The 140,712-nt window shown below is 42.5% G+C and overlaps 2 protein-coding genes and 1 long non-coding RNA gene across 6 annotated transcripts; 1 reads left to right on the forward strand and 2 right to left on the reverse strand.

Moving 5' to 3' along the window:
• The first annotated feature begins 14,165 nt into the window (after window positions 1-14,165).
• On the forward strand, window positions 14,166-110,539 carry LOC105024356 (integrin alpha-D). Of its 2 annotated transcripts, XM_029119869.2 has the most exons (30): window positions 14,166-14,267; window positions 37,875-37,971; window positions 38,112-38,215; window positions 38,758-38,828; window positions 38,976-39,090; window positions 40,888-41,015; window positions 49,635-49,768; window positions 49,877-50,015; window positions 54,862-55,012; window positions 61,167-61,240; window positions 61,402-61,525; window positions 61,603-61,751; window positions 68,409-68,549; window positions 70,813-71,025; window positions 71,119-71,252; window positions 71,342-71,487; window positions 71,571-71,728; window positions 77,211-77,336; window positions 77,512-77,585; window positions 77,729-77,870; window positions 82,956-83,054; window positions 84,007-84,086; window positions 98,225-98,311; window positions 98,462-98,540; window positions 98,634-98,732; window positions 99,934-100,014; window positions 100,319-100,429; window positions 109,412-109,525; window positions 109,621-109,731; window positions 110,387-110,539. In XM_029119869.2, the coding sequence occupies exons 1-30, from the start codon at window positions 14,225-14,227 to the stop codon at window positions 110,477-110,479; spliced, it is 3,417 nt and encodes a 1,138-aa protein (XP_028975702.2). In that variant the 5' UTR covers window positions 14,166-14,224; the 3' UTR covers window positions 110,480-110,539. The 2 variants fall into 2 exon arrangements, with proteins under 2 accessions (XP_028975702.2, XP_028975704.2); XM_029119871.2 differs by lacking the exon at window positions 68,409-68,549.
• LOC109615813 lies at window positions 90,634-98,216 on the reverse strand. Its single transcript, XR_002196818.3, has 3 exons — window positions 97,377-98,216; window positions 92,060-92,826; window positions 90,634-91,118 (listed from the first exon to the last, which is right to left on the reverse strand). It is a non-coding gene; the product is annotated as an uncharacterized LOC109615813 (long non-coding RNA).
• A 17,075-nt stretch (window positions 110,540-127,614) lies between the features above and the next one.
• LOC114828751 lies at window positions 127,615-137,492 on the reverse strand. Of its 3 annotated transcripts, none has more exons than XR_004575769.1 (9): window positions 137,404-137,492; window positions 136,616-136,802; window positions 135,871-135,988; window positions 135,320-135,486; window positions 130,884-130,997; window positions 130,642-130,794; window positions 129,645-129,862; window positions 128,253-129,438; window positions 127,615-127,742 (listed from the first exon to the last, which is right to left on the reverse strand). XR_004575769.1 is itself a non-coding variant. In XM_029120091.2 (9 exons), exons 2-9 carry the CDS (start codon window positions 136,800-136,802, stop codon window positions 127,681-127,683), a joined length of 1,164 nt encoding a protein of 387 aa, XP_028975924.2. In that variant the 5' UTR covers window positions 137,404-137,492; the 3' UTR covers window positions 127,615-127,680. The 3 variants fall into 3 exon arrangements, 2 of the variants coding, with proteins under 2 accessions (XP_028975924.2, XP_034148307.1); XM_029120091.2 differs by having other exon boundaries at window positions 128,253-128,397; XM_034292416.1 differs by lacking the exon at window positions 127,615-127,742 and having other exon boundaries at window positions 127,886-128,397.
• Window positions 137,493-140,712: the final 3,220 nt, after the last annotated feature.

Raw genomic sequence — 140,712 nt, forward strand, 5'->3', positions numbered from 1 at the left:
ATTGAAGATAAACTTAGAATGCCATTATAATCTACATTTTAGTAATACAATTAATTCCAATCAAGTAATTACATTTAAATACATCACATAGTTACATACCAGCAATATTCCTCCCCAATATGTCCTCCCTAATCTATTTTTATACCATAACTATCTAAAACACACTATAGCACAAACATGTGCTAAGAGAATCCGTTAATGATACACTCCTCTAACTCGTAAAACAACAGTGTTGGAGGTTTCTGTAACAAGAACTCAACTAACTTTATTTTAAAAGCAGACCAATATCTAAAACACTCACCCAAATAATCATAAGCATTACTTTACCATAGCTAAAACAATGAACACAAAAGGACAGGAATTATCCCACTTAACCAATGCAAATTACCAAATGGATTGTTTTATTTTTGCCTGTCTTGCAACACAGACAAACATTTTACAATACATTTTTTAGATTAAATTCCCCTTTATTGTCTCTGAACAGTACAAGTACAGTACAAGAATATCTATATTCAAGTGGAACAAATAAGTGTGCAATTAATTGCAATTCTAAATGTGCAGTGTAAAATTCACAAATTTACAGAAAATGTACAGGTATAATGTATGTAAAAGTGAGATAAATAGTTGTGGCAGTTCTCAATGGCATTCTGAATATGTAATCAAGGGCAAATTGAAAGAGTAAGGTAGCATGTGCAACTGAAATGCAGGGATAGCAGCAATGAGGTTCCCGAGGTAGACGTGCATGTAACAATTGAAAATAAAAGTTCATGGGCAGTTCTAAATGTGCAACGTGTAGTGAGGGCAGGGTTTAAGGTGCAACTCAGCATGTGCAAATAAAATACAGGAATAGCATCAAGGACACATACCTGTAGACAACTGAAAACCTCCTTATCAGACTTTGTAAGGTAGTAACAGTGTCCAGTAATGCAGAGCATGGGCATAGTTAGTGATGGGAAGACAGTTCAGCAGGGTTACAGCAGATGAAAAGAAACTGTTCCTGAACCTGCTGGTGCGAGAACGGAGAGACCTTTACCGCCTGCTTGTTGGGAGGAGGACAAACAGATTGTGGCATGGGTGTGAAGGGTCCCTGGTGATGCTGCACACCCTATGCAGACACTGCTTGCGCTGGAGGTCTTCAATGGCTGGGAGCTGGATGCCCATGAAGTGCTGGGCAGTATTCACCACCAGTTCCAGGGCCTTCTGGTAGGCTACGGAACAACCACCAAACCACATTGTGGCGCAGTTAGTCAGAATGCTCTGGGTTGTGCAGTGGTAGTAGTTCACAAGAATCTTGGAAGACAGGCGGTCCTTCAGCCTCCTCAAAAAGTACATGCGCTGCCATGCCATTTTGACCAGGGCTGAGATGTTGAGGGTCCTGGAAATTTCTTTGGAGATGTGGACACCCAGGTATTTGAAGCTGGACACACGCCATAACTCATACAGTACAATAAAACAGACTAAGTATCCCTTTATTGAGAACAAGGGAAATCCAAGAACTACAGATACATTTCCACAATATCATGCATTTAGTTGCATTCCAATTTACTCCAAATTTCTCAAGAATTCTGAAGTAACATGATTACAAACATCAAACAAAATACTCTCCAACAGAACACGAAAAGCTGTGATGGCATGTGAAAACTGCTGGTAAGACCGAGGTCTATGATTGATCAGTCGATACTGGTATTCTACCACTGAAATTACATCACAGATTTAGCAGAAAAACATTGATGACACTCATAGAACAAGGTAATTGACTGCCAAAATAATGCCTAGGTACACATTTAACTCTTCCTTGCAATCAGGAGATATCTCGTACAAGGTCAAACGATAAATGCTGGAAGCCACATTGAATTCTGCTAAGGTGAGACTTTTTTGTCAACCTTTAAAATTACAAAAACATCCCTACCATCAACCAAACTCTTATCAACGGAACTGAATCCAAGCAGGACTTTCACCAGTTTAACATCACTTTCTGCTATAATTGGCCCTGTTTTATATTTATAATACATTTATAACAATTTGCCAATTATATTTTTTACTCTGATATTATGGACTCTTTGGTGTTGTTCAGTGTCAAACATGAATTCCCCTAATTAAATCCACTTTCATTTCATGTTGTAACACAATAAAATGTGTGAAAGTCGAAGGTGAATACTAAAAAAGAAGGTACTGTGTATAGTCCACAGCATGTATTGCTTATTTCGTCACATTCATTAAACTTAAGAATAAATAGCTTATTTATTCTTTAGTGCAGTGTTTCCCAATCCTGGTCCTCGGGACCCAAAGGGGTGCACTCAAGTGTGTGAGTGATAGGGCAAAAACATGCACCTCTTTGGGTACTGAGGACCAGGATTGGGAAACACTGCTATAGTGGATAGAAAACGACTGGACTGTTTCTTTAAATGTGTGCTAAATGCCTTGTCGTCGGTTCAGATCTGGGCTGCAACTGTTGGCCAAATGCTGTTGCAACTCACTATGTGACATCAGCTCATGTCATACAACTGTGGCTTGTAAAATGTTGCAAATTGTGTTAAAAATAGTGTGGCATTCCCCGAAATTACACAGCGCAGACTGAAATAGTCTTGACTTTTGCAACACACTGAAGCATCAGTTTACTCATATTTAGTAGTCTCATATTTACTTTGTCAAGGGTATGATTTAACCACTAGTAAATAAATACACCGCTTGATACAAAATGTTGTGAATGAAAATTTGCCTTTTAGGACTTAATAAGGTAATTATTTGTGGAATTTAATGCTTGCATTAATTGCAGGATTAGTCATATCTTAACCATATCTATTAAAAACTCAATGAGCGAATGCAACTTCAACATGAGGTGTAGTTTATTAGTCCCAACAGGTTAATAAATTTTTTGGTTTTAACCCTGCTGAGGTATTTGCAAACATATGCCTGACTTATACACACATGTCTAAGTCATGAGTTTTAATCTATCTCGCTACTGTTTGACTACCTCAGTGCTTTCGATCTTAGAAACACTGTCAAGTGAACCAATTACAAAACACTGCTACCAAGACAAGATAACCTGTCATAAACATGGGCCTATTTATTAAACTTGAAGAAACTATTTAGCCAGTAAAAGGAACTTTGCTGACCCTGAGACTGGTGCTCATACTCAGCATATTGAACATGCATGGTAAAAATACAAATTGGAAATATGGAGTCAGAGAGGTAATCGCATTCCTGAGTCACTGAAGATTCACCTCAAAAATAGAGTGGCACCACAGGTTAGCCATACGCCATTATAACGGTGTCTTGGGCAGACTTTTCCATCAAAATAAGTCAAGTTAATATCAATGTTTTTTGCAAGGAACACACAGTTTGTACTGTAATTTTGTTACTGTTGATGCAGGACATAAAGTGGATATAAAAAGTCTACATACCCCAGGTTCTTGTGATGTAAAAGAATAAGACAAAGATAAATCATGTCAGAACTTTTCAACCTTTAATTTGACCTATAATGTGAACAATTCAATTGAAAAACAAACTGAAAAATTAAAAACTCACAATAACCTTGTTGCATAAGTGTGCACACCCTTAAACTAATACTTTGTTGAAGCACCTTTTGATTTTATTACAGCACTCAGTTTTTTAGGGTAGGAATCTATTAGCATGGCACATCTTGACGTGGCAATATTTGCCCACTCTTTGCAAAAGCGCAAAGAAGAGCGCAAAAAAATCGGTCAGATTGCGAGGTCATCTCCTGTGCACAGCCCTCTTCAGATCACCCCACAGATGTTTAATTGGATTCAGGTCTGGGCTCTGGCTGCGCCATTCCAAAACGCCATTAATCTTCTTCTGGTGAAGCCATGCTTTTGTGGATTTGGAGGTGTGCTTTAGGTCGTTGTCATGCGGAAAGGTGAACTTTATCTTCAGCTTTCTAATGGACGCCTGAAGGTTTTGGGCCAAAATTGCCTGGTATTTGGAACTGTTCATAATTCCCTCCACCCTGATTTAGCTGAAGAAAAACAGCCCCAAAACATGATGCTGCCACCACCATGCTTCACTGTTGGTATGGTGTTCTTTGGGTTATGTGCAGTGTTGTTTTTGCACCAAACATACCTTTTGGAATCATGGCCAAAAAGTTCAACCTTTATTTCATCAGACCATAACCCATTTTCCCACGTGCTTTCGGGGGACTTGATGTTTGTTTTATCAAAAACTTCAGCCGGGCTTGGATGTTTTTCTCTGTCAGAAAAGGCTTCCGTCTTGCCACCCTACCCCATAGCCCATTCATATAAAGAATACGGGAGATTGTTGGCACATGTAGCACAATGCCAGTACTTGACAGAAATTCTTGCAGTTCTTCTAATGTTGCTGTAGGCCTCGTGGAAGCCTCCCTGACCAGTTTTCTTCTCGTCTTTTCATCAATTTTGGATGGATTTTCAGTTCTTGGTAATTTCTCTGTTGTGCCATATTTTCTCCACTTGATGATGATTGTCTTCACTGTGTTCCATGGTATATCTAATGCTTTGGAAATTATTTTGTACCCTTCTCCTGACTGATATCTTTCAACAATGAGATCCCTCTGATGCTTTGGAAGCTCTCTGCGGACCATGGCTTTTGATCTGAGGTTTTCGAGTAGGAAAATCCTACTAGTTTGAATGTGATTGGTTAATTCAGAACACAGCCACAACCACAGTTATAAGAGGCTGTGCACACTTATGCTACCAGGTTATTTTAAGGTTTTTATTTTTCCCCCTTAGAAGTTAGTTTTTAAATTTAATTTTTCACATTATAGGTCACATTAAAAGTGGAAAAGGTTCTGACATGAATTTATCTTTCTCTCATTCTTTTACATCTCAAAAACCTGGCATTTTAACAGGGGTGTGTAGACTTTTTATGTCCACTGTAAGTTAGTTGGTTCAACGTCTATAAATAAATGCAAGATATGTAACGATACATATAAATAGAATCAGCCAGTATTGTTTATTATAGTATGAGTCATACAGTGTGATTTATATGACGAATAAGCAACAAAGACCGAATAGAAGAAAACGGCGAGAAAGGGAGGGGGAGGAGCGGGGGGGAGGAGGACAGTCAAGTTTAAATTTAGTCGATACTAAAAAGAAACAGCACCCGGTCCAAACCACAAATAAAACTGAGCAAACAATTATTATCTATGAGAACTAGTATAACCCTTAACTAAGTATGACCTGCATCAAAATGTTGCTGCAGACTATATACAGTGGGGAGAACAAGTATTTGATACACTGCCTATTTTGCAGGTTTTCCCACTCACAAAGCATGTAGAAGTCTGTAATTTTTATTATAGGTACTCTTCAACTGTGAGTGACAGAATCTAAAACAAATATTCAGAAAATCACATTGTATGATTTTTAAGTAATTAATTTGCATTTTATTGCATGACATAAGTATTTGATACATCAGAAAAGCAGAACTTAATATTTGCTACAGAAACCTTTGTTTGCAATTACAGAGATCATACATTTCCTGTAGTTCTTGACCAGGTTTGCACACACTGCAGCAGGGATTTTGGCCCACTCCTCCATATAGACCATCTCCAGATCTTTCAGGTTTTGGGGCTGTCGCTGGGCAATACAGACTTTCTGCTCCCTCCAAAGATTTTCTATTGAGTTCAGGTCTGGAGACTCGTGGCTCGGTCACTCCAGGACCTTGGGATGCTTCTTACGGAGCCACTCCTTAGTTGCCATGGCTGTGTGTTTCGGGTTGTTGTCATGCTGGAAGATCCAGCCACGACCCATCTTCAATGCTTACTGAGGGAAGGAGGTTGTTGGCCAAGATCTCGCGATACATGGCCCCATCCATCCTCCCCTCAATACGGTACAGTCGTCCTGTCCCCTTTGCAGAAAAGCATCCCCAAAGAATGATGTTTCCACCTCCATGCTTCACGGTTGGGATGGTGTTTTTGGGGTTGTACTCATCCTTCTTCTTCCTTCAAACACGGCGAGTGGAGTTTAGACCAAAAAGCTCTATTTTTGTCTCATCAGACCACATGACCTTCTCCCATTGCTCCTCTGGATCATCCAGATGGTCATTGGCAAACTTCAGACGGGCCTAGACATGCGCTAGCTTGAGCATAGGGACCTTGCGTGCGCTGCAGGATTTTAATCCATGATGGTTTTCTTTGAGACTGTGGTCCCAGCTCTCTTCAGGTCATTGACCAGGTCATGCCGTGTAGTTCTGGGCTGACCCCTCACCTTCCTCACGATCACTGAGGCCCCACGAGGTGAGATCTTGCATGGAGCCCCAGACCGAGGTAGATTAACCGTCATCTTGAACATCTTCCATTTTCTAATAATTGCGCCAACAGTTGTTGCTTTCTCACCAAGCTGCTTGCTTATTGTCCTGTAGCCCATCCCAGCTTTGTGCAGGTCTACAATTTTATCCCTGATGTCCTTACACAGCTTTCTGGTCTTGGCCATTGTGGAGAGGTTGGAGTCTGTTTGATTGAATGTGTGGACAGGTGTCTTTTATACAGGTAACGAGTTCAAACAGGTGCAGTCAATACAGGTAATGAGTGGAGAACAGCAGGGCTTCTTAAAGAAAAACTAACAGGTCTGTGAGAGCCGGAATTCTTACTGGTTGGTAGGTGATCAAATACTTATGTCATGCAATAAAATGCAAATTAATTATTTAAAAATCATACAATGTGATTTTCTGGATTTTTGAAGTGTACCTATGATAAAAATTACAGACTTCTACATGCTTTGTAAGTAGGAAACCCTGCAAAATCAGCAGTGTATCAAATACTTGTTCTCCCCACTGTAAATTGATAGAGAAATCCTGAAAGATTAAAAGTTTATGTCCATCGTGCAATAGTTGACCCTTAGCTGTTAGAATTTGTTTTTTATTCTTAAAATTGTATATTTTAATAATCGCTAGTCGTGGACGCTCATTTTTCTTAGAAGGGGGAACCAGAGATCTGTGGGCCTGGTCAATTTTTACAAGACCCCGCTTTGTTTCCAAACTTTTGACTTGCTTTTCTATTTGCTTCATTGCACATTTATTTTTACCATTTATAGTGCATTTGCCTCCATTGCACATCTATACATTCCACTTGTTATACACATATTTGTATATTACTTGTTACTTGTAAATACTTGTACATTTTCTGCCCTCTTCAATTTGCACTTCTGTTTAGATGGTAACTGCATTTTGTTGTACAGTATTTATACTTGTTCAATGTCAATAAAGTTGAATCTAATTTGATAGGATTCAACCTAGTTCTGAGAAAAATGCACAAAAGATTTTCACACTTGCTAAAGAGCTGGTCTTTGTTTATGCCCATTCAGTGTTGTTCACATCCTCTTAATTAAGACTTAACCCTACCCAGCTATTTAAATATTCAAATGGGAACACTGGCCTTGTGCTAAACTGGTCTGGTGGGTCTCTAATACACATACTATAAAAACACATACTATATCAAACCAAATAAAATAAAAGTTTATTCACATGCAATTTTTACATCAGGTATAAACAGTACAATGAAATGTAAATTGGGTTAGCAGTAGGATTCATAATAGTATCAGCAATGTAAGTGCAGATAATTTGAGTGTGCAGGTGGACAGCCACTGAGCTGTTTAGCAGTCTTACTGCACTGATGGGTTGTCCACATCAAGCATCATTTGGGTGCCAAACAAGCCAGCGTGTGCACTGTATCATTCACTGAAAATTTTTTGAACAGTATCCAAGATTTACTGACCAAGTAGTTATGTTATGATAGAAGCTGGTGACTTTGCAGACCAATCAGAACTCACTATGTCAGCATGTCCAGCCCCTCCGTTGTTTCAGCCAATCATGTCTAGCAGGAAAAGTCCTATATTTTCTGCTGGTTAAACAAAGTTTTATGTTTTAAATTGTATATTCTATTTACACTTCGCCTACAAGTTTGTTTGTACAAGTTCACTTCTTCAATTAGGCAGTTCTGCAAAAAAACAAAATGTCCCAGAACCTGTTTTTATTCTTACAACTGGCCCTCCTAAAAAATAGTGACATGCGACATACGCCCCGTTTCTGAATTCTGTCACATTTGGCTGAGCAGTTCTAGAGACTTGGTGCAAACTGTGAATTAATACATTCACATATTCCCTATTTACACTGTTCCTTTAGTCCAGCTGGTTTGGATATGCAATCACTGATTATTATTATTATTACAGGTGGGGACATATCTCTGTCTATATGACTGCTTAGCATCATTTAAAGAGATCATCAATAGTAGGTAGCTGGCTGGGATATATTGATAATATAATAGAGATACAGTAATATAATAGAGTTAGAAAAGTAAACTCACTTGAGCAATGTCAGACATTCCACATTTAAACTTACCAACATGTGCAAAATAATCAATATTATCAAGTAGATTTTGTTGTTCAGTATCAAAAAAAAGAAACATTTAAAAAACGCGAGAAAACCTCTAAAATCTTGCCTTATTACATATGCCCATTACATTTTCATATTTGGGTGATTACTCCAGCGTGTTACCGGTAATCATCATATTTATTTGTACTAAAGATGTTGGCTAATAATACCAAAAAAGTGTTTTATGCAATGCATCACTCTTAGCATCCTCAACATGGTGCAATTTCCTTTTTGTCCATATCCTCTTCACAAAGCTATAAAACCATGACTTACACCATACGTTCCATTCACTCATTTATGGGGCATTAAAATGGACTGGATTATAAACCTTTCTCTTTACTTAACAGGTAGGCAACATTTTAGGTAGTTTTTCTGAAAATAATAATGTTTAGTTTTTTATGTTTCAATACTGATAATATTGATCTTTTCTAAACATTTATAAAGGTGAAATTATGGGACAGTTCTTTTACTTAATCTTATGTTTATTGGATATTTTTCTTCCCATACATACATACAATTGTCATATCAAAATCCTGGGACAATTGGAAATAGTATTTTTTGGAATAGTCTGAGAGCTCTTTATTTGGGGTTTCACCAGCCCCACAATCTGCTCCAAACTGCCTTATTGGCTTAATCATTTATGCTCCGTTTGTGCCGCTGAAAGGTTTGTTTGTGCTGCTACATGTTTTGGTACATAACCTACATTCCTACTGGATAGCGCACTGGCTTTACTCTCTTTCCACTATAGCTCTGTAGCTGTCGGTAAGAAAGCAGTCGCAAACACAACCCTTTATCGGCACAAAAGGAGCACAAATTGAGCCTTGATTGAATTGCCTTTTTTATCTAAAACATTATAGTAGAACAAACATTTTACCGCACAAATCAGCACGAACAATTAAGCCTATTTTGCCGCAGTTTTGCGCTAGATGGGGGACCATCTTTACATAGGTAAAATAACTTTAATCGCTTCAGCTCCAGTTGTGCTGCTGTCATTATTTAGATATTAGTCCAAAAAAATATTTTATAGATAATTCAGAGGTCACTCAGTCTCCCAAATCCTCCAAATTCAACCATAAATGTATCGTTTGATTGTGCTTCGTTAGTGCTGATACAAGTTTCGTTTGGGCTGCATAGGTGTTTTAAATATTAGACATTTAATTATAGGGTATGGTGTCACTAGCCCCCCAACTGAGCATGTTCCATCAAAATAGGCTCAATGGTTTGTGCTCTGTTTGTGCTGGTTTGTGCATTTAAAATGTTCGTTTGATGCATTTTTCAGGACCTGTGAAAGTAAAAAGATGAAATGTAATTACCGACGTTTGATTATATCACATTTGGTGTTGAAACCAATAAGGTATATCTGCAGACCGCAAGTCGGGGGCATTACTTAATATGGGGGTTCCTGAATATTAAGTTACGCCCTCTGATGTTCGCTATTGGTCAGTTTAAATGGGGGTTCCTGAATATTAAGTAACACCCACTGATGTTCGCCATTGGTCCGTTTGGGTACATCCTGGTTTGACACACGTTTCAACACTAGGTGTCATGTATGCGTATGACGCCATTACGTTGAGTGTACTAATGGAGGAAGAGTAAACTAATGTTACAACTTCATCTCAGAGTCCTTGTGATTTCATTCAATATCATTTGTCAAGATATAACACTAGGTTCAAGTGGTTCAAGCACTGATATAGAAAACAAAAGTGTATTTGCTTTGACTACAGCAATCTAGTCTGATTATGCTTGTACCAATTATGTAAAATAAAATGGTATTTTCCAATAACATTTAATTGTATTTTGTTTCAGGATTAAAATAGTTTGATAACAAACAACTGAAATACATTCATTTGAAAACTGAAGTACCTCTAAAAAAGTTTTGGTAACAGTCAAGAATGAGACATGGGTGGTTTAGAAAGCTGCTGAGTGCAGTTATAATACAGACACATGCATACATACACATGCACAGTCATACTCACTATGCCTGCCATGGTCAGTTTTTCTTTGAGTAGCCATTGCTTGGTTATATGTGATACAGTAGAAGGCCATCATTAGGTTGATGGTTGAGAATTCTGCTTATTGCAGTTAAAATATAGTTGATCTGAGCTCTTCATGTTACAAAGTGAAACAGGCCTTCCTTTTGCACAAGTTTATACAGTATTACCATTTATGTATTTTCCATAGATTCAACATATTAGACAAATGTGAACATGCTGTGTAAGGTACATTGTAAGGTGGACCTGTGAGCAACAACTTCAGTGACAGCTAAACTGTTCTGAAGGTCCTTTTCCGAGACCTGTGGGTTCTGCTGTATAGATCTGACCAGTTTTCATACAAATCATTGTAATGGTTTCTCCTTCCTCTGACTTGCATTGTTCAATTGAACAGCAATCTTCTAGAAAGTTGAAATTGGTAACTGGAAGTCTGGAATTTTCTATAGCCTGTTGCAGAAAGGTGGCAAGTTTCAATTTGCATAATTTAGAGGTCATGTAAACATCTGTTTACAGAACAATACATTTATCCAGGGGTGCCTGGAACAAGCACAATTTTTATTATATAGTAATGACGTGGTTATGGACTTAAAACATTGTTGGGAGGAATATGTGTTACATCTAATTTAACCCTTATCCTAAAAAAATTTCAATAGCATAAATTACAAGTAGAACAGGTCAAAAAGGGCACAACATTATTGAAAGTCAATTAATATAGCCCAAAATCTTAAAGTTAATGGCATAACCTAAGAAATACAAAATTAAATGATATGCCAGTTAGACAATTAAACATTTAATTACCCCATTCAATATTCTAAACATTACATTCCAACACTGTCAAAACTAAACTGTTTCTTTATGTACTGTGTATTCAGCTTTGCTCAGATTCTGTAGGCTTTGGATTCATCCTATCATGTTGTATGGCCAGGTGAACACTTCCAAAACACTGTCCAGTTTACTCTTGCTAAATAAAAGATGTTCCTTCTCTCTTTGTCTCGTCAAATTATATTGTGTTTTCTGGATCTTGTAATTTTTGTTGTGTGGAACCCAGCATTAGCTGATGGTTTAAAGACAGCTAATAGGTATCCTCATCAACAAACATAATTAACAGGGAAGCTCAAATTTATCACTAAGTCCTCTTTTGTCTATTTCGTCTATGAATGTTTCAGTGTCTTCAAAATTATTAAACAAAAACATGAATGGGGAGAGAGCTTCTTGTTCTTCCTCTAGAGTTGAAGCCTCTCTGAGCATCTGCAGAGCACCCTGTATTTCCTCATCATTCAGGGGTAAGGACTACCCAGTCTCAGAAAAGGCCCATGTTGGCATTTACCCAGGCAACAGCATCCCCCAGCTCAACAACGCATCTTTGGAACTGAAATGAAAGATCACAAAAATCACATAGAAGTAGAGGTGTACAAAGTGCAAAGTAAAAGTACTCAACTGTGTTCGGCTTTGTTCACCACTTTAGGGAAGTATCTAATTAAGATCTAAGTAACCAGGTAAAGCAAGCAAATCTATTTATATAGCACAATTCATACATCGAGCCCTGCTCAGTTTATATTCTTCAAACATATCAGAAATGTAACCATTCAGAGATTTATAAACTAAAAGCACCACTTTGAAATCTATTCTGTAACTGACTGGAAGCCAATGCAAAGATTTAAGAACTGGAGTGATGAGCTCTTTTCTCTTGGTCCTGGTTAGCATTCTGAATGAGCTGCAGCTGTTTTAAAGTATTTTTGGGGAGTCCAGTTAAGAGGCCATTACAGTAGTCAACCCTACTAGAGATAAAAGCATGGATGAGCTTCTCTGGGTCTTTTTGGGGCACCAAGCCTGCAAATCTTGCAATATTTTTTAGATGATAGAATGCTGTTTTGGTGACCGTTTGAATATGACTGTTAAATGTGAGGTCTGAGTTTTATCAGAACACCAAGATTATGCACTTGATCCCTGGTTTTAAGGGCCTAAGAATCCAGCTCTTTTCTAATACTTGTTTTGTTTTTTTTGTTGCCAAACACACTAATCTCATAATTGTACAACATTTTGGGAGTTCAAAACTAACCAGTGATCAATAAAATTAAAAGGAAGAGTGTAAATAATCAATTAAGATCACTGGTTAGTTATGAACTCTGTTTAGGTAATTTAGCTCATCCTTAGCAACTTCACAAAACTGGTGAACACAGCCAAATACTATTATTTACACCACTGCATAGAAGATGGCCATGACAAATTATTATTTTGTTTACATTTCTAAATAATGACAACATAGTGTATATTAAGCTACAAAATAAATGGATTTTGCCTGCTTGCATAGAGTGACAGGTGCATCACACATCTTTAGCTAGTTATAACGTACCCTAATAGACTAGACCTGGCTTAAGCCCCATGTGGTGCGAGACAAGGCAACCGTGTTTGACATCCACCTGTCAAATCCAGGGCCGTGTACATTTTGCACCACCCTCTGTTGGAGCCTCATGCACTGTCAATACGCCTCAACCAGGATTCGATTGAAGCAAAGTTGCAGCTGCACTGCAAGCTGGAACGCTGTGGTAGTTTACCGGTAGGTTTTAGGTAATAATCGCAATCCATGTGCCACATCATGGCAGAAATAATAACAAGTAGCCTACCTCGTCGCGTAGCTAGCTATCTTTAAACGTATCTATAAGGGTTGTCGTGTAGTCTGTCTCTGGAAAGCTATTCGAATCTCAGATTCAAAGATTTTAGTAGATAAGCGATCTTAGCGAACACGTTAACTATCCCTAAATATATAGCTAGCGGTTGTCAATTGGAAGCACTTACCAAAATCTTCATCATTGACCCTGTAATACTTCCTTCATAAATGCATGCACTTGATCAAAAACCCCACACCAATGGAAACCTTCAATGGGCGTAACTTAATATTAAGGAACCCCCATATTAAGTTGTGTACATTACCAAAATAAATTTAATCTTAGTCACAAATATAGTTTAACGTACTAATGTGTTTGGAAATAAATTTTCCAAATGTTTTCTAAAATATATTTAAAATTCATTTATGTTCCGTATGGGCCTGGTGGGCTAAGCCCCGAAAGTATTGTGTGTGAGTTTTGGCGACGCCTCTTGACCCTATTTTGAATTTACCTATAAAATATTATTTAATATCTAAAACAGTGTCTCCCAACCTTTTTCAGTTACTGTACCCCCAAAAATGTTTTGCACTGCTTTCAGTACCCCTGAAGTACCCCCTCATGTTCATTTCACTCGTAAGTCTATGGTGTCATGAGTGTTTTCAAGTACCCCCTGTGGAGAGGCCAAGTACCCCCAGGGGTCCTAGTACCCCTGGTTGGGAACCACTGATCTAAAAGAGGAAAGCATCACAGAAATTGTAAATGCGCAAACCAGCACAAACGATTAAGCCGATTTGCCCAAGTTTTGCGTTGGTTGCCCAGCTAACAATTATCCGTTGTCACAATGTTTCTACAATGTTATCTGGGGACTGAAATTAAATAGCAGCAACGTTGTCAGATACGTTGTCACAACCGGAAAAGTGAACGTTTTGTTGTCACTACGACTAGAATGTAGCAACGGGATTTTTCTAAGGTTGTCGGTTGGTAATCGCGAATTCCAGGCATCCTATACAGTTGACCATTGCCCTTCTCCTCTTACATTTTCTCTATTCATACATACAGCTAGAATATGTACAGCGTGTTACCGGTAATCATCATATATATTTGTACTAAAGATGTTGGCTAATAATACCAAAAAAGTGTTTTATGCAATGCATCACTCTCAGCATCCTCAAAATGGTGCAATTTCCTTCTTGTCTATATCCTCTTCACAAAGCTGTAACACCATAACTTACACCACACGTTCCATTCACTCATTTATGGGGCATGATAATGGACTGGATTATAAACCTTTCTCTTTACTTAACAGGTAGGCAACATTTAAGGTAATAATTTCTGAAAATAATTATGTTTAGTTTTTTATGTTTCAATATACTGATAATATTGATATTTCTAGACATTTATAAATGTGTAATTATGGGACAGTTCTTTTACTTATTCTTATGTTTATTGGATGTTTGTCTTCCCATACATACATACAATTGTCATATCAAAATCCTGGGGGATGTCACGTCTTCGGGGGGTGGATAAAGGAGGAGCAGGAGAATGGCGTGATAGAATACAGGTTTTTTAATGGTAATAACGGGAACTTAGAATATAGTCGAAGCGTACACTGCTCAACGTACATACAGAGACAATTACACACAAAGACAGGGGGAGCAGAGGGAACATATATACTGGGGGGAAATGATGAGAATGAGGAACAGGTGCGCTAAACAGGACACAGGTGACAAGCATGATGAGATGGGCGATGGTGTCACAAGGCCGGTGACGTCGAACAGTTGTCACAGTAATCCCCCCTCTGACGCGCGGCTCCAGGTCCCTGGACGAGAGCCAGACCCGGTCGCCCGGACGATACACCGGGGCCTCCCTGCGGTGGCGGTCCGCAGAGACCTTTTGGCGGCGGACAGCGAGCCGGAGGCGGGCTTGCACCGCCTCCCATGTGCCCGCTGCCCGCCGGAACCAGTCATCCACCGCAGGGGTACCGGTCTGGCTCGGCGTCCAGGGCGCCAGGACCGGCTGGTAACCCAGTACACACTGGAACGGTGACACGCCTGTGGAGGAGTGGTGCAGAGAATTGAGCGCATATTCAGCCCAAGGCAGAAACTCTGCCCACTCCCCCGGCCGGTCCTGGCAGTAGGACCGGAGGAACCTACCCACTTCCTGGTTTACCCGTTCCGCCTGCCCGTTGGACTGGGGATGGTAGCCCGAGGTCAGGCTGACCGAGATCCCCAGGTGCTGCATGAAAGCTTTCCATACTCTGGATGTGAACTGGGGACCCTGGAAAGACACGATGTCCTCGGGCACCCCATAGTGCCGTAAGACGTGTGTAAATAGGGCCTCCGCGGTCTGTAAGGCAGTAGGAAGGCCGGGCAGAGGCAAGAGGCGGCAGGACTTGGAGAACCGATCCACAACGACCAGGATGGTGGTTTGGCCCTGGGAAGGGGGGAGATCAGTTAAGAAATCAACAGACAGGTGGGACCATGGTCGTTGTGGAATGGGCAAGGGGTGCAACTTGCCCACAGGTAGGTGCCGGGGTGCCTTACTCTGGGCGCACACCGAGCAGGAAGAGACGTACACCCTCACGTCCTTAGCTAAAGTGGGCCACCAGTACTTACCGGCCAGGGCACGCACCGTTGGCCCGATGCCAGGATGACCGGAGGAGGGAAATGTATGCGCCCAGTAGATGAGGCGGTCGCGGACAGACGCCAGCACATACGTACGACCCTCAGGGCATGTGGGCGGAGAGGGCTCGTCACGCTGCGCTCTAGCGATGTCCGCGTCCAGTTCCCATACCACCGGTGCCACGATGCACGACTCCGGGAGCATGGGAGCGTCATCCACTGGCCTCTCCTCCGTGTCATGCTGGCGGGACAGTGCGTCAGCCCCGACGTTCTTACTCCCCGGCCTGTAAGTAAAAGTAAACACAAACCGGGTGAAGAACATAGCCCACCTTGCCTGGCGAGGGGTCAGCCTCCTCGCTGCCCGCATGTACTCCAGGTTCCGGTGGTCAGTCCAGACGAGGAAAGGGTGTTTAGCCCCCTCTAACCAGTGCTGCCACGCCGACAAGGCTCGAACCACGGCCAGCAGCTCACGATCACCTATGTCGTAGTTCCGCTCCGCCGCACTTAGATTCTGGGAGAAGAAGGCACAGGGACGGAGCGTGTTACGACTCCCCGTCCGTTGGGAGAGGATGGCACCGAGCCCAGAGCCGGACGCGTCCACCTCCACGATGAACTGGAGCGACGGGTCGGGATGGGCCAGGAGCGGTGGTGAAACGGTGTTTCAGTTCCACAAACACCCGCTCCGCCTCCACGGTCCACCGCAACCGGGTCGCCCCCCCCTTCAGAAGGGAGGTGATCGGAGCCGCGACCTGGCTAAAGCCCCAGATAAACCTCCTGTAATAATTTGCAAAGCCTAAGAACCGTTGCACGTCCTTCACCGTGGTTAGGGTCGGCCAATTACGCACGGCGGTAATGTGAGGCTCCTCCATGGCCACGCCTGCGCTGGAAAAGCGATATCCCAGGAAGGACACAGACGATTGGAAAAACAGACACTTCTCGGCTTTCACGTACAGGTCATGCTCCAGCAGTCTAACAAGTACCCTGCGCACCAACGAGACATGTTCGGCGCGGGTGGCAGTGTATATCAAGATGTCATCGATATACACCACCACGCCCTCGCACAACATGTCCCGGAATACGTTGTTGACGAAGGACTGAAAGACTGACGGAGCATTCAACAACCCGTACGGCATCACTAAATACTCATAGTGGCCGGACGTGGTACTAAATGCTGTTTTCCACTCGTCCCCTTCCCGGATACGCACCAGGTTATAGGCGCTCCTGAGGTCTAATTTAGTGAAAAAGCGGAACCCGTGCATCCTCTCCACCTCCGCAGAGATCAAAGGGAGAGGGTAGCGGAACGGAATGGTGATCTTGTTCAGCGCTCGGTAATCGATGCACGGGCGCAAACCACCGTCCTTCTTTTTCACAAAAAAGAAACTCGAGGAGACCTGTGACTTGGAGGGCCTAATGTAACCCTGTTCCAACGCTTCCTTAACGTACGCTGCCATAGCCTCCGTTTCGGTGTGGGACAGGGGATACACGTGACCCTTTGGGAGTGCGGCTCCGTCGATGAGGTCTATCGCACAATCCCCCGGCCGGTGTGGTGGCAACACAGTGGCCTTAGCCTTGGAAAAAACCGCAGCCAAGTCCCTGTATTCGGGGGGAATTGGCACGGCGGGAGCACTGTCTGGACTTTCCACCGAGGTCGAGCCAACGGAAACACCCAAACACCTACCTTGACACTTACGCGACCACCCCGAAAGACTCTGACTAGACCAGGAGATGACGGGATCATGTAGGGACAACCAGGGGAAACCCAAAATGACTGGTGTTGAAGTATAACACTTCCCCGAGTTGGTTTGTTGGAAAGGAGAATAAAACACAGGGAGTCAGGGCAATTACCGTAGTTATACGTCCATTTATTACAGAAGCTTCTGGAGACACGTGTCGCCGCACAATGTCTAAGGATCAACATTCAAAACATCATTTTTATACTTCTACTACGCCCAAAAAGATAGAGGCGTTAACTTACAAAGTGTGTGCCATTGGCCCAATCCCAGTTTTATTCCTTATAGGATAACTGCAAGTATCCCCTTGCCCCCCTTTCTGGTTTCTGTCTTGTCTGTCCGACTATGTGTGTGTGTCTCTGACCTGTGACCTGTTTCTCACAAAACAGACATACTAAATCTTTCTCTCCCCGGCAACTGCTTAAACAGGGTTTCCTATTCTCCTACTTGCTCCTTCAGTTTCGGTTCATATTACAGACATTTAATAATTTGTTTCATTGGTTACAACAGCTTATAACAGTTCACTAACTTATATAATCAATACATCTACATTGGTTACAACAGCTTATAACAGTTCACTAACTTATACAATCACTACATCTACAATTCCCCCTTTTGATCTCTCCCCAGAGAGATCACCCCTATTCGCCAAGCTCCAGTTCTCCCGGGTCATGCTGCTCCAGTAGAGGCATCAGCATCCCTGATGGCGATCCTGGAGCCTTCTCAATGGCTGTAGAAATCACTCTCATGGCAAGCCCTCTTATGCATGGGATACAACAAAACCCACAAGTAACCATTATAGCACCAAATGTAGAAAGCGATAAAAGAACAGACATTATCAAACCTTTCCACTGGCCGAACATCGAGATCATCCATTCCTCCAGCGGATTATCTATCCCAGAATGCTCGTATGCGACCCCGTGACATAGTCCAATTCAATCCCCCGAATTTCCTCAAACAGGTGTCCTCAGGTGGGGGAATGAAGACCCGATGCCAACCTGGGAAACCTGTATCAACATACAACACACATATCATTATTCTACCAATTCCCATATACTACTTCATTCTACTATCATCTCCCCAGACCTTTCTCTGTAACCCTGTCATCTTGGTACGAGTGGTATGAGCCACTCGGTGTCCTATACCCCCTTTTGTTACAGTATTTTTCAGTTCTTTCCCCTAAGAGTCTATTCCCCTGGCGCCGTCCTCTGTCTCCTTCACTCGCTCGTGGTCCTGCTGTGTCCTGTGGTCCGCTCCTGGCACCGGTCCGGCTGGTGTTGGTCCTCCTTCCGTCCACGCTGGGGAAAGCTCCTCCTTTCCGGTTTGGATGACATCCGTCAGCGACCTCCCTGGCTCCTGCGCTGGTGTACACTGGCTCCAATGGTACCACGTCTCTCCTTTGTCCCTCAGGCGGACCGCATGACTCGTTCTCTCCACCACCTGATGAGGACCCGTCCACCTTGGCTCCGACCACTTTCGCTTGATGACCTTCAGCAACACCCACTCCGCCTGGGGCAGGTTCTGGTCCAGCGGGTGCAGGTCCCTCCGTTCTCCGACTCTGTTGGTGAATTCTGAAACAAGAGCTCGCAATTCATCAAAATACATTCTGTGATCTTTGGGCCACTTTTCCCCTTCCGGGACCGCAGGCCCCGCGGCTGGTCCTGGAAACTGTCTCCCCGTCAGCAGCTCGTATGGGGTGAACCCAGTGGTCTGAATTAACGAGCATTGAATCTTCATGAGTACCAGTGGCAGTGCATCTACCCAGTTCAATTTAGTCTGTGCACCTATCTTAGCCAACTTGTTTTTTAAGTTTTGGTTCATCCTTTCTACCTTTCCCTGGGACTGTGGATGGTACACAGTGCCAAAAGCATGTTTTAGGCCCAATAAGCTCTCTACCTTCTGTAAATCACTGTTCTTAAAGTGAGTCCCATTGTCTGACCTAATTTTCTCTGGGAAGCCGTGTCTGGGAATGTACTGGTTCACTAAACACTTGATCACTGTCTGACTGTCCTCCCTTCTTGCTGGCCAGGCTTCAGGCCACCCTGTGAACATGTCCACACACACTAACATGTAACGGCACCCCCGTACTGTTTCCCCCATGTCAGTGTAGTCTATCACTATCTCTTGTCCAGGTCTCGTCGTCATGGGGAACGCCCCCATCTCAGGTTTGATCGTCGGTTTTGGATTGTGGTGTGTGCAGATGGTGCATGTCCTAGTGTAGTTACGTACCATGTCTACCATAATTGGTTCCTCAACATCTGTGCTGGCCCTACATGGCCCAACCCGTGGGCTTCTGCAAATTTATCTCCCCGCATGGCTGGTGGAAGTATTACTTTACCGTCTGGCCCTCTCCAGAGCCCGCTCGTCTCTGTTGCTCCTCTCTGTTGCCAAATTGTTTTCTCTTGTAGGGAAGCCCCCTTTTGATGTCTCACTAGCTCGTCTCTCTCAGAGCCTTCTCCCCCCTTTTTCTGAAACAGGACCCCGTTCATGACTCATCCTGTTTCAGAAAAATCTAGAAAAAAGGTGTTGTGTAGTCTGGTATGGCCAGATCAGCTGCGGTGGCTAGTTGTTGTTTCAGCAAAATGAAGTCCTTGTCGGCCGGGCAAGTCCAATTGAGAGTGGCTTTAAGTTTACGCATTCCCTGCTCCTTAACTAGCGCTCTAAGTGGCTCTGTGAGCCCTGAATAGTTTGGGATGTAATTGCGGCTGTACCCCGTGAGCCCTAGGATTGATAGCATTTCGTGAACCGAAGTGGGTTTAGGATGGTGGAGGATGGTTGTGCGGTGAGCTGGGGAAAGCCCCGCTCCCTTCTGCGAGATAACTCTGCCCAGAAAGGAGACCTGCGTCCTTACCAGCTGTAGCTTCTCTTTTGACACCTTGAACCCTTTCTCAGCCAGTCTGGTGAGGACTGTCATTGTAGCTTGGATGCAGGCGGCCACCGTCGGGGCCGCCAGCAGCAGGTCATCTACGTACTGGACCAAAGTTACCCCTGTCGGCAGGCAGCATCCCTGCAGCGCTTCTCTCAGTACCTGGTTGAATATGCCAGGGGAAAGCGCGAACCCCTGTGGTAGTCTCGTGTACCTCCATTGTCGACCCCTATGTGTGAAAGAAAAAATATCACGAAGGTCCTCTGCTAGTGGGAGACAGAAAAAACATTAGCCAGGTCAATGCAGGTGAACCATTTTTACATCTTACAGCTGTGTGAGTACCATACGTTTGGCGCCTGAGGGAGTGTCCAATCAGTGCATTCGACCGCCCTTTTAACCATGGGCCCCAGGTCTGTTGCTTGGTGTTTAGGATGCAGGGCCTACATGTATGAATTTAGACCCGACCTGCCACGTGTCCCCACACACTACATCCCCAAACCCCTCTCTATACACCTCATCGCCCTGCCGATCATAAAATAGGGTCACATGTGGGGGGTCTGGTGGAGGAAAGTACGGCTCGAGGAGAGAGATCCACGGCCTCCATTTGAAGTACTGGGACAAAATACCCTGCTTGTCCGGCTTTTCCGGTGTCAATAGTCCCCAATATATCTCTGCTATTTCACCCTTCACCGGTTGTACCAGGTACTGCCCTTTGTGTGTGGTTTCAGGTCCGCACACCGCCGACGTCCCGTCTGGTAACGTGACAGTTAGTCCATCTGGAGAACATAAGATATTAGCCCCCAGTTTTATCAACAAGTCTCTCCCCAATAAGTTCACTGGTGTGTTTGTCGACACCACATACGGATGGCTGAGGGCCTGTTTACCCAGTATCGTTTTAAGAGGAAATGTCACTGGCAAAGTCTGTCCCACTCTCTAAACATAACGCTGGATATAATGGTACACGGTACCATGCACCACCAGGTCATCTTCATATGCTGGGGGTTCTATCTCTCCTCCCTTTTTCTCCTTAATTTTCTGTCCCTTTTTCTCTTTGTTCACATGGTCTACGCCCTGACACCACACTGCTAATTTACACCATTCTTTTCTGTGCTTTTCCCATTCCTTCTCCTTTTCTCTATATCTCCCTCTCTTGACCAAATTGGCTGTTTCCTTCTTGTCTCTAACTCTATCTCGATTTTTGGAACACTCCTTCTCCTTATTCCACAAAATAACATGTAATGGTCTCCTTTCCTCCATCCTTAATCCTGCCTCACTCACCACTTGTCGCAATTTCTCTTCTATCCCTTCTTTTTCTTTCTGAATTGGGTCCATCCTGCCTACAACAGTCATTACATTTGCCACCTGTATCCCCAATTGTTTCCACTTCCCCGTGCCTGGACACCGCCCATCGTCATCAACTTCTCTCTCACACTCCCCGTCCATTTCAACCTGACTTACATTACTGTGAGTCCCAGACTCAGAATAATTAACAAATGATTAACGGGTACCTGACCCAACACTTTTGGGACTCAAACCCAGTTTTCTTATAAAGAATTTGGGGAGCTCTAAAACTCCCCGGGACTCCAACCCAGATACAGAATTTGGGGAGTTCTAAAACTCCCCGGGACTCTAACCCAGATACAGAATTTGGGGAGTTCTAAACCTCCCCGGGACTCTAACCCAGATACAGAATTTGGGGAGTTCTAAAACTCCCCGGGACTCTAACCCAGATACAGAATTTGGGGAGTTATAAAACTCCCCGGGACTCTAACCCAGATACAGAATTTGGGGAGTTATAAAACTCCCCGGGACTCTAACCCAGATACAGAATTTGGGGAGTTATAAAACTCCCCGGGACTCTAACCCAGATACAGAATTTGGGGAGTTATAAAACTCCCCGGGACTCTAACCCAGATACAGAATTTGGGGAGTTATAAAACTCCCCGGGACTCTAACCCAGATACAGAATTTGGGGAGTTATAAAACTCCCCGGGACTCTAACCCAGATACAGAATTTGGGGAGTTATAAAACTCCCCGGGACTCTAACCCAGATACAGAATTTGGGGAGTTATAAAACCCCCCGGGACTCTAACCCAGATACAGAATTTGGGGAGTTATAAAACTCCCCGGGACTCTATCCCAGATACAGAATTTGGGGAGTCATAAAACTCCCCGGGACTCTAACCCAGATACAGAATTTGGGGAGTTCTAAAACTCCCCGGGACTCTAACCCAGATGAACCTTTACACACAATAAATACTTCGAGGTGCCCCTAAGTCCTCGGGCCTCTAACCCGACTGGTTGCCGAGACTCTAACTCGCAACTCTCCACCGTCCCCGTCGGGAAGTGGCGTAGGGTAGTCAACCCTAGAACGATTAACGGGCCTCTAACCCGACTTACAGTGAGACTCTAACTCACACACCGGCAGCGGGCCTCTAACCCGACTTACAGTGAGACTCTAACTCACACACCGGTAACGGGCCTCTAACCCGACTTATAGTGAGACTCTAACTCACAAACCGTTCCCCTGACCCCCTGAATTTAAACCAGTCTCCCAATACGTTTTCCACAGGTTCAAAATTTTGTTCATAGCCAATATGCAGATTTAGATATAACAGGCTCTGCTTACCTTTATCATGAGCTGGCTCGGAACCTGGGAATCTCGCGTAGGTTGTCTGGACAAGATCGAATTCCTTCTCCTCTTTCCAATCCCGGACGAGCCCCCAAATTGTTGAAGTATAACACTTCCCCGAGTTGGTTTGTTGGAAAGGAGAATAAAACACAGGGAGTCAGGGCAATTACCGTAGTTATACGTCCATTTATTACAGAAGCTTCTGGAGACACGTGTCGCCGCACAATGTCTAAGGATCAACATTCAAAACATCATTTTTATACTTCTACTACGCCCAAAAAGATAGAGGCGTTAACTTACAAAGTGTGTGCCATTGGCCCAATCCCAGTTTTATTCCTTATAGGATAACTGCAAGTATCCCCTTGCCCCCCTTTCTGGTTTCTGTCTTGTCTGTCCGACTATGTGTGTGTGTCTCTGACCTGTGACCTGTTTCTCACAAAACAGACATACTAAATCTTTCTCTCCCCGGCAACTGCTTAAACAGGGTTTCCTATTCTCCTACTTGCTCCTTCAGTTTCGGTTCATATTACAGACATTTAATAATTTGTTTCATTGGTTACAACAGCTTATAACAGTTCACTAACTTATATAATCAATACATCTACATTGGTTACAACAGCTTATAACAGTTCACTAACTTATACAATCACTACATCTACACTGGGAACGTGGGTGAGTCGATGACATGGAATGAAAGGGTTTCGCTGTGTCGGTCGCCGGTAATCATAAGGAGGGGAACAGTGCATCTAGTGACCAAACCCGACCCTTGTGGCCGGCTGTCCAAAGCTCTTACGGGCAGGGGGGTAGTGAGGACCTGAAGTGGTATACGTGAACGCAGAGCAAAGGACCTATCCATGAAATTCCCAGCTGCGCCTGAGTCTACCAGCGCCTTACACTGGGAAAGCAACGGAAAACCGGGGAACGTAACAGGGACAGTGCACCTCGCCTCCTCTTGGAGGCACTCCGCTCCTGTCCTCCCCGACGTCTGCCCGGCAGCGCAACCGCCCCCAGGTCCATGGGGACGGCGGTGTCTGGTTGGCAGGGTGGAACGGGCGGGCCTCTTCCGGGACTTCCTCGGGCAGCCAGCAGGTTGTCGAGACGGATCGAAATGTATACCAGCTGGTCGAGGGAGAGGTACACGTCTCGACAAGCTAGCTCCCTCCGGACGTCCTCGCGAAGGCTACACCGATAGTGGTCGATAAGAGCCCGCTCGTTCCACCCCGATCCCGCTGCCAGGGTCCGGAACTCCAGGGCAAACTCCTGCGCCGATCTTGTCCCCTGCCACAGGTGGAACAGCCGTTCACCCGCCTCTCTCCCCTCGTGAGGATGGTCAAACACGGCTTGGAAGCGGCGGGTGAAATCGGCGTAGCTGCCCTGGGTGGGCTGCTCAATGTTCCAGAAGGCGGTGGCCCACTCCAGGGCTTTTCCGGACAGGCAGGAGACGAGCGAGGTGATCTTCTGGGCCTCGGTCGGCGCAGGGTGCATCGCCTGGAGCGCGATGTCCAGCTGTAACAGGAAACCCTGGCAGCGGTCTGCCACCCCGTCGTAGTCCCTGGGTAGGGGAAGGTGCATCGGCCCCATGTTGGGTGGCGCAGCTTGGGGAGGCGGAGAGACGGCCGGTGTTGCGGGGTTCTGCTGGCTCAACTCTAGGCGCTGTACCGCTTTTAACACATTGTCCATTGCGGCACCTAGGCTGGCCAGCATTGTAGAATGTATCTTCACCGCCTCCACAACACCGGCCTCGCCTGTGGCTCCTTGTGGCTCCATTTCCTTTAGGGTAATTTGCCGGTGTGTAATTCTGTCACGTCTTCGGGGGGCGGATAAAGGAGGAGCAGGAGAATGGCGTGATAGAATACAGGTTTTTTAATGGTAATAACGGGAACCTAGAATATAGTCGAAGCGTACACTGCTCAACGTACATACAGAGACAATTACACACAAAGACAGGGGGAGCAGAGGGAACATATATACTGGGGGGAAATGATGAGGATGAGGAACAGGTGCGCTAAACAGGACACAGGTGACAAGGATGATAAGATGGGCGATGGTGTCACAAGGCCGGTGACGTCGAACGCCGGAGCCCGTCCGCTGCAGGGGGAGGTGAAGCAGCAGAGGGCGCAGTTGTCACAGGGGAATTGGAAATTTTAATTTTTGGAATAGTCTTAGAGCTCTGATACTGTTCAGAATTTGTACTAACTACTATATGGAGCATCCACCAAACCACACCGTGGCACAGTTAATAAAAATGCTTTCGATTGTACAGCGGAGAAGTTCACAAGAGTCTTGGAAGACAGACGGGCCTTCTTCTACTGCTGTAATGCTGCATTTACACTGGTGCTATACCCCAGTACCAGGGCTACACCGTTTATTTATGCTAATGTTGGCTCTAGACTTCCCTGTATTGACTATACATTTGGTACCATGGACTTAAGGAGGGGCTCAGATCAGGAGGGATAAACTATCAACGCAATTTGGTTTTCCAGTTACAAAAAAAAATATTTTTCTGGTAGTAAAATAAAATAAACAATAACAATATGATCAGTTTGTTTATAATACGGCGTTTGAACTTGAACCTCTCCTTCTCCATTTACACTCATGACACTACAACTGCAAGCCAGTTTACTCATTATTTAGTTTAAAATGTATTTTTTTCTAAACTATCTGCCTTTAACAGAAGGATTTGGGAGAATTCTTCGGTAATTTAGTGTTGTTATAGGTTTTGCAGGCAACTTCTTGGTCTCGGCGCTCCATTTTTCTATTGAGTCAGTGGCATCGTACCATCAGTTGTTCTAACTCCTTCCGTCTTGAGTCTTTGCTTCTCCGTACTGTTGCTTTATTTTATTTCCAGAGGTTTGGTTACGAAATGAGAGTCGGGGTACTCTTCCCCAGGCTAGTGGCCGACTGGCTTTGGCCCATTTCAATGGAAACAGAAACGTTTCCAGACTTTAGTATAAAACACCAATGTTTGGCACCAGTGGAAACGAGGCATAAGTGTCCCCGTTTCTCCTGTCTCTGTGGCTATTGGTGTCTTTGCCCTTACTGTTAGAGATACAAAACCATACAACACAGCTGAACATCACAATATTATTCATTTTTAGAATACATTGTATTGTTCGTATTTTGTTATTGTTTTTAATTTGTTTGTTTAATCACACTATTATTATTCAAAATGTACTGCCTAACAATACCCATCCCTTTCTCTTTGTGTCTCTGCTTCTGTCCTTCCTCTCTCTCTGCTTACTCTTTTTGCCACTATCTATGTCTCTGCTACTCTCTTTCTCTTTACTGGTCTCCTTGTTGTTATATCTCCTGCTGTATGTGTCTGCGCTTCATCATCATACTGTGAGCCTTCTCTGTTATGGTCTCAATTTCTAAAACAAAAACAGTTAGCTACTATTACAAGTATACTAAGTGCATTTTATAGCTGGCTCTGTTATTGATACATGGTCTTAATTACTGCACCGCTGAACACATAATAATGTTAATCCTCAAAACATTTCTAAATAGTTAACTTGCTAGTGTTATCATTAGCTAGTTACTAAAAAGCAAGCTAGCTGCACATCTAGTTGCTAGTTGGCTAGCTACAGCGATTAACACAAGGACCGCCAAATGCCTACAGGAATTGGCGTTTGAGTTTGTAATAAAAATTAAGCTGCCATTTTGAAAGCTACACCCTCCTTCCATGACTTTTTCTAACTAGGTGTATATTACATTGTTCCGTTGTCAGAATTCTAAACTCACAAACGGAAAACTATTTGGAGACTATTTACCTGTTTTTACCCTGTTTTCCGACTTAATCGCAAATAGCCCATGGCACCTAGCGTTGGTACCTAAATGGTACGCAGGAGCTAATTACCCTCACTGAATGCATGACGTCAATGGATGAATGTGCAAAACTCCCAGATGAATGATAAGAGTCTTCGTTAAGTTTGAATGAACTTACAAATTAAATACAAGATTTCCATGACTATTCAACAATTGAATTAGGCTATTATTGAAACATAATACAAACTATATAGGTTACTTGACAATTCAACTTGTGTTATGTATCACACTTTACTGTTTTTCAATAGGAGATTCAGCATTCTTGTACTGTATAGGCTAATTCATCAAATGTTTTTCCAAAATGTAAAAGTAATTACCAATTCAACAAACATTAGAAGAGAAAGAGAAACTAAATTGCAAACACATCCAATCATCTCTTTTTGAATTTTCTCTACTTATTTTACTGAAGATTATTATTCTACAAATCTATTAGGCTAAATAATTATTCACGAAACAAAATACCAACAATATTCTTGACCAATAGAGCTATGCATTGGCGTTGAAATCAACGTGATAGCTCTTGGTTTTTCAATAAATTATTCATCCATCCATCCATCTTCTTCTGCTTATCCGGGGCAGGGTCGCGGGGGCAGCAGTCTAAGCAAGGATGCCCAGACTTCCCTCTCCCTAGACACTTCCTCTGGCTCTTCCGGGTGGACACCGAGGCGTTCCCAGGCCAGCCGGGAGACATAGTCCCTCCAGCGTGTCCTAGGTCTTCCCCGGGGTCTCCTCCCGGTGGGACGGGCCCGGAACACCTTCCCGGGAAGGCATCCAGGAGGCATCCGGAACAGATGCCCAAGCCACCTCAGCTGACCCCTCTCGATGTGGAGGAGCAGCAGCTCCCTCTGAGCTCCTCCTGGGTGACCAAGCTTCTCACCCTATCTCTAAGGGATCGCCCAGCCACCCTGCGGAGAAAGCTCATTTCGGCCTCCTGTATCCGGGATCTTGTCCTTTCGGTCATGACCCAAAGCTCATGACCATAGGTGAGAGTAGGAACGTAGATTGACCGGTAAATTGAGAGCTTTGACTTGCGGCTCAGCTCTTTCTTCACCACGACAGACTGATACATCGACCGCATTACTGCAGAAGCTGCACCAATCCGTCTGTCAATCTCCCGTTCCATCCTTCCCTCACTTGTGAACAAGACCCCTAGATACTTAAACTCCTCCACTTGAGGCAAGAACTCTCCACCAACTTGAAGTGGGCAAGCCACCCTTTTCCGACTGAGGACCATGACCTTGGATTTGGAGGTATTGATTTTCATCCCAACCGCTTCACACTCGGCTACAAACCGTCCCAGTGCATGCTGAAGGTCCTGGTTTGAAGGGGCCAACACGACAACATCATCCGCAAAGAGCATAGACGGAATCGTGTGGTCCCCAAACCCGACGACCCCTCTGGCTGCACCTAGAAATTTTGTCCGTAAAAATTACGAACAAAGGGCAGCCCTGCCAGAGTCCAACATGCACTGGGAACAAGTCTGACTTACTGCCAGCAATGCGAACCAAGCTCCTGCTTCGGTCGTACAGGGACCTGACAGCCCTTAGCAAAGGACCCAGGACCCCGTATTCCCGAAGCACCCTCCACAGGATGCCGCGAGGGAAACAGTCAAATGCCTTCTCCAAATCCACAAAACACATGTGGATTGGTTGGGCAAACTCCCATGAACCCTCCAACACCCCGTAGAGGGTATAGAGCTGGTCCAGTGTTCCACGGCCCGGACAAAAAAACACACTGTTCCTTCTGAATCCGAGGTTCTACTATCGGCCGTATTCTCCTCTCCAGTACCCTGGCATAGACTTTCCCGGGGAGGCTGAGAAGTGTGATCCCCCTGTAGTTGGAACACACCCTCTGGTCCCCCTTCTTAAAAAGAAGGACCACCACCCCGGTCTGCCATCCCAGAGGCACTGTCCCTGACCGCCATGCGATGCTGCAGAGGCGTGTCAACCAAGACAGCCCCACAACATCCAGAGACTTGAGGTACTCAGGGCGGATCTCATCCACCCCCGGTGCCTTGCCACCGAGGAGTTTCTTGACTACCTCAGTGACTTCATCCTGGGTGATGGACGAGTCCACCTCTAAGCCCTCAGCCTCTGCTTCTTCAATGGAAGACGTGACGGCGGGATTAAGGAGATCCTTGAAGTACTCCTTCCACCACCCGACGACATCCCCAGTTGAGGTCAACAGCTGGCCACCTCCACTATAAACAGCGTTGGTAGGGCACTGTTTCCCTCTCCTGAGGCGCCGGACGGTTTGCCAGAATCTCTTCGAGGCCAGCCGATAGTCCTTCTCCATGGCCTCACCGAACTCCTCCCAGGCCCGAGTTTTTGCCTCCACAACCACCCGGGCTGCAGTCTGCTTGGCCTGCCGGTACCCGTCGGCTGCCTCAGGAGTCCCAACCAGGCCTGATAGGACTCCTTCTTCAGCTTGACAGCATCCCTTACTTCCGGTGTCCACCACCGGGTTCGGGGATTGCTGCCTCGCCAGGCACTGGAGACCTTACGGCCACAGCTCTGAGCGGCCGCTTCGACAATGGAGGTGGAAAACATGGTCCACTCGGCCTCAATATCTCCAGCCTCCCTCGGGATCCAGTCGAAGCTCTGCCGGAGGTGGGAGTTAAAGATCTCTATGTCAGGAGACTCGGCCAGACGTTCCCAGCAGACCCTTACAGTATGCTTGGGTCTGCCGAGTCTGTCAAGCTTCCTCTCCCGCCATTGGATCCAACTCACCACCAGGTGGTGATCAGTTGACAGCTCCGCCCCTCTCTTTACCCGAGTTTCCAAGACATACGGCCGCAGGTCAGATGAAACGACAACAAAATCGATCATCGACCTATGGCCTAGGGTGTCCTGGTGCCACGTGCACTGCTGGACACCCTTATGCTTGAACATGGTGTTCGTTATGGACAAACTGTGACTAGCACAGAAGTCCAATAACTGAACACCGCTCGGGTTCAGATCAGGGGTCCGTTCCTCCCAATCACGGCCCTCCAGGTGTCACTGTCGTTGCCCACGTGGGCGTTGAAGTCCCCCAGTAGAATGATGGAGTCCCCAGTCTGAGCTCTTTCCAGCACCCCTCCCAGAGACTCCAAGAAAGTTGGTACTCTGCACTGCTGTTTGGCCCGTAGGCACAAACAACAGTGAGAGACCTATCCCTGACCCGTAGGCGCAGGGAAACGACCCTCTCGTTCACCGTGGTAAACTCCAACACATGGCGGCAGAGCTGGGGGGCTATAAGCTGGGCAACTCTAGAGTGGTGAAGAGTCCATCTTCTCTTAAGGAGTGTGGTTCCAGAGCCCAAGCTGTGCATAGAGGTGATCCCGACTATCTCTAGTCGGAACCTCTCAACCACACGCACAATCTCAGGCTCCTTCCCCGCCAGCGAGGTGACGTTCCACGTTCCCTAGAACTAGTTTCCGTGTCCAGGGATCGGGTTTTCGAGGCCCCCGCCCCCGCACCCCTTTTGGTCCCTCCTGCAGGTGGTGAGCCCACGGAAAGGCGGCCCCACGTAGCTCCTTCGGGCTGAGCCCGGCCGGACCCCTGGGGAAAGGCCCGGCCACCAGGCGCTCGCTTAAGGCCCGGCCCCGGCTGCGCCATACCGGGCGACGTCACTGTCCTCAAAATGTTTTCCATCATAAAGGGTTTTTGAACCGCTCTTAAGGTTATTATAGTTTTGCATTTTCATTAGTTTTAATTTTTATTTCGTTTTGACTTTTTGTTTTCAAATTCAGTCTAGTTTTAATTAGTTTTTAAAGAGGGTTTGCTAGTTTAGTTTTTAGTTTTTGAAAATGCTTAGTTTTAGTTTAGTTTTTATTAGTTTTAGTGTTATTTTTAGTATTTTTTTGTAATATGGGCTATTTGTCAGAAAAAGTATTGTGGAATAATAACTCAACAAAAACATAATACAATTTTAGAAAATATTTATTCAACAATAAAACCAGTACATAAAATGTACATATGGGCACAAATATGTAAACAGTCTACACTCCGCAAAATGTGGAAGTGACGTGTGCCAAGAAAAAAACCTAAATAGCCAACAGACTAAAGAAGACATGCAAGATGAACCGCAAATACCACAACTGTACAATTTTCACACCCTATTCCAGTGGTTCCCCACCAAGGGGTACTAGGACCCCTGGGGGTACTTGGCCTCTCCACAGGGGGTACTTGAAAACACTCATGACACCATAGACTTACTAGTGAAATTAACCTGAGGAGGTACTTCAGGGGTACTGAAAGCAGTGCAAAAACATTTTGGGGGTACAGTAACTGAAAAAGGTTGGGAGACACTGCCCTATTCTAAATTTATACAATAGCCTTCTGCCTACTCATCTGGATTGAAGCAGCAAACATTCAGTGTATAAGTAAAAATGACGTAACATCATATAATATTTGAATCACAGCTTATATTGATTTGACATCGACAACCCAAGTGCATTTTACCTCAAACCTGTGACTAGTTAACTTTCTAAAGAAGGTGCAATAGCTTCTCGGGTAGACATTAACACACTGACAAAATTATATTTAGATTTTAAAATATTTTTATACCACTTTTTAATGTGTGATTGTGTAAAGGTGTTCACGAGATACCAACCTTTCACAAACTTGCTTCAACGTCGAACACTCGTTCTCATGGAGACGGAGGGGTGTGTGTGTGTGTGTGTGTGCGTGTGTGTATGTGAGTGACAGAGAGACGGAGGGAGAGCAGGGAAAGGAAACACAGCTGAGCGAATACTCTGCATGTTTTAAATAGCGTTAAAAAAGGAAAGACATTGACAAAGACGAAAACTAAGAACATTTACTCTATAATTGTATTTTATTTTAGTTAGTTTTGTCAACCACATATTACAGTTTTAAGTTAGTTATCGTTTTTTTGTAATGCCTCGTTTTTATTTTTATTTCAGTTAACGACAATGTTTTTTCCCACCTAGTTTTCGTTTTTTCGTTTGTTTTCGTTAACGATTATAACCTTGGTTCCAACTTGTGTGAATTTCATCACAGCAACTCATAATGTGACTGAGTAGTATGTATGGCCCCCATGTGCCTGTATGCACCCCTGACAATGTCTGGGCATGCTCCTGATGAGATGGTAGATGCCCTCATCCCAGACCTGGATGAGGGCATCTGTGAGCTCCTGGACAGTCTGTGGCGCTACTGGCGTCAGATGTGCGATACATAACATCCCAGAGGTTCTCATTTGGATTAAGGGTCTGGGGAATGTGAGGGCCAGTCAATGGCATCAATGCCTTCATCATCCAGGAACTAACTACACACTCTGGCCACATGAGTCTGGGCATTGTCCTGCACCAAGAGGAACCCAGGGACCACCGCACCAGCAAAAGGTCTGACGATGGATCTGAGGATTTCATCCCAGTGCCTAACAGCAGTCAAGGTACTGTTGGCTAGCAGGTGGAGGTCTGTGCGACCCTCCAAGGATATGCCTCCCCAGACCATCACTGACCCGCCACCAAACCAGTCAATGCTAGATGATGTTTCAGGCAGCATTACGTTCACCACAGCTTCTCAGTGTGAACCTGCACACATCTGTTAAGAGAACAGGGTGCCAATGGCAGACATGCCAATTCTGGTGTTCTCTGGCAAATGTCAATCAAGCTGCATGGTGCTGGACTGTGAGCACAGGTCCCACTACAAGACGCCAGGCCCTCATGCCACCCTCATGAAGTTTGTTTCTGACAGTTTGGTCAGAAACATGCACACCAGTAGCCCTACAAAAGTCATTTTGTAGGGCTCTGGTAGTGCTCTTCCTGTTCCTCCTTGCAGAAATGAGCAGATACTAGTCCTGCTGCTCGGTTGATGCTGTTCTACGGCCCTGTACAGCTCTCCTCGTGCAACGACCCATCTCCTGGTATCTCCTCCATGCTCTAGAGACTGTAGTGGGAGACACAGCAAACACAGGCCTCCTATGAAACCTGTCCGATCAGCCAGTCTGCTACTTTCCATCCCCTCCCTTATCCAGTACAGCAATGTGAGGCAACACATCAGAGGAAATGCTTGCTCACATTGCCTTATGCATGAGAGAATGCTGGAAAGCGGGGGCACAAGGACATCCCCTATGCCAATTTTACCTCCCCCTGGACAACACCAGCCCAATATGCAACCAATTACAATGTTAGGCTTTGCAACAATCTGACAATTTTCAAAAAAACTAATTAGAACAAATCCTGTAACTGGAAAATATGAGCCATAATGAATGCAAATATTCTGCTATAGTTATCTAAGGAGGAAAAACACAATTTGTCATACCAATAAGTTTGCATACACTGGAAGAAATTGTGAAATGTTGGCATTGATTTTGAAAACATGATTGATGATTGATCTTTTATTTAAGGACAGTGATCATATGAAGCTATTTATTATCACATATTTGTTTGGTTCCTTTTTAAATCATAATGATAATAGAAATCACCCAAATGGCCCTGATCAAAAGTTTACATACCCTTGAATGTTTTGCCTTGTTACAGACACATAAGGTGACACACAGGGGTGAAAAAAAATGGCAGTTAAAGGTGAATTTCCCACACCTGTGTTTTTTAAATTGCAATTAATGTATAACTGTGTATAAATATTCAATGAGTTTGTTAGCTCCAAAAGGGCAATATCAGAGTGCAGGCAGGCAGAGTTCGGTACACAAATAATCAGAAGGGCAAAAGTACATTTGCGAATAACAACGCAGTTTTCGGTTCTGTTGTGCAATGTTTGTTTCAACCCAAAACATTTTAGAACATATATTTGATTGTAACGAAAAAGCTGTGGAAGGCAATTCTGTCCAGGACACTTTTTCACCAGTCAACGAGAATGACCATTCAGAACAGACAGATGACTCATCTAGTATAACAAGTAGATCGCTATTTATGATATATAGCACTGTATTATGTTCTTTGCATTATAAATATGATATAAATAAAATCTTCTGTCAACGTACTATGGAAATGTTCTTTGATATTTGGAAGACCTATCCTCTTTGGAATAATCTTTTAACTATAAAGTTTTTAAGGAGACAGAGGCAAACGCAGAGTCGAAAACTGAGCTTTTAATATAAAAAGAAAGAAAATGAAACCCAGAGTCGTGCACTGAGATAAAAAATAGACTGAACACTGAACCATGGAATGCCACAGAAACACACAATGACCAACAAGGACAGGGAGAAAATGCCAGAACTAAATACACAGATTAACAAGGTGAACAGAAACAGGTGGGGGCTAAACACAGGTGAAAGGAATAAACTGATTAACTGAAACGAGAACAGGAAAGACCAAACAAGGACGTGACAAACCAAGGACAAACAGAAAACACGCAGCAGAACGGTCCGTCCAGCTGGGACCGTCACAGTACCACCCCCTTCAGGCCCGGCTCCAGCTGCAAGACAAAAGGAACAAAGGGCGGGGGGTGGGGCACAAAGGCGTAGGCTCTGCCTCGGGATGGGGACCTGGCACAGGAACAGGCGGAAGCCTCGCCTCCGTGCTAGGGTCAGGCGATTGTGGAGTGTCCGGATTAGGTAGAGCTGGAGCAGGGAGAGCAGGAGCTGGCGGAGGGCCAGGAGCCGGCGGAGGGCCAGGAGCCGGCGGAGGACCAGGAGCCGGCGGAGGGCCAGGAGCCGGCGAAGGGCCAGGAGCCGGCGGAGGGCCAGGAGCCGGCGGAGGGCCAGGAGATGGCAGAGGATCAGGAGCAGGGAGAGCAGGCAGCTGCCCCGCCTCAGGAGCAGGAAGAGGCAGCGGCCCCGCCTCGGGTCCAAGAATGCATGCAGCAAACGGAGCAGTGGGGTTGGCAGGGGCTCGTCGTCCCACCCCTCCGGTGGCAGCAGGAGAAAACCCGCCTCTAGCCACTCTGGTCGCGGTGGTGGTAGTGGCTCCTCGAGTGCTCCCTGCGGCTCTGGCCCCGTAGGAGGGACCCGTATAGGCCTACTGCCTGGCCAGACAACACAGAATTGGAGAGGCTGAGGAACAGGGCGTGGAGTAGGCCAGGCAGGACTTGGGGTGGCTCGTTGCCATTGTTGGCATCGCTGTAGTCATCACTGCCCAGGGCTCTGGGGTGGCCACTGGAGTAGCCAGCGCTCTAGTGGGTGACGGTAGGGGTCCTCCTCTTCAGAGTCGGAATTCGGCCATCCGAGGTGTTACCCTACCGTCCACCTCTGCTGCCTCCATTGGGTTAGGTTGGTCATTCTATAACATTTTTAAGGAGATGGAGGCAAAAACTGAGCTTTTAATATAAAGAGAAAGAAAACAAAATCAGACTTTTTTTGTTCATTTGAGATGGATTTTGTTTATTTGAGAAGATAGGATATGTATGCAATTTTGTCTTGTCTGCTAATAAAAACAGAAACGGTGTAATACGTTTGCTGAATTGGTAATTGGTGATTTCTAAAAAAATAATCTGGTATTTTGTTTTGTGAATCATTATTTAGAGTTGCATTTTAGATTTGAATTAGATTTGTTTTAGCCTAAACAAGAATGCTGAATCTCCTGTTGAAAAACAATAAAGTGTGATACATTCATTGAATTGTCAAGTAACCTATATCGTTTGTATTATGTTTCAATAATAGCCTAATTAGATTGTTGAATGGTCATGGAAATCTTGTATTTCATTTGCAAGTTCATTCAAATTAAACCAAGACCAAGGGTGATTAGCGCCTGGGTACCATTTAGGTACCAACGCTAAGTGCCATGGGCTATTGGCCAATTAAGTCAGAAAACAAAAATTGTAAAATGCTTTTCAGATGGATGCAACACTCTTGAAATAGCTAAATTATTGAGGCGTGACCACCGGACAATCAAAGGTTTTGTTGCGAATAGTCAACTGAGGTACAAAAAACACATGGAGAAGGAAAGACGCAAATAAACTGCAAAAGACTTGAGAAGAATTTAACTACCAGAAATCCATTATCCTCCAGTGCCATCATATTCCAGAACTGCAACCTACCTGGAGTATCCAGAAGTACAAGGTGTCAAGGTCAAGAAGGCTGAAACACAACCACCACTGAATAAGATTTGAAATGTACTGTATAGATTGGGCAAAGAATTACCCGAAGACAGATTTTTCAAAGGTTTTATGGACAGATGAAATGAGAGTGACTCTTGATGGACCAGATTAATGGGCATGTGACTGGATCACTAATGGACACACGGCACCACTTCAGTCAGGCACCAGCCAGGTGGAGAAGGGGTACTGGTATGGGCTGCTATCATTAAGGATGAGGTAGTTGGACCTTTTCGGGTTGAAACTCAACTCCCAAACCTACTGTCAGTTTCTGGAAGATACTTTCTTCAAACAGGGGTATGGGAAGTCCTCAGCATTCACGAAGGTCATGATCTTCATGCAGGACAATGCTCCATCACATGCATCCAAGTACTCCACTGCTTGGCTAGCCAACAAGGGCCACAAAGATGCCCGAATAATGACTTGGCCCCCTTCTTTTCCTAACTTAAATCCAATTGAGAATTTGTGGGCCCTTCTCAAATGTGAGATTTACAGTCAGGGAAGAAAATACACCTCTTTGAACCGAATTTGGGAGGTTGTGGTTGCTGCATCAGCGAAAGTTGATTCTGAACAGATCAAGAAACTGACAGACTCCATGGATGGAAGGCTCATGACAGTTATTGAAAAGAAGGGTGGTTATATTGGTCACTGAATATTTTTGAAAGAACAAACAATTTAATTAATTGTCAATTTGTGTTACTTATTTGTTACACTTTAAAATTTGAGAATAAATATGTAAGTTGGGAGAAATTATTGTTTTAATAATGCCTAATAATTCTGCACACCAATTTTTGCCTAATAATTATGCACTCTTATGTATTTCCCTGAGAAAGATAAAAACTCACTTTTACTTTGTTAAACATTCAGGTTTGAGGTCCAATTATATTTTGGATTGACTGAGAGCATTTGTTCAACAATAAAATAAATCCTGAGGAATTCGATTTGCTTAATTATTGTGCACACAGTGTAGTTTAGCCCTGGCACTCAACAAGCACTTAAGCACTTAGCCGCATCGCCTTGTATTCAATTTTGTGGCTGACAGGAACCCAGTGTAGTGACTTAAGAACCCTGTAAAAACTCTAGCAGCTGCATTTTGAAAAAGCTGAAGTTTGTTGATGGTCTTTTTGGGGAGCCCCATCAAAAAACCATTGCTGTAGTCAACAGCGCTAGAAATAGAATCTGTTGTTCTTATTATCTAGGCACATTTAACTTTCAATGAAACATACATTCACATGATTCCACACAATTTCAGTGTCACCCTTTTGTGTTGTTATAGGTTCTGCAGCCTACGTCTCAGTCTCAGCGCTCCGTTTTTCTATTGAGACCTTTGGTCGTTCCAACTCTTTCCGTTCTGAGTTTCCCCTGTACTGTTGCATTATTTTCGTTATTTTATGATGGATCTGTTTGTTGGATCACATGAAAACCATTACGAGAAGTTTAAAGCAAACAATACACATCGCTATTCGAATGGTACAACATGCCGCATTTTCACAGAACCTAACGCGCCAACCCTCAAACCCTGCTCTTAGTCCTAAAGTCTGGGGCTTGGCACCAAGCGAGAGTCGGGCTACTCAGCCATGGCCTAGTGGCCGACTGCGCTGGCCCATGTCAATTGAAACAAACATTTCCGCACTTTAGAGTAAAACACGAGTGTTTGGCACCAGTGGAAACAAGGCATTGGATTTTGATTCCAGCTCAGAAAGGATGATGAAGATTTTTGTTCAGGGGAGGGGAAAAAACAGGAGCTCTGTGTTCCATGATGCATAGACATGAGAAAATGCTCACAGAACACTGTGTTGACATACAATTTCAAAATGTTTCACTATTCAAGAAATTGTCATGAATGGAAGTAGACAGTTGTCACAAAAGGGAAGTAGACAGGCAGGCAAAGGTGGATGCACAGGAGAGCAGAATGGCGAAGGCACAAAATCAGGCAGGCACAAAACAGGGTCAAGAATTAACAGGCTGGAAGGCTGGTCGGTACATAGAAAGGTGATACGTACAGTAAAGAGAACTCTGAAGAACGGCTTAGTATGTTGTGCAAAACAAAACAATACCTCACAAAGAAACAGGAGCATTAAACAGAACTAAATAGGGAACAACTAATAAGAACCAGGTGGGTGAACAGGTGATCAATATTCAGGTGACTGGGAACCGGGAAGTGTGCTGTGTGCTGGAGGCAAACGATGTGAAGGTGAACTGGGTGTCAGTCTTACAATTATTTCCCTCTGCTTGGTATCTCAAGGTGTTCTGACTTTCAACATTGACCCTGTTGCTTGGAAGCACATTAGCACACCTGCTGATGGGTTTGGCTACAAAGTGGTACAGTGGAACCCAAATAGGTAATAAGCATTGACATACATTCCAACACCTTCCTTATTTAATCAGTACCAGATCCTTCAAATGTTGGTGTTGTTATATTGTAGTTAGGCATTTAAAACATGTTGGTTAATATGTTATAAACATAAATCTCTTTCACAAGCTTGCTCATTAGCGCACCTCTGGAGCAGTATGAACAAAATCGGAGGGGAAAAGTTTACAAATGCCAAGTCGGAGGTTCAGATTGTAAGGCACTATCAATAACCGGTATGTAGCAGATAATGAGGGGTGGTTGAGACATAAATAATGATAAGCTAAGAGATATGGTATGTAACCACATAGGCCATATGTATGACTATATTTATATTTATATTAGTTTAATTACATTGTTAACCAGTTTAAAGTAGCAATATGGCACCTCAGGGGTTCGTGGTGGATGTCGAGGCATCAAGGCTAAGGGTTTGTTCTAAATTCTCTGCATTGTGACTTTATTTATTGGCCATTTACCCTACAACGATCATTTGGGCCTCATTGCATACAACTTAAATATGCTCACTAATTTGCGATGAAACATTTAGGGATGGATTCACAGAAATGGATTAAGCCTAGTCTAGGACTAATAAATCCAATGAGCATTTTTTTTTGTCCTAGACTAAGCTTAATCTGTGTATGTGAAACCGGACATTATTGATTTAAGCCTTAAACGAAATACTAACCTAGAAGATTTGATCAAGTTAATGCAGTACTTACAATAAATCACTGTAACTAACGGATCTCTAGTACAATGAACCCCCTATTATATTTTACAGTGCCTAGTCAAGGGATCAATATGTCCCTTGGTTTGTCCATGACAAAGGATCCCATGTCATCAAAGGCCATGGTGAGTTCAATGTGTTTATGTCTCAAGCATTTTAAAGACACAAAAAAACTGAAATAAATCAATGATTGAAAATCGATTGCAATACAAGCTTCCTCTCTTGATGATTATCATCTGGTTCATCCTCTCCCCACCTTCTGTTCATCTCAGGTATGTGGACCAACAATCCCAAGAGAGTGCAAAACCATCACCACCTATAATGGGATGTGCTTTCAAATTGAGCAAAGTCTTTCTGTTGGGTCAGCTGTGCCTTCATCTCTGGAAGGTAATCCAATCTTGTATTACTGGTAGGGTTGGGTGACTGAAGACATAGCATAAATAGACCTGAAACACAATAGTCTGAAAATAAAAAAAGTATGTGTATAATTCCTTTACAATAAATAATACATTGTCAAACATGCAGACATCATTCTGGTATAATCCCTTTAGTAGAAAATTTAATTCCTTTTGTCAGTAATCTGACATCTGCTTACATATGACCAGAACGTAGATTTTCTAAAAATTTGGCAACAATAAGTTGGACCGCTAGCACAGTGCTCTACCACAGCATTGCCATTCCTGATTTTATGTTCAAAATAAAAGTCCATAGCTGTTTTTTAAGACTGCATAATGACATTACACCAGCAGGCGATCATGCGTTTAGGCATTAGGTAAAAATACTATTGTGTGAAAACAACAAGGACACATAATACCCTTACATAGAATATCCTTCTGAGATGCAAAATATAATGAAGTGATTTAGGTCAAGATATTCCTTTAAATATTACAGTCTGACGTGCTATTTAATAGCTGTGTTCTGTCCATAGTATTTAAGATGGCCAGTGAGTTATGATTTGTCATGATGAATTAATATTTTGTCTTAAAGGGAAATAACAACAAATATCTAAATAATGTCTAGATTCCTAAAACGTTTGAAGTAATTGTAGGACTGTTTTCTATGCATGCAACACTCCCTCAGTGAGAGCAGGGTTGAGATAATGCCAGTGCATCTGGTTATGTTGCTCTCACTGAGTGAGAGCGTTAGAAAAAAGGTTCATTCACAGAAACGAAGTATATGGAGGAGATGATAAAAAAGTTTAGCTTTAGAACCTGTGACAGACATTTATTACATAAAATGTATAGGATATGTACCACAATTGTTAGGAGCTTGCCAATGTTGTATTTTTTTGTAACAGAACGTTCATTTTTCTTATAGATAATCATTATTTCACAAGGTTCTGTAAAATCACTTTTGTGGGGGAGAGCAATATAACCAGATGACGCTGCAGGTACGCTAGGTGAACCCTGATCTCCCTGATTAACACAATGCATAGAGAGACAGTCCAATAATTACTTAAAGCTATTATGAACTAAGCCAATTTTTATATTTGTTGTTATTCCCCAAATTTCATAAATGACATGAGAGAAGTAATAGGAATGTTTTCACATGTGAACTACCAGAAATTGAGCCTTGTAATCTTTTTAAATTAAAGGCATGTTCAATTGTACTTAAATCTTAAATATTTAAATCTGGCTTGGCCAGTCTTGTGCTATCTGATTAAGAAATTTAGCTTAAAACTAAATCCAATTATAATTTGTGGAAATTATGTTATTAAATTTAAACACATTTATTAAAATAGACATCTAATCATTCCTCTGTGCTTTCTGTGCAATGAAATGTCTAAAATGTGTATACTGAAACTGTTTAACTACTCTCTAAGTGGCAATCAGTACCAATAGTGGTAATTTATAACACACATGCTGCTGCCATTTGCATGTTTGTGTGATACAGTTACAATTCTTTTTTGTGCGTAACACTGTTACATGGGAAGTTATTCTGGGTTATCAGTGACAATTTTAAAAGTCAATACATACCTGCTACATACATAATGAAATGCTTAAAGATGAAGCTTGGGACCTTAGTGTAATAGAGATTCTAATTATATCATTGCATATATATATAATATAATTGCATAGTTGCTAATAAATGCCTAAAAGATACATTTTTATGTGAAAATGATTCATAATGCATGCATGATGTTTTATGTCTCTATTTTGCTCTGTTTCTTTACATTTTGACAAGAATGTCCTGGACAAACAGATATAGCTTTTCTACTGGATGGTTCTGGCAGTGTAAACCCTACCGATTTTGTCCGGATGAAAACCTTTGTAAAAGATCTGATCAGTCCATTTCTAGAAAGGGATACTAGGGTAAGACATTTGGTTTTACCTTTTATTACAATAAATACATTGTGTGATTTTAAAGTAACCAATTCAAAGGCTGTTTTATGCAAACTTGAAATCCTCAATGATCCCATTGTTCTTCCTTGAGTGTGTGCTTCAGGTAGAATTTGGGGACTTCAAATGTATTTTTCATTGCAATGTTTATCAGAGTGAAGCAAATCTACAAACTTAAATCATAAGGCAGCACAAATAAAGTCCCTGAACTGGTTGCCAGTTAGTTTTACAATCAATAATTGTTTATTTGAATTGATTATTTGAATAAATTGTCCCTCGTGTTAAATGTAGGGAAAGGAATGACAAAAGAAGAATGTTACCAGCCTGCACACTGATTGAATTAAGGACCGGGTGTTCATGAATATGGAACTAATCTGACTATCTAAATATGTTTTTACTTAAATGTCTTTGCCTATGTTGGCAACTGGGATAAGAGGGACAAATGTCTCTATTAACTTTGGCATTCATTGCTTTATAAACGTTTTTAGCCTTTTATCTATATATTTTTATTTAGCCCTTATTAAAAAATGCATTTGTGATATCAAAATATACTTTACAGTTACACTTAACCTCCATCCTAAACCTTACCTACGTACTGTGATTACCTAACTGTAACCTAACCCTAAGATTACTACTAATCCTAACACCAGTAATGTCATGCCTAACCTTAACCATAAGTAAACCTTAACTGATAACCATACAGCTTATTTTGTAACAAGGGGTTTTTCATTTTTTATGGATTTTGTTAAGGACCAACATAATGGCGGAACTTACAAATTAAATTTTAAGGAGCAATGTAATCACCAGTTATTAAGGAACAATAGGGGATATGTTGATAGCAAAAGTAATTCCATTTCATTTACATTCATGCTGAACGTAATCATAATTTAAAAAATTGTTGTACAGTGGATATAAAAAATCTACACACCCCTGTTAAAATGCCAGGTTGTGATGTGAAAGAATGAGACAAATACATTTTCCACCTTGAATGTGACCTATAACGTGAACAATTCAATTGAAAAACAAACTGAAATCTTTGAGGGGGAAAAATAAAAAACTCACAATAACCTGCTTTGTTGAAGTACCTTTTGATTTTATTACAGCACTCAGTCTTTTTGGGTAGGAGTCTATTAGCATGGCACATCTTGACGTGGCAATATTTGCCCATTCTTCTTTGCAAAAGCGCTCCAAATTTGTCAGATTGCAAGGACATCTCCTGTGCACAGCCCACTTCAGATCACCCCACATAATTGGATTCAGGTCTGGGCTCTGGCTGGGCCATTCTGGTGAAGCCATGCTTTTGTGGATTTGGGTGTATGCTTTTGGTTGTTGTCGGGCTGAAAGGTAAACTTCCTCTTCATCTTCAGCTTTCTAATGGACGCCTGAAGGTTTTATGTCAAAATTGCCTGGTATTTGGAACTGTTCATAATTCCCTCCACCCAGACTAAGGCCCCGGTTCCAACTGAAAAACAGCCCCAAAGCATTACACCACCATGCTTCACTGTAGGTATGGTGTTCTTTGGGTGATGTGCAGTGTTGTTTTTGCGCCAAACATACCTTTTGGAAGTTCAACTAGCTTTCATCAGACCATAACAATAACACATTTTCCCACATTTTGGAAGACTTGATGTTGGTTTTTGCAAACTTCAGCCGGGCTTGGATGTTTTTCTTTGTAAGTAAAGGCTTTCGTCTTACCACTCAGTCCTGGTTTGAAGGGGCCAACACGACAACATCATCCGCAAAGAGCAGAGACAAAATCATGTGGTCCCCAAACCTGACACCCTCCGGCCCCTGGCTGCGCCTTGAAATTCTGTCCATAAAAATTATGAACAGAACCGGCGAAAAAGGGCAGCCCTGCCGGAGTCCAACATGCACTGGGAACAAGTCTGACTTACTGCTGGCAATGCGAACCAAGCTCCTGCTTCGGTCGTACAGGGACCTGACAGCCCTTAGCAAAGGACCCAGGACCCCATACTCCCGAAGCACCCTCCACAGGATGCCGCGAGGGACACAGTCGAATGCCTTCTCCAAATCCACAAAACACATGTGGATTGGTTGGGCAAACTCCCATGAACCCTCCATCACCCTGTAGAGGGTATAGAGCTGGTCCAGTGTTCCACAGCACAGACGAAAACCACACTGTTCCTCCTGAATCCGAGGTTCTACTATCGGCCGTATTCTCCTCTCCAGTACCCTGGCTCTATTGGATTCAAATTCAGTCTGCGTGTCGCCTTAATGTTTAAGACTATCACCATGTAGATTCTTCATTCTACCACTTATACAATATATAAGGAGAAACAAAATATTTTAACCTTTTGTAAGACAACCATGAGACTATTTTACCAGATTAGTTAAATCATCATTGTACCAAATTCTAATTCATCACTAGGTTTCAGACTTACCCACTTATGATACCTACATTGTCGTGAGACCCCACTTGAGGCCTAACGGTTTTAAACATTATCATCAACGCAATAAATACATATGACACAAAATTACATAATTACACATGACAAAGCACAACAAAACAGGTTATTCCTTGAATACCTATTAAAACATGTTCAAGCATGACAGAACAAAACAGTCTATTTCGAATGCCTATTAAAACATGCTATATACCATCAAAGTGCTTTTCAAACTACATGTAATATTCAATTAAATAAGCTTGCCTATTACAGAGGAAGGTGATCAGGTTTTCTTGATAAGTTCCAGCTTCATTTAATGGTTAGGTACCAACATTTAAGAACTCTGAATCAATGATTATGAAAGCTCATGTCAGTTCTTAGTATCATCCATGATTCCAGGATCCCATAAGAGAGACTCCATCTTGAGACTACTGTCGGTCAGCCAGGTGGTCAAACAGTATGAATCTTAGTCCATTTTGATTATCTCCTTTCCTGCCTTAAGACTGTAGTCCTTTCTCAGCCATCTTAACTTTCCTTTGTCTTTTCTCTTCGTATGTACCACACTCTCCATCTGTCCATATACAACTTCCTCTGAATCCATCTTGTTTAGTCTGAAAACTTTTTCAGGCATTGTTGTGAATGATCATTTTCAATCTTGATGGTGTCCTATTCGCGCCATGATTTTTAAACATGAACGCATCATGTGCGTCAGAGTTTGCAGTCCTCTTGTTGTATTTGTACAACTGGACGCCATTATATTTTTACAAGTCACTGCAAGCTTCACTCTAATGATGGAACTTCAGAGATCCACAAGTTTTAAAGACTGATCTATTGTCTTCATTGTTGGGAGTTGACAGAACAATGAAGACAATAGGTCAGTCCTGATCATAGATCCCTTCATTAGGGTGAAGCCTACAACTTATTACGGGTCCATGTCAAATTGCATTTTCCATACAGAACTGGCTTGGTTGAGTAGTGGAATAAAATTGTCAGATTTGACTTCGACTAGACAAATGAAAAATGGTTAGATATATCCCATTCAACCATTAAAATGTTAGACCTTACATCAAACAAAACAATTTCCAAATAAACAAATTAAAACAAATCCTGTGAATGGAAGATGTAAAACATAACCGATGCCAATGCTCCGTTATAAATATGCAAACATCCAATTTTTCATGTAACTCTTTCCAATCATTTATTATCATATCATACATTCCTCCCTGTTCTCGCTTCATTAAGTCAATGGAAGTGACACCATGAGAGAAAGCAGAACCACTGTGAATGCGGCCACAGGAGGTGTCATCTTGAACGTTCACTGGCCATCATTTCAGGATTGATATGAAAAATAGAAAATTGGTATTAGGGATGGATCTAATCAAGAAGGAGTTGCATACATCACACGTATGAGAAACCACCTTCCAGATCACAAATCAAGCTTATTGCCTTCCATCTGTGATTCAATATACAGTAGTGACTATAATTAGAACATAATAAAAGCAGTTGTTCATAAAGGTCTTCACTACTTAGTAGTGTAATTCAAAGTTACTTTCGAAAGATCTATAAGATTAAGTTGTGGAAAGGCACATGGATATAAGATTGCAAATGCTTTCTCTATACCTCGGTGCACAGTTAAGACCATTATTAAGAAGTGGATGGTGTATGGCCCCACCCAGGCTTTGCATTGATCCATCCTTCCCTCTAAACTGGATGATTGGGCAAGGAGGAGACTGATCAGAGAGGCTGCTAAGAAGCCATTGGCAATTTTTCAGGAGCTTTGCCTTTTTGGCAAAGACTAGTCAATGTGTGCATATGAATTGAAGAGTTCAGTCTATAAGCAGTCACCATGCAATTTTACTTAGATTGAACGATACTGCTAGGAAATATTGGACCGTATTGGTAGGCAAAGTCACTAGCGACTTATTCATGTCTTTAATTCAAGCAAAAGTTGGTTTAACTAAGTTATAACTCAAGTGGTTGTTCATTTATCCAAATAGAGTACTATTTTAATTTGAAATACATTTTCAGACTTAAAATATATTTATATATGTTTTCATTTTAGGCTGACAGGCAACATTTGAACATTCTTCACCACATTCAACAACATATTTCACAGTCAGAATATATCAATCAATAACATTTATTCAATAAAGCCCTTTTACATCAGCAGTTGTCACAAAGTGACAACACACCCAGCCCGAAACCCCAAGGAGCAAGCAACAACTGCGTGGAAGCACAGTGCCTAGGAAAACACCCTAAAAGGGGCCGAAATTTAGGAAGAAACCAAGAGAGGAAACAGCCTTGGGGGGTGACCAGTTCTCCTCTGGCTGTACCAGGTGAATATTTTAGGAGTACACATCTTATTGATTAAGAAATGCATGTGGGCTTTGGACAGGGGCAGCGACGAGTCTTTTGAGCCTCTTACTCTAGAGGTGTGGGCCAAGACCTCATGTCTTCCTAAGTTTAACGGAGCAGGAGACAAGGAAAATTTACAGAGTGCATTCCTTAGATTTACAAGGATTTACAATGGAGAACGAGAACTGACCTACTCCCCCAGCAAAATAATATAGCAACATAAAAGATGCAGCCACAACGACAGTCATCATCGATGGTACCGAGGAGGAACTTCAAATTCCTGGGTGTCCACATCACTGAAGACTCTCCTGGTCCCTTAACACTTCAGCTCTGGTCAAAAAAGCAAATCAGCGCCTGTACTTTGTGAGGAGGCTGAAGGAAGTCTACCTATCCTCCAAGATCCTTGTGAACTTTTACTGCTGCACTATCAAGAGCATTCTGACAAACTGCGCCACACTGGTGCCCTGCTTGCCATCACAGACCCCCAGCGCAAGTGGTGTCTGCGCAGGGCGCTGGGATCATCAGGGACCCTTCACACCCATGCCACAAACTGTTTGCCCTCCTATCATCAGGCAGGCGGTACAGGTCTCTTCGTTCCAACACCAGCAGGCTCAGGAACACTTTCTTCCCATCCACTGTAACCCTGCTGAACTCTGTGACCCATCACTTATTTTAGGAAGAAACCTAGAGAGGACCCAGGCTCAGAGGGGTGACCAGTCCTCTTCTGGCTGTGCTGGGTGAGATATTAAGAGTCCAATTGGAATAATTAATAAATGCATGTGGGCTAAATCCAGAGTCTATTTATATTTAGACTAGGTCAGAAATATGACCAGATGGACAAGGACAGGTACAGCAACGGGCCCCACCAAACCAGGTACTCCGCAGGTGTCGACCAGGACCTCATGTCCTCCTAAAGTTTAAAACGGGAGGAGACTGGGAAAATTCTGAAAATGCATTCCTCATATCAACAACGATTTATAGTGGAGAAGGAGAACTGACCCAATCCCCCAGCACAATAGTATAGCAGCATAAGACCTTGGAACTGAGACGGGGGGGTCCAGCGACACTGTGGTCCTACCCGGGGGAGGCCCCGGACAGGGCCCAACAGGCAGGAAATCAATCCACCCACCTTGCCAGGCATCAACCAAAGGGACACCATCCACCCGCACCCACCCTGAATGAGGGCCAAGTATTTGCCAGCAGAATACAGCCCAATTGCACAAGTGCGCAACAGAGAGACAACAACAAGCCAGTGACTCTTCCCCCGAAGGGCATTGGAGGGAGGGCATCCCAGTGGCGACGAGAGCCCACCTGGCAAGACAGCAAGGGGGGACAATATCAAGCCTTCTGGTCACCTTCACGCCCCCGGGCCAGGCTACACCTAATTATAAACCGTGCTGTAGAGATGAGTTTTATAGTAGACACTTGAAAGTTTCCACTGAGTTTGCATTTCTAACCTTAATTGGCAGATCATTCCACAGTAGTGGAGCTCTATGAGAAAAGGCCCTGCCTATGAATATGTTTGCACATCATTAACATTGTTTGTGCCAACGTGAATAACAATATCTCTGTACTTGCTGGTTTTAGAATTCGCTAGCACCAAACTCAGATTTGCGGCTACGTTGGTGGCTCTGCCCGGCAGTAAACAGTGTTGGGTCGCTGGCTGATTCTTTAGTCTAATACTGCGGGTAATGGTGTCTGTCAGTGAGGTATTCGGTCATGCGGTGCGGGGGTAAAAAACCAGCCGCAGGCGGAATGCGTCGTTTCTGCTTTAATAAACAAAATATTAAGCGTGACCAAACAACAAAAGGGCTGACTTAGGCATCAAAATGAATGTAAGCAACAGATAAACGGAACTTACATTTAACGGCAACACACAACGACGTCAAACACAACAGCAACAATGATCCACAAATGCGGGGAGCAGAGGGTCCCGGGCAGCAGGGAACAGCCGGTGCCGTGACGCTGGCACCAGACGTACAGGGGGCGCCGTCAGGACCTCCCTCGGGTACCCACTCAGCCCCCCCCTAAACATTTCATGGGGGGGCCTCTGGGTCTCCCTCACCCGAGGAGGCCTCGGTTCAGGAGGGAACTGTGGACCAGGCGTTGGGCACCTCGCCCTGTATTGCGGTGCTGCCTTCCTCTTCCTTCGGCCTCCCCTCCTGCATCTCGTCCTCCCTGCCTCCTGCATCTCCTGCAGGAGCCCCATACACAGCTCCTCTTCCTGCTTAGTAAGGGGCTTGACCACAACCCACTGGTCTGCGACCCCCCAAACTTTTCTTGGGGCGACCTCCAGCCTTGCACCTCCAGGGGATCCTCCTCCACTCTCCCGTACACCGTCTCCTCGTCTTCAGAGGAGAGGGAGTCAGACCCCCAATCACCCCTCCAGGTGTATACCCTTTCTGGAGGGACTGCCTGCTGGTTCCATTTTTGGTGGATCATTCTGTCAGTGAGGTATTCTGTCATGCGGTGCGGGGGTAAAGAACCAGGCGCAGGCTGAATGCGGTCATTTCAGCTTTAATAAACAAAATATTAAGTGCAACCAAACAACAAAAGAAAGGGCTGACTTAGGCATCAAAATGACTGTAAGCACCAGATATACAGAACTTACAGTAACAATGATCCACAAATGCGGGGAGCAGAGGGGAAACATTTAAACACTTACAAATTATGTGATAGGGACCTGGTGTGCATGATAGAAGACATGTGACACAAAACAAGTCCGGGATGTGTTCATAAGTGATGGGAAGTGAGGGTGTACGGAACGGTGGCGCTGCTGCTCACCGGACCGTGACAGTGTCGTCGATGACTAAAGTTTTATGTTTTTCTGGGCCACTGGTAGAAAATGCCTGCTGAATGTTTTTATTTATTTATTTTAATAAACGGTTTTATTTAAATAATTATAATTTGCTGTTTAAATCTGTGAGAAAAAGGAGAAAAGAGCTTTTGGATGCATTCCCTATCTTTGCTAATGCATGTTTCACTGGTCTTATAACTCTTCATTCGCAATCTCGCAATTAATGGTATTGTCACCGATCAGGTAACTGAATCTTGTATTTAAACTATTATTATATGTTGTGTATATAGTTTTTTAATCATTATTGTTTTGTTACTAACAGAAAATTGTGCTAAGAAGAGTATTCTCTTTTTTGTTAATACAGTCTATGTGCTCCTGAATAAAATTACTGTTTCTGCATGATTAACTATTTACTATTTAAAATTTGGTCACCTTATGTTTCTGATCACATATTTAAACTTAATGATGTGCAAATGTATTCATATTTCTTAAGTGATACGTTATTTACACAATGTACATATCAACTGTCAGAATGACCAGCTTGGCAATTCTAGTATTTATAGAATTATGGAGCACGGATTGTTAATTAACTTTATTTGAAGTTTGGTGTTACAGATTGGAGGTATGAGAAATTGTCTGCCTTGTTTTAGTCAGAATTTACTTTTTGATACTTCTGTTACATTCTACTTCAGTGATTAGCGTACTTCAAACTGTTAACTGGGAATTGTCAAATGGTACAATCCAATCAGATAGCCGATATCTCGGTACCTGTTTTATAATGATTTTTAGAACATCACTGTCTTGTACCTGAATACTTCTCTGTTATCCTTGTAAGATACATTTCCCATTTTTCTTAGATCCTCTATCACTGGCCATTTACTTGTTGCAAAAGCCATAACCTAAAGGTTTAGTGAGGCTGCCTTTAGACATTGGGTGCCAGAAGTATTTTATTAATTTTATTACATATACAGCATCTAATTGTATATTATGCATTACATTTTACATTTGATCTGTTTGTGTTTTTTCTCTTCACAGTTTGCACTTGCACAGTATTCAGGATATTGTCAAATACATTTTAAATTTACTGACAATGTTGACATATCTCAAGTTGATAAAATTAGTCAACAAGGAGGAGGGACTTACACAGCAGCCGCCATCACTAAAGTTGTGTAAGTGCTTAATGTTAAATATATAACAATATTACAGTATATTTCTTCAAAGAGATATTACATTGTGTCACCTGTACAAAAGCTAATCTCACTTTTCTGATCGGAAAGCCAAGAGATCTTTAATAGTGAAGAACACAGGAAGAGGATCTTGATAGTCATTACTGACGGACAATCACATGACAGTCCGAAGCTGAAGAATGCAGCTTCTGAGGCTGAAAAGAAAAACATTATTCGGTTTGCCATTGGGGTAAGTTTTTTTCCATAATTGTTTTGTTCACCATATTATTTAAAACTATATTTAATTCAATCTTTCTATTATTCATTATCGTATTATATTTTTTGGCTTTTCTTAGGGTGCATCGATATATAATCGCTATTGAGCGATTATACAGTAGTTAAAAAATACATTTGGCAGATTATTTCAGACTGATTGTGCTTTGTTGGAATAGGCATTCTCCAATAATCTTTATAGTAATTATTGTTTTAAATTTATTGCTGTTAATGTTTCTCTGTAGCAGTTTTATTTTTAAGTCTAATATGTTATTTCCTAATTTTTTATCCTGGCAATTACAGAAAGAGGATGTGTATTCATTATCATACAGTGCTGCCCAAAAGTGTGTGAAGCCAACAGGTCATTACGTTTGTACAAAATAGTATAATAAAATCATAAAATTCTTGTCTTAACCCCAATTTGTAATACAACCCTATTTCCAAAAAAGTTGGGACGCTGCATAAAATGTAAATAACATTTTGGAAAACACATGCCCATTTTGAATTTGATGCCAGCAACACTTTTCAGAAAAGTTGGGACAGGGGCATGTTCACAATTGTGTTGCATTACCTCTTCTTTTAAGAAAACTCTGTAAGCGTTTGGGAACTGAGGAGACCAATTCCTGTAGTTAAGAAAGTGAAAGGTTTTCCCGTTCTTGCTTGATATAGGATTGCAGCTGCTCAACAATTAGGGATCTCCTTTGTCATACTTTTTGTTTCACAATGCGCCAAATATTTTCAATGGGTGACAGGTCTGGACTGCAGGGAGGCCAGTTTAGCACCTGATTTCTATTACTACGGAGCTATGCTGTTGTAATACCTGCAGAATGTGGTTTGGCACTGTCTTGCTGAAATAAGCAAGGCCTTCCCTAATAAAGACGTTGTCTGGATGGCAGCATATGTTCCTCCAAAACCTGTATATATTGTTCAGCATTAATGGTGCCTTCACAGATGTGCAAGTCACCCATGCCATGTGCACTAATGCACCTCCATACCATGAACTCTGCACTGACAACAAGCTGTATAGTCCCTCTAGTCTTTATCACGGAAGACACAGCTTCGATGATTCCCTAAAAAAACTATTTTGGATTCATCAGACCGCAAGACAATGTTCCACTTCACCTCAGTCCATCTGAAATGAGCTTGGGTCCAGAGAAGACGCTGGTGTTTCTGGATGTTGTTTATGTTTTGTTTCTTCTTTGCATGGTAGAGTTTTAACTTGCATTTGTAGATGCTGTGTTCAGAGACAATGATTTTCAGAAGTGTTCCTGAGCCCATGCAGTAATGTCCACTACAGAATCATGTCTGTAAAGAGTTGCCATCTGAGGGCCTGAAGATCGTGGCAATCCGATATAGGTTTAGTTTTTTAGCATTACACAACATTTTCAATCTTTGGGTGCCTCAGTCCCAGCTTTTTTGAAACATGTTGCTGGCATCAACTTCAAAGTGAGCATGTATTTTCCAAGAAACAATAACATTTCTCAGTTTCAACATTTGATACAGTGAGGGAAAAAAGTATTGATCCCCTGCTGATTTTGTACGTTTGCCCACTGACAAAGAAATTATCAGTCTATCATTTTAATGGTAGGTTTATTTGAACAGTGAGTGACAAAATAACAACAAAATAATCCAGAAAAATGCTAGTCAAAAATGTTATAAATTGATTAGCATTTTAATGAGTGAAATAAGTATTTCAACCCCTCTCAATCAGAAAGATTTCTGTCTCCCAGGTGATGAGCTGGGATTAGGTAATGAGCTGGGATTAGGAGCACACTCTTAAAGGAAGTGCTCCTAATCTCAGTTTGTTACCTGTATAAAAGACACCTGTCCACAGAATCAATCAATCAGATTCCAAACTCTCCACCATGGCCAAGACCAAAGAGCTGTCCAAGGATGTCAGGGACAAGATTGTAGACCTACACATGCTGGATTGGGCTACAAGACCATCGCCAAGCAGCTTGGTGAGAAGGTGACAACATTTGGTACGATTATTCGCAGATGGAAGAAACACAAAAGAACTGTCAATCTCCCCGGTCTGGTGCTCCATGAAAGATCTCACCTCATGGAGTTGCAATGATCATAAGAATCTGCCCAGAACTACACGGGAGGATCTTGCCAATGATCTCAAGGCAGCTGGGACCATAGTCACCAAGAAAACAATTGGTAATACTACGCCGTGAAGGACAAATCCTGCAGCGCCCACAAGGTCCCCCTTGTGGTCAGATGAGACCAACATTTTGCTCTTTGATGAGACCAACATTTTGCTCTTTCAACTCAACTCACCATGTTTGGATGAGGAAGAATGCTGCCTATGACCTGAAGAACACCATCCCGACCGTCAAACATGGAGGTGGAAACATTATGCTTTTGGAGTGTTTTTCTGCTAAGGGGACAGGACAACTTCACCGCATCAGAGGGACGATGGACCAAATCTTGGGTGAGAACTTCCTTTCCTCAGCCAGGGCATTGAAAATGGGTCGTGGATGGGTATTCTAGCATGACAATGATCCAAAACACATGGCCAAGGCAACAAAGGAGTTGCTCAAGAAGAAACACATTAAGGTCCTGGAGTACCCTAGCCAGTCTCCAGAACTTAATCCCATAGAAAATCTATGGAGGGAGCTGAAGGTTCGAGCTGTCAAACATCAGCCCCGAAACCTTAATGACTTGGAGAAGATCTGCAAAGAGGAGTGGGACAAAATCCTTCCTGAGATGTGTGCAAACCTGCTGGCCTCTGTGATTGGCAACAAGGGTTTTGCCACCAAGTACTAAGTCATGTTTTGCAGAGGGGTCAAATACTTATTTCACTCATTAAAATGCAAATCAATTAATAACATTTTTGACATGCATTTTTCTGGATTTTTGTTGTTGTTATTCTGTCTCTCACTGTTCAAATAAACCTACCATTAAAATGATAGACTGATCATTTCTTTGTCAGTGGGCAAACGTACAAAATCAGCAGGGGATCAAATATTATATATTTTGTCTTGGTACTATTTCCTACTGAAGATAGGGTTTAAATGATTTGCACATTATTAGGGTTCACTGGTGAAACCCTATTGTGTTTGTTCTGGTTTATTATTTGTATTATTATTATTAGGTTTTCAGGAGTTCACTGGTGAGTTACTGAGTATACTTGTGTTTGGGAAATTACCACAGGGGAGATGAGTCTGAACACTCAAATTGAACCCTTAGTAATAGGCTACCCTGACTTAATGGGGAACAATGGTTGGGGTCATCCTAGCGGGTCTCCCCCCCCCCATTCCTGGACTCCTTGGGCTTTACCCACTTATTGTGAGCCATAAATAAAGGCCATATGCATTACTTTATATGCATGAAATTTAAAGATCCACACATAAAGAAATCTGACATGGTCCTGTTCGCAGTAAGATGTGATATTTTTCAAATTAGCCGATATCCTTCATTAACTGGAGGTTTAGATTTACGGACCCACCCATCTAATATTTTTGCAGTTGTAAAAATGTGCTTGTCATATCTACACAGTAACTCAACATTAGGGTGGAACTCAGAACATTTTTAAGGATGTTGATGTAGTTAAAAACAGATGTATGATGTTACCAAAATCAAGGTACAATAATGAGTATTTCAAAGAATATTCAATTTAAACCTTAAACACTTACATCAATCTACCCTATGTGTTCATTTGTCAATACCTTTTCCAAATTTAAACTCCATTAACAAGTATCACGTGTCGGTATTTAAAAAACAAGTACTATCTAATTTATGATCGGTAAACAGAAACAAAAATATATTTAATAATTAATTCAAACCCAATTCATCAATCTAAATAAAATCTCTAATTTTATTTTGGGGAATAAACTGACTTTTACCCTCTGTTATAGGATAGGACTATAGTGGACGCAACATTGGATACAACTTATTTTTCTTAACGTTAATGACTATTACCGTGTGGATGCTTCATTCTACATCTTATCATTTCCAGACAATAGAAAACACAAAACACACCTTTTGTAAGAAAGCAATTAGATTATATTTTACCAGAATAGAAAATAATAAGTGTATACATTTCTAATTTATCATTCCGTTATTTTGAGGTGTGCGAGCTAACAGCTCAGCACGTGGCAACAAATTAACACCAGTCCTAATCACATTGTCATGAGACCCCCCCCCCCCGCCCCCCCCACTTAGTGGAGACCTCACAGAATAAAACAATATCAGTGCAGTAAATGCTTTTGGCTCTAAAACAAAACAGGCTATTTCCTGACTGCCTAATAGAATATGTTATTTACCATTAAAGTGCTTTTCAATATTCAGTTAAAGTCATCTTAGTCATAGACTAAGATTTGGATTTCCTCAAATTCATAGACATTTTGGAAATAAACTGAATTCATGACCTAAGCTATTCTACTTAAAATTTTTGAGTCCATGGGAAAAAAAATATGTTTCCCTAAAAGATTTTACTCTGTCACGGCTTGGGGTTTGGATGGACAAGGAGGAGCAGGAGAAGGCGTGGTGGAAGGATCTTTTAATGGTATCCTTGCGAACAAATACAATACGTGTATATACAGTGGACGAAGCGTCGTACAGCTCCTTTGGCAGTGGAGACAATCACACACAAAGACAGGGGGAGCAGAGGGAACATATATACCGGGGGGAAACAGCGATGATGAGGAACAGGTGCACTAAACGGGACACAGGTGAAAGGTATGATGAGACGGTGGTGTCAGAAGGCCGGTGACGTCGACCGCTGGGGCCCGCCCACTGCAGGGGGAGGTGAACCAGCAGAGGTCGCAGTTGTCACATACTCTATGCAGTACTAGTGCTTTTTCTTCTTTCTTCAGGTAGGTCGTGCCTTCAGGACGTCATCAGCTATGGAAGAGTTAAACACAATTGCCTCCTCTCCATCCAACAAACACGTGTTTCAAGTGGGAAGTTTTGAAGCACTTAATCAAATCAAGGATACATTACAGAGCAGTATTTTTCCTATTGAAGGTATGGTTACTTACCTTGATCTCTCTGTCAACCTACTGTACATAAGGTTTCACAGAAGCTACCCGAATTAAATTTTTCTTTTACCTTTCCCTTACACTCCATTATGTACAGTTAAACAAAAGTCATTATCAATTGATTAATCTGGATTATACATTCCAGCTCTTTCTGGACAAAGACCAAATGGCTTTAATTAGTTTGTAACACAGTAGGATATTCATAACAAAAATGGACACCCTGTTGGTGCCAAGAAAATGTCTGGAGGACCTCCTCGTAGACAGACAAAAATGAGTATAGCCATTAATCTTGGACTAGACTGGTTGCTTGTAAAATTTTGACCGATAATTAAAATTTGAGCTTCATAAAACCCTAAAACCAGTTTATGTCTGCCAGTCACTTTCCTCTCTTGAACGTGTTTAGGTCAGACAATACCTGATTTGAAGTAGCATTTAAGTTAAACATACTAGGAGCATATTTTATGTGTACTAAAATGCTATCTCCAACCATTCTGAAGTATGGAATAAGCAGGTATTTTAACACACTTCAGTATAGTTATTCATATTTAAATATTATTTTTATACTATTTAGTGTCCCAAAGTACAGTCGTGGCCAAAAGTTTTGAGAGTGACACAAATGATACAAAGTCTGCTGCTTCAGTGTCAGATGTTACTATGGTATACTGAAGTATAATTACAAGAATTTCATATGTGTCAAAGGCTTTTATTGACAATTACGTAAAAGCCGTGCAATGTTGCAGTGTTGACATTTGCAGTGTTGACCCTTCTTTTTCAAGACCTCTGGAATCCACCCTGGCATGCTGTCAATTAACCTCTGGGCCACATCCTGACTGATGGCAGCCCATTCTTGCATAATCAATGCTTAGAGTTTGTCAGAATTTGTGGGATTTTGTTTGTCCACCCACCTCTTGAGGATTGATCACAAGTTCTCAGTGGGATTAAAGTCTGGGGAGATTCCGGGCCATGGACCCAAATTTAGATGTTTTGTTTCCCAAGCCACTAGTTATCACTTTTGCCTTGTGGCAAGGTGCTCCGTCATGCTGGAAAAGGCATTGTTTGTCGCCAAACTGTTCTTGGATGGTTGGGAGAAGTTGCTCTGTTCTTAGGCAGAATTGTGAGTGAGGCCACTCCCTTGGCTGAGAAGCAACCCCACACATGAATGGTCTCAGGATGCTTTACTGTTGGCATGACACAGGACTGATGGTAGCCCTCACCTGGTCTTCTCCGGACAAGTTTTTTTCCGGATGCCCCAAACAATCGGAAAGGGGATTAATCCGAGAAAATAACTTTACCCCAGTCCTCAGCACTCCAATCCCTGTACCTTTTGCAGAATATCAGTCTGTCCCTGATGTTTTTCCTGGAGAGAAGAGGCTTCTTTGCTTCCCTTCTTGACACCAGGCCATCCTCCAAAAGTCTTCACCTCACTGTGCATGCAGATGCACTCACACCTGCCTGCTGCCTTTCCTGAGCAAGCTCTGCACTGTTGGTGTCCTGATCCCACAGCTGAATCAACTTTAGGAGACGGTCCTGGCGCTTGCTGGACTTTCTTGGGGACCCTGATTCCTTCTTCACAACAATTGAACCTCTCTCCTTGAAGCTCTTGATGATCTGAAATAGTTGATTTAGGTGCAATCTTACTAGCATCAATATCCTTTGCTGTGAAGCCCTTTTAGTGCAAAGCAATGATGACGGCACGTGGTCCTTGCAGATAACCATGGTTAACGTTAACAGAGGAAGAACAATGATTTCAAGCACCACCCTCCTTTTAAAGCTTCCGGTCTGTTATTCTAAATGAATCAGAATGACATAGTGATCAATCAATCAATCAAATGTATAAAGCCCTTTTCACTTCAGCAGTTGTCACAAAGTGCTTTTACAAAACACCCGGCCTTGTACCCCAAGCAATTCAGTGGCTAGGAAAAGCTCCCTAAGAAGGCAAAAATATAGGAAGAAACCTAGAGAGGAACCAGGCTCAGAGGGGTGACCAGTCCTCTTCTGGCTGTGCCGGGTGAACACATTAAGAGTACAAATTGTAATAATGAACAAATGAACAAATGTAAGTGGGCTGACTCCAGAGTCTATTTAAACCTTGTCCAGTGATCTCCAGCCTTGTCCTTGTCAACACTCTCACCTGTGTTAACAAGAAAATTACTGACATGATGTCAGTTGGTCCTTTTGTGGCAGGGCTGAAATGCAGTGGAAATGCAATCCCTCCATCCATCCTCTTCCACTTATCCGGGGCCGGGTCGCGGGGGCAGCAGTCTAAGCAGGGATCCCTAGACTTCCCTCTCCCCAGACACTTCCTCCAGTTCTTCCGGGGGGACACTGAGGCGTTCCCAGGCCAGCCGGGAGACATAGTCCCTCCAGCGTGTCCTAGGTCTTCCCCGGGGTCTCCTCCCGGTGGGACGGGACCGGAACACCTTCCCAGGAAGGCGTTCCGGAGGCATCCGAAAAAGATGCCCAAGCCACCTCAGCTGACCCTTCTCGATGTGGAGGAGCAGCGACTCTACTCTGAGCTCCTCCCGGGTGACCGAGCTTCTCACCCTATCTCTAAGGGATCGCCCAGCCACCCTGTGAAGAAAGCTCATTTCGGCCGCCTGTATCCGGGATCTTGTCTTTTCAGTCATGACCCAAAGCTCATGACCATAGGTGAGAGTAGGAACGTAGATTGACTGGTAAATTGAGAGCTTTGCCTTGCGGCTCAGCTCTTTTTTCACCACGACAGACTGATACATCGACCGCATTACTGCAGAAGCTGCATCGATCTGTCTGTCAATCTCCCGTTCCATCCTTCCCTCACTCGTGAACAGGACCCCTATATACTTAAACTCCTCCACTTGAGGCAGGCACTTTCCACCAACCTGAAGTGGGCCACCCTTTTTTCCGACTGAGGACCATGGCCTCGGATTTGGAGGTACTGATTTTCATCCCAACCGCTTCACACTCGGCTGCAAACCGTCCAAGTGCATGCTGAAGGTCCTGGCTTGGAGGGGCCAACACGACAACATCATCCGCAAAGAGCAGAGACGAAATCGTGTGGTCCCCAAACCTGACACCCTCCGGCCCCTGGCTGCGCCTAGAAATTCTGTCCAAAAAAAACGAACAGAACCAGCGAAAAAGGGCAGCCCTGCCGGAGTCCAACATGCACTGGGAACAAGTCTGACTTACTGCTGGCAATGCAAACCAATCTCCTGCTTCGGTCGTACAGGGACCTGACAGCCCTTAGCAAAGGACCCAGGACCCCATACTCCCGAAGCACCCTCCACAGGATGCCGCGAGGGACACAGTCGAATTCCTTCTCCAAATCCACAAAACACATGTGGATTGGTTGGGCAAACTCCCATGAACCCTCCATCTCCCTGTAGAGGGTATGGAGCTGGTCCAGTGTTCCACGGCCCAGACGAAAACCACACTGTTCCTCCTGAATCTGAGGTTCTACTATCGGCCGTATTCTCCTCTCCAGAACCCTGGCATAGACTTTCCCGGGGAGGCTGAGAAGTGTGATCCTCCTATAGTTGGAACACACCCTCCGGTCCCCCTTCTTAAAAAGAGGGACCACCACCCTGGTCTGCCATCCCAGAGGCACTGTCCCCAACTGCCACGCGATGTTGCACAGGCATGTCAGCCAAGACAGCCCCACAACATCCAGAGACTTGAGGTACTCAGGGCAGATCTCATCCACCCCCGGTGCCTTGCCACCGAGGAGTTTCTTGACCACCTCTGTGACTTCAGCCCGGGTGATGGACGAGTCCACCTCTGAGCCCTCATCCTCTGCTTCCTCAATGGAAGACGTGACGGCAGGATTAAGGAGATCCTCGAAGTACTCCTTCCACCGCCCGACGACATCCCCAGTTGAGGTCAACAGCTGCCCACCTCTACTGTAAACAGCGTTGGTAGGGCACTGTTTCCCTCTCCTGAGGCCCTGGATGGTTTGCCAGAATCTTTTTGAGGCAAGCCGATAGTCCTTCTCCATGGCCTCACCGAACTCCTCCCAGGCCCGAGTTTTTGCCTCCACAACCACCCGGGCTGCAGTCCGCTTTGCCTGTCGGTACCCGTCAGCTGCCTCAGGAGTCCCACAAGCCAACCAGGCCTGATAGGACTCCTTCTTCAGCTTGACAGCATCCCTTACTTCCGGTGTCCACCACCGGGTTCGGGGATTGCCGCCTCTACAGGCACCGGAGACCTTATGGCCACAGCTCTGAGCGGCCGCTTCGACAATGGCGGTGGAGAACATGGTCCACTCGGACTCAATATCTCCAGCCTCCCTCAGGATCCAGCTCTGCCGGAGGTGGGAGATAAAAATCTCTCTGACAGGAGACTCGGCCAGACGTTCCCAGCAGACCCTTACAGTATGCTTTGGCCTGCTGAATCTGTCCAGCTTCCTCCCACGCCATCGGATCCAACTCACCACCAGGTGGTGATCAGTTGACAGCTCCGCCCCTCTCTTCACCCGAGTGTCCAAGACATACAGCCGCAGGTCAGATGAAACGACAACAAAGTTGATCATCGACCAGCGCCCTTGGGTGTCCTGGTGCCACGTGCACTGATGGACACCCCTATGCTTGAACATGGGGTTCGTTATGGACAAACTGTGACTAGCACAGAAGTCCAATAACTGAACACTGCTCGGGTTCAGATCAGGGGGGCCGTTCCTCCCAATCACGCCCCTCCAGGTGTCACTGTCGTTGCCCACATGGGCGTTGAAGTCCCCCAGTAGAACAATAGAGTCCCCAGTCGGAGCACTTTCCAGCACCCCTCCCAGAGACTCCAAGAAGGTCGGGTACTCTGCACTGCTGTTCGGCCCGTAGGCACAAACAACAGTGAGAGACCTATCCCCGACCCGTAGGCGCAGGGAAACGACCCTCTCGTTCACCGGGGTAAACTCCAACACATGGCGGCAGAGCTGGGGAGCTATAAACAAACCCACACCAGCCCACCGCCTCTCACCATGGGCAACTCCAGAGTGGTGAAGAGTCCATCCTCTCTCAAGGAGTGTGGTTCCAGAGCCCAAGCTGTGCGTAGAGGTCATCCTGACTACCTCTAGTCGGAACCTCTCAACCTCACACACGATCTCAGGCTCCTTCCCCGCCAGCGAGGTGACGTTCCACGTCCCTAGTGCTAGTTTCCGTGTCCAGGGATCGGGTTGTCTAGGCCCCCGCCTTCGACTGCCGCCTGATCCTCTCCGCACCGGCCCCTTATGATCCCTCCTGTGGATGGTGAGCCCACGGGATGGCAGCCCCATGTCGCTCCTTCGGGCTGAGCCCGGCCGGGCCCCATGGGGAATGGCCCGGCCACCAGGCGCTCGCATACGAGCCCCAACCCCGGGCCTGGCTCCAGGGTGGGGCCCCGGCTGCACCATATCGGGCAACGTCACAGAACTCAAAATGTTGCTCATCATTAAGGGGGTTTTGAACCGCTCTTAGTCTGACCCGTCGCCTAGGACCTGTTTGCCTTGGGAGACCCTACCAGGGGCATACAGCCCCAGACAACATAGCTCCTAGGGTCACTCAGGTACTCAAACCCCTCCACCACATTAAGGTGGCAGTTCAAGGAGGGGGCAGTGGAAATGTTTTTTGGGAATTAAGTTCATTTTCATGGCAAAGAGGGACTTTGTAATTAATTGCAATTCATCTGATTACTGTTCATAACATTCTGGAGTAAATGCATCATTAAAAATGAGGCAGCAGACTTTGTGAACATTTATATTTGTGTCATTCTCAAAACGTACGGCCATGACTGGTCCCAAAATACTACGTTTAAATATACTTATTTTTTGGCTCTGTAAACTGTTACTATTTTACTCAAAAACCATCAAGAAAGTGGATGAATTGTTTAAAGTCTTCCTACCTTGATATAAAGAATATTTTTATCTACACTTTATTGATACATCTACAATTTTGTCAAAATATTAAAAAAAGAAAAATCTATAGAATGACTTCAAAATGTTAATCAAACAATGGATATTTTTTGTTTCTCAAGTCTAATGGCAGCCCTTGTTGCCCAACAAGTGTTCACCCACTGTGTCTTTTATAATGCTGAACTTATGTAACTGTTATCAGAATAGAACATTTAACTCTGTTTAACCATTTGTGAGCAAATGTGCCATCTCAGGCTGCAGTGTTTGTTAAATAATTATTTAGGATCTCTGACCAATGGAGAATCTATTAAGATGGAAATGGCCCAGGAGGGATTCAGTGCAGCATATTTGCCTTTGGTATGTACAAGCCTTTTTTGTGAATAGTGTCTGCGTGCTTTTTCATTGTCAGGCTTGGCTTTAATGTTTATCCCCAATTGAGTTTTGTAGTCATACATTTAAATACAACTGCATGCATAAAAGATTACAGTTTATGTATATTTTTGGTCAACCTTTCCCAGGAAGGATACCTGTTGGGATCTGTTGGAGCCTTTCAGTGGAGGGGCGCTTACCTGGAATACAAAAGAAGCACTATAAAAGCCACTCCACAGCAAAGTCAGAAAATGGAACCAGATAGCTACATGGGTATGAAAATATGTTGAAAAACATCCAACCATCCACTATCTAGATGAAGGCTCTGAACCTGTGCATTTCTCCCTCAGGATATTCCATGGCTGTAGCTAGAACCCGTTTTCGTCAGCTCACGATATTAGGAGCTCCAAGATTTAACCACACTGGGCGAGTGGTGGTGTTCTACTCCAATGAAAAGCCAATAGAAGCCAATGAAAAGCCAATAGAATTTTCAGGACAGGTATGTATGCAATGGAGACTGATGAGAGTCATTGTCACACACCACCTGTGTTCATGGATCTAAGAGCCCTGCTCGGTTTATATTCTTCAAACATATCAGAAATGTATTCGGGTCCTAAACCATTCAGAGATTTATAAACTAAAAGCACCACTTTGAAATCTATTCTGTAACTGACTGGAAGCCAATGCAAAGATTTAAGAACCGGAGTGATGTGCTCTGTTCTCTTGGTCCTGGTTAACATTTTAGCAGCAGCATTCTGAATGAGCTGCAGTTGTTTTACAGTCTTTTTTGGGGAGTCCAGTTAAGAGGCCGTTACAGTAGTCAACCCTACTAGTGATAAAAGCATAGATTGGCTTCTCTTGGTCTTTTTGGGACACTAAGCCTTTGATTCTGGTTATATTTTGTAGATGATAGAATGTTGTTTTGGTGACCGCTTTTATATGACTGTCAAATCAGAACACCAATATTACGTACTTGATCCCTGGTTTTTAAGGCCCGAGAAACCAGGTCTTTACTAATACTGGTTCTCTTATTTTTGTTGCCAAACACAATAATCACTGTTATATCTTGGTTTAATTGTAGACAATTTTGGTTCATCCAGGTATTGATGTGCTCTATATAGTGACACAGAGAGTCTATTGAGCTGTTGTCATATGGTTTGAGAGCCATATATATTTGAGTATCATCGGCATAGCTGTGGTAGTTAATGTTGTTGTTTTGTAGAATTTGGCCCAGAGGTAGCATATAGAGATTGACCAGAAGTGGTCCAAGAACTGATCCCTGTGGAACTCTGCATGTCATAGCCACCCTATAAGATTCATGATTACCAATGGTGACAAAGTAATTCCGGCCATCTAGATAAGATCTGAACCAATCAAGGACTGTCCCGGAGAGTCCTATCCGATTTTCCAGCCTATCTATAAGTGTTCTATGATCTACAGTGTCAAATGCTGCACTGAGATCTAATAGAACCAGAAAAGTTATTTTATCAGAATCAGTATTCAGCCGGATATCATTTAAAACTTTAATCAGGGCCGTTTCAGTACTGTGGTGAGGTTGGAAACCTGACTGAAATGTGTCTAAGAGACTGCTTGAGTTCACAAAATTGCTGAGTTGATTGAAGACAACCTTCTCAATGATCTTAGCTATAAAAGGGAGATTTGATACAGGTCTATAGTTGTTCATTATACAAACCCGATTCCCAAAAAGTTGGGACACTGTACAATTGTTAATAGAAACAGAATGCAATGATGTGGAAGTTTCAAATTTCAATATTTTATTCAGAATACAACATAGATGACATATCAAATGTTTAAACTGAGAAAATCACTTAAGGGAAAAATAAGTTGGGACAAGGTCATGTTTACCACTGTGTGGCATCCCCTCTTCTTTTTATTACAGACTGCAAACGTCTGGGGACTGAGGAGACAAGTTTCTCAAGTTTATGAATAGGAATGTTGTCACATTCTTGTCTAATACAGTCTTCTAGTTGTTCAACTGTCTTAGGTCTTCTTTGTCGCACCTTCCTCTTTGCGCCAAATGTTTTCTATGGGTGAAAGATCTGGACTGCAGGCTGGCCATTTCAGTACCCGGATCCTTCTTCTATGCAGCCATGACATTGTAATTGATGCAGTATGTGGTCTGGCATTGTCATGTTGGAAAATGCAAGGTCTTCCCTAAAAGAGACAATGTCTGGATGGGAGCATATGTTGTTCTAGAACTTGGATATAACTGTCAGCATTGATGTGTAGGCTGCCCATGCCACACGCACTCATGCAACCCCATACCATCAAAGATGCAGGCTTCTGAACTGAGCGCTGATAACAACTTGAGTTGTCCTTGTCCTCTTTAGTCCGGATGACATGGCGTCCCAGTTTTCCAAAATGAACTTCAAATTTGGATTCAATTTCTGGATCTTACGATCTTATTTCTGGATATGGCTTCTTTTTTGACCTATAGAGTTTTAGCCGGCAACGGCGAATGGCACGGTGGATTGTGTTCACCGACAATGTTTTCTGGAAGTATGCCTGAGCCCATGTTGTGATTTCCATTACAGTATCATTCCTGTATGTGATGCAGTGCCGTCTGAGGGCCCTCCAGCTGTTCCTTATATGTACATTTAACTTTTCCGGCCTCTTATTGCTACCTGTCCCAACTTATTTGGAATGTGTAGCTCTCATGAAATCCAAAATGAGCCAATATTTGGCATGACATTACAAAATATCTCACTTTCAACATTCGATATGTTATTTATATTCTATTGTGAATTAAATATAAGTTTATGAGATTTGTAAATTATTCCATTCCTTTTTTACTCACAATTTGTACAGTGTCCCAACTTTTTTGGAATCGAGTTTGTAGACACATCCAGTGTTCTCTTTTTTAATAGGGGCTTAATGGCAGCTGTTTTTAAAGATGTTGGGAAAATACCTGATTGCAGATTGCTATTAACTATTTGCTGTAGGTCCATTGTTATAGAGTTACTTATTATTTTTAAAGGCTGATGGTAGTGTATCGAGACAAAAGTGGAAGCTTTAAGATGTCGAACTGTTTCTTCTAGGGATTTTTGATTAATTGTATTAAAATGTGACATAAAAAATGTCTTGGTGGTTGTGGTGACAGTACAGAGTCCTTGTTAGACTGTGTAGTTCTGATGTTCCGTCTAATACTTGTAATTTTTTCACTAAAGAAACATGCAAATTCATTACATTTCACAGTGGACATGAGTTCTGATGCCATCTGCTTTATTGGGTTTGTAAGCTTGTCGACCATGTCAAATAGAGTGCAGGTATTGTTGATATTTTTTATCATTCCCGATGCTATCTGGCCCTGCATAACTCATTGTTGAAGCTACCAAGGCATTGTTGAAGCTACCAAGGCATTCTCTTTTCAGGGCGCTTACCATCAAGGTGGTTCTCCATGGTGTTTTCTGTTTGCTCATTGTTTTCTTTATCTTTTTCCGGTGCAACACGGTCCATGACATTCAATATTTTGGCATTTATCCAGGAATACATCAACTGATTTGTTGGAGAGATAGCTATGGCTTCAATAAACTGAGCATTGGTACTCTCATTAATGTACCTTTTCTTTACAGAAACAGAGTTTAATGGAACATTTGGGGTGATAAGTGTTAGATTCTGTCCAAGTTTGATCCATGAAGAAAATGTATGCAACCGGAAGTCAGGGAAGAGCCATCTTTATTCAGCATGAGTCTATGATGTTGACCTTCCATTTTTCTCTCATTTTCTCTCTCTTCAATAACAGAGTTATAATACATAGTTAAAACAGTCCTTTATACCAGGATACATAGGAGGTGGCCTGTGGTCATAACCAACCATTATACATTCCAATACCCTCCAATAAGAAAGGTTTATCCTACAACAGACCCTTGTATGGTATGTTCCAACCTATTGTCAATGGACCTATCCATATAGCCTATGTCAGTCACATGGACAACTCCTAGTAGGAGGTATGGACAGAATGTATGGACAGGATGAGTGGGGCCCATCAGTTACAGGTCCTTTGTTCAGAGTTAGTCAGCACATCTGTGTTGTGTTAAGTTTCTCAAGCCCATTTCCTATCATAAGTCAATCAAAAAAGACACAGAAATGATCAGACAAGGCCATGTCTTTAATCATGACAGCGGAAATATCGAGACCTTTAGATATAACCGGATCTAGAATGTGGCCTAAAATGTGTGTACGCTCTTTCACATGTTGAGTGAGATCAAAAGTGTCAAGTAGTGCAAAAAGTTATTTGGCATTATTGTCTGTACTATTATCTATGTGGATGTTAAAATCCCCTGTAGTAATAAACAAGTTATAATAAACTGAAATCAGCAATAAAATTAGCAGAATATCGTGGAGGTCTGTAAAGGGTTAAAAACAAAAATTTGGGGGTAACCTTTAATGTAGAGGTATTCAAAAGAAATAAAATTACCCAGAGTATTTTCTTTGCACTGGAATGTATCTTTGAAAAGGGCAGCCACTCCTCCTTCTTTCCTACCATTTCGACACCTCGTTACGAATTGCAGCACTAGAATCTTCTGTTAGCCACGTTTCAGTGAGAAACATAAAATCTAGGTTGTACGATATTATAATGCAATTTACCAAGAATGATTTGTTGGCAAGATATCTGATATTTAAATAAAGCCATATAATAGGGATTCCTAGTTTGACATGCTACAGTTAACAGATTAGACAAGTGTACTTTATGGTTTGCATGCTCGTGGTTCCTTCTATTTTGAATCAACACAGGAATAGAGATACTGGGTCCTAGCTTGTACTCAAAACAGTCGGCATTGCTATTTTCACAATAGCTGGGACCCGAAGCACATCACCAATTCTGAAGTTTGCTTCGAAATCTGAATGACTTGGAGAAGATCTGCAAAGAGGAGTGGGACAAAATCCCTCCTGAGATGTGTGCAAACCTGGTGGCCAACTACAAGAAAAGTCTGACCTCTGTGATTGGCAAATAGGGTTTTGCCACCAAGTACTAAGTCATGTTTTGCAGAGGGGTCAAATACTTATTTCACTCATTAAAATGCAAATCAATTAATAACATTTTGGACATGAGTTTTTCTGGATTTATGTTGTTGTTATTCTCTTTCTCACTGTTCAAATAAACCTGTTGTGGTAGGACACAGGTGCAGGGTCAAAATAGAGGGTGTAATCCATGTTTAATAAAAAACAAAAGGGAAGACAAAACAAATGCAGCTACCAGTGACGTGTGGTATTCAATGCAAAGACAAAACCAAAAAGAACCACACAGAGGACATAAATAGGGTCCCCAATTGGAGGCAACGATCTACACCTGCCTCCAATTGGGGAGACCAAAAGGATCGGAGGTGGCTAGAGGTACCACCTTTCATCCTGTCCTGACTATGGCCCTAGCCCAGTGCAGAGATGGCTAGGGGCATAGCCAGGACGTGATAAAACCTACCATTAAAATTATAGAGTGATTATTTTTTCGTCAGTGGGCAAATGTACAAAATCAGCAGTGGATCAAATATTTTCTTTTCCTCAGTCTTGTTATTGGTGAAGATCATTTGCAGAAACCCGTTTGCTAATATCTTATTAGAAGAGTGAGAGGAGGCTCGCTGTTTTCTTGGCAACAGATCATATACACTCATATATTTCACTATCTTCTCAGTTAATGGGATTTTCACCCACAACCATTTCTAGAGTTTACAAAGAATGGTGTGAAAAGGGAAAAACATCCAGTATGCGGCAGTCCTGTGGGCGAAAATGCCTTGTTGATGCTAGAGGTCAGAGGAGAATGGGCCGACTGATTCAAGCTGATAGAAGAGCAACTTTGACTGAAATAACCACTCTTTACAACCGAGGTATGCAGCAAAGCATTTGTGAAGCCACAACACGCACAACCTTGAGGTGGATGGGCTACAACAGCAGAAGACCCCACCGGGTACCACTCATCTCCACTACAAATAGGAAAAAGAGGCTACAATTTGCACGAACTCACCAAAATTGGACAGTTGAAGACTGGAAGAATGTTGCCTGGTCTGATGAGTCTCGATTTCTGTTGAGACATTCATATGGTAGAGTCAGAATTTGGCATAAAAAGAATGAGAACATGGATCCATCATGCCTTGTTTCCACTGTGCAGGCTGCTGGTGGTGGTGTAATGGTGTGGGGGATGTTTTCTTGGCACACTTTAGGCCCCTTAGTGCCAAATGGGCATTGTTTAAATGCCACGGCCTACCTGAGCATTGTTTCTGACCATGTCCATCCCTTTATGACCACCATGTACCCATCCTCTGATGGCTACTTCCAGCAGGATAATGCACCATGTCACAAAGCTCGAATAATTTCAAATTGTTTTCTTGAACATGACAAGGAGGTCACTGTACTGAAATGGCCTCCACAGTCACCAGATCTCAACCCAATAGAGCATCTTTGGGATGTGGTGGAACGGGAGCTTCGTGCCCTGGATGTGCATCCCACAAATCTCCATCAACTACAAGATGCTATCCTATCAATATGGGCCAACATTTCTAAAGAATACTTTCAGCACCTTGTTGAATCAATGCCACGTAGAATTAAGGCAGTCGAAAGGGGGTCAATCAATCCTTTAGGTGAGTGTAGGTCACACAATATTAGGCTATTTAATATGCTAGTAATCTATTCATTTATTCAATTGGCATATTTCCCACCAGACATTTTGGCAGTTAACATTTAAGTCACTGCAAAATATAGACCTCAATCTCTGTTTTCAGTTTCCCAACTTTAAAAAAAGGTTGTGCTATTTAGATGTGTTTAAATGGGAGCAAAAATGTAATTTCTTATAGTATACTTGCTTCTAATGACCCAAATGTGTCTTAAAATAGTAAACAGAATTGATGGACCATGTTATGACTATGTTAAAACAATGCAATGTGTTAGGATAGTAGACATTGTAATAAATAGTTTTTTAACAATAAGGGATCTATGGTCAATATTTAGTTTTTATTCCCAGAGGAAGAAATGCTTTGTCCCTGCCAAAAAAGAAACACTGGATGACACTAATTACAGAAAGTATTTCAATGAAATTTGAAATACTGAACAATGACTTTATTGGACTTAATGTAACACTGCAAAATATCCACAACAATATGGTTTCCATTATTTGTAATTTTACCTAATTTTTTCTCTCTTGCAGATTGGTGCTTATTTTGGCGCAGAAATCTGTGTGGTGGATTTAGAAAATGATTTCTATACGGATCTTGTCCTCATATCTGCTCCAATGTTCAAAGACAAAGACAGAGAGGGCCTGGTCTTTGTCTGTACCATCAACACCTTGGTAAAACCTTTGAGATGTTTGCTTGATGTCTCAACTTACTATCTCTAACCTTTTTGGCAAAGGCACTATCATCTATACACCTGACCACTTTCTGTCCACCTTGCATCATAATAACATCCAACATATATTATTTGACCCCAATCAACTAGTTAATTGCAAAATAACAATGTATAACCCATCTGAGGCTTCCCCAACCTGACAGCGTCCCAAAACATTGTGTGGAAATTACCACAAATTAAGAGACGTCTGAATACCCACGTCCTAGAGCACTAATTGTGCATTGTAAATAATTCTTTCAAGACAGATGGGCTATAAATTTACAGAACAAACACCACTCAGGTTAAACCAATATCTATTTAGCAGATTAACAGGGAGCCCTCTGGTCTGTTAATTCAACACAGTATCACAGGTTTTTGTGATATGTGAGAGTCTATTTGAATTTCTTATTAGAAAACCGTGACATGCACCCGTAAAATGGCTTTTACGTGAATACATGTTGCAGTTGGAAGTTGCTTATTTTCTCCAGTAACATAGAAAAGTATTTTTTCAGGATCTCAGAGCCAGTTTTCCTTTGTAGAATATCAAATGACCCAGTGTGAATAATAATCTGTGTTTCTTGGGTGTGTAGAGAATAACTAGCAACATTTCTCTTAGATCTCTGACTGGTGTGTCAGCCATGGTTTGGTTTTCAGTCTCTGCCATTCTAATATGCTTGCTTATGTTGTCCCCAATCAAGGTACTATCTGGTTTATCAAATGTGGAGTTAGCAAAGTTTTTCTTGCCCTCATCCTATCAGTGGTTTTAGCTCTATTTCTTGGGTTTTAGTTAGCCTTAATGCTAGTATTGTGGTTAGCTTCCCTAGGTACATTTACACACATTTTGTTCTGAGTCAGTGGATCGTACCTGTATTGCAGTGAGAGTTCAGGTGGTGGTGTGAGCGTTGGTGCTCTCTTATTTGATTTATTGCCGGATTTGCCTCTGCGGCATCAGACCAAGTCCCCGCTGGAGTTGATGCCTTCAAACCTGTCCCGGGCTGGTTTGAAAGCCTCTGCAGTTAATCTATGCGATTAAGGCCTGGAGACTGGCTAAGCCACTCCAGGACCTTAATGTGCTTCTTCTTGAGTCACTCCTTTGTTGCCTTGGCCGTGTGTTTTGGGTCATTGTCATGCTGGAATACCCATCCACAACTCATTTCAATGCCCTGGCTGACGGTACATGGCCCCGTCCATCGTCCCTTTGATGCAGTGAAGTTGTCCTGTCCCCCTAGCAGAAAAACGCCTCCAAAGCATAATGTTTCCACCTCCATGTTTGACGATGGGGATTGTGTTCTTGGGGTCATATACAGCATTCCTCTTCCTCCAAACACGGTGAGTTGAGTTGATGCCAAAGAGCTTGATTTTGGTCTCCGGAGGAGCGCTCGGGTGACTAAATCTTCCACGCGGTTGATCCGTTCCTCAAACAGCTGTCTTAGCTCCTCCATCAGGAAAAATCAATCAAAAATACTAAAGAACTATGTTGAGGGCCTCTTTAAAAAATTACATAAAATTGTAAAAATATGATTACAAAAAAATGTAACAGAACTGAATAGAACTACGGTAAAAGAAAATAAAAAAGTTGCGTTATGCAACTAACAGGCATGAAAGCAGGCAACAAAGGCCTGTTCATTATTTGGTAAAAGATCAAATTTACTCCACCCTCCACCCTTGCTACAGTATGTTCTGAAAATATTCAAACCCTTTCACTTTTTGCATGTTTTGTTGTGTCAAGGAATTTATTTCCCATTGTTCCACACAAAATAAAATTACCTGCGACTGACATTTATCATATAAAATGTATACGGTATGTACCATATTCAATTGTGGTTCCCTAATTTTTTGTTTTTTTTATTATTTATTTTCTGTGATTTTTTTTTTCAAATGGATTATTTCACATAGTTTTGTTTCACATAGTTTTTCCGTATTCCACATAGTTTAATCAAATTGCTTTTGTGTTACCCTCTGACATTGCACTCACACTAGCTCAACCCCTGCTTGTCCTTAAGTGAGAGAGCTGCATGCACTGAAAGAAAGTCCAAAAATAACTTAAAGCGATTTATGAATGTGTTGGTTACTGCGAGTATGAACTTGTTGTTACTCCCCTTTAAAATTGTTTGTCAGTTCTCTTGCCTGGAAAGATGAATTATCCACTAATCTAATTTACTAATAGACATACTATATATATTATATATTTTACCTGCTTAGTCCTTGTCTTTTCTTTCTCTTAGTTTGAGTTGGTCTGTACATTTAATGCTGAGATGACACTGAAGGGAGCTGCAGGAATTATTGGCCGATTTGGAACTTCTCTTGCCCCACTCCCTGATCTGAATGTGGATGGTTTCAACGATCTAGCTGTTGGAGCACCTCTGGAAAACAATGGCCAAGGAAGCGTCTACATATTCCATGGGTCAAGTAATGGAATACGCAAAATCTATTCTCAGGTGAGCAAGACACTAGGTATTGAGTGAGGAAATATTTGATGTTGTGTTGTTTGCGAGGGTCAATTTACCTTTTCCTTCATTCTCTCTTTGTAGAGAATTTCAGGCTCAGATGTACAGTCTGGTTTAATGTTTTTTGGATTGTCTATCAGCCCGTCTTCTTTGGACATGAGCTTAGACTCTCTCCCAGACTTGGCTGTGGGATCTAAGGGTGCTGTCATCATACTCAGGTATTTCTATTGAGTTCTAGAGACCATAACATATCATTATTTATATTTCAGCCTCATTGTGATACTTTGTTGATGCACATGATTTACAGGTCAAGGCCTATAGTAACAGTTACAACAGAAGTGTTCTTCAGCCCATCCAAAATCTCCACAAAGTCTTCAAGTTGCAATACTCCTCATAAAAACACTGCTAAAGTCTGTTTCACCATGACCAAAAAAACTGCAGAAGCTACAAAAGGTTTTGGGACATCTTCAGTTTTTAATTCTAGAATTGAATTTCAGGTGTATTATTTTCATTTTACTTTATCTTCTTGAATTCAGGTCAAGCAAGGGTTAATTATACTTTGACCCTGGATGTGACTCGCCAAGCTCCAAACTATCGTGCTTATTATAACAGCCAAGATAAGATAAGGAAGAAAACTGAAACTGTCACCTTGACAAATGAGAGGATGTGCTTCGACCAGCCCTTCTTAATTATGGTATGTCTGTAACTTTGCTCATGGCGGGTAAGCTATGCCAACAGGTCTCCATGGACATGTGCATAATGGTTAATATAACTATGGCCGTCAAATAAAGACATTCCTGTGCTAACCAAATATTTATTATTTGCATTTAAGCAACGTCTTATTTGTAGGTGGATTAGAACTCAAATCAGTGAGTTGTTGCTATTGTTGTTATTGTCACAAAATAACACCTATATCTGCCAAAGAAAACTCTTCATTTACTCTCATTTGTGACCAAAGCATACATTTGAGGAAAACACTTCAGAAACAGCACATCTAAGTGGTATCTGAAAGAGGATATTTTAACAAATGCTATTTGCTAATAAAACCAGATACTTCTACTTGAGAAGAATAAGCTGGCCAATCTTCATAGATACTGTAATTGGTCGGTATATGCTTACACCATTCTAGACGATGGGGATACCCACACCATAACAACACAAACTAACAACTATTTAACCATTTAAAGATTTATAATAAAGATTTGGAAAAATGTGTCAGTTACATTACATCCCATCTGCTTCAGATAAATTAAATCAATTAAATCATAAAGAAATGGGGGGAAAACATTTAAAATACATTTGGTTATTGGATGCAAGGGATTTTAAACTAAATACTAGCTTTTATACTTCTTACATTTGCTTTAAGTTCAATTATCCAAATACTAATATTCACATAAAATATTGGAACTTTCATATAAAATAAAGTGCTGTAACGTGTTACAACAGTCAGTACTTTTGCCTCATTATTATCTTTTAATCGTATTTTCCAGAGCTCTCCCGACCAACTGAGGATGGACTGATCTCTCTCTGACTATTCCACTAATTGAAATTTAAAACCTTAATTCTTTTTTTTTCTTAAGCCCATGGGCCTTCTATGGAGGTCATGTTAGTAAATATCACACAGTGACTGACATTTGACCCACAAAATTGATTGGGTATATAACACAATCAAGTAGGCTTCTTTAATTTTGTTTTTGCCAGACTGCGTAAGCGAAGCCGACCTAGAAGAGCGAATGTCTCTTACTGACTGAGTGCCTGACTGACTGCCCCTTGTCAAATAGCGTAGTGGGCCAAAATTATATAATGTCAAGAAGCTATAGTGACGGTGGTGTAGTGGTTAAAAACACAGCCTTTGACATGGGTGGTCCGGTTTCAAATCTTGAGAGGGCAAGAACGATCACCACTTTTCATGCGGGCTGGCTGAACTAGGCTTGTCTGGTTTCTTGTTTCATTGTGACAGAACAAATGTTTTGTCCCTTAGACAATCGTTATTTTATTAAATCCTATTAGTGGGGGGGAGAGCCAGAACCAGATGATGCGGCACTCATGCGAGCTCATCCATGCTCTCCCTGAGTGAGTGGCATGCATAGAGAGACAGACCAACAATTACATGATTTATGAACTTAAACAAATGTTATTCCCCTCTAATACCACAAGAAAAGGAACCATGCAAGCCTAGTTTGCCCGGCCGCGATCAAAAAGGAAGAATGTTGTTACCCTCATTGGATTCAAACCAGGGTCCCCCATGTGAGAGGCTGTGTCTTTAACCCCTACACCATGTCGTTTTACGTATGCCATGTGTCGTTATAGCATCTCAAATTCATTTTGTAACACTTTAACATCATGCTAAGTTTGAATATTTTGCTAGACACCATTAAGCATTGTTTCTGGACAAGCTTTTTTCCGGATGCCCCAAACAATCGGAAAGGGGATTAATCAGAGAAAATGACTTTACCCCAGTCCTCAGCAGACCAATCCCTGTACCTTTTGCAGAATATCAGTGATAAACTGACTAGCGTTTCTTATTAAGCTTACATCCACCACAAATAGCATTTATGAACTGTATGGCTTTTGGCACTGGCCATTTTAACAGCTTATTAGCCAGTAATAAACTTTCTAGCATCTACTCACTTACTACTTTGAATAGTCATGAGAATTGAGCTTTTTCTTGCGAGACTGAAGATGAAATTTACACTGCCAGAGCTTTTTCATTTCATGGCACATGAAAACAACATACTGACAACATTACACCCAAATTCCAAATAAAAATATTGTCATCTAGAGTATTTTTATTGTAGAAAACAACAACTGGTCAAAATAACCAAAAATCTTCAGACCTAAAAAATGCAAAGAAAACAAATTTATATTCATTTTTCAACTACAACATACTAATGTTTTAACTTAGGAAGAGTTCAGAAATGAATATTTGGTGGAATAACCCTGATTTTTAGTCACAGCTTTCATGCGTCTTGGTATGCTCTCCAGTCTGTCACAAACATTCAAGCTAGGCTTTATTTGATGGCTTGTGACCATCCATCTTCCTCTTGATCAAATCACAGAGGTTTTCAAAGGGGTTCAGGTCTGGAAATTGGGCTAGCCATGACAGGGTCTTGATCTAGTGGTCCTCCATCCACACCTTGATTGACCTGGCTGTGTGGCATGGAGCATTGTCCTGCTGGAAAAAACTATTCACAGAGTTGGGGAACATTGTCAGAGCAGAAGGAAGCAGGTGTTCTTCCAGTATAACCTGGTACTTGGCTTAATTCATGCATCCTTCACAAAGACAAATCTGCCCGATTCCAGCCTTGCTGAGGCATCCTCAGATCATCACCGATCCTCCACCACATTTCACAGTGTGTGCGAGACACTGTGGCTTGTAGGCCTCTCCAGGTCTCCGTCTAACCATTAGACGACCAGGTGTTGGGCAAAGCTGAAAATGTTACTTGTCAGAGAAGATGATGGTCTTTTGCAAACTTCAGCCTGGCTCTTCTTTGCTTCTCATTGATGAAGGAATTTTTCTAGCTTTGCACGACTTTAGCCCTGCCCCTAGGAGCCTGTTTTGAACCGTCCTTGCCGTGCACTTCACCCCAGCTGCTGCTGTTTGCCTTTCTTTTTGTAAGTCACTTGATGTCATCTTATGGTTGTTGAGTGACATTCGAATGAGTTGACGGTCATCTCGGTGAGTTGACAGGCATCTCGGTCAGTGGACAGTCGTTTTCTCCCTCTGCCAATCTGTAGCTTTGTTGTACCCAATATCTGTTGCTTGACCTTATTCTTATGAACCACCGTCTTTGAAATTTTCAGGATGGAAGCAACCTGACGCTCACTGTAGCCCTCTGCCTGTAAAGTCAGAATTGAACCCTTCTTTTCCTCACTCAAAGCTTTTCTTCTCAACTTTTTTGTCATGCTGAATACTTTTTTTTAAATTCAAATTAACTTTGAGGTACTATTTGCACTGTTTTTGCCATCCAGCTGGTCATATTGCAAGAGGATAGTGGTGACCACAGCAGTGGTTTTTATACTTTTTCTTGTTAAATTAGATTTGGTTCTGGTAATCACCTAATCAGTACGTCATTAAGTACAATGAGGTTGTGCTTGTGTTGGAATTTAACAGACACTGAAATGGAATGGCTGCCATATATGTTTCCTCAAGTGTGATGTAAATTTTTTGGGCAGACACCTTCACCATCTTTGGTAAGCACAGCTTACATTCCATAATCACAATGTCTCCTCTTCTCTGCTTGAAGCTGACTTGTTCTTTGAGATGCAGATTGTCTTTGTCATGGTTTTCAGAAGACTGTCTCTGTCTGTGTGTTTGTATTCTCTCCTGAACCTGCTCAATCTAGTTAGTCTCCATTTATTTTTCAAGCTGATTATGAAACCTTTTTCATTACCTCTTTTTTACTGTTGCTAACTGCTGCTACCGATCATCATTTGGTTTGCATAACTAGCTGTGATTAGTGAGTAGTTTTAATTCGTTACTTCCACCCCTGTCAGTATCCACCGCAGGGAAATTCACTTACTGTTCAACATGTTGGAGAACACCACAACTAACTGCCAGACAAGAGGGGAACAAAGCCACAAAGAAAGAAAGTTTGAGCTACAGTTGAGCTCACGTGTGATGTGTGCAAAACAAAATAATGCAGAGAAATGAAAGGGGACATTTGATGTATGAAAACACATTTATTAGGAAATAACATTACTTATAATAATATTAACATTACTTAGTGTTGCACTATATTCTTACATAATATATAATCATATACAATTTCAGTAGCACATCACATTCATTGTTTTTGAAAGATGCCAGGGACGGCATCACCCTGCCTTCGTCAATGGACTGGTACAGGCGGGAATCTGATCAACCAACAGCCTACTGACCAAACAATTGACTAGTCAGGCCTATTATTTTTATATTCCTTAAGTGTACAGCAAACATTTTGCAGTTTTGACTTTACTGTGATGGAGGGCACCATATATTAGCCTCATCAAGGTGCACTCTGTATAATATATGAGTATTACATACGCACCAAGTAGAATCATAATTTCATAATCCTTATAGGAGATGTCTGTATTTGTGCAAAACCACCCCTCTGCACATGTTTTTCAACATACTGGCCTGATTGATATAATCTTTGAAGACCACCATCCATAGATGCCAAATATCAAAGTCCGTGAAGATCAGACATTTGGTGCCAGAGGAGTAAATGTTTTCACGAATTCAAAATGTCCCTCAAACCATTAAAGCGAAGTTAATCAGTTCCAATGGAAAATATGTTCCTTGTGAGGAGGTGGACCTACCTACCTCTTTTCATAGCTCTATCTCAAACAGAGTGAGTATGGTGACCTTGCTAATGTGAAAAACCTCAATAGCACCACTGTGTGGTTGATAAAAGAAATCCTTGCAGTCATTTTTACATATGGTCCTTGTCAACATACGTAACAATTATAATTATTATACCATCATCCTTGTAGGAGATGTCTATATATGTGCAAAGCCATGCCCCCGGACATGTTCATTTGTCAATAGCATGTAACAGAAGAAAGTTCTACCATAAAAAATGGGTTTTGTGACTTTCAGGAAAGTGGCATTGTCCAGTTGGAAAATTATTTTTGTAAATATTTTACTCTTACCTCCAAAATCTGGAGGGCAGGCTATGTTTGAGCCTCAGTATCCAGCAGTAGGGAGTGACAGCTACAATAGGATCTAGTGGTAGGAGTGACAGCTATGTTAGGTGTAGCTACAGAGACAACCTTTTTGGTCTTGTTATTCATATGGTGCAACAGAGCTGAAAATATGTGCAATAAAAAGTGTAATTACAAATTTGGAAAAAACATCCTACAGGATGTTTTTAAATTATGTCTTGCTTTCTGCAAGTGTAATAACCTATTTCAATACATCATTATTCTGTTGTGTTTACTATGTAATATATGTTAATACAGTTGTTAATATATAGGAGTTACATAGTAACTTAATGGGTAATGTTACCCAATGATTTTACAATGTTATTTTTGGGGTTCACACAGAACTTTTTAAATCAAGCAGTATTTTTGTGCCTTGTAGATATTACAGAAGTTAGTTTTTTCATTTACGTTTGTTCCCAGTCTATTGGCACCAGTAGGTGCCAGTTTTTCAAAAATCATGTTGGACCAATTCTGTTTTTTCTCTTTTCCAGGGTTGCCCAGATGACGCCCTAAATGAATTGTCCAATGAACTTGATTTCACATTTGAAGGGATTCAATTTTCTGGAGGGCTCAGTCCAAGTCTTTCCCCACAGTCTCGGACTACCTCATATCATCCAGTATGCCCCTTCTCCTAACTTTCAGAAAAAAATTCTGTGAATTTTTTTAATTGAAAGCAGCTAAGGCCTTTGTGTTGTGGAACATCTTTCAAGTGCTATATCTGTCTGTCATTTGAAAGATACATCTACATCATTGCATTTTTTTTTCAATGATAAATGTGTTATCTTCCCAAAGTTAGGTTTTGAGATCAACTGTGGAACTGATAACAACTGTGTTGACAACCTGAAAGTGGATTTTAATTTCACTGGGTAAGATTACCACATCAGAAATGTCCAGAAAAATGGAATTAGAATAATTCCAGCTGACAAAATATAAGCTGACAAATGTAAGTTGTGATGATTATTCTTTTATCCCTACTCTCTTTCAATGCTGTCTCCGTCACCTTTTTCAGATCCTTAGAGATGAAAGTGGGCATAGATGATGTACTAAATGTGACAGTGTCAGTTGAGAGCCTGGAAGAAAACTCTTACAACAGTCGTGTCATTGTCACTTACCCTGCAGGACTGTCATTTAGGAAGTTCACCACAATCCAAGTAAGAATCCAGGGCCATAACTAAGGAGTTTAATAGTTGTAATGTTTCGTCTGTGGCGCAAAGGGTAAAGAAAAACTTTAATTGAAATGCATTCATTTTAATCCCACATTAAATGGTTTAAAAATATAATATGTTCATATAATACAGCATTTTACCTATATAAGCATTTATATCTGCCTTGGGTCCATGTAAATAAGTTGAATGTTAAATAATAATGACTTTTTACCACTTATGTTAAGCTACAAAGGGAAGGTCTTAAAACTGAATGCCTGTACCTAAAAGGCACGGATTTGGTGGTTTTGTACTACTTATAGTAGCTTATATCAATGAGGCAAACATATTTATGTCTTGGTGGAACTAGATTTTGACGTGTTTTATATACAGTATCTCACAAAAGTGAGTAAACCCCTCACATTTTTGTAAATATTTTATTATATCTTTTCAAGTGACAACACTGAAGAAATTACACAATGTACATGCTACAATGTAAATTAGTAAGTGTACAGCTTGTATAACAGTGTAAATTTGCTGTCCCCTCAAAATAACACAACACACAGCCATTAATGTCTAAAGTGAGTACACCCCTAAGTGAATATGTCCAAATTGGGCCCAAAGTGTCAGTATTTTGTGTAGCCAACATTATTTTCCAGTACTGCCTTAACCCTCTTGGGCATGGAGTTCACCAGATCTTCACAGGTTGCCACTGGAGTCCTCTTCCACTCCTCCATGACAACATCACAGAGTTGGTAGATGTTAGAGACCTTGCGCTCCTCCACCTTCCGTTTGAGGATGCCCCACAGATGCTCAATAGGGTTTAGGTTTGGAGACATGCTTGGCCAGTCCATACCTTTACCCTCAGCTTCTTTAGCAAGGCAGTGGTCGTCTTGGAGGTCTGTTTGTGGTCATTATCATGTTGAAATACTGCCCTGCAGCCCAGTCTCCAAAGGGAGGGGATCATGCTGTGCTTCAGTATGTCACAGTATATGTTGGCATTCATGGTTCCCTCAGTGAACTGTAGCACCCCAGTGCCGGCAGCACTCATGCAGCCCCAGACCATGACACTCCCACCACCATGTTTGACTGTAGGCAAGACACACTTGTCTTTGTACTCCTCACCTGGTTGCCGCCACACATGGACATGGTTCCAGTAATTCATGTCCTTAGTCTGCTTGTCTTCAGCAAACTGTTTGCGGGCTTTCTTGTGCATCATGATTAAGAAGAGGCTTCCTTCTGGGACAAAGGCCATGCAGACCAATTTCATGCAGTGTGCAGCGTATGGTCTGAGCACTGACAGGCAGACCCCCCACCCCTTCAACCTCTGCAGCAATACTGGCAGCACACATGTATTTCCCAAATTCAACCTCTGGATTTGACGCTGAGCATGTGCACTCAACTTCTTTGGTCGACCGTGGCGAGGCCTGTTCTGAAAGGAACCTGTCCTGTTAAACCGCTGTATGGTCATGGCCAACTTGCTGCAGCTCAGTTTCAGGGTCTTGGCAATTTATGTAGAGCAACAGATCCTTCATTCAGATCCTCAGAGAGTTCTTTGCCATGAGGTGCCTTGTTGAACTTCCAGTGACCAGTATGAGGTAGTGTGAGACCGATAACACCAAATTTAACACACCTGCTCCCCATTCACTCCTGAGACCTTGTAACACTAACGAGTCACATCACACCAGGGAGGGAAAATGGCTAATTGGGCCCAATTTGGACATTTTCACTTAGGGGTGTACTCACTTTTGTTGCCAGCGGTTTAGACATTGATGGCTGTGTCTTGAGTTATTTTGAGGGAACAGCAAATTTACACTGCATACAAACTGTACACTCACTACTTTACATTGTAGCAAAGTGTCATTTCTTCAGTGTTGTCACATGAAAAGATATAATCAAATATTTGCATAAATGTGATGGGTGAGATACTGTATATTTCCAAAAAGTCAACAAATACATGTGACAGATACATTTAATAGATAAAGAGAGCATACAATTACATTGTATCAAAGATCTGTTCTCTGGAGATTTGATTGTGGCCAGAGGCTGGTCAGCATGAGCTAAGCTACATGCAGAGATGTATATATGTAATTGAGTACATTTGTGCACTTGTATCGCTACTGGTGCTTGTATAACATTGGTGTTAACTCACACTCAGCAATCCAGCATGCTTCACCTACTGTATGGCGCCGACCTGCAGGCAAAGGGCGACTATTTAGCTAAATATTTATAATAGAGAACAGATATTCTTCAGTTCATGTTTGGATGTTTGTAGTGCTACATCAAATTATTTATTACATAGTTTTTACAGCCCCAAAAATAGTGTTCTAGAAACTATTGGTCTTGAGTCTAAAGTTCTATCGAGAACTTTTTCATGGGACAGTCAAAATATGGCCACGTACATCAAGATATTTGGGTACAACTGGCTAGTTTTGTATGTTCCTTCACTGGGCAACTCCCCTAAAACCATGAATCGCCTACTTACAACAATCTCCTCTTTCTCCTATTCCATACACATTCAATTACAAACTTTTCATTGCATACTAAATAGTAACAATATAGAAAGTAAAGTAAGAACACCGAAATGAAAAGAGATTATAACTGCCTACTTCATATAAAGTAGTGATAACATCAAAACATCATGTATTGATTCTCAGTTTAAATGTTCCATATAAATAGAGATCACAGAACAAGATTCCCCATTCTTTTAAAGTCAAAAATCGGGGTAGATTATTTTTGAAAAATGCACAGATTTTGGCCAAAACATTAATCTTGAGCTAGTTTAGATTTGTTTCAGTCTGTGGACATTTAAATCAAGGCCAAGGCCATGGGACCAAAGTACTTGCAGTAGGCAACAGATAGTACTAGGTATCTAATAATAGATGATGTGCTCTGTAGAAGGTTTATGAAATTATTATAGCATTATTTAACTTGGATAAATCATTAATGTGATTGATAGGTACTGCATGCAGATATTTCTTTGAATGTAAAAGGTGGATAAAATGTTTGCTTATACAGTGGGGAGAACAAGTATTTGATACACTGCCGATTTTGCAGGTTTTCCTACTTACAAAGCATGTAGAGGTCTGTAATTTGTATCATAGGTACACTTCAACTGTGAGAGATGGAATCTAAAACAAAAATCCAGAAAATCACATTGTATGATTTCTTTATAATTAATTAGCATTTTATTGCATGACATATTTGATCCCCTACCAACCAGTAAGAATTCTGTCTCTCACAGACCTGTAAATATTTTGTTAAGAAGCCCTCCTGTTTCGTTAAGAAAATGGAAGAAGTTCAAGATGACGGTCAATCTCCCTCGGTCTGGGGCTCCATACAAGATCTCACCTCGTGGGGCATCAATGATCATGAGGAAGGTGAGGGATCAGCCCAGAACTACACGGCAGGACCTGGTCAATGACCTGAAGAGAGCTGGGACCACAGTCTCAAAGAAAACCATTAGAAACACACTACGCCGTCATGGATTACAATCCTGTAGCGCACGCAAGGTCCCCCTGCTCAAGCCAGCGCATGTCCAGGCCCGTCTGAAGTTTGCCAGTGACCATCTGGATGATCCAGAGGAGGAATGGGAGAAGGTCATGTGGTCTGATGAGACAAAAATTTAGCTTTTTGGTCTAAACTCCACTCGCCGTGTTTGGAGGTAGAAGAAGGATGAGAACAACCCCAAGAACACCATCCCAACCGTGAAGCATGGAGGTGGAATCATCATTCTTTGGGGATGCTTTTCTCCAAAGGGGACAAAACGACTGCACCATATTGAGGGGAGGATGGATGGGGCCATGTATCGCGAGATCTTGGCCAACAACCTCCTTCCCTTAGTAAGAGCATTGAAGATGGGTCGTGGCTGGGTCTTCCAGCATGACAACGACCCGAAACACACAGCCAGGGCAAGTAAGGAGTGGCTCCATAAGAAGCATCTCAAGGTCCTGGAGTGGCCTAGTCAGTCTCCAGACCTGAACCCATTAGAAAATCTTTGGAGGGAGCTGAAAATCCGTATTGCACAGCAACAGCCCCGAAACCTGAAGGATCTGGAGAAGGTCTGTATGGAGGAGTAGGCCAAAATCCCTGCTGCAGTGTGTGCAAACCTGGTCAAGAACTCTGCAGGAAAGGTATGATCTCTGTAATTGCAAACAAAGGTTTCTGTACCAAATATAAAGTTCTGCTTTTCTGATGTATCAAATACTTATGTCATGCAATAAAATGCAAATTAATTACATAAAAATCATACAATGTGATGAGTACCTATGATAAAAATGACAGACTTCTGCATGCTTTGTAAGTGGGAAAACCTTCAAAATCGGCAGTGTATCAAATACTTGTTCTCCCCACTGTATATAAATTCCTAAAGTACCTAGTCGTGGGTGTCATGGAAGAGGCATGGTCACCTCACAATCTTTTAGGCTGGAGAAAAAATATATTGTTTTCAGGTGTCTGCTTGAAAACTGGTAATGTGTTTGAATCCGGCTTGCTGATTAGTTTAGGTGTGCTGTGTAGGACGGTGAAATTGGCTTGCCCCATTTGGATTTTGGGTGTTAGTAATGTGCTGGCTTGTTCTCCTGTGAGCTTAATCAAGGTAGAAGGCCTGAATGTGTGTTCGTTCAAGCATGTAAGAACTCTGGTGTAAATGTAAGGGTTGAGCAATCAGTTTCAGAAGAATCAGAACAATTTTGTATGTGCTTTGGAAGACACATAACTCAACATTTACTGTCTCAAGTGCTCTGCAATGACGCAGGGCTTTAATCGTATATCGGATATCATGAAATTGGGAAGAGAAAAGGGTTAAAGCAAAAAAAAGCTAATAAATTAATATTAGCTTTTCCATCGATCACATGTTGTTGCTAAAACAGTAAGCACATGGGTAATAGCCATGCTGTGTTCAAGCCCTTCATTAATTACAAATCTCAGATAAAGTACATTTGTGAAAATGAACCCAAAATCATTAATTACTTCCTGAATTAAGACTGAGTGAGAAATGTGAACACTGACAGACAGTGCAAACATGAGTCCAAAACTGCAAAAAGATTAAGAAAATATAATTATGTTTAAATTGTCTTTTTGCTTTATTTCCAGGGAAGAGTGGAGTGTAACTCCATGGACAGTGAGCATGGTGTGACACCAGGACAGAGTGACTGCGTCATTAACAAGCCCATCTTCAGAAGCAATTCCAAGGTCTGTTCCACACACAATTTAATCATTACTACATGCAGTCACCTCCAAAATTGTTGGTACCAATATTAGGGCAATAATTATGTTTAAAATCCATGCAATTGTGGTAACCCTCCCTTTTACACTGGCACAATAGCAGCCAATTAGAATTTTTGATTTGATCGATTTTCTGCTTGCCCACAGTGACTTTAGAGTGAAAATGTTGGTCAAAAAGATAAAACAAATATACTATTAAACCAAAAGATGAGCTGTTTATCCATGAATACCAGCAGTGGGTTTGACATTGACAACAGGATGCATATACAGAAAATAATCTAATGTAAAATATTGAGGATCTTTGATTTTGTGTGTTTCTGTTTTGCTTCCATCTGTCCTTGGGCCCTGGCTAAGGTTAAAGGCCTCATGAACTCTACCAAGTACCTGGACATTTTAGCCAAATATCTGGTTGCCCGTCCTAAATCTGGTGGATGCAAGTGGATCCTCCAGAAAGATATTGAGCCCAAGCACACAAAAAAATCTAAATATATTTAATTAACTAAATAACCTACATTTTGCAATGGCCATCTCAGTCTTCAGAATTGAACCCATTGGAAATCTATGGTTTAATTTAGAGGGCAACACATGAGCACAGACCAAAGGATTTCAAAGATGTGGAGAGGTTCCTTATGGAGGAATAGTCTTCAAAAGAAAGGGGGGAAAAGTGTTCAAAAGAACAATGCGATCATTTTTTACTAAATTTATTTTAGATAATTTGGTATTTTGTTGTACAAGTACAATATAGTACAATATATTCCACGTATTTACAATAGAAACTTATAACCTGTTTTATTGTTTTATTTACCCCTTTTCTCGTCAACCAAATCACCAATAATTTTTGTACAAATATACCAACTGTATGTTCTTTTTTAATAACAACTAAAACTATTTGTTTAATTTAAACTCTGCTTATTCTCAGGCTGTCTTTGTCCTTTCCTATGGAATAGACAGCAACCGTCAGTTTGAACAAATGGTGACTTTCACTGCAAATGCTTCAAGGTATGTGTGGATGTATAACAATGTGTAAGGGTACAAAACCTAAGCGATACATTACACGACTACATTACAAAATTTCATTTTTATTTCCTTAGCAAGTTAGCAGTTTTTAGAGAGCAATTTAGTTAATTTTTTACCTGGGCTTTGTTTCCAAATGCTAATCTTTTAGCATTTCAGACAATACTTTTGGGAGTTATTATCCAATGCATTAGTATGTTTAATGGTTCATGTTGAAATCTCAAAAATAAATGCTGTAGCTTAATATTATTAAAGTTACATTAATATTATTTGGACATGAAGCTACAAAGAACATAATATATAAATATAATCATATTCACTTGCAACGGTTTGTTCCATCCATCCATCTTGTTCCGCTTATCCGGGGCCGGGTCGCGGGGGCAGCAGTCTAAGCAGGGATGCCCAGACTTCCCTCTCCCCAGACACTTCCTCTAGCTCTTCCGGGGGGACACCGAGGCGTTCCCAGGCCAGCCGGGAGACATAGTCCCTCCAGCGTGTCCTAGGTCTTCCCCGGGGTCTCCTCCCGGTGGGACGGGACCGGAACACCTTCCCAGGAAGGCGTTCCGGAGGCATCCGAAAAAGATGCCCAAGCCACCTCAGCTGACCCCTCTCGATGTGGAGGAGCAGCGGCTCTACTCTGAGCTCCTCCCGGGTGACCGAGCTTCTCACCCTATCTCTAAGGGATCGCCCAGCCACCCTGCGGAGAAAACTCATTTCGGCCGCCTGTATCCGGGATCTTGTCCTTTCGGTCATGACCCAAAGCTCATGACCATAGGTGAGAGTAGGAACGTAGATTGACTGGTAAATCGAGAGCTTCGCCTTGCGGCTCAGCTCTTTCTTCACCACGACAGACCGATACATCGACTGCATTACTGCAGAAGCTGCACCGATCCGTCTGTCAATCTCCCGTTCCATCCTTCCCTCACTCGTGAACAAGACCCCTAGATACTTAAACTCCTCCACTTGAGGCAGGCACTCTCCACCAACCTGAAGTGGGCAAGCCACCCTTTTCCGACTGAGGACCATGGCCTCGGATTTGGAGGTACTGATTTTCATCCCCACCGCTTCACACTCGGCTGCAAACCGTCCCAGTGCATGCTGAAGGTCCTGGTTAGAAGGGGCCAACACGACAACATCATCTGCAAAGAGCAGAGACGAAATCGTGTGGTCCCCAAACCTGACACCCTCCGGCCCCTGGCTGCGCCTAGAAATTCTGTCCATAAAAATTACAAACAGAACCGGTGACAAAGGGCAGCCCTGCCGGAGTCCAACATGCACTGGGAACAAGTCTGACTTACTGCCGGCAATGCGGACCAAGCTCCTGCTTCGGTTGTATAGGGACCTGACAGCCCTTAGCAAAGGACCCAGGACCCCATATTCCCCAAGCACCCTCCACAAGATGCCGCGAGGGACACAGTCGAATGCCTTCTGCAAATCCACAAAACACATGTGGATTGGTTGGGCAAACTCCCATGAACCCTCCAACACCCCGTAGAGGGTATAGAGCTGGTCCAGTGTTCCACGGCCCGGACGAAAACCACACTGTTCCTCCTGAATCCGAGGTTCTACTATCGGCCGTATTCTCCTCTCCAGAACCCTGGCATAGACTTTCCCGGGGAGGCTGAGAAGTGTGATCCCCCTATAGTTGGAACACACCCTCCCGTCCCCCTTCTTAAAAAGAGGGACCACCACCCCGGTCTGCCATCCCAGAGGCACTGTCCCCGACCGCCACGCGATGTTGCACAGGCGTGTCAACCAAGACAGCCCCACAACATCCAGAGACTTGAGGTACTCAGGGCGGATCTCATCCACCCCCGGTGCCTTGCCACCGAGGAGTTTCTTGACCACCTCTGTGACTTCAGCCCGGGTGATGGACGAGTCCACCACTGAGCCCTCATCCTCTGCTTCCTCAATGGAAGACATGTCAGCGGGATTGAGGAGATCCTCGAAGTACTCCTTCCACCGCCCGACGACATCCTCAGTTGAGGTCAACAGCTGCCCACCTCTACTGTAAACAGCGTTGGTAGGGCACTGTTTCCCTCTCCTGAGGCGCCGGATGGTTTGCCAGAATCTCTTCGAGGCCAGCCGATAGTCCTTCTCCATGGCCTCACCGAACTCCTCCCAGGCCCGAGTTTTTGCCTCCACAACCACCCGGGCTGCAGCCCGCTTGGCCTGTCAGTACCCGTCAGCTGCCTCAGGAGTCCCACAAGCCAACCAGGCCTGATAGGACTCCTTCTTCAGCTTGACGGCATCCCTTACTTCCGGTGTCCACCACCGGGTTCGGGGATTGCCGCCTCGACAGGCACCGGAGACCTTACGGCCACAGCTCCGAGCGGCCGCTTCGACAATGGCGGTGGAGAACATGGTCCACTCGGACTCAATATCTCCAACCTCCCTCGGGATCCAGTCGAAGCTCTGCCGGAGGTGGGAGTTAAAGATCTCTCTGACAGGAGACTCGGCCAGACGTTCCCAGCAGACCCTTACAGTACGCTTGGGCCTGCCGAGTCTGTCCAGCTTCCTCCCCCGCCATCGGATCCAACTCACCACCAGGTGGTGATCAGTTGACAGCTCCGCCCCTCTCTTCACCCGAGTGTCCAAGACATACGGCCGCAGGTCAGATGAGACGACAACAAAGTCGATCATCGACCTGCGGCCTAGGGTGTCCTGGTGCCACGTGCACTGATGGACACCCTTATGCTTGAACATGGTGTTCGTTATGGACAAACTGTGACTAGCACAGAAGTCCAATAACTGAACACCACTCGGGTTCAGATCAGGGGGGCCGTTCCTCCCAATCACGCCCCTCCAGGTGTCACTGTCGTTGCCCACGTGGGCGTTGAAGTCCCCCAGTAGAACAATAGAGTCCCCAGTCGGAGCACTTTCCAGCACCCCTCCCAGAGACTCCAAGAAGGTCGGGTACTCTGCACTGCCGTTCGGCCCGTAGGCACAAACAACAGTGAGAGACCTATCCCCGACCCGTAGGCGCAGGGAAACGACCCTCTCGTTCACCGGGGTAAACTCCAACACATGGCGGCAGAGCTGGGGAGCTATGAGCAAACCCACACCAGCCAGCCGCCTCTCACCATGGGCAACTCCAGAGTGGTGAAGAGTCCATCCTCTCTCAAGGAGTGTGGTTCCAGAGCCCAAGCCGTGCGTAGAGGTGATCCCGACTACCTCTAATCGGAACCTCTCAACCTCACGCACTAACTCAGGCTCCTTCCCTGCCAGCGAGGTGACATTCCACGTCCCTAGAGCCAGTTTCTGTGTCCAGAGATCGGGTTGTCTAGGCCCCTGCCTTCGACTGCCGCCCGATCCTCTTTGCACCGGCCCCTTATGGTCCCTCCTGTGGGTGGTGAGCCCACGGGAGGGCGGCCCCACGTCACCCGTTCGGGCTGAGCCCGGCCGGGCCCCATGGGGGAAGGCCCGGCCACCAGGCGCTCGCATTCGAGCCCCAACCCCGGGCCTGGCTCCGGGGTGGGGCCCCGGCTGCGCCATACCGGGCGACGTCACGGTACTCAAAATTGTATTCTTCATTAAGGGGGTTTGTTCCTGATGCTAAAAAAAGGTGCTAGCTCAAATAGCAGTATCGGCAGCTCGCAGTGGCATTTCCGGTGGCAGGTTGAGATGCCACAGCATCTGCCACGTTAGCAGTGGCATTTTTAGTGGGATGTTGAGATGCCATGGCATCTGCCCTGTTAGCAGTGGCATTTTTTTGTGTGGCAGGTTGAGATGCTTATGGCAGGTTGAGATGCCAACGATTTTTCCTGAGATGCCACGGCATCTTTCGCCGTTCATATGGTATTTCCAGTGGCAGCCTGAGATGCCACAAATTTACTCGGGCACCTGCCATCGTTTGTATGGTATTTCCGGTGGCAATCTAGGATGCTGTTTGTGTGGATTGCCACCGGTTCACCGTAAGATGCCATGTCACATTTGACCGATTATGGGGTATAACGGTGGCAAACATGGGCTGTGTACGAAATCACACACTACTCAACATATACAACCAAACCAGTAGCCTGTCGTACTGTAGAGAAAAGAGCAAATCCGACTGCAACTGCTGGTGTTTGTAGCATTTGCTGGTGAGATACCTTATAGTTTATAAATGTTAACATTTGCCATTATTAGACTTGGTAGCATTTTCATGACCCTATTTGTTTATTTTTTTTCAACTTTTTTAAAATTATTTATAAGATTGTATTTGTATTACTGTCTGTTATGTTGCAGTGCTAAGGAAAGAAATTATTGGTAGCCTATGTTTTTTTATTTTATTTAAAATGCCATGACAAAATACTTTGCTCACTCAAATAAAAGACTGCAGTTTAAAGCATGATTACATTAGGGAAACAATATTTAGGCTATAGGCTTACACTTGGCAAAGCACCTGCCAATGTTTGTGGCAATTGCCACTTGCCCCCTGTGGCAGCTGTCCCTTTCTGATTGTAAATTAAACAAGATGTTCTAACAGATGACCTATCCAAAATTATTGACTTTAAACCCTCAACATTTATAGCTTACTATACTAGGGGATATTTATATGTATCTGTGCATCACAGGATTCTAATTTAAAACCATGTACAAAGGTCTTGGTATGAATTCCTAGGCTGTATTTAGGAACAAATCTCTTTAATATAACATAATCAATCACTGTTCCTCAAATCTTGCGAAGAGTCTGTAATTGTTTTTATCAACAAGTTCTTCCCAGAAGTTGTCGTAGTCCTTTTTTTTTCGAAGACAAATGTTAAAAGTTCTGCTGGAGAATCCTCATCCAGTTCCCCATCCCAGGTGTCCATCTCCTGGATGGCTTCTTTTTTTTCTTCTCTGTCCATCGAAAGGACAGCAGGGAGTTTCAGTCCTTCATGGAATGTTGCCTTATCGCATCAGTCAGCTGCAGCCAGGCTATGTTGGATAAGAATGTTTTCCTGCAGTAAAAAAAGTATGTTATTGGTAACTTCAGTATATTCATAATTGTCTTAATTGTACATAAAATAATAATAAATGGTAATGCAACTAATCTGTATCCAGAGCATCTTCAATACACATCGAAAAAAGCTAAAAGCTTCCTGTCACAGTAAGCGATGCTGTATTGTATGGTCAAGCAACACCCAAGTGCTGCTCTGAGAAAAAGGTGGGCAGTGATCCCCTTTATACAATTCAGATGACGCCCTGCAGGGTTGCAGGTATGGAAGGTAATTTAAGTATTGCAGCTTCAGATGTACATTTTGCTACTTATAAGGAGTTATAATTATCTGATATGTGAATTGTTTGAAATCCTTGTTTGAAAGGCTACATTTTGGACAATTATTCATGTATTACTTAATTACCTTGCATTTATCCTCCTTCTCTCTTGTTCAATTAAATGAAATTCCAACAACTATATATATAGGACCATTTTATTCTTCCAGTCATACAACAAACATTGATTGATTGTGGTAACAAACCACAATCAATCAAACCTGCAGACACCTTGTCAGTGACAACATACTAGTATTTGGGCATCAGAGCAAAGAAGCTCTTGTTACCTCATTTTCATAAATAATTTACAAAACATGCATATGTTTCCAATACATCGGCATGTGTTATACTGTTCTTATGTTACATATCATGCACTACGGATTACTTTAAGTCCATAAACTATATTTTCAAATTTGACAATCACCTCATGCCACTTGTGATAATATAGGCACATTTTAATATGAATGCTAACAGAAGAGTGCAGGTTAAAGAAAAGGTTATTTTACTTTAGATGTAGCCTATTGGATATAGCAACTTGCAAGACACAAAAGACAAAGCCAGAGCTTGCTCAGAAACTCATGCTGTTGCTTCCATTCCCATGTGCTGTTAAATTATAAGTCACTGGCTGCTAATTGATGAATCTCTTCACTGGTGTTGTACTCTCTGTGAGGATATTTATGTAGGAGTTTTAAACACTTCACAAACTCAGTACTATTATCCATTAGTAGCCTAAAGCAGATGCATATTGACATCAGCAAACCTCACCAAATGTTTACAGGTTGAAATGCCAAGTAACCTCCCACTGGAAAGTTAGTAATTTACAGTAAAAATAACGTTTATAAAACAAAAAGTTTGTGACTATCTTTTGTAAAATGTGTACAAAGTTCTCGTACTACAGAATAATCAGAATCAGCTTTATTGCAAAGTACGTTTGCACAAAGGCTAAGAGATTTGCTTTGGTAGCCTATTTTTGGGCATAGTGAGTACACTAGAATATATCCTGTAAGAAAAATAAAACAAACTGATTCATCTTTTTATAAATCATGCCCAACTTTACAGAAGAAATACGATGTTTACAGCCTTATAAAAAAAAGTTTTTGTCTTTATAGTTGATTTCCCCCCCGGGGGGATGGGGGGTTCGAATCCAACCTGCGGCCCTTTGCCGCAGATTTAAAAAATAAAGGGGGAACCATCCTAAATATTGTTCCCCTAATGTTATCACGCTTTAAACTGCAGTCTTTTATTTGAGTGAGTAAAGTATTTTGTCATTGCAATTTAAATAAAAAAAAAAACAGGCTACCACCAATTTCTTTCCTTAGCACTGCAACATAACAGACTGGAATACAAATAAAATATTATAAATAATCAAAGAAACAAATAGGGTCATGATAGGGTCAAATTTGTCTGACTTTTCAATGTTGAAAACAGGTCGATCTTTAACGTTTACTCAATGCCTATTGACAATTGTCAATTCTCAAGTCCCAACACATTAACATGCCAAATAACATTTTAGATTAACATATGAATAAAACAAAGCTTTAAAGGGTTAGCTTAGAACAGCACATTTTAAAAAGTGCAATAAACATAGGTCTAGTAACCAACACAGATTTCACATTCCAAGAGTCAACACAAAACACAACTCTAAGAAAGAAAATGTACACTACAAATGTTCACACTTTGCGACCTCCAGCTCTCCCGGAAGCATTTTAAGTTTAAGTGTCTCAGCCATAGCAGCCCTGATTTCAACTTCTGTGACAGTTTTACTCCACTTCATTACTGCAGCTGCAAAAGAAAATATATTAGATGGTGCATGAATAAACCACGTCTTACATCATTAAGGCTCCTACTACACATTGTATTTACATTTTATCAATTAACAATTGCATGGATTTGCATACCTTCCCAAAATAAATACAATTGGTACGCTAAAGTAGATATATACCGGTGCTTCTCAAGAAATTAGAATATCGTGAAAAAGTTTTTTTTTTTTAAGGAATTCAACTTAACAGGTGAAACTAATATATTATATCAACTCATTACATGCAAAGTGAGATATTTCAAGCCTTTGTTATAATTTTGATGATTTGAATATTACATGAAATCAATAAAAAAAAAATATATATATATATATAAATACAGAAATGTTGGCCCTCTGAAAAGTATAATCATGCATATGTTCTGCCTGAAAATAAACAAAAACCCATTAAAGGGATACTCCACTTTTTTGGAAATAGGCTCATTTTACAACTCCCCCAGAGTTAAACAGTTGAGTTTTAGCGTTTTCTAATCCATTCAGCTAATCTCCGGGTCTGTACGTACCACTTTTAGCATAGTTTAGCATAGATCCTTGATTCTTATGAGCCCATTAGCATTTCTTTCAGAATGATATTTTTCCTATTTTAAACTTGACTCTTCTGTAGTTAATTCATGCAAAAGTGGCCGAAACCAAGTACTGAGTACATATGCATGATTATACTTTTCAGGGAGCCAACATTTCTGTATTTAAAATCCCTTTTTTTATCGATTTGATGAAATATTCAAATTTTTGGCTGTAAGCCATAATCAAAATTATAACAAATAAAGGCTTAAAATATCTCACTTTGCATGTAATGAGTATATATAATATATTAGTTTCACCTGTTAAGTTGAATTCCTAAAATTAATTGACTTTAACACTATTCTAATTTGAGAAGCACCTGTATAAACATGAAAAATGCAGTTACCTTTTACCACAGAGTAAAAAACGGTATCCTGGAAGGCTTTTTTCTCACTGCGACTTTCATGTTGAAAGCAGCCATTAGGCTGTTGGTGAAAAGCCTGAGAAAAAATGCAGAAAATCATATAGTGAGGTCCACGCCTACATTCTACAAATATTCCTTTATGCTTGCATTATTCCTAATGAATCATCTCTTTCTGCATTTTTGCTTTTCTATATGCTAAGAGGAGGGCAAACAGAGCAGGCAATGAGTAAAAATTTAACTGCATAATTATATTCTATATTCTGAGCATGTGACAGTTGTTTAATACCTGTCCATCACTTTTTGGATGCAGTCTTTATTGTTCCTCCCTCCCACCATTGAGAGCTGAGACACCTGTACATGACACATGAAAAGCCACTCAATACATTATGAATAAACCAATGGTGTTGGTAATATACTGATTGTTGCCAGATTGAGCTTAAATGGGAACTGGTCATGTTGACTCATCCATATGGGACAGTAGTATACCTCTAATACAAAGGCATGAAAATAGGGCCTTCTGACTCTTTTTAATCTCATCAAGAAGTTCAACTAGCTTTCCAAGCACTGATTTCTGTTATTCTGTGGAAGAAAATACATTCATTAATTTTTGTTACTTTATGATTATTAAAGAATGATACAATAATAAATATTGACCATGGACTTACTAGCTTGAGACATGGGGAATAAGCCTCTCTCAGACTGTGATGGCATTCAAACTCCACGCCGACGTGTGCGAGAACGCCTAGATCCTGAAAAAAATTATAATTATTGAAGCTCATTGAAATCCATACCATCTTCTTCCCCTTATCCGGGGCCGGGTCGCGGGGGCAGCAGTCTAAGCAGGGATGCCCAGACTTCCCTCTCCCCAGACACTTCCTCCAGTTCTTCCGGGGGGACACTGAGGCGTTCCCAGGCCAGCCGGGAGACATAGTCCCTCCAGCGTGTCCTAGGTCTTCCCCGGGGTCTCCTCCCGGTGGGACGGGACCGGAACACCTTCCCAGGAAGGCGTTCCGGAGGCATCCGAAATAGATGCCCAAGCCACCTCAGCTGACCCCTCTCGATGTGGAGGAGCAGCGGCTCTACTCTGAGCTCCTCCCGGGTGACCGAGCTTCTCACCCTCTCTCTAAGGGATCGCCCAGCCACCCTGCGGAGAAAGCTCATTTCGGCCGCCTGTGTCCGGGATCTTGTCCTTTCGGTCATGACCCAAAGCTCATGACCATAGGTGAGAGTAGGAACGTAGATTGACCGGTAAATCGAGAGCTTCGCCTTGCGGCTCAGCTCTTTCTTCACCACGACAGACCGATACATCAACCGCATTACTGCAGAAGCTGCACCGATCCGTCTGTCAATCTCCCGTTCCTTCCCTCACTCGTGAACAGGACCCCTAGATACTTAAACTCCTCCACTTGAGGCAGGCACTCTCCACCAACCTGAAGTGGGCAAGCCACCCTTTTCCGACTGAGGACCATGGCCTCTGATTTGGAGGTACTGATTTTCATCCCCACCACTTCACACTCGGCTGCAAACCGTCCAAGTGCATGCTGAAGGTCCTGGATTGAAGGGGCCAACACGACAACATCATCCACAAAGAGCAGAGACGAAATCGTGTGGTCCCCAAACCTGACACCCTCCGGCCCCTGGCTGCGCCTAGAAATTCTGTCCATAAAAATTACGAACAGAACCGGTGACAAAGGGCAGCCCTGCCGGAGTCCAACATGCACAGGGAACAAGTCTGACATACTGCCGGCAATGCGGACCAAGCTCCTGCTTCGGTCGTACAGGGACCTGACAGCCCTTAGCAAGGGACCCAGGACCCCATATTCCCGAAGCACCCTCCACAGGATGCCGCGAGGGACACAGTCGAATGCCTTCTCCAAATCCACAAAACACATGTGGATTGGTTGGGCAAACTCCCATGAACCCTCCATCACCCTGTAGAGGGTATAGAGCTGGTCCAGTGTTCCACGGCCTGGACGAAAACCACACTGTTCCTCCTGAATCCGAGGTTCTACTATCGGCCGTATTCTCCTCTCCAGAACCCTGGCATAGACTTTCCCGGGGAGGCTGAGAAGTGTGATCCCCCTATAGTTGGAACACACCCTCCGGTCCCCCTTCTTAAAAAGAGGGGACCACCACCCCGGTCTGCCATCCCAGAGGCACTGTCCCCGACTGCCACGCGATGTTGCACAGGCGTGTCAGCCAAGACAGCCCCACAACATCCAGAGACTTGAGGTACTCAGGGCGGATCTCATCCACCCCCGGTGCCTTGCCACCGAGGAGTTTCTTAACCACCTCTGTGACTTCAGCCCGGGTGATGGATGAGTCCACCTCTGAGCCCTCCTCCTCTGCTTCCTCAATGGAAGACGTGACGGCGGGATTGAGGAGATCCTCGAAGTACTCCTTCCACCGCCCGACGACATCCCCAGTTGAGGTCAACAGCTGCCCACCTCTACTGTAAACAGCGTTGGTAGGGCACTGTTTCCCTCTCCTGAGGCGCCGGATGGTTTGCCAGAATCTCTTCGAGGCCAGCCGATAGTCCTTTTCCATGGCCTCACCGAATTCCTCCCAGGCCCGAGTTTTTGCCTCCACAACCACCCGGGCTGCAGTCCGCTTGGCCTGTCGGTACCCGTCAGCTGCCTCAGGAGTCCCACAAGCCAACCAGGCCTGATAGGACTCCTTCTTCAGCTTGACGGCATCCCTTACTTCCGGTGTCCACCACCGGGTTCGGGGATTGCCGCCTCGACAGGCACCGGAGACCTTACAGCCACAGCTCCGAGCGGCCGCTTCGACAATGGCGGTGGAGAACATGGTCCACTCGGACTCAATATCTCCAGCCTCCCTCAGGATCCAGCTCTGCCGGAGGTGGGAGTTAAAGATCTCTCTGACAGGAGACTCTGCCAGACGTTCCCAGCAGACCCTTACAGTACGCTTGGGCCTGCCGAGTCTGTCCAGCTTCCTCCCCCGCCATCGGATCCAACTCACAACCAGGTGGTGATCAGTTGACAGCTCCGCCCCTCTCTTCACCCGAGTGTCCAAGACATGTGGCCGCAGGTCAGATGAAACGACAACAAAGTCGATCATCGACCTGCGGCCTAGGGTGTCCTGGTGCCACGTGCACTGATGGACACCCTTATGCTTGAACATGGTGTTAGTTATGGACAAACTGTGACTAGCACAGAAGTCCAAGAACTGAACACCGCTCGGGTTCAGATCAGGGGGGCCGTTCCTCCCAATCACGCCCCTCCAGGTGTCACTGTCGTTGCCCACGTGGGCGTTGAAGTCCCCCAGTAGAACGATAGAGTCCCCAGTCGGAGCACTTTCCAGCACCCCTCCCAGAGACTCCAAGAAGGTCGGGTACTCTGCACTGCCGTTCGGCCCGTAGGCACAAACAACAGTGAGAGACCTATCCCCGACCCGTAGGCGCAGGGAAACGACCCTCTCGTTCACCGGGGTAAACTCCAACACATGGCGGCAGAGCTGGGGAGCTATAAGCAAACCCACACCAGCCCGCCGCCTCTCACCATGGGCAACTCCAGAGTGGTGAAGAGTCCATCCTCTCTCAAGGAGTGTGGTTCTGGAGCCCAAGCCGTGCGTAGAGGTGATCCCGACTACCTCTAGTCGGAACCTCTCAACCTCACGCACGATCTCAGGCTCCTTCCCCGCCAGCGAGGTGACGTTCCACGTCCCTAGAGCTAGTTTCCGTGTCCAGGGATCGGGTTGTCTAGGCCCCCGCCTTCGACTGCCGCCCGATCCTCTCTGCACCGGCCCCTTATGGTCCCTCCTGTGGGTGGTGAGCCCACGGGAGGGCGGCCCCATGTTGATCGTTCGGGCTGGGCCCGGCCGGGCCCCATGGGGAAAGGCCCGGCCACCAGGCGCTCGCGGACGAGCCCCAACCCCGGGCCTGGCTCCAGGGTGGGGCCCCGGCTGCGCCATGCCGGGCGACGTCACAGGGCACAAGATATTTTTCATCATTAAGGGGTTTTTGAACCGCTCTTAGTCTGACCCGTCGCCTAGGACCTGTTTGCCTTGGGAGACCCTACCAGGGGCATATAGCCCCAGACAACATAGCTCCTAGGGTCACTCGGGTACTCAAACCCCTCCACCACGTTAAGGTGGCAGTTCAAGGAGGGGCTCATTGAAATCGTTTTTTTAAAGACAGCTGCTCCTGGAATAATGTCAATAAGTGAGGTAAGAGATTTGACAACTATGAAGAATGCAACTTTGCCACCGTTCTACCCCATAATCGGTCGATGTGACATGGCATCTTACTGTGAACCGGTGGCAACTCACACAGCGGCAGGTGACGCGGCATCCTAGATTGCCACCGGAAATACCATACAAACGATGGCAGGTGCCCGAGTAAATCTCAGGAAAAATCATTGGCATCTCAACCTGCCACACAAAAAAATGCCACTGCAAACGGGGCAGATGTCGTGGCATCTCAACCTGCCTCTAAAAATGCCACTGCTAACGGAGCAGATGTTGTGGCATCTCAACCTGCCACCGGAAATGCCACTGCGAGTTGCAGATGCCGCTATTTGAGCTAGCTGTCACTCAAAAAAAGTGCATGTGAAGAAAGTGAAAAAGTTAAATAAAATACCGCATTTATTCACGTCGTACAAAAAATTGAATCAAAAATGGCACTATTTAAATCTATATTTTCTTTTGACACTGGTTATAGTTAAAGGAATGGTTCGCTCTTTTTGATCCTGGGGCATTTATTTCAGATTATCTAGCTTCATGGACAATGGAGACATACTATTTTGGAATTAATACAGTTTTGAGAATTTACAATTTTTTTAAAAGGAAGCCTCTTCCGGCTGCAATGAGAGTGAATGGGGCAAATGATATAGCATGCGGATTTATATGGTACATTCGGTTTTCCAAAATTGGAAGGCCACGGTGTATTGATATAGGTCTCCATAAGTGCTCCTGAAAAAACTGTGCCAAAACGAGCTTTGTATCAATAATTATGTTCTAAGTGAAACTGAACTATTTTTTCCATGAACAATGCACTACCTCACAAAATCTGTAAACTTCTGCACTCGACCTAACAACACGGTGCGGTTTCACAACAGCTGAACTATGGTGCTGACTTCATTGGAGTTTACTAGCGGGCAACAAGCAAAATGTACAGTATTTATCCAAAAGTTTTGAGAATAAAATGAAACTTAGCTAATTGTCTAAAAGACAGGTCATCATTCCGGAATGTTATCATTCAGGGGAAATACCTGACATGGCCGTTCCCAACATTATCAAAATCATGTCAATGCTCCATAGTAATAATTTCAGTACCTACCCATACTATACCATACCATCCATACCATCTTCTTCCGCTTATCCGGGGCCGGGTCGCCTCTGCCTCTTCCAGTTTCTTTGGGGACGTGGAAGGTTTCTAAAACTGCCGGGTTGATACAGTACGAGCTTGAAAGTCACTGCATCTGTTGCACATGCCGGTGCCGATTCAGCCTCATCCACAGACACATCAAGGCTCCATGGCATTAGTTACAGAAGCAATAAATCCCACTCCTAACGTGAGCTACAGTTTAGTAAACAATCCCGGATGCCGGATAAATCCTCCTTGCAGACAGATTTGCGTTGGTTTATCAGCAGCTAATAGAACTTGTCATTTTTGTTTGATATATTAGTCTACACTAGCTAACGTGAGCTACAGTTCTGTAAACAAAAAAAGACGGTTAAGGATACAGCCACCTCACAGACAGATACATCCGCGGGCAGCTGCTTATCCATTTTCCAGAAAGAATAAACAGCGATAACCATTGAAACAATGTTCTTTTTGGAGAACATACGGATACCTATATCAATATACCCTGGTCTTTCCGTTTTGGAAAACCGAATGTATCATATAATTTTGCACGTTGTATCTGTTGCCCCGTTCACTTTCATTGTAGCTGGGCTTCCTTTTAAAAAATCGTAAAAAATCAAAACTGTATTAATTCCCCAAAATAATGTCTCCACAGTCCTGGATTAGGCTAGATAGCCCAAAAAAGGCCAGGAACAAAAATCTTTTTTAATCTTTTGTAAAGGTACATGTTCTGGTTGGTTGTGGATCAAATAATGCACCGAATATAAACTGTTGCTACCAATATTTCTATTAACTGTTGAACCCTCTTTCGTCCTGTTTAGTGGAAATAATGCACACTCTCTGAGCAGTGAACTTTTCAGAGAGAAGAAAATTGGTGTGAAATACAGCATATATGTTTTGATCACAAGGTGTGTGCAACAGTACTTTGTATACAACAATATATTATCCTATTAAACTGGTTTAACATTTAAAACTATCCTAATCTAATCATGGTCACCATTTCTACTATATCAACACATTCAAATAATGATTATGCTTTTAATGTTTCAATTGTTTAGACATGAGGATTCAACTCAGTACATTAAATTCACTGCCGGGAAAAATGATTTGCAGAAACATGTGAAACAATCATTTGTGGTAAATATCATGCCATATACATTTGTTTTATTGACTTAATGTGTCAATTTAGAAGGCATTTAAGCTTTTTTTTTATTGTCCATTCTGTCTCAGGTTGTGAATTATGTAAGAGATTTTAATCTTACTGTGATAATCAAGGTGCCAATGAAACTTGGAGACAAAAGTATTTGGGCTGATCAAAACAGCATACAGGTAAGAATGCAAACCATTTGTTGAATGATCTCATCCCCCAACCTTCCCCTGTGCAGTTATTTATGAACTGGATGGTGTAAACTTGATAACCTGATACATACCATATTCTCCCTGCCTCAAACACCCTCTTGCAAAGCTTACTTCCTCTCACATAAATCCTCTATAATTCACACATGCACAGCACAAACTCTTTCACTCACATACAAGCCTAGCAGAGTCCAGATTGAAACAAACCACCACATGCTTTTTCTCTCACAAACACACCACTGCTCTAAACATGCTCCCAAAGTTAGGGTCCCAAAAAATGTTTCAGAAACTCCAGAAAAAGATTTAGTATTTAAATATGGACGATAATTACATTGATCACACATACTGAATATGTCACAATGACACCTGCTGCATGCAAAGTAGCCTTTCACTCGCATAAAATGGGAGCAAATGCATAGCAGATATTAGATCCAGTTTATAGGGGATGGTGGTTGACCTTTGGCAATACCCAATATTTTGGCTGTTTCTAAATATTATATTAGTTGTTTGCAATTTGGCAAAGGCAAATATTTGCAATTTGGTGAATATTTGCCTGTGCTCTTGATTGTGTCATGTGAATTAAAAAAGATATGCAACTACTACTGTTTAGCAAATGGTTATTTTTCTTTTAAAAGTTGCACATGCAAATAAAACCTGGTATGGGGATGAAATTAGGGGTTAACTGGCTGATCCCATGTAATACTTGCTAAGGAACGCATGCTCTCTGAGATTATTCTGACATAATGCTCTGAACTTTCCATTCCATGCTCAGTAAATAGTGTTTTTGCTTTAAGATGTACTAAAAACTTTACTACTCACATAGTGTATTACATAGTGTTTTACTACTCAAAAGTGCTGAATTAAATTTCCTTTACCAGCATTTTTGACAGAAAAATCGCTTCATTGAGAGAGGGAAAGCACTACAGTTGTAAATGAGTCACTTTTTCTGAGGAAAAGCAGCTTGAACGTGATAGTCATACTCAGATCAGAAAATTATTTAGCATCCTTAATTTATTTTGGCATAATTTCTAGATTTAGAACTAGGGGGAAATTGTGCTGAGGTAGATTATTTTCAATGTTTTCCAGTATTGAAATTTTAACTTTTAGCACTTCAAGGGCCTTGTACGATCCCTTTAATTTGTTCCACTGGATTGAGGAATATTTGTATTTTCAGATTCCAGGTTGTCATAGAGACAAGAATGAGGGACCAATTTCCACAGACTTTGTTTACAAACTGAAGAAAGATTCTATTTTGGTAAATACTTAATCCTCAAAATCTGAAGTTTTCCATTGAAATGCACTATAGTTTACTATGTTTTTTTTAAGCTAGTATACAGTGCTATTACACACTTTTGAAAATGTAATTAAACTCAATGCATGGTGAGATAATGGGTAATGCACACTTATTTTGTTTAGGTTATCAATAATTATTATAAAATTAGGGCAATCTTATGGAAATATTTTGCATAGAACCTTTTACGCAACTTGGCTTTTGCTGCTTTTAATCTTGCATTATTTAAACAAATTATCAAAATTTGTCTTCAATCTTTCTCTCACAGGACTGCTCTGTTGCAACCTGTGGGGTGTTCATGTGCAATGTCTTCATAAGAAAAGATGCTCACAACTCTTTCAACATTTCTGGCAATCTCAGCTCTGGATGGATAGAACAGGTAATATGACCAGAGTTATGTAGTACACATCAGGACAATTAGAGCAGCTGGTTTAGGTGGTCAGGTGTTGAGCTTTGCCTGTCCCTGAGTCTTTTAGGTTCCTTAATAACGGTGCATGCTTTTGTCAAACATTGTTTTGGACAGACATCCTGGATGTGTGGGAGCATGGAACCAGTAATGCATTGCACACTATGCAGGGCCCAAAAGTTGTTTTGGGGAAAGCATATAGCCTAGTGGTTAGAGCATCTGACCAGTGAAGAAAAGGTTGCTAGCTGCTGTAAAAGTTGTCATTCTGTTCGCAACCAAGGCAATTGACCCTTAATATTACGACGCATTGGCTGTAAATCTGAATTTAACTAATGTAAATAAAGGCCCCAAAAAAGAACACAAAGAAGGCTTTTCTGTTTCCCGGGTGCATTGGTCTGTGATATCTACGAAACAATTCCTCAAATACTGTCTGACCACCCAAAATATATACAAATCATTGTGCATGTATAGACCAATGACATTCACAAAGAGCAATCAAAACAATTAAAAACCGACTTCACTGAATTTTTTAACGAAGTTGCAAACCTGTAATTCTGTCATTTATCAGTGGACCGCTACCATATGTTGGCAGAGGTATCAATAAGTTTAGGAGCCTACTCAGACAGAATACATGGTTTTCCAAAAACCGAAGTTTTAAGGACTAACCTTTACTGACAACTTTAATGTGTTCTGGGGGTGCAGATACCTTTACAGAGCAGCTGGCCTCCATCTCAACAAGGATAACAGAGACTATTAATGGGCAATTTTCTCTCTTCTCTCCATCACCCTTCTGCACCCCACCATTCTCATACATGGCCTCAGCCTCAGGTTAAACACTCTGAGACACATGAGAGCTTGGACAACCTTTCACCTGCAGAACGGCCTCAGTATAGCTCCCAGTCTCACCACTTAAGGTCGCATCACCCCTGTCTCTCCCCCACCTCTCAATATTTGATGTTCTCAGACAAAATGGAACAACTGATTAATGTTGCCAACCCGAAATACTCAGAAGATATTTGATTGCCAACCAGTAATCTCACCAGTCTTTGTGTCAAGAATGTTGTGTATTGCTGACAGTGCCAAAAGAGATGAAACTATGTCCTTGGGGTTCCTGCACTAGAAAATGCACTCATGACTACAAAATGATCAGGCCAGAACCAGTTATCTTATCCTTCTACATACCTGTTATAACAAGAAAAATAACAAATACAACTCATCATAGCACACACATTAACCATAACAATTTGATATGTATCTAACATCAATAATGAAATACAATACAGTCTGCTATAAGCACGTTAGATCCCTACCAAACAAGTTGTTTTTGGATTATATTAGTGATTCCACAGAGTGTCTCCACAGAGTTGGGTAGAAATGTGTTCAGTTCCTTTTCACCTTACCTATGGAATAAACTGCAGATCCAACTTAAGTTAGATACCTTGCCCATTTTATAAATGTTATGGAGGATCAATATGTTGTTGTCAGCAATTATATCTGTTGAATTGTATGTGTTTGTTTTGTATGTCTTTTTTATAAATATTTTGGTTGTGTACACTACCATTCAAAGGTCACTTAGAAATGTCATTGTTTATGAAAGGGCTATCCATTCATCGGCAGGATCGAACAAAAGAGTCCGGTTAAAGCGGGGGAGTGGTGTCTGCTTCATGGCAAACAGTCTTTGGTGTCTGGATGTGGACTGTACAGTGGATGTAAAAAGTCTACACACCCCTGTTAAAATGCCAGGTTCTTGTGACGTTAAAGAATGAGAGAAAGATAAATAATCTCAGAACCTTTTCCACCTTTAATATTTTTTATTTTTCCCACTCGAAGATTTGTTTTTCATTTGAATTGTTCACATTATAGGTCACAATAAAAGTGGAAACTTTGTTTAATTCTTTTACATCAAAAAACCTGGAATTTTAACAGGGGTGTGTAGACTTTTTATATCCACTGTATCTCTTCTGGACGCTCTCTTGATCTGGAGCATATTACGATTAAATGTCACCCTTACTATCTACCCCGGGAGTTTACATCAGTCATTTTAACAGCTGTGTACATCCCCCCAAGCCAAGCCAATGCTGGGGCTGCACTCAACGAACAATTTCGAGTTACCTATCGCTATGTAAATCAGTGGTCCCCACCTGCTTCAAAAAGTCCATCATTGTTCCTGTGCCAAAAAAGCAAAAGTCCTCTGCATGAATGACTACCGCCCTGTAGCACTCACACCAATCATCATGAAGTGCTTTGAGCGGCTAGTTAAAACACACATCACAGACTCCATGCCTACAACACTTGACCTGCAACAGTTTGCCTACAGACAAAACAGATCCACAGGGGACACCGTCACTCTGACCCTCCACTCTGCACTCTCACTCTCTCATCTGCACAAAAGGATCTCACAAAAGTGAGTACACTCCTCACATCTTTGCAAACACTGAAGAAATGACACTTTGCTACAATGTAAAGTAGTGAGTCTACAGCTTGTATAACAGTGTAAATTTGCTGTCCCCTCAAAATAACTCAACACAGAACCATCAATGTCCAAACCGCTGGCAACAAAAGTGAGTACACCCCTAAGTGAAAAGGTCCAAATTGGGCTCAATTTGCTATTTTCCCTCCCCAGTGTCATGTGACTCGTTAGTGTTACAAGGTCTCAGGTGTGAATGGGGAGCAGGTGTGTTAAATATATATACTGGTCACTGGAAGTTCAACATGGCCTCATACTGGTCACTTGAAGTTCATCATGGCAAAGAACTCTCTGAGGATCTGAAAAAAGTAATTGTTGCTCTACATAAAGAAGGCCTAGGCTATAAGAAGGTTGCCAAGAGCCTGAAACTGAGCTGCAGCACGCTGGCCAAGACCATACAGCGGTTTAACAGGACAGGTTCCTCTCAGAACAAGCCTCGCCATGGTCGACCAAAGAAGTAGAGTGCACATGCTCAGCGTCATATCCAAGAGTTCCTGCCAGCATTGCTGTTGAGGTTGAAGGGGTGGGGGGTCAGCTTGTCAGTGCTCAGAAAAATATGCCGCCCACTGCATCAAATTGGTCTGCATGGCTGTCATCCCAGTAGGAAGCCTCTTCTAAAGATGGTGCACAAGAAAGCCCGCAAACAGTTTGCTGAAGACAAGCAGACTAAGGACATGGATTTACTGGAACCATGTCCTGTGGTCTGTGAGACCAAGATAAACTTATTTGGTTCAGATGTTGTCAAGCGTGTGTGGTGGCAACCAGGTGAGGAGTACAAAGACAAGTGTGTCTTGCCTACACTCAAGCATGGTGGTGGGAGTGTCATGATCTGGGGCTGCATGAGTGTTGCCGGCACTGGGGAACTACAGTTCATTGATGGAACCGTGAATGCCAACATGTACTGTGACATACTATAGCAGAGCATGATCCCCTCCCTTCGGAGACTGGGCCGCAGGGCAGTATTCCAACATGATAATGACGCCAAACACACCTCCAATACGACCACTGCGTTGCTAAAGAAGCTGAGGGTAAAGGTGACGGACTGGCCAAGCATGTCTCCAGACCTAAACCCGATTGAGCATCTGTGGGGCATCCTCAAACGAAAGGTGGAGGAGCGCAAGGTCTCTAACATCCACCAACTCTGTGATGTTGTCATGGAGGAGTGGAAGAGGACTCCAGTGGCAACCTGTGAAGCTCTGGTGTATCCCATGCCCAAGAGGGTTAAGGCAGTACTGGAAAATAATGGTGGCCACACAAAATATTGACACTGTGCGCCCCATTTGGAAATGTTCACTTAGGGGTGTACTCACTTTTGTTGCCAGCGGTTTAGACATAAATGGCTGTATGTTGAGTTATTTTGAGGGGACAGCAAATTGTTATACAAGCTGTACACTCATTACTTTACATTGTAGCAAAGTGTCATTTCTTCAGTGTTGTCACATGAAAATATATAATCAAATAATTGCACAAATGTGAGGGGCGTACTCACTTTTGTGAGATACTGTTCATTGACTATAGCTCAGCTTTCAACACCATTGTGCCCCACAAGCTGGCAGTTAAGCTCAGGGATCTGGGTCTCGATCCCCCTATATGCAGATGGATCCTGAACTTCCTGACAGGCAGACCCCAGGTGGTGCAGATGGGCAACCCCACCTCCATCTTACTGACTCTCAGTACTGGTTCCCCCCAGGGCTTTGTGTTGAGCCCACTCCTGTACTCTCTCTTCACCCACCACTGCCTGGCAACTTACGTCTCCAACACCATTGTTAAGTTTGCTGATGACACGATCATAGTCATGATCAATGACAAAGACGAGTCTGCCTACAGAGACGAAGTAAGGTCACTGACTTCGTGGTGTCAGGATAACAGCCTCCAGCTCAATATCAGCAAAACGAAGGAGATGATTGTTGATCACAGGAAGCAGTGGCAGGGAGACCACGCCCCCATACACATCAAAGGGTCTGCAGTAGAGAGAGTTCACAACATAAAAACTAATGAGTACTTATAACTTATTAGTACTTATAAACTGAATTTCATGTTCTTAACCAAAACATGACTTCGAAAAGAATGGTCCAGCAGTCGTTATGGAGTCAGCCCATCCAAATTTTAATAGGCTGACAGGAAATGGGTTTGTAGCGACATTTATCAGTGCAAGCATACACTATTTGGTGATTTTTCATCTTTTTTAAGCTATAAGCTGTATTTCATCTATAAGCTGTATTGAAATGCACATCTTGTGTTCTGCTATTAACCATTTACCGGCCACCAAAACATCTAATTTCTTGATGACTACAGTCCATTATTTTAACTTTCACTCTCAAATTATAACCTCCAGTTCTAAAGTTTTGAATGGGTTTTGCAAGGGTTAAAATTATTACTGGCAAGAAAAAAGCACCTTGGAAAAACGCAACATCTATAAAAACCCAGAAGAGAGATTGCCAAAAAGAAGAGAGCAAATGGCGAAAAACTGAATTTCACTTCTATAGATATATAATTCATTCATATGAAATAGAATTGAGATGCGCTAAACAATATTTTTTTTCTAACATCATTAACAAAAACATTAATAGTTTACATACCTAGTGCTATTGTTGACAAACCCCTCAGCACCAACAGCCCCAGAGCTCCTCTACACCGTTAAATTCAATGAATTTGCCTCCTTTTTCAAAGATACAAAAATTGGCAGTCATAGAGCATCTGTTAAAAAAGCGTAGCCTAGACCTTTGTGTAATTAACAACTACAGACCTACACTCACCTAAAGGATTATTAGGAACACCTGTTCAATTTCTCATTAATGCAATTATCTAATCAACCAATCACATGGCAGTTGCTTCAATGCATTTAAGGGTGTGGTCCAGGTCAAGACAATCTCCTGAACTCCAAAGTGAATGTCAGAATGGGAAAGAAATGTGATTTAAGCATTTTTGAGCGTGGCATAGTTGTTGGTGCCAGACGGGCCGTTCTGAGTATTTCACAATCTGCTCAGTTACTGGGATTTTCACGCACAACCATTTCTAGGGTTTACAAAGAATGGTGTGAAAAGGGAAAAACATCCAGTATGCGGCAGTCCTGTGAGCGAAAATGCCTTGTTGATGCTGGAGGTCAGAGGAGAATGGGCCGACTGATTCAAGCTGATAGAAGAGCAACTTTGACTGAAATAACCACTCGTTACAACCGCGGTATGCAGCAAAGCATTTGTGAAGCCACAACACGCACAACCTTGAGGCGGATGGACTACAAAAGCAGAAGACCCCACCGGGTACCACTCATCTCCACTACAAATAGGAAAAAGGGGCTACAATTTGCACGAGCTCACCAAAATTGGACAGTTGAAGACTGGAAGAAGGTTGCCTGGTCTGATGAGTCTCGATTTCTGTTGAGACATTCATATGGTAGAGTCAGAATTTGGCGTAAAAAGAACGAGAACATGGATCCATCATGCCTTGTTACCACTGTGCAGGCTGCTGGTGGTGGTGTAATGGTGTGGGGGATGTTTTCTTGGCACACTTTAGGCCCCTTAGTGCCAATTGGGCATTGTTTAAATGCCACGGCCTACCTAAACATTGTTTCTGACCATGTCCATCCCTTTATGACCACCATGTACCCATCCTCTGATGGCTACTTCCAGAAGGATAATGCACCATGTCACAAAGCTCAAATCATTTCAAATTGGTTTCTTGAACATGACAATGAGTTCACTGTACTGAAATGGCCCCCACAGTCACCAGATCTCAACCCAATAGAGGATCTTTGGGATGTGGTGGAACGGGAGCTTCGTGCCCTGGATGTGCATCCCACAAATCTCCATCAACTGCAAGATGCTATCCTATCAATATGGGCCAACATTTCTAAAGAATACTTTCAGCACCTTGTTGAATCAATGCCACGTAGAATTAAGGTAGTTCTGAAGGTGAAAGGGGGTCAAACACAGTATTAGTATGGTGTTCCTAATAATCCTTTAGGTGAGTGTATATCAGATGTACTGTGGGGAGAGCAAGTATTTGATAAACTGTCGATTTTGCAGGTTTTCCCACTTACAAAGCATGTAGAATTCTGTAATTTTTATCATAGGTACTCTTCAACTGTGAGTGACGGAATCTAAAACAAAAATCCAGAAAATCACATTATATGATTTTTAAGTAATTAATTTGCATTTTATTGCATGACTTAAGTATTTGATACATCAGAAAAGGATAACTTAATATTTGGTACAGAAACCTGTTTGCAAATACAGAGATCATACGTTTCCTGTATTTCTTGACTAGGTTTGCACACACTGCAGCAGGGATTTTGGCCCACGCCTCCATACAGACCTTCTCCAGATCCTTCAGGTTTCGGGACTTTCCCTCCAAATATTTGGAGACTGGCTAGGCCACTCCAGGACCTTGAGATGCTTCTTACTGAGCCACTCCTTAGTTGCCCTGGCTGTGTGTTTTGGGTCGTTGTCATGCTGGAAGACCTAGCCACGACCCATCTTCAATGCTCTTACTGAGGGAAGGAGGTTGTTGGCCAAGATCTCGCGATACATGGCCCCATCCATCCTCCCCTCAATACGATGCAGTCATCCTGTCGCCTTTGCAGAAAAGCATCCCCAAAGAATGATGTTTCCACCACCATGCTTCACGGTTGGGATGGTGTTCTTGGGATTGTACTCATCCTTCTTCTTCCTCCACACACGGCGAGTGGAGTTTAGACCAAAGATTTCTATTTTTCTCTCATCAGACCGCATGACCTTTTCCCATTCCTCCTCTGGATCAACCAGATGTAGCCCATCACAGCCTTGTGCAGGTCTACAATTTTATCCCTGATGTCCTTACACAGCTCTCTGGTTTTGGCCATTGTGGAGAGGTTGGAGTCTGTTTGATTGAGTATGTAGACAGGCATCTTTTATACAGGTAACAAGTTCAAACAGGTGCAGTTAATACAGGTAATGAATGGAGAACAGGAGGGCTTCTTAAAGAAAAACTAACAGGTCTGTGAGAGCCGGAATTCTTACTGGTTGGTAGGTGATCAAATACTTATTTCATGCAATAAAATGCAAATTAATTACTTAAAAATCATACAATGTGATTTTCTGGATTTTTGTACAGACCTCTACATGCTTTGTAAGTAGGAAAACCTGCAAAGTCTGCAGTGTATCAAATACTTGTTCTCCCCACTGTAGCCTTCATAGGTGCACTCTTTCCAATTGGGATTTTGGCCCCATGACATCACTGAGACTCTTGTTGTTGTTATCTAAAGTTTTAAACAACATTCATTTTAACACTGATTGAGGTAAAATGTACATCTTTGTATATTGTTGCACATTAGTGCGGCATTTGACACAGTTGACCATACAATGCTGCTAGAAAACTGTGTTGGTCTTAGTCACACGGTCCTAAATAGGTTCAAGTCTCATTTACAAGACAGCGAATACTTTGTCTCCATAGGAAACTATGTATCAGAGAGAACCCACATGAAATGTGGACTTCCGCATGGCTCTCTCCTCTGATACCGTTAGTCCATATCATGTAAAGCAACAAAATTGTTTCTTATAATTATGCAGATGACACACAAATTTATATAGCTCTCTCATCTAGTGAATATGGTCCCATTGAATCACTTCATCAGTGCATTGAACAAATCAATGATTGAATGTGCCAGAACTTTCTTCAACTAAATAAATATAACATTTAAATAGATTACCTTGACACCATCCTTTAATAAAAGCCATGGTCAAAATATGTTCAAAATATCTTCTGCCTTTTATTATGGATTCTGATAAATTTCAATAGCCAAAAATAATTTATAACTAAAATCAGCCTGTTATTACATTAAAAACACGACTACAATTAGATGATTCATGTCCAGACAAGATCTAGAAAAACACATCCACACTTTAATCTCCAATAGGTTGGACTATTATAATGGCCTATTTTCAAAAAAAGTTATTGTAACTCATTTAGAACGCTGCTGCTTGAGTTCTGACTAAGAAAGCAAAAAATCATGTTACACCAAATATTAGGTCTCTGCTCTGGCTCCCTGTATATCATAGAACTGATTGTAAGTTACCTCTCAGACCTACTCAGTATGAATCCTCTAGACCCCTCAGGTCATCAGTGTCTGGTCTGCGAACTGTTCCTAGAGTAAGGACAAAGGTTGGTGAGGCAGCGTTTAGTCATTAGGCTGCACAGAGTTGGATAAAACTGTTAGAAAATCTTAAACTTGCCCCAACCATGACCACTTTCAAATCTAGTCTAAAACCTTTATGTATTCGTCTGCCTTTTATTAACCTTTTAATTATAATTATAGCCCTCTGATGTTTTTATTTGGATGCTTTGTCTTTAATGCAAAATGTATTTCTAGTTTGCCTGATAATAGTTTTTTCTTATGTAAAGCTCTTTGAATTGTGTATGGAAATGTATGGAATGTGCTATATAAATAAACTTGCCTTGTCTTACACATTAGCAACAACAACCTCTTTCATTCTATTTCACATTTTCTGCAGATTGGTCTTGAGTCTGCCCAATTCAGCTTGGTCAGCACAGCCACTCTTGCTTACGACAGGAACCAATACATCTATTTTTCTTCAGACTCAAAAAACAACCCACATTTCCAGACGGTATCCGGTTTTTCATTCACATACCTTGTTGTATTATTGATATTACTGAAAAATGTATCTTTAGTTGAAATTGTATATATGTTTCTCATCTGCAGATTGAAACTCAGGTGGAGGTCTACACTGAGGTTAACTTCACAAAGGAGATTATTGGTGGTGCTGTGGGAGGTCTGTTCCTGTTAGCTTTGATCACTGCTGGGCTGTATAAGGTACTAGACTGACCCTTACAGAAAAAACACTACCATATTTATATGGGGAAAATATCAAATGTATTGTCACATATAAAGTCATGTGACATCACATAACACTTTACATTATCTGGATTTAGTGTGTGTAGTTTGATATCACATATTGCTTCACATGTTATTACATGGGCCAATTGAGACCTATGGACACTTTTTGAGCTTTATGCACTTCAGGTATGTACTTTTGGATTTGTCAACTTTCGAATCTGTAGATACCAAGATCTGTGATTAATAGGTCCCGAGAGATATTTGTGATAGATGCCTAGGACTGTATTTTCTTAAAAAAACTGTCATGTCAGAATTGTTTAGCTACACACTACTGAACACACATTGCTGAACACGTCTCTGAAAATCAGAGACATTCACAAACATGTATATGCTATTTGTTTTGCTCTACTCTACTCACAAACCACATAAAAGTAGTTTGAAGGTAATGATTTCCTTTAAATAAAACATCATAGAAAAACACTTTTACAGACACAATGGCCTTCTAAATTTTGTGTGTGTTTATAAAAGCAAAGAAATAACTAGGCATAACTGCCTATTTCGCAATCGTTTCTGTAGTTTATCATTTTTACCATGAGTGACATCATCATCTCTATTTCTCTCTTTTTCTCAGGCTGGATTTTTCAAGAGTCATTACAAGCAGATGATGAATGATGCATCAGGTGATATGCCAGGGAATGATGGAGAAGCTGCCCTGGCTGAATAACAATAAACAACTGCATTTGTTCACAAATATAAAGGTTATAGTTCATTAAAAAAAAAAAATTACACAATATCCTTTCCCTGTTAATGTTCACAAGCCAATTTGTACTTGAACTATGGCTTTATTGTTATGACACAGCTGTTGATAGTTATTATATTTTTGCCATTCTAAAAAGTATTTTATTTACATTTTTATGGTTTTTGTTTAGATTACCTATCATTGTATTGAATATAATTATTGTGCTTTATACTAACTCTTTATGCAAAACACGATGCTTTCAAAAAAATATTAACATACTTATATATTATATAAATTACAAGGTTACAAATAAAATTACAAATATTTTTTTAACAAAAACAATAACGACCATGGAAACAAAAAACAATAGTTTGGTTTTGTCTTGTGGAAATCCAGTTAGATTAACACATTGTCATTGCAATAATTTAAACCCAAATTGAACATTAACAAAAGGTGAAAAAAATATAGGAAATGATTCTGCTTTTATACATCTTTAAAATCAGGTAGTAAATCCTGATTACAATTGAGGTAGGCCTAAACTGAAACATGTTGGCTAAAATATCAATATTTATTTGGAAATACTAAGTCAAACTATCAATACAAAAAATTGTTAACCCTCCTTTATATCTGTGCTTTGTGTTGATTCTATAATTATATGTACAACCCTGTTTCCAAAAAAGTTGGGATGCTGTGTAAAATGGATATAAAATCAGAATGCAAAGATGTGCTGTGACGGTTCCACCGCTTGGCACTGAGTGCTCTCTCCCTCTCCAGCGCTACACCTCGCCGGCATATTAACTGCCAGCTGGAAACGATGGCACACGCACCCCTCACACTCACAAACACCTGTTTCTTGTTAGTCATGGTGGAACTGGATTTTGACCCATTTTAGATGAATTCCAAATAGTCAATTATTTAATGTAACAAATTAATTTAATATATGAAGAGAGTATTACAATTACATTGCAAGTATCCAAGATAAAAGTTCTGAAGATGCAGACAGGATTGAGGAAAATGCTTCCCCAAACACCACAGGATGAGGTTTACATCCCCTAACTAAAGGGGTGGGGGTTGGTTTACTGATCTAAGGATAATAAAACTAGCCCTGAAAAATAGACCCCTTATCAATTATGGACACATTCCAATCTGTTCTGGGGCCATCTCATATGACAGGGAAGCAAGCAAGCTAGGCAATAACAGACCTTTTGTCCCTGCATTTACACCTTACAGAAACAAATGTTAACTGTTAACATTCCAATGATTGCCTACTAGGATAGAAATTAATGTCTATATACAAATAATGAAGAATCATTGAATATGTAAATAAAGATAGAATTTACATTATGTTGTCTATTTGAGTTCCTTGTTTTCAACTGCACCTCACGGGTTATTGTGTCGTTCAGTTTGAGAGCGTGTGGTGTTTCCTTGTTGCCATTAAAAGGTAATTTTTTGTTTTTGCTTCTCCTTTTTACGTACTCGCTATCCTCGTTCCTCACATGTGCAAATCATTAAAACCTTATATTCAGTAGACAACATAACACATTTTGAAATTTTTCCTTGAAAAATATATGCCCATTTTGAATTTGATGCCAGAAATGTTTCAAAAAAGCTAAGACAAGGGCAACAAAAGACTGATCTCCTTCCAGGATATAAGTACAACAGCGCTGGCCAACCACATGACATACCCCACCCTGTTCTGCTAACATCATGTATAAGACTATACAATTTTGCAGTACCATAACACGCAAAGCCCTCAGCTCAGGCATCATTATCATAAATCCATCAGTAGTGATATTAACAAGCGTTTCTAGTCCATAACCTATTCTATCTATCTCATGGGCATTCTCAACAGCCCCGTACAAAGGAATTAACCCACGCCAGAACTTCTCCAATCAAGTGGAGCGTCTGGCATCTAGTGGAACATGATTAGGGGAGCCTATTGCACTTCTGTGGACCTGATAGTGTAAATTACTTGACATAGGAAACATTTTTATTGTGGTGATCAAAGTAACAGAAACACAACACCCAGTCCATTCCCGGGGCAGGTAGACATAAGCAACTCCCACCCGAATGGGGCACGAGTGCACAGGCATAACAGGGGCTGGTGTGGATCATAACTCATCTCACCGTGTGGTTCATCAGCAACCACCAGCCATTCTCATTGTGGCAGTTCGGCAGTCCTCCTGTAATGGCTGGGGCGGCTGTTATTTGCTAGACTTCCTGCAGTGGCTGGCTTGGACCCATGTAGCTCTCTCCATACCAGTACTTCCTACGGAGGTCCCTCACCACAACCCAGTCTCCTGGTTGGATCTTGTGGAGTGGTCCTCCTTTCACCCTAGGAAAAATAGACTTCAACACATTGTTAAGTGCGATGCAATAACTCACCATCTCATCGTCGTAGCCCTGCCACGTCAGTCTATTCTGTGTGAAAGGAGTGGTGATCATCCTCATCGGTCTGCCTGTAAGCTCTTCATGAGGAGAAAGACACGTAGTGCGATGCTCTCTGCCTCGCATGTACATTAAGGCAAGTGGCATCACTGTTACCCATGACAATTCTTTCTCAGCCATCAATTTGGTCAATTTGGTTTTTAGAGTCTGATTAGCTCTCCCAACCAAGCCACCACTGGCTAGATGATAGCTACAATGTGTGCGCAGATCTATCTTCAGACAAGTGGAGATGCATTCAATTACACTATTTACAAAATGGGAGCCATTGTCTGAGGTCAATTTTGATGGTAGGCCCCATTTGGGAATAGTTTCCTGCATCAAATTCTTTGCAACAGCGATGGCTGTGGCATGTTTGCATGAAAATGCTTCTACCCACTTAGGGAATGCATCCACCATTACAAGACAATTTTTTATCCCTGGCATGGAGTCAACTCAATGAAATCCATCACTAAGTGCTAAAATGGCCCCTTCAGGCTTTGGGTTGGCCAACATCGGCCTCAGTGTGCCCCTACCCACACTGTTTGTCAAACAAATCACACATTTTGCACAGACATTTTCGCCAAATAGGGAAAATCCTGGTGCAAACAAAAATTATGTACAATATTCACAACCCCACCCTTAGAAACATGGTCTTGGCCATGTGCTAACTTAGCAACGTAGGGGTAACAGGAGCGAGGAAGGACAGGGAGGTCATTAGGACCAACCCAAAGCTTCAGCTTCTGGTCAAAGGAGCATTTCAACCACTTCCAACAAGAGACCTTTGCAGTGTCAGCGCCTGATTGTAAGTCAGAAACATCATTAAGCGAGAAAACATCAGTTGGAGGCAGAGAAACTATCTGCAAAATGGGGGAGACAGGAGATGTGGCAGCTGATTTAGCATCCATGTCAGATACAGCATTACCTTTAGAGACGGAATCAGAGGCATTAGTATGAGCCTGACATTTGCACACAGAAATGGATTCCGGTAGTAGGATAGAGTCCAGTAGATTAGCAACTAACCTAGAGTGACAGATTGTCTTACCAGATGCTGTTAGGAACCCGCGCTGGTGCCATAGAGTACCAAAATCATCCACGACCCCAAAGGCATATCTGCTGTCTGTGTAGATATTAACAGACTGATGTTGGGCTAGAATACAGGCTCTAATGAGTACAAACAGATAGGTGAGCAGATAGGTGTGAGGTTAATATAGCACTTTCAACAACCTCTAATGCTGAAGTGATGGCATATGCTACTAAGGACTCACCTTTGGGGGAATGCTGGGCTGAGCAATCCACAAAAAACTCAAGATCAGCATTATCAATGGGTGTGTCTGAGAGGTCGGGTCGTGGCTTACTGACTTCTTCCACTATGGCAGCACAGTCGTGAGGGTCACCATCATCATCTGTAGGCATAAGAGTAGCAGGGTTCAGAACAGTGCATCTCTTTAGCGTAACATGAGACATTGTCAGGAGAATGTTTTGGTAGTGCAGAAACCTAGCAGGGTGAAAATGTGCTGTCTTAGCCTGTGAGATGAGAACATGAACAGCATGTGGAACATGAACAGTGAGAGGGCACATGGCAACAATATCTGTACAAGCCAGAACTGCCTCAGCAGCTGCGGCAACTGCCCGTAGGCAGCAGACCAGAGCCCGAGAGACTAGATCCAATCGCTTGGAATAGTACGCCACCGGCCACTGCTTCCCACGGTGGTCCTGTGTCAAAACAGAAGACATGAACCCATTTTTTTCACAGACAAAGAGGTTAAACAGCTACACATGATCCAGTAAACCTAAACAGGGAGAGGTAGACAGGGAGTGTTTGAGACAATCCAGGGAAGTCAGTCCATCAGTGGTCCAAACAATTTTGTCCTTCATGGCCATTTTGTGGCTGGTCTGGAAGCCAGGCTCTGCAGTAGCCAGCCACACCCAAAAGGCTCATCATTTGGGCTTTGGTTATTGGTTTGTGGAGTTCCAGCACCGCTTTAACGCATTCTGAACTTAACAATCTACCGTTAGGCATGATGTTATGGCCTAGGTACCTAACAGATTGTTGGACAAATTGCAATTTTGTTTTGGAAACTTTGTGGCCATTCTCAGCTGGTATCAGTTTCGCAATCTCTAAAACTATCAGAGTCTCAGAGCACTAGAGTAAATCATCAACATATTGAATCAGCTTACTTCCAGTCGGAAGTATGAACCCTTCCAAATTTTTACCAAGCACTGCAGAGAAGACAGCCGGAGACTCTGCGTACCCCTGAGGGAGGACGGACCAGGTCCATCGCTTCCCACAAAACGTAAAAGCAAACGAATATTGAGATTCCTTTGCCACAGGAATACTGAAAAATGCATTAGCCAAATCAATAACTGAAAAACAAATTGCGGTGGGTGGAACATCAGATAAGACAGTGACAGAGTTGGGAACGAGCATGTATTTCTTCATTAACAGGTCTTCGATCTTGAACAAATCATCAATCCCCATTAGTTTTACGAACAGGAAGGATGGCAGTGTTACATGGAGAATCAGGGCAGAGTATTATGGCACCCCTCCCTACCAGGGAATCATAAACAATAACAATCCATTGGATTTTGGTGTGACTGTGAGAGGCTGAACGCCTTTCATTTGTCCAACATCAAACTTATCTTTAGCCCACAGTGTATCAGGATCTGCCAGGGAAACTATGAATGTGAGACCAATAAAGTCTAAGCTAATGAGAGGTCCAGATGAGGGACATTCTCCGATAATGGTTTATTCTCACAAAGCAGCTTCCCCCAAACAATTGGAGGAATGGTCCAAGTTATTGAAACACCCACGAGATATTGGTTCAAAGACATGGGATCAACTGAAAAGCACAGGAAACTATATAATCTGCATCCATCTGATGCAACTCAACTTTTGTTGTTTTTATTCTCAACAATAGGGAATATGCTGACTTGGCTGATAAAGTGAAAACCGCCTTAGGTGAGGATAAACAGGACCTCACACAAGGATGGCGAGCAATTCAACGTTTATCTATTGCAACCACAAATTGGGGCAAAATCACTAAATGTGTGCAGGAGCCAAAAGAATCGTTCTTTGATGTGGAGGACCAGTTACGTGCCATAGTAATCAGACACAGTGGCATGTGTGAGGATGATAATGAATTGAATAATATGAAAAACGGTGCCATCACTCATCAGTTAATGCAGTCTATTAGCAATGAATTGAGGAAAGCATATGTTTCTACAACGCCAGGATGGGATAAAATCTCATATGGTGAAACAGCTGATCACCTGTCTAGGTTAGATAGAGATATGAATCAACATATGGCTAACCCAGTGATCCGTGTAGTGCAATAAAAAGGTACCCCTGATAGGAAGGCCATCCAGTGTAGCGTTTGTGGAAAAACTGGTAACCTGGAGAAAGACTGTTGGTCTAAAAATGCCCAATGTCAGAAACAAAAAAAAGCATCAAACAAAGGTGGTTGGAATAAAGAACATGGTTCTACTGACACAATTTTGTGACAGAAGTTTACCAATCTGCAGAGGAGACTGCTGGATGCGGTGGAGGGAAACTAATCTCATCTCTGCAGGTGTACACTTGAAATCAAACGGCATATATGTTAGCATATTGGAAAACCAACATCCAGTTTAATTTTTGGTAGACACAGAAGCTGAAGTAACCGTGCTGCCTATTTCCTATGCAGAACATATATTTCCCCAGTACACTGGCAAGAAGATGAGGGCCACAGGAGTGGGAGGGGGGAAAACAGAAATGAAACAAATGACACCTTTGCCTATCTCTATTGGTCCTATGAAAATCGAAACAACATTGTGGTTTGGATCTTTTGATCAACCCATAATGGATCTTGACAACATTATGAAATTGGACTCCACGTTGGACATGCATGAAAAAGTCACGTGGAACCTCAAAAAAACTCAAACCTGTCTGCTCATCCTATTCGGACTACCTCAAAGAATGAGTGCAGTAATTTGGTCATGGACTCCGTGCGCCTAACGGGTGAAGCACCGCCATGTACTAAACAATATCCTATCAGTAAAGAAGCCATGGCTGCGACAAAGGCAGTCATTGGAGATTTACATGCTTATGGGATTGTTGAAAAGACACACTCTGCTTCTAATAGTCCTGTATGGCCTGTCCATAAAGCATCAGGAGCGTGGCGTGTAACTGTGTACTATAGAAATGCCAATGAGACGATTTGCAAATTGACCACTCTGACATAGATGGCATAGACATGTCTACCATTTTTGCTTCATTGAAGCCAACACACTGTGTTTTCAGTCATTGATATGGCTAATGGTTTTTGGTCTGTGCCCCTACATCCTGAAGTGAGACCTTGGCTTGCATTCACAGTGGATGGTCCGCAGTACCAATGGACACGTTTTACACAATAGTATGAGGGGCCGTATAAGACATTATTCATTCTGATACTCTCACATACATACATTCTCCTTTCACATACATACATTTTCACCCTCACATATGTACATTCTCCTTTCACATACATATATTTTCACTCTAACATACATACAGTTTTTTCTCTCATAAGAATATATTTTTAACTCACACATTCATACATTTTACTCTTATATTTCTATATTTTAACTCACACAAAAATATATTTTTCTCTCATATTTCTAAATTTAACATACATATTCCTACATTTTTGATCTCATGCACATGCAGTCACAATTTTAAATAATATATGTATATAAGCAGAAAATGTATGCATGTGTAAAGAAAATATATGTATGTGAGAGAAGAATGTATGTGTGTGAGAGACAAAGTATAGTGGAAACGGAAGGAGTATAGTTGAAACGGATGGCAGAACATTTCTTGCGATGTGATTGGCTGTCAACCTCACCCTGTGATTGGCTGAGAAACTCGAGCAGAGTCTTGTTCAGGTCGCGATCAGCATGGACTGAGTTGAGACGAACGCTTTGCAGCGAGCCATTGGAGTTTTAAGAACTATTTTAACATGCTCTGATACTATTTCTTCCATTGAGCAGCAAAAGACATGCTCATCTGCACCTAACGTTGTTCACAGCATGGCAGAAAGTGAAATGAGACTACTTTTCAGACCAGGGGGCAACTCACCCCATATGGAAAATAAATATATTTTTGCAATTATAGAAAATACATTACAAAATGTATTTTGAAGCCCGTATTAAAATGCTTTTTTCAGGTCCTGTGAAAGTAAAAAGATGAAATGTAATTACCGACGTATTGATTATATCACATTTATGTTTGAAACACATTTTATAGATTCTGCTTGACTTCCTCAGTGAAAAAGGGCACAAAGCCATCCCTGACAAAGCACAACTCATGCAGTCCCAGGTTGTTTACTTGGGTCAACGAATTTCTCAGGGGAAAAGGGAAATAACACAGAGCCACACAACAGCCATACATACTGTCAAGGAACCCACCACCATAAGATAACTTTGTTCCTTTATGGGACTGTGTAACTGCAACAGGTGTTGGGTGGATTCATTTGCTGAAATAGCGCAACCACTCAATGATCTCTTGAGGGGTGACCCACAGTCCAGGGACCATGTCCAGTTCTCTGATCAACAGAGAAACGCATTCATTGCATTGAAGAAAGCACTGTCTATGGTCCCAGCATTGGGGATCCCTGATACAGGGCAGCCGTTTACTCTTTTCATGGCTGAGAAGGATGGCTACATGACATCAGTTCTCACTCAGGACCACGGCGACCTTCTGAAACCAGTGGGTTATTATTCCAAGAAATTGAAAGATGTGGCCCTGGGATGGGGCCCCTGCCTGAGAGCGATGCAAGCCACGTACCTTGCAGTTTCAATGGTGGCACCACTAGTCCTTGACCAACAACTTATAATCAAGTGTCCACATGCCGTGCATACTCTCCTCACGATGAATCGTGCAGCTCAGGTTACTGCCGCTCGGTGGAACAAGTGGTCTACTGTCCTAGAGGCACCCAACATTGTTATTCAGCATGGCATGCCCAGGAACCCTGCCACGTAGATGCTTCCTTCAGATCCCACATTGCTGGATTATGATTGCACTGAGCTGGTTTTGGATCAGCTTGCTGATGAGTTCACAGTCCTACATCCTCTTGTGAACCCAGACCATGTGCTGTTTACTGATGGCTCCAGCATTGTGGAGGGGGGAGAAAGGAAGGCTGGATGGGCAATGACTACAGTAACAAATGTTATTGCCTCAGGAATCTTACCAGCAGGAACATCTGCACAGGTGGCAGATCTAATTGCATTAACAGAAGCCTGTAGATATGCTGAAGGGAAAACAGCTATGTATAGACTTGAGATATACTTTTGGCGTAACAAATTATTTTGGTAAGATATGGAGGAACAGGGGTTTCCTGACGTCACTGGGAACACCTGTACAAAATGGACCTGAAGTGTTGGCGCTGTTAGAGGCTCTCCAATTACCAGCACAAGTAGCCATTCTGAATATGAAGGCTCATGGAAAAATCCTCACGGAGGAAAGTAAAGGAAACAACCTAGCGGACAGAGCTGCAAAAGCAGCAGCAAAGAGAACACCAACCCCACCAAAACTAGTTTGACCATATGTAATGGATACATTGACACATTTCAGAGAAATGCAAGACAGCGCTCCAGCGCATTTTGTTGGATGCAAAATGGATGGAGAGGGTGTGTGGAAATACAACAATCGATGGGTGGCACCAAACGCGTTACTCCCATACCTTATCGCACAGATACATTTAGTGGGACACATAGGGACTGACAAAGTCAAAAACAGGTTCATAGGCAAATGGTGGAATCCAAAAGCAAGAAGAGAAATTGAAGCCACTGTAAAAGGATGCCTTACCTGTATGAAAAACAACTTGCATGGGAAGTGAAGGTGCAAACATGTTGAGCACCTGCCCCAGCAGGGCCATTCAGACATCTATAAATTGAATACATCACATTACCCAAGATTAAAGGTTTCAATGACGTGTTGGTGATAGTGGATTGTTTTTCACGTTGGGTACAAGCATACCCGACCATGAAAGGAACGGCACATCACACAGCAACAATATTAGTTTGGGAAATAATTCCCCGGTGGGGATTACCAGAACAAATTGATTCCAACCAAGGGACACACTTTACAGGAAAGGTGTGCCAAGAAGTGTCTCGGCTGATGAATATGAAATGGAGAGTGCACTGTCCATAACATCCCCAGTCAAGTGGACAGGTTGAACGGTGCAATCATGTACTGAAAGAGAGATTGTCAAAAATGCTCCAAGAAGGAGTGAAATGGCCAGATGCACTCCCTACTGTTCTCTGTAGCATAAGAGCTACACACAACAAAACCATTTAAGTCCATTTGAGGTCATCACTGGACTACCAATGTCTCTGCCAGGCGCTGTGGACTTAAGAAAAGCTGATATACATCTCATGAGCAATGCACTCCTTAATTACTGCATGACACTCACTGAGGCAGTTAAAGGAGCAGAACAGCAGGTTAGAGATGCATGGGGAGAAGTCCCAGAAGGGGGCCATGATATAGTGCCAGTGCAGTGGGTTATGGTGATAAAACACTGTTACTGACACATTAGGAGCCAAATAGGAGGGTCCTTATCAGGTCTTCTTGGTCACACGGTCTGCAGTAAAGGTACAGGGGAAAGATAGATGGATTCATGCTAGTCATTGTTGGGTCTGATCACTGATCATTTGCAAAAGGACATTTGTGATCTAGAGTATTGAGTCCTATGATTTTCTTATTTTGTGATTAATTTGTATTAATTTGTCAATGATGTTGTGTTTTACAATATTTTTTATGGGAGGAGTGGTTGGGTCTGCAGGGGACAGCAGTGTTTCTAGCCACGTGGATGGGTATTACGGTATGAAAACATTTCTAGCATTGTCGTTGAAGTACGCACAGACGGTGAATCAAAGCAGCTGCTGGTTGTGTACTCACACTCCCTTCACAGCTATAGGTGGTATTCCCTTAGGTGTCATTCCATTTACTCAGAGTGAAATGTTGGGCTTTGGAAACATGCCAATTGATTCAAGAGACTCATGTCTAATATTTGGGGTCCAGCCATTGGTTATAGAGGGACTGACCCCACTGACATCTGTTACAAGGATGTCTCTAGTTCAGGGTGCACTACTATTCAGACCTATATTGACAGTTTAGGCATAGAGGTAGAGTCGTGGAGGGGTGCTTACCTGCCTCCATTTAATACTACAAGCATTTCGTTTTTAGGCCTACCTCCACGTTTAGTGGTCACAAGACCTCCTGATGGATGGTTATGCATTAGAAGGACACCATCTGCTGCGTTATGTCGACTATGTTTGTCAAAGTGGGCTGGAGTCAGTGTAGTCAAATTGCTGACCTTGCTGCTTGTGATGGTAACGAGTTTTTTTTATGCACAATGTCTGCCAATCTGACTCTCAGTAATGTATCTGTTGCAGCCTTCCATGCCAACGCTCTGGGTAATATCGGGTCCACCGGAATGGTTGCACCGAATGGTACTTATTTTATCTGTGGCCCTAATGCCTATGTTAAGTTATCTCCTTTCTGGATGGGTTCGTGCTATCTGGTCCCTCATATTAGACATAGTGTGGAACCTCCGTTTGCCAAGTTACATAGACGAAGTATCTTTGAGTCTGAGCAATTCTTTGCCATATCATTTCCTTTCCATGGTATGGCCAAATTGGCACGGGTCATGATCAGCATGGCCAGTTCCTTAGAGGCCTTAATCAATTTGACTGCTGATGGCTTTACGGCTGTGTTGGCAGAAATGGTGGCTATGCGTACTGTGGCAATGCAGAATCGTGTGGCTTTGGATTACTTGTTGGCACCACAGGGGTGTATGTGTTCAGTTATAGGTACTGAATGTTGTACGTATATTCCTGATGAGACAGATGGTGTTTTGGATCTGGCTGATAAGATCAGAGAGGAGGGTGCTAAATTTCACAATTACAACTTCGATGACATGGGGCTTATGGCATGGTTGTCATCAGTGTTTGGTAAATGGGGAACATTCCTGTTTAAACTCATTGCTCCTATCGTTGCGTGTGTGATGGTCTTTTGCCTCCTTGTTCAGTTGTTCCGTTGCTGTGTCTCTCGGTGTCTTGCTGCTCGTGTCCGTCCTGCTGTTGTGTCAGGACTCCCCATTCACATCTGCCATGCCCATATGATGATTGTAGGTGGTGTTCACCAGGGGGTGTTGGTTGCAGGACGGCCACCTTTATGGTGTCCTTCCTTCTGTTTGTGGCCTGTGCTCTCGCAGAGGTTGCTCGTTGTGTAATCACTGCCCTTGTGCCCCTCTGCGTGACTGTGCTGTCCTCGACCGCTTCCATCCTGATCATTCTGTTTTATTTTTTGTCTAACTTTTTTATATTTTTGGACTATGTTTTTGTGCACCATTCGGTGTGGTTTATGTTACTTTTTCTTGTTTGTGTTATCAATATGTCTTGTTTTTCTATACTGACAAGGGGGGAGTGTGGAATCTGAGCATTAACAATTACAACATGAATGTACGTTCATTGGAAGTGAATGTGCCTGGATAATGAGAACAACAAAAATCTTTTTAGATTCTCTCTGTAGGTTGTGCTCTGATGACCATAGGAATGTTTACAATGGCCATCTGACATGGGGGTTGACATCTAGAAACATGATCTGTGCTAGGTAGAAACGCCCTTAATGTATAGATTAGCTGGCAACTATCTTTATACTGAGAAGATAATGAAACGTTCACCGAATGACATCTGTGCTGCAATTTTCCAATACACTTCTCCCTCGATTTGATATGGGTTCTACATAATTTGACCACTATACGTAACTGCCGATTTCTAACACATTTGATGAGAAGGGTAACACAAGGGGTTTCTTTGGACTTGGTACATCTCTTAAGGAACTGCTTCGGTGAAAATGTGTCAGCTGTCTTCGCTACACTTCAGTCATCCTTAGGTTTATTGTGACATTGTGTGGTGGTCCTGTCTGCCATCTTCCACCCACAATGTCGTGTCTCTCCGGGTCAGGGCACTCTCTATAAAAGTAACCATATTTACAACAATTGTAACATGACTGATCTCTTTTCTGGTCCCCACTCCATTATTGTCCTCCTCTCCCTCGGCCTCGTCCTCCCTTTTGATTTCTTCCACACTTCTGAAAACCACCAGTTCCTCCCACCTTTCCGCCAAATTGCTGACCTTGTCCCTGATAATACATGAGTTGGGCAGCCTGGAGCTTGGTGTTTTCCTTTTCTTGTTTGGATGTAGCCTTGTTATCAGTGGACTGCTGCTGCTGTTCTGCATGTTTACAATGTTCAATCGCAGTCTGTAGAGGTACTGTTTTTGAGATCTTAGCCAACAACCTCCTTCCCTCAGTAAGAGCATTGAAGATGGGTCGTGGCTTGGTCTTCCAGCATGACAAAGACCCGAAACACACAGCCAGGGCAAGTAAGGAGTGGCTCCATAAGAAGCATCTCAAGGTCCTGGAGTGGCCTAGCCAGTCTCCAGACCTAAACCCATTAGAAAATCTTTGAAGGGAGCTGAAAGTCTGTATTGCCCAGCGACAGCCCCAAAAGTCTGTATGGAGGAGTGAGCCAAAATCCCTGCTGCAGTGTATGCAAACCTGGTCAAGAACTACAGGAAACATATGCTCTCTGTAATTGCAAACAAAGGTTTCTGTACCAAATATTAAGTTCTGCTTTTCTGATGTATCAAATACTTATGTCTTGCAATAAAATGCAAATTAATTACTTAAAAATCATACAATGTGATTTTCTGGATTTTTGTTTTGGATTCTATCACTCACAGTTGAAGAGTACCTATGATAAATATGACAGACAAAATTGTCAGTGTATCAAATACTTGTTCTCCCCACTGTATGTCAATTATTGGATGCATATCTATAACAAAATTTAATTAACCTAAAAAATACATAATGTTTTATTCATGTTTTGTAATAACTATTTAATTTAAGATGGGGTTTTTTTGCAAGCAGATGCAAGCCCAGCAGATTATTTTAAGTACAATTTAATTATTTAGTAATTTAAATTTTTACAATTGTTTTACCAACTACAATGCACCTTGCATTTTTACATTTTTATGTTGTCTTCTCATTTAAATTACCATGTTACAGTAGCAGTAGTAGCGAACTAATGAAGTTAATGTACAGCAGTAGTCAATTAGCCAACGTTTGATATATGCAATTCGACTTGTCTCAGAAATGTTGTATTACTTCAGTAAGTTTGCATTTGTATAGTGCAAATATACTTCACAGCCTAATTTAGCTTGGTTGTTCTCCAGGTACTGTCATCAAGCAACTTTAGCTGACAGATTGGGGAGCCATTTTCTGGAAAAAGCTACAGTAAGTGCATTCATTTGACCTAGTAAAAATTAGTAATTGTGGTAGAAATTTTCGTATTTCACAGTACAATTAAATCATATTGCTTATTCTATGTATAATCCAGTAATTTAGTTAGGCTATTGTGTGTTTTGGCTCTGCTCACTTGTACAGGATGTGCCTACAACAGATATCTATAGTTTTGGCTGTAAACATCTATTTATCTTTCTAAGCCGATGTTCGCAGAGAAGCTAGTGAGACATGTAGACTAACCATTCATAGGAGGGGGACACAGTGGGCTGAACTGAATGTATATAGGCCTGAGCTCAACCTTCAATGGAGAGCTCTTGAACTGACTCTGCTGAGAGTGTTGTTAACTGCTCCAGGGTTGCAAATCTTGAATAAAGCTTTACTTGTGAAAATAATCTACGGTCTCTGTGCCTTTGCCATTTAGTGATTTCCACGACAATTGTGATGTGTAAGAAAACAGATTAAGTTAATGACTACTTATGTTACTCTACAATTGTATTAGTTTGAGCCTTAGTATAACTGATGAAGGCTTTTTTTCAACTCCTGTAGAAATGGTTTGATATGGAATTGAAGGAACAATTCTAAAGGACTTTCCTGGGTGGCTGAGGAAATTTAAGGGAGTAGTGGTATAATATTTGGGGGATGTCCGGGGGATGAAATATGGTATGGGGGTCTGCGGTTTATAATTTATGGTGGCTTTGATGTTTAATAATAGTGCTCCAGGGTTCTGGGAATGTTAAATTCACCAGACATTCAATGTTAAGATAAGTACCGTAATTATCGGATTATAGGCATCACCATTGGTGGAAGCTTTTTTCCAGATGCTGTGCAGCTCAGAACACAAGAGAAATGCGTTCTCTCATGGCCAGTTGTTTTCAGCTTGACGGACGATTCACCTTTTTTGTTAACAGTCCTAGTAAGAGGCAGATCAAACGTCAAAGGTACTTCATCCATATTTATGATGTCGTCTGGTCCGATGTAATTCTCGGCTATCCTTGTTTGAATTTGCAGAAGTTTGTAACTTTTTCCTCGTAGTCAGGAGGGAGTTCCTGACACAGAGTCGTCCATGCCCTGATGGACAGGCCTTTTTCGTCTCGTAAATCTGAGACACCACGATGGTCCCCCTCTAAAATCTTCAATCTTCTTTTCGTTGGCAGTTGTTTTGGCTTTCAGTCAGATCTGCACAGTGGATAAAGCCTTCTGCTCTCTGTGTGTTCACCCAATCTTCAAGAACGTTTTCAAGTTCGGGCCATCTGCTTTTCTTACCTCTGAAAGCTTTTGTCGTCTTTTTGCATTATGTCAGTTCTTCACACAGCCGTCTCCAAGTCTCACCATCGATGAATTGATGTCAAGCTTACGTGCTGCAGCTCTATTTCCTTCTTTGACAGCCAGATTGATCGCCTTTAACTTGAAAGCTGCATCATATGCATTTCTTTGTGTGTTATCCATGACGAGGGTGTGTGCATGAAGCGCAAAATTACTGATCTGAAGAATTTAGTTTGAGTGCGTTTGATTTAATTCTACCAGTTTCATTGGTCCACTGTGACCTGTTCAGTAATTTCATTGGTCCGATGTGACGAGGCCAAATGTTTTGGCAGCATGAAGCTTGTTGCCCATAAAAATCCATAAATTAGCCGCATCATTGTTTAAGTCACAGTTTTCAAAGCGCATGAAGTAGCGGCTTATAGTCAGTAATGATAAGTCTGATCTTTAACAATAGGGCTCCATGGTTCTGTAATGTTCCCACAGGCAATTGAAGTTAACATAAGCAGGTATGTAATAGATGGTTTATTACCATCCGTTGTTGATTATCCATGTTTTACAATGCACGTGTAACATGGATTAGTGTATAATTTCTTGTGTAAGATATAAAGAAGGGGTCAGGACTTGCAATTTTGGGGAGTTTCTCCCCATTTATTATTTTAACATGAAATGGGTCTTTAAGATCAGATCTGCCCATTGTAATGGTCCACAATAACAGAAAAGGATCATGTGTTGTTGTTAAATTACAACTCAGACTTTGTTTTAATTTAACTGCCATGTCTACAATTTAAAGGTGCAATTGATAAGTCTAGCCCTCACTTAGAAGTGGAATTGCAGAAACAAATGAAAACAGAGAAATTACTTTACTAGAATGGAATGGATTATCTACTAAGGCTTTAACAAAGAACACCCTCTGTACCAAAGGCACATTTGTAATAGCTAAAGCACTGGAAATAAAGTTAATGTCACCAGAATGATTTAAGGTGAACTGACACTAGCTTAGACTGAGTGACTACTGAAGGCAAATAGGGGAGGGCAGAAAATGTACATGTCACAAATCATGTCAGACCTTTTTCCACCTTTAATGTGACCTATAACGTGAACAATTAAATTGAAAAACAAACTGAGATATTTGAGGGAGAAAAATAAAAAATAAAACTCAAAATAACCTGGTTGCATAAGTGTGCACACCCTTAAACTGATACTTTGTTGAAGCATCTTTTGATTTTATTACAGCACTCTTATTCAGGTAGGAGTCTATTAGCATCCCAGATAACAAAAATCATGCGGCCCAGATCTGGCCCAGATCCTTCATAAGTTCTGGGCCAGATCTGTAAAACGGACCTGGGCCGGTGTCCTTTAGCACAGGATCCGGTTTTCACATCTGGGCCGGCACTGGCCCAGCTCCAGAACGGATGAGAATTATTTTATAGTCATTTGGCCCAAAGGTGGGCCAGATACTGGATCCGAATCTCCAAGATACTCTGGGCCACATATGGACTGGCACTGGGCCAGCTCCATTTATTAGTTCTTGCCCGGATTCACACCACCTCTGGCCTCATAATACCACAAAACAAACCATATACAAAAATACGGATTTCTTTTCAGTTAAAGGGATAGTTAAATTTTTTTTAGATGTTGTGCATGATTCAGCTTGTGCTATGGGTCCTAGAAATAGATATCAGTGAAGGTATACCATTTCTGTCTGAGAAGCCAAAGGGTTACTGGGATAGTTTCAACCACAGAACTTATGGCAGGCGCTAATGTCCATGCACTGTTACAATTATAGGATGGAAGTCTGCTACTAACAGTTACAGTTACAATTAATCTGTTGATTTTTGTTTCTATTAACTGACTGGTCTATATAATGTATAACAAATATTATGACTTGTATTTACCAAGGTACACTAAAGCTGATGATACACGGAGCAACTTTTAGAGCAATCGTACTGGGCAACTTTGCCGTCAATGGTAATGAGTAAATATTACTACCGTAATCCCCTTCCCCCACCATCTTAAGACTTCTTGTTTTGATAGAACAGATGAGTGACACATTTTACATTTTATTTAAAATACACATTTTAAATTTTATTTAAAATGTCTGAGATAAAAAGACAGGACAGAAACACATTTTACAACTCATTTGTCTTTAACAACTGTAGGAATAAGAAACTCACATAACACCAAAAAAATCATCAGTGGTGGAAGAGTGGGGGATGGCCGATGCGTTCATTTCTGCAAAGTATAAAAGAATGTTCAGTTAAAAAAGATCAGTGATGCTGTTTTTAAATGCTACATTGCTTGTCAGCACCCAGTCACATATGTGCTCTGATTAATTTGGCATTCACTTAACAAGGGCTCGAACAATTCAATTTAGTATTGAATTGAATACTAAATTGCATCCATGCAAAGCTTCGTTTAATCCATATAACTATATAGAACACTGTTTTGCATGGACATTTATTACTGTCGCACATCGCGCTTATGCTGTGAACACAACGTAATTATGATGGCGCTGTTTGCAAAGTGGAGGAAGAGAGAGAAAATAGGGAGGGGAGAAGAAGAAAGTGTCTAAAGTATGGGATTATTTCAAGCTAAAAGAAAACAACAACTCAGTAATGTTGCAGTCCGTCCACCGTAAAACAAAATTTATGTCGCCTCGGCAACATCCCGACGGCACCTGATCAGAAAGCACCCAGTGTTCTGCCAGCGGACCACAGCCCCGCCAGCAAGCAAGTCTCTTACCACGGTTAATGAATGGCCTCTCTGGCCATGGCACGTTCTTTGCGGCCACCTCCACGGTCAGAGGCCAGGTTGAACCAGCGGATGGCGTGCTGGTTAATCTTGTTGTCCGATGCACTGCTAGCAGCTTGGTTCTTCCGTACAGCCTCTGTTAAGAGAGAAAGTCAATTGGTTGATGAGCCGTCATTAACAGAAATTCTGAAAATTACCTCTAAGTCAAGCCAATAACCCACTGTTTTGAGAAATGCTTTAGATGTTGCCCATGATTACTATTGTTGGTGTGGCAGTAGACCTAATTTTCTGTAGCCTTTCATTTAGTAACTCAAAACAAATGAATAACTAATCACATCTAGATTGTATTGGATCATCCTTAAATCTCAGTGCATCTTATCATTCTAAATTTATCTGTGTGGATTCTGTATCAGGTCATGGATAGGCATTGGCGGGTACCGGTTTCAAGGTTTCCCACGGTATGAAAAAGTAAAGGTTACAAAACCACAATTTTTACTGTTGCTATGTTATTAATCTGCCAAAGATGTAAAGTACAGGAATCCCGCAGCGTAGAGAGTAACACGGCCCTCCCCCTCTGTTTGGTGCAGTAGTCAGTGGCCTGTGTAGGATGGCCGAAGGAGAGGAACCCCTCAACATTTCCCCAGTATCTCCAGGCAGAGGACATTTAGGGGAATCACGTTTTCTGACAGCTCTTTCAGAGGTGTGTCAAGCAGGCTTTTTTAATGTCGTTCAGAAATTTTCAAACTAAAAGCTCTCAATTCAACTCCAAGTAAAGCATTACGTGATTATGTGAGTAACCGGTGCTGTCATGACTGCAATCTATTAAAGCTTTAAAGTTGCATCCCTTATATCTAAAAATCCATCCATCCATCGTCAACCACTTATCTTGCGTACAGGGTCGCAGGGGGCTGGAGCCAATCCCAGTTTACGTTGGGTGAAAGGCGGGGTACACCCTGGACAGGTTGCCAGTCCATCGCAGGGCCACACATAGACGAACAACCACACACACTCACATCTAAGGACAATTTAGGGACACCAATTAACCTAGCCTGCATGCCTTTGCGTTTACTCCTTTCCAATTAATCTGTTTGGCCACTGTGTTTGAGAAAATCCTTGAAAGTATATTCCAAGTTACTCTTTTGGAGTTCTGTCCTCCTACAGCACCTAGAGCCGAAATCTGACAATACAGAAAAGCATTTCAGATCAACAGAGACAATTGTGCAAATTGTATGTCGGTTCACTAAATCATGAAACAAACTGTACAGTAAACAACAGTTTAGCTTTGAAAAAATGGGTTACAACATTAAACTCTATCAATACAAACAAAATGTTCTCTTTTTTCTTGTTTTAAAATAAAGTCGATATACTACATTGTTACCATACCATGTTTTGCTTAGCATGCGAGTTTCTTGCATCTTTAAGCCACTCCTCAAACTCCTCCACTTCAGACATGGTGGCCAGCGGAACACTGACATTTTGAGGCATCTCAGCCATAGGAGTTTCCGTCCCCATTCTTGCAGCAATGTTATTTACAGCAGCAGCCAGCTGCATTTGCTGCTCCTTGATATGTTCCAGCAAAGTAAGAATGTGCAGCTCAGCCGCTACAAAAGGAGTTAAGAAACAATTATATTAAAAGTGCTGTTACATGAAAAATATGTTTTTTCATGTAACAGCACTTACAGCCGGTACGGCTCTGACTACAGCGTTTCACATCTAACAACGTCACACAAAGAGGAGCTACAGGAAGCCGTGTTAGAGTCTTGTTCAGCTCACGTTTATTTACATGTCCGCTCTGGTTTAATCATTTCAGACACGCAGACTATAACTGCAGACAGGCGGCTGGCAGAAATATTTGGAATACATCTGAAACAATCAGTTTAATGGCTCACTACTGTTAGCACTCCTCCACTGATAAACACGGCATTAGCTTTGTGGCTCATTTAGCAACGGGCAGCTAACTGCTGTAACGTTACCTGATTGTAGAGAATATTTAGAAGTGATAGGGACAACTAGGGACAAATGGGGACCATTCACTAGAACTAACACACGGTTTCAGATTAAATCTACAGTTAATTTACGTCTGTCAGCAGCTAGCTTTAAACACCCAGCTAACGTAACATTAAACTGCTGTTTGCCTATGGTGGGCAAACTATGCAACACCCATGACATGAGTGAATGATCTGAGTCTGTTTCTCTTTTAATAGTCATATATCTGCCGTTATAAACGGCCGATGCCAATGAAATTAGCTCAAATCGGTCGGCTCTAATACACACACACACACACAGTATATATCGTATCCTTCTATAAGTATTTTTTTTAAATAGCTCTTATTTAAACCATGTATACGGTCACAGAGTTAAAAAAATATATATATTTTACCAGAGCAAGGAACAGGTCCAGTGCCAGTCCTCCCCAGTCTAAAAGTGGGGACAAAACAATGGCCTTGATAGTCATTTGTGAGAGTGGCAGTGATCCGGCGCCTAGGACTTGAGGGCATGCGAGACGTAGGGGTAGGAACAAGTGCCACTGGAGCTGAGGAGAGGTAGATTGAACATATTATTTTTTCTAACAGGTGAGTACTTTGATAAGAAAAGCTTAACAAAAATACTCTATTGTGGTACCTGTGTAACTACCACGATCACATTGCCTCAGATCAGGCAGAGGTCCAGCAGAAATCTGGCATGGAGGACTTGAAGGCATGCAAGGTGGAGGGACGGGAACAAGTGGTGCAGCCGCTGAGGAGAAGGCATTTGACAATTTCATTATTAGGGTCCAAGCACTGACAACATATTTTAAAACAGCCCTTGTTATCTTATAGAAGAAAATTTGCAGCATACGTATATTTGAAGAAAAAAAGAGACATTCAGAGGCAGATCAATGAACGTAGTAGAAGAAAGTAGAACGTAGGTGTAAGAAAAGGTGTTACTCAGGATTTCTGCAGGGTTTAGTCAGTCAAATTTAAGACCTTTTAAGACCTTTTTATGACCATTATGATTTAAATTTATGAACTACACGAATAACGAAAAATAATTTCCTTTCAAAAGATTTTTTTATTGACTTTCATTAAAAGTAATAAGTTTCATTATTTAAAGATTCCATTTTCTTAAGGAGTAACAAATTGAAGGCTTCCTTTTCCTAAGTATCAATAACACAGGAACAACACTTAATTATCACGATAATATATCAGTCAATATCCATAATTATCACGATAAATGTCAAATCTTTATTTCTTTCAAGTTCCTAACTGAAAGTTGTAGAAAACAGAGCGTTAATTGTGGTTTTAAACTACTCTATACTGTCAGAACATATCATGACAAACACTTGCCAAACAGGAGAACATTTACCAAATCTGAGGTAGAAAATTCAAACATTTGTCATTTTTCCTTAACAAAATTAATTTCTGTGACGTCGCCCGGCATGGCGCAGCCGGGGCCCCAACCTGGAGCCAGGCCCGGGGTTGGGGCTCGTTCGCGAGCGCCTGGTGGCCGGGCCTTTCCCCATGGGGCCCGGCCGGGCCCAGCCCGAACGAGCGACATGGGGCCGCCCTCCCGTGGGCTCACCACCCACAGGAGGGACCATAAGGGGCCGGTGCAGAGAGGATCGGGCGACAGTCGAAGGCGGGGGCCTAGACAACCCGAACCCCGGACACGGAAACTAGCTCTAGGGACGTGGAATGTCACCTCGCTGGCGGGGAAGGAGCCTGAGATGGTGCGTGAGGTTGAGAGGTTCCGACTAGAGGTAGTCGGGATCACCTCTACGCACGGCTTGGGCTCTGGAACCACACTCCTTGAGAGAGGATGGACTCTTCACCACTCTGGAGTTGCCCATGGTGAGAGGCGGCGGGCTGGTGTGGGTTTGCTTATAGCTCCCCAGCTCTGCCGCCATGTGTTGGAGTTTACCCCGGTGAACGAGAGGGTCGTTTCCCTGCGCCTACGGGTCGGGGATAGGTCTCTCACTGTTGTTTGTGCCTACGGGCGGAACGGCAGTGCAGAGTACCCGACCTTCTTGGAGTCTCTGGGAGGGGTGCTGGAAAGTGCTCCGACTGGGGACTCTATTGTTCTACTGGGGGACTTCAACGCCCACGTGGGCAACGACAGTGACACCTGGAGGGGCGTGATTGGGAGGAACGGCCCCCCTGATCTGAACCCGAGCGGTGTTCAGTTATTGGACTTCTGTGCTAGTCACAGTTTGTCCATAACGAACACCATGTTCAAGCATAAGGGTGTCCATCAGTGCACGTGGCACCAGGACACCCTAGGCCGCAGGTCGATGATCGACTTTGTTGTCGTTTCATCTGACCTGCGGCCACATGTCTTGGACACTCGGGTGAAGAGAGGGGCGGAGCTGTCAACTGATCACCACCTGGTTGTGAGTTGGATCCGATGGCGGGGGAGGAAGCTGGACAGACTCGGCAGGCCCAAGCGTACTGTAAGGGTCTGCTGGGAACGTCTGGCCGAGTCTCCTGTCAGAGAGATCTTTAACTCCCACCTCCGGCAGAGCTTTGACTGGATCCCGAGGGAGGCTGGAGATATTGAGTCCGAGTGGACCATGTTCTCCACCGCCATTGTCGAAGCGGCCGCTCGGAGCTGTGGCCGTAAGGTCTCCGGTGCCTGTCGAGGCGGCAATCCCCGAACCCGGTGGTGGACACCGGAAGTAAGGGATGCTGTCAAGCTGAAGAAGGAGTCCTATCAGGCCTGGTTGGCTTGTGGGACTCCAGAGGCAGCTGACAGGTACCGACAGGCCAAGCGGACTGCAGCCCGGGTGGTTGGGGAGGCACAAACTTTGGCCTGGGAGGAGTTCGGTGAGGCCATGGAGAAGGACTATCGGCTGGCCTCGAAGAGATTCTGGCAAACCATCCGGCGCCTCAGGAGAGGGAAACAGTGCCCTACCAACGCTGTTTACAGTAGAGGTGGGCAGCTGTTGACCTCAACTGGGGATGTCGTCGGGCGGTGGAAGGAGTACTTCGAGGATCTCCTCAATCCCGCCGTCACGTCTTCCATTGAGGAAGCAGAGGATGAGGGCTCAGAGGTGGACTCGTCCATCACCCGGGCTGAAGTCACCGAGGTGGTTGAGAAACTCCTCGGTGGCAAGGCACCGGGGGTGGATGAGATCCGCCCTGAGTACCTCAAGTCTCTGGATGTTGTGGGGCTGTCTTGGCTGACACGCCTGTGCAACATCGCGTGGCAGTCGGGGACAGTGCCTCTGGGATGGCAGACCGGGGTGGTGGTCCCTCTTTTTAAGAAGGGGGACCGGAGGGTGTGTTCCAACTATAGGGGGATCACACTTCTCAGCCTCCCCGGGAAAGTCTATGCCAGGGTTCTGGAGAGGAGAATACGGCCGATAGTAGAACCTCGGATTCAGGAGGAACAGTGTGGTTTTCGTCCAGGCCGTGGAACACTGGACCAGCTCTATACCCTCTACAGGGTGATGGAGGGTTCATGGGAGTTTGCCCAACCAGTCCACATGTGTTTTGTGGATTTGGAGAAGGCATTCGACTGTGTCCCTCGCGGCATCCTGTGGAGAGTGCTTCGGGAATATGGGGTCCTGGGTCCTTTGCTAAGGGCTGTCAGGTCCCTGTACGACCGAAGCAGGAGCTTGGTCCGCATTGCCGGCAGTAAGTCAGACTTGTTCCCTGTGCATGTTGGACTCTGGCAGGGCTGCCCTTTGTCACCGGTTCTGTTCGTAATTTTTATGGACAGAATTTCTAGGCGCAGCCAGGGGCCGGAGGGTGTCAGGTTTGGGGACCACACGATTTCGTCTCTGCTCTTTGCGGATGATGTTGTCGTGTTGGCCCCTTCAAGCCAGGACCTTCAGCATGCACTTGGACGGTTTGCAGCCGAGTGTGAAGCGGTGGGGATGAAAATCAGTACCTCCAAATCCGAGGCCATGGTTCTCAGTCGGAAAAGGGTGGCTTGCCCACTTCAGGTTGGTGGAGAGTGCCTGCCTCAAGTGGAGGAGTTTAAGTATCTAGGGGTCCTGTTCACGAGTGAGGGAAGGATGGAACGGGAGATTGACAGACGGATCGGTGCAGCTTCTGCAGTAATGCGGTCGATGTATCGGTCTGTCGTGGTGAAGAAAGAGCTGAGCCGCAAGGCGAAGCTCTCGATTTACCGGTCAATCTACGTTCCTACTCTCACCTATGGTCATGAGCTTTGGGTCATGACCGAAAGGACAAGATCCCGGATACAGGCGGCCGAAATGAGCTTTCTCCGCAGGGTGGCTGGGCGATCCCTTAGAGATAGGGTGAGAAGCTCGGTCACCCGGGAGGAGCTCAGAGTAGAGCCGCTGCTCCTCCACATCGAGAGGGGTCAGCTGAGGTGGCTTGGGCATCTGTTTCGGATGCCTCCGGAACGCCTTCCTGGGAAGAGCTGGAGGAAGTGTCTGGGGAGAGGGAAGTCTGGGCATCCCTGCTTAGACTGCTGCCCCCGCGACCCGGCCCCGGATAAGCGGAAGATGATGCTATGCTAAAATTAATATCTTTATTGGAAAATGTATTTCTTTTTAAATATTATCGAACATTTATCAAACTCTTGATATCGTTTTAGTCAAAGATGCTCTTCTATCAGCTTGAATCAGTCGGCCCATTCTCCTCTGACCTCTAGCATCAACAAGGCATTTTCGCCCACAGGACTGCCGCATACTGGATGTTTTTCCCTTTTCACACCATTCTTTGTAAACCCTAGAAATGGTTGTGCGTGAAAATCCCAGTAACTGAGCAGATTGTGAAATACTCAGACCGGCCCGTCTGGCACCAACAACCATGCCACGCTCAAAATTGCTTAAATCACCTTTCTTTCCCATTCTGACATTCACTTTGGAGTTCAGGAGATTGTCTTGACCAGGACCACACCCCTAAATGCATTGAAGCAACTGCCATGTCATTGGTTGATTAGATAATTGCATTCATGAGAAATTTAACAGGTGTTCCTAATAATCCTTTAGGTGAGTGTATATCAATTGTAAGTCGCTTTGGATAAAAGCGTCAGCTAAATGAATAAATGTAAATGATACTTCATAACCAGGGGTTGAATGATACTACTGCAGTACAAGAACATACCAGTGGAATGAAGAAGTTCAGCATGATTCGGATCTGGCAGAGGTCTTGCTGAGAAGTTAGGAGTCGGTGGAGCAATAGGTGGTGCTGGAGTGAGGGAGAGATAAGTGGGTCTTGTATTGTTCCTCTCCTCTGGCTCACTTTCAGAGTCGGTATCACCAAAGATGAGCCTAACAAACAAAGCAACCCCCCCAAGGCCTAGTTAACAATGTAGCATTTGCAAAAAATACTAAAACTAGTTAAGACAATCAAAAATTGCACCTGCAACCAACTTTAAAATGTGAGAAATGTTGTGCTAAATGTCAACACTCAAAATATTTAATTAGTTGACACTATTAGGTTGCACTAGGAATCAGTTACTTCTAAAGTGCATTTAAATGCAAGATGCAATACCATTTCTACTTTTACCATTTGACATTCAGTGCATATAGCTATATCAGCAAAAGACAAAATGTTGTCTTGCAATACTTCTTTGTGAGATCTCTGAATAATTGTATCTGACTGCAGTAAATGGTCTTTTGTTTTTAAATAATGTATACGTGCAAATACCAAACCTTGGCTTAATTTTTCTTTTCCTAGCTACTACTACTTCTTGTTCGCCATCTGTATGTAACTCCGATGTATTACAGGTCAGCGAAGCCCTCAGCTTTTCTCTGGCTTTTTGATAATCACCTGATCAGAATTGAGAAAAGATTAAATATTAGTTTATCTCTGGAAACTCACACCTCAGAAATTGGTGCTGTGTCCAAAATCACTGTTAACAATAAAGTGCATTAATAAATAAATAAAACAGTGTGTGTTTGTGTTAAAAAATAAAAATATATTAAAAAATAAAATAAATATATACATTTAACCCAAGTGAGCAGTAAAGACAAAATGATACAGAGAAGAGAATGTGTGTGTGACAGTGAGTGTGAAGTGTTGGCAGTTAGCTGTGAACGTAGCAATGTATGCGTGAGTGTAACGGTGAGAGTTAAGCAGTAAAGTTATAGCTGTGTAGTGTGTGTAAAGTTTAGGCTATGTGTCAGTGAATAAATGCCCCAACTCTAGACTCAAGCCAAGCTGATTTAAGTAAATCCTGAATCCTGATGTTAGCAACAAGCTAAAGTGGCCCAGGCTCATTAACTTAAGGTGTGCTGATCTTTAAGGTCAATCAGCTATTCTCATTTTAGTGATAGGCAGCTCCCTCGAGTTATGCTCAGCTGAACTTAATGGGAGATATCCTGACAACCAGAGAGAACTATTGCTTATAGTTGTTAGACCAGATAGCTACATTTGTACATTTTAGTGCATCCTTACCAGCTCTTGAGAGGACTCGAACGTCATACATTTTCCAGTCTGATCCTGGCACCTCATGTTTTCGAACAGCTCTGTTGATGCGTTCATCGCTTTTATAGTTTGGCCACAAAGTCACACCATCTTCAAACCACGAGTCTGATATAATATTTACAGTCTTGGACTCTGTGAATTCTGCAACTATATACATCTGAAAAGGAAAATGATGCAGATTTATGTTATTATCCTTAAGTTTTTTTTGTTATTTTAACCCCCCCCCCCCCTTTTAAATACTATCTGTGATCATTATAGCAGCACGTGCACCACATGTGGAGTCTTGTTAACAACGTAGCATATCAGAACAAAACCAACTGGGTAGCTAATGAATTACATCTGTACTGGTGTGTTCACTGTCATTTTATCTCGTGCTTGTAAAACATCTTTGCGTAGCGAGTCAATGGCTGAGCGAGTGAGAGAACGGCAGAAAGTGATGCGGAAAGCGAGTAATAAGTTGTCAGTCTGGAAGTAAATGTACAGAGTAGGTCACAGTGTGTCTGTTATTAAAAGTCTGTCTGTTGTTTCCACAACTACTGCAAAGTGAAGTCGGTTAGCTAACATCTCCCTGACCTTCAGACTGAAGGCTGAGCAGGACTGGACGGGGCGGAGTCACGTCACTACACACACAGTTTTTTAAGGGGAAAGTACATAAAGACACACAATATTACCAGGGTTAAATAACCAAAATAACAGACATGCGGAAATTACGTTGGTTAGAGGCTCTGAATTTTTAGATATTCGTTAGGGATACTCACATCATTTCAATTGTGGAGTAGGTTGCTCTTCTTAATGTCTGTTTGTGTGTTAGTGTTAAGTCAGTCTTAAGTCTTTTTGTCTCCCACTACTCAGCTCCTCAAACTCACTTCTAAGCCTCCACCACACCTATGCCCTATCACTATGACTATGCAAAAAGGGCATGACAACAAACCTATCTTTATAAGGTAGGAGCACACACTTATGAGATATCTCTGATGCTTTGGCCACCTTAAATGGCCCTGTTGGTTGAGAGACAATAAATAGTTTGAGAAAATCTGAACTCAGGGGATAGCTGAAGAAATTTCCCATGTTTGTGAAAACTTTAAATACTACATGAATTTCTTCTGCTGTTTGAATTATGTTATATATACCACATATATCTTTGCCTATAGCAAAAACATTGTCACCTGTGGAAACTTTCATTTGCCATTTTTCTGTGTGTAGCTCTCTGTACTGTGCTTCTGCCTGAAGGCCATCAGGAACAGGTCCAACATAATGTTGCTTTTTTAAACCCTTACAAGGCAACTCAATGCTGCAAATATTTTGAACTTCTGATAACCTTCTTATTATCTGAGCAAGTGGAAATTCCGGCTTTCTTACAAACCTCTTCAGTTTATGGAGGTAATTCTCATACGGAAAGGCAGAGATAGAGTCCAAACAACCATGTAGTTGTACATCTGCAGATAAGTGGACCAAAGCATGCACATTATACACAAATGCATCTCTGCCGTACAGCTCCCCAAAGTGACTTACAAACATGGTTAGCAAAGTGTTTGCATAATTACTATACACCAAGCAGAGCTTTGGACTGACAAGGATGCAAATACCTGTATATAACAACATAAAGTTGTTATATACATTACTGTCTACATATGGTGCCAGAACAACAGGGCCTGTATACAAGAGAAATTGTCTTAACTCAGTTGCTTTCCAACGATCTAGCTCTCTGAGGGATCTTGGTTTCCTTGCAAACTCTGCTGGAATATACGAACGCATGTGAGTTAGACTTTCTGAAATCCTGTCAACAAGACTAGAGGACAAACAAAACTTCAAAGGGCCCCTCATCCAAATGTTTAACAATCGACGCATTACACCTAAACATGCAAGGTGCATGTAATCTAGGGGGAACTGAGTTACCATACCAACATCTAAGTCAGAAAATCCATGTGGTCCTCTATGATGATGGCCCTCATCAGCCCTCTCTGAAAATGATGAGTCAGTCCGTAACATGTAATCATTAATGGGGTATGTCATTCGCTTGTTAATGTAAACACCTGGCTGGCAACATTTATCACATCCATGGTATCCATTGTGAGCCTTTGTGTTTTTTACAAATGCCCTAGCAGGTGTATCACACACCACAGAATCCAGTTTGATGAACACCTTTTTCCCTTTGAAATCAAATCCTCTCTGCAGCTGCTGTAGCTCATGTGTGAAGTCTTGCAAAAATTCATTGGCAGCATTTGGTTTTTTTACACCACAAAAAATGCCAATAACAACAGGTTCCTTCATTGGAACGCTTAAAAGAAGTCCTAAAATAGGCCACAACTGCATATTTGTGCTTTTAAAAAGTGGTAACCCATCAATATTAACCTGCAGCCTAAATGTAAAGCCATCAGCAACACTGACAATCAGTTGAGTTAAGGTGTTATGAAGCGCTTTCAAGATACCTCTATAATGATACAACCCACCACATTTTTCTTGGATTCTATAGTCTATTTTTGTTTTGAGAATAGTCCTAGCATCTTTGGGCAGTTCTGGGTGGTACACCCTCAACAAACTAAGAAGAGCTGTGAGCGCTACTAAAGAAACACTGAACTGGATAGCCCAACTGACCAAGCTGTCCAAAAGGCTCACATGCTCATTTAATTCTTCTGCATCAGACTCTGAAACAAGTTCTCCCTCTGCCCATTCTATGTCTGTGTGGCCATCTGAATTGTCAGAGTCACTTGAGTCACAGTCGTTGTCATCAGCCTCACTGGTGGTGTGACAGTCATTGTTGCTATCGTTGTCATTGGTGTTGTGACAGATGTCTGCTTTGTTTGCTACTGTCTGCTCTGATGTTAACTGACAGTCTTCAGCAATTTCATGGAGTCGTTTTTCGAGTGAAAAACGGGCCCTCCGCCTGACTCCAGAGCTTGTTAATAGAGGTTGACTCCTTTTCATCTTGTCTCTAAAAAAGATTTTTTGTGACAAAAAAAGAACGAACCATGACAGTGTACTGGCAGGGTTCCCCAAGTAAAATGTATGACTTTGTAAGACCTTTTTAATACCACTTAGAAAATAATTTAATGCCAAATTCACAGTATGAAGGATATAATGGAAAATCAGTATTGGATTTGAAGCCCTAGATTTACCAAGTACTTGAATTTAATAAACATTTTATTATTCATTGTTAATACACAATAACTTTGTTGTATTAAGGGCACCCACCCACCCCTCCATGGCCTCACAAAACACCTTTAGGTCACAAAAATGTTGAACTAAAGCTAATCAGTTTTCTTTCCTGAATACCCAGCCCTAATGTGAAGTGGCTTGCACTTGGGTTGCTAGACCTCCAGTAAAGCAGGTGGCAGTATACAGACAGTAGCTTAGGCTACTATCGAAGAAGACGACAGTAGCAGCGGCGCGGGCGCGAGGAAGAGGGAAAAAGTAGCGGGAAGTGAATTTCGAATGATCAAGCAGAGTAGAGTAGATGAGTGTGATGATGGATCAGGACGCCGACAGCCAAAATCACCGAATTAACCACCAATTCTTTGAGTTTTTTTCTCACTCCGTCTCCCAACATTAAGCTAAAACACGTTGTAGCAAATGAAAATGTGTAAGTAATGTTTACTTTGTTCATAAATAAAGCACTTTAAACATATCCATTGGTCTGTAAATCTTTAATATATATTGTGTAGTTATAAACTCTTTAGACTGTTAATGATTAGTGGTTTTTTTAGTTTGTGGGTAAGAATCGTGTAAAAAAAAAAAATGGATGGATTCCGGGAAATCTCCCTTATTTTCAATGTTCAATGTTGACAGCTATGCATAATGCGTCAAAAGACCGATTAAATTTTACCGAAATTACGTTGACATGTCGGCAATGTGGAAGCATTTAAAAGTGTTGCAGAAAGACGCACAAATCGACGCAGATGCAGTTCTGCATGTAACGTTAGTCTGTGTACAATCAGGAGTAGGCATCGATCAGTCAATTTTGACCGGGTTTTAACTTCTTACGTTAGTTTTGAACAGCACCAATTGACAGCACCTCAAAACTAACGTACAACATCATTGTAAGTTATAACCAACGTTAAACAGCATTA

This window comes from Esox lucius, chromosome 5 (assembly GCF_011004845.1).
Source record: "Esox lucius isolate fEsoLuc1 chromosome 5, fEsoLuc1.pri, whole genome shotgun sequence".
Taxonomy (NCBI): domain Eukaryota; kingdom Metazoa; phylum Chordata; class Actinopteri; order Esociformes; family Esocidae; genus Esox; species Esox lucius.

Excerpts from the sequence above, each read along its gene's own strand:
- LOC105024356 (XM_029119869.2), top strand. The coding sequence starts at position 14,225 with ATGATAATGGACTGGATTATAAACCTTTCTCTTTACTTAACAG. Across the intron at positions 98,312-98,461 it reads ATATATGTTTTGATCACAAG|ACATGAGGATTCAACTCAGT; the intron begins GTGTGTGCAACA and ends TCAATTGTTTAG. Across the intron at positions 100,015-100,318 it reads TGAAGAAAGATTCTATTTTG|GACTGCTCTGTTGCAACCTG; the intron begins GTAAATACTTAA and ends TTTCTCTCACAG.
- LOC114828751 (XM_034292416.1), bottom strand. The coding sequence starts at position 136,802 with ATGTATATAGTTGCAGAATTCACAGAGTCCAAGACTGTAAATATTATA. Across the intron at positions 135,487-135,870 it reads AAAAGAAAAATTAAGCCAAG|GCTCATCTTTGGTGATACCG; the intron begins GTTTGGTATTTG and ends TTTGTTTGTTAG. Across the intron at positions 128,398-129,644 it reads CGCATGCTAAGCAAAACATG|AGGCTGTACGGAAGAACCAA; the intron begins GTATGGTAACAA and ends CTCTCTTAACAG.